Below are 126,988 nucleotides of genomic sequence, written 5' to 3'. Positions count from 1 at the left end.
TGGGGTTACAGCCAAACCATATCATATAGTAAAGGTTCTGAAATTTCTATTATTAGATTCTTTCTAGACCAAAATCTAATTAATATTCTTACAGAGTTCAATTGATATAATGGTTTGTTCAACAATTTAAAAAAAATTTCCACTTCTTGATCAGTATCAGAAGAAATATTAAGTCATGATTGTTTTCTTAATTTTTTTTAAAAAGTATCTTCAAATACTAATTTTTGAGGAAAGTTTATTCATAATTTAGAAATAATTTACTTAACAATATCATAAATTATGATGATTGAAAATAAGATCTTTAAAGTTGTAGGTAAAAATATAAAGGGGATTGTGATATATTACTCATTATTTCTGGGCATTTCTTTATTGCTGAACTATTTTTAAGGTTAACAGCTTCAGTCTAGTTTATGGCCCTCTTATTTTCCCATACTCTGCTGCCCCTTAGCGGTCAATCTGAACAATACTAGGTTGATCAAACGAGGGGACGCCAAAGCTAAACAGGTAAATGCCCCAAACGGAAACATCTGTTTTAAAATTAGCCCCACGCCAAATACTTTAACGTATGGCTACTCTCTACTCTACTCTTTCCCTTCCCTGCAGAACCCAGGAGGTGGAGGTTGCAGTGAGCTGAGATCATGCCACTGCGCTCGAGCCTGGGCAACAGAGCGATTCTCAGTCTCGAAAAAAAAAAAAAGAAAGAAAAGAAACCTGCTTTCAAAGGTGCTTTTGAGGGTCCTTTCCATCATTTCCTGAACCTCCTAAAAGACACCGTATTCTCGGATTTTTTTCCATGCTTGTGAAGTTTCCAGAAACTGCATCAGCATCAAACAATTAACTGTGGAAATGACTAAACAGTGATAAAGACACAATTGACAAAGAAATTTGGTAATTTCTGTGGTCTGCAATAACTTAACCATAATTATGATTGATAGCATATACTTGGACATATTAGAATTTTAGATATTCCATTCAACTTGGAACACATATTAATAACATTCACTAAAATATAACCTAAAGAGGGTTAAACATTATTTTTTATTTTGACAATGCTTCCCATGTAACTTAACATGTCAAATAATCCTGTTTACCTCTCTTTTGGGATGCTTCAGGGGCTCTCTGCTGCATCCCAAAGTTAGAGGTCAGAAAAGACCATTTTGAAGCTGAAATTTGATTATAGGAAGACTGTCAAATATGTTAAAAGTTTAAAACACTTGCTATTATAAAATAGAATTCCAGGTCACCACGGGTCACTCATTTAGCCAAAATTATTACCTGAAATCTTTAAAAAGGCAAAAACCTGGCCAGGTGCCGTGGCTCGCGCCTGTAATCCCAGCACTTTGGAAGGTCAAGACGGACGGATCACGAGGTCAGGAGATCGATACCATCCTGGCTAACAAGGTGAAACCCTGTCTTTACTAAAAAAAATACAAAAAAATTAGCCGGGCATGGTGGCAGGCGCCTGTATAGTCCCAGCTACTCGGGAGGCTGAGGCAGGAGAATGGTGTGAACCCAGGAGGCGGAGTTTGCAGTGAGCCGAGATCGCCCACTGCACTCCAGCCTGGACGCCATCTCAAAAAAAAAAAAAAAAAAGGGGGCAAAAACCTTTACTCATTGATAGAGGGAAGACTTAGCTTTCCAAACAATCTGTCTCTTTTCTTTTCCTTCTTTTTCCTGTGGTTTATTCAAAAGGCAAACAAAAATCTTTCATTTGTCTTTAATATTCTATGAAAGTCTTATTCAAGAGAGAAAGCCAAATTTCACCCTTGCATTAGTGTACTATTAATGTCAACCCCAATTTTTAATAACATCTTATAGACAAATCTATCCTATTTTAATCAGTTTGACCATAAGGTGAGATTTTCATAAACCTTTAATAACTCTTTACAAACTTTTGTTAAAGAGATCAGTGCTCTTAAGAGAACCTTGCTGTGCTTTTATTCCAATGTTCAGTTTATGGAAAAACCGTATAATACCCCTTTAAATTTAGCCAGTACGTTCACACACAGAATTTCTTTTACAAGATTAATTTTTCACAAACCGTCCACAACATGCTCGAACCTTCAGCTTTATCCTTTCTAACTTAAAACAGTCCATTAGCCCTTTAATCTTGGCAAACAGAAAACGAACAACAAAAAGAAAACACACACATTCCCATGTTTTCTTATAATCTGTTATCAAAAGCACATTTCACCTTCCTCACACAGCTTGCATGTAAAACTGTTTTTTCAGTAGTCTTATTTGCATGTTACAATGTTAACTCTTAGTGCTTTTTATTTTTGGTGAAAAACCTACTAAGTGGATTTTAATTATGTACTAAGTGTGAAGCCTAGGGCCCCAGACAGATAAAGTCTGACTTTTTTTTTTAACATAGCCAGGGGCTTGACTAACTCCACATGTCTCCAGACCTTATCTGGAATCTAATGGCTCCAAAGCAGGTACGTTGAACAATTTTCAAAAGTTAAAGAAGCAGTTTATTACCTTAAAGAATTTAGCAAACCTAATGTCTGACCTGCCTAATTTAGACCAACTATCTTTATTTTACCAATAGTATTTAAAACTCTTTATTTCCCAAAGCCTACTACAGTCACGTAAAGTAAAAGGCATTACAGTTTTTATTTTTCTGAAAAAAAATATTGATTTAAGTGCTTATTATTGTTGAGCTAATTAATCAGAGCTCTTTTATTTATAAATGTCACACACACAACACATAAATACACAGAAAAACAGGAGGATCCAGTATTGGTAAGATTTTTCATTTTCCAGTTTTCAAATTTCTTAATTGGATTACTGGCTTCAGAGTGGAGTCCTTGGAAAAACAGGGCTAGGAAGACATCAGTTTCTAGGGCCTAATTAGCAGGCACATCCTGAGGGCAAAAGAGATTCCCAAAATTAAGGGTCTTATTTTTATACCAGATCCTGGATCCTTCCCCCCACCCAAAAAAGAGGGAATCAACTGATCTCCCATGGGAGTCATAAAAAGAGGGAATCAACTGATCTCCCATGGGAGTCATCTCTCAGTGCGGGCAGGGGGATGGGGACATTTCCATACCTTCTAGGTGGACAAGAGCATGCTTCTCTGATCCAAATGTGCAAAGACCCATGTATTCCCCCATAACTGACATTAGCTATCCCCAAAAGTATATTTAGCCTTAATTCTTGGGGTTTCATGAGGAAAACAGGTTTTTCCCAAAACAGGGTCGGTGGCACCTCCTGTTTTTCCCAAGGAGTCCCAGGCTTTCCAAAGGTCCTCTCATGTGTGCATCAAGAGTGGCAAGGAGACAAATGAAGAAAAACAATTCAAATGGCTGAAAAGAAAAAAAAAATGTTTTCCTGAAAAAAACAAGATCCAAGAATAGAAAAAACCATGAGGGCCTCTCAAATATACCTATAGCTTGAATATCTACTTTTAATTAGGCTGACTTTTAACCAAATATCTTATTGCCAGACTCTAGCCAGAACAAACAAAAAATATTTCTGGCTTTTGAACTTACCAAAGGTAACCTCCCATGTGCTCAGAGAAAGGAAAATTCAAGATGGGAAGTCAGAAGTTGTTCATAAAGGGGAAGAGACTCAATAAATGGCAAAAGTCACAGAGATATCGAATAAGAAAGGACTCATCCCCTAAGCCAGGAATTGAGCCCTGGCCACCACTGTGAAAAGATAACTCCTTAGCCACCAAGCTAAGCATTGGGCAGTTTCCATTGCTCTTCCCAGAAGGAGCTGAAAGCAGTCACTTTTGAGCTTGCAATAGCTTTTAACTGATTAAAATAATTTTTAGAGCTAACTATGATATGAACCCCAAAATTCCTGTTTCCTGGATGGCAGAGACCAAGAGAAACTACCACCATGTGGTTATAGGGTGAAGCTCCCAAGGACATAAAACAAGATAGGAGGGAAATCTCAACTAGTTTTTTTGTTTCAGGCCATTGCAGCAAAGCGTGTACCTGACCAGTTTGCCAGGCTGGCTTGAACAGTGAGTTTATGGGGGTCCTAGGCCCACATTCTATCCTAAGGACCTCTTTTTATGACAGAACAACACTGAAGAAAAATTCTTAGCACAAAGTAAACCAGATTCACTACAGTTTAAGATTACCCTCATGAATCTTTTTTCTTATTAATTAAAATTTTGCAGAGGAGACAGTGATTTTTACCGTTCCTACAACTGGTTTGCAAAGAGACAGAGAGGCCAGAAGTCTGACTGGTAAGAAATCCTTACCATTTTTGCTGGCATGCCACGTTTCTGGGTTCCCTTTCCCTGAGCCGCCCTAGTGACCCTGCTGGCTGCACCATAGACCTGGAGGCCAAGCTGCAACACAAAGGAAAATCATCTTTTTTGGTTTCATGGACTCACAGGCAGAAGCCTCTCAATTTTGTAAGATACCACCTGAGGGATTGCATGGGGGAATTGAATTAATATTTTCCATTCTGGCCAGAGTAAAATACACGTGGCAAAACATAGACATTAGCCACTCTGCCTAGCACTGAATATCAAACTGGCAAGGTTCAAACTTGCCCCCGGTTGGGCCCTGTCTGTCATCTTTGATCCACTCAGAGTCAGCTGGAATGATTTTCTGACCAGGAGTTTCAACATGTGGTCTCTGGAAATGATGAAAGAGCAGACAGTTGCCCCAAGTAACAAAAAAGATAAAAAGAGAAAGGAGAGAAAGGGAGAAAAGCACGGCCTGCGGCAAGGTGGGGAAGGCAAGGAGCTGAGAGAAGCCAGAGAAAGACCCACCCATTGCAGCGTCGCTGAATCAAAAGTTCAGTCAGCCACTCATCAGTCACAAAGGGATCTTTTCTGCCAGTCCCATGAGCTCTCAAGTTTCCCCCTTTGGGGAGGGAAAAGTTCCCGTATCCCATGGTCCTGTCCTTGCCTAATCCGGTCACCCATTGTCATTAACAAAAAGGGCAAGGCAGATTAATCCAGAGAGAATAGCCGTTAACACCCTATAGTGCCAAATCTACTTTTAACAAAGAAGGACTTTACTGAGGGGAGAGCCTCTAACCCCCTACATCTTACCAGGGACTCTGACTTTCCTAAGTTGGGCCTTGAACCCAAACCCATCCAGGTTTCCAGGCAAAATGTACCCCACTACTTACCCAAAGTCAGCCAATTGGTGCTGCAGTCTATATCCTTTGGATTGACATAGTAACTAAGCCAAAAGGCTAGTAGATTTGAGTTTTTAAAAAATCAGTTGCTTAACCTTTTTATTTGGCTTTTGTAAAGTCTTTAAATAAAAAATTGAAATTTTATTAGAAGCTTCTGCATATCAATAGGCATCCATAGATGAGACTAATTTGGGAGCCCACATTTTCAAATGCACTTCAGTGTAGTGTTATTTGGAATGTTCTACTGTAAGTTATCTTTAGTAAGATTTTGCCATTTCTGTAAGACTCTGCTGCTTCCGGGGCCTAATGTGTAAGCTGGAAGGAATTCAGCTCTTCAGAAATTAAAGATTCCATTTTTACCTGAAATATTGGGCTTTCTCAGGTTCCCTTGACCAACTTAGCCACTGATTTCTTTTCCTATCTAAGCACACAAGAAAATGAAACAAACGGGTAGAACACAAAAATCCCTGCAAATTTCCAAAAGCCAAATTTTACACCCCCTGCAATTATGCCATTTACTATCAGTTTCTTTCTGACCAAGTCAGATGTGACAGACCTCTAACTGGATCCAAGCCAGTTAATTACGGGATCCATTCTGATCTTGGACCCAGTCCAGTGTCTGTCGCGACTTCCAAATCCAGCTTGGATCAGAAATTTGCTCAAAGAAACTCAGAGCGTTCAAAACACAAATCTGTGGAGCTTCAGAATCCGAGCGAGAACTTAACCATATTCTCTAGCTACTCTGAGAGAGCAACAGACACAATGGGTCCAGCGGGTACCTCCCTTGGTCACGCAGTGCTCATGGGGGTCGTTAGAAGCTCTACTTTAGATCCAATTTCTGATGCCATCTGATAAAAGACAAACTTCAGCCAAATTAAATTTAAAGGAATTTGATTGAGCCAAGAAGATTCGTGAACTGGGCAGCCTCCCAAACCAGAGTAAATTCTGAGACTCCAGTGCAGCCACGTAGAGGAAGAAGATTTATGGACAGAAAAAAGGAAAGTGACATACAGAAAATAGGAGTAAGCACAAAAACAGCTGGATTGGTGACAGCCCCGCATTTGCCTTAACTGAACACGGTTCAAACAGTTAGCTACATTTGGCCAAAACTCAGTGATTGGTACAAGTGTAGGCTATGATCTGTACCTCCACTTGTTTGTAGTTCATGATGTACAGAGAAACCTTTAGGCTGAACTTAAAATACGTAAGGAGGCAGCTTTAGGCTAAACTTGTTGTAACACTTTGCTCTTGCTGCTGTAGGATTACTGTAAAACCTTAGTAGGTAAAGTTTTGCCTTAGGGTCTATTTTTCAAGACACTTGGACTAAGACTTCTGTGAATTGTCTATTATGAGCTTTTGCTAAGTTTTCTAGTGTGGTGTCTTGGTTTGGTTTCTCTAGAAGCAGAAACAGGCTCAGAATGGAGAATTTGGAAAGAATTCTCACAGGAGAAGGGCAGTAACAAAAGTTGGTTCCACAGCATGTTCTGAGAAAGACTGTGGTCTTGGCTGGAGACTTTTGGTTGGATCCCACAGGGAAGCTCTGGAGCACAAGTTGCACCACAGAATTAATTCCAACGTAAGTCCAGGGACTGATGTCAATTTGTCACTGGTTGAGGTTGGGGAGAGTCAGTGCATATTGACTCTCGGTGGGGCAGCTCCCTTGGGCCAAGGGCAATTTTCTAGAGAAGAAGGTAGCTGTGATTGGTGCTTAGCTGATTACTCACAGCAACTATGGATTGGTTACTGAGGTAGTCAAAGGGAACCTGGCTGAAGTGTCAATAACACCTACCACAGGAAGTTTGTCTATCTTATACTTTATAACAGGATGTAAAACATTTGTATTAGAGCTTGCAAGCATTTTCTCTTCATTTGTCATTCTCTTTCACTTTGTTTATGATTTTAATAAGACTTTGTAAATGTTTGTGCCATAAATACAAATCATCTTCTTTAAGGTTCTTGCTTTTCTTGCCCTTTTCACTCAAAGTAGAAAAACAATTATTTGGATAGAAGGAATATGATACAGGTCATAGACCTGGCTCTACACAAAGAACTGAAGAGATTTAGAAATGGAATATGTAAAGGTAAAATAAAATTTTTTTCTCTTAAGTTACTCTAAAAGATGAATGACTATAACAATTTTTTAAAAAAATATTGTGTTATAGTATATGTAAAAGTGATATACAATAGCACAAGGAATGAGAACAAGGATTTGGGAATATACTGTTATAATGTCCTTGCAAATACCTCACTTGAAAGTAGATTTAGGTTAATTTTTTAAAGAGGTAAAAATAATTTTTAGGAGGAATACACATAATAAGTCAATAGAGAAGATAAAATAGAATCATTTAAAAATTCCTAATAAAACCCAGGAAAGAAAGAAAAAGAGGAAAAATAAAAATAGAACAGACAACAGCTAGAGAGATGGTAGATTTTAATTCAAATTGTCAATAACCTTAAATTTAAATGATCTATACATACTAGTTGAAAGACAAAGAATTTAAAACAGAATAAAAAAGCAAGACACAACTCTACTGTCTACAAAATACTCACTTGTAATGTAAAGGCATGGATAGGACAAACATAAAAAGATAAAGATAGATCATATCAAACGTAATCAAATGAAATCTGAAGTAGCTACAATAACTTCAAACAAAATAGATGTCAAGATAAGGATTATTATTACAGATAAAGAGGGGTACTATATAATAATAAAGGGGTCAATTCATCAGGAAGACATAACAATCCTAAACATGTATACATATAACAACAGAACTTCAAAACACATAGGGAAAATCCTGAAAGATATGAAAGAAAAAGTAGACAAATTTACAGTTCTAGCTGGAGACTTCAACCCTCCTCTCTTAGTAATTGATGAAATAAGTAGGGAGAATATCAGCAAAATCCCCCAAACACTACCAACTAACTTGAACTAATTTACACTTATAAAATATTCCACCCAACAGCAATATTACTCTTTCTTTTGTAGTGTACATGAAATACTGATTGATCATATTCTGGGCCAGCAGACAAAACTTAAAAAATTTTACAGAATAGAAATCATACAAAGTATGTTTTCTGACCATAAAATACACTAAATATTAATAAAATAAAATTATTTTAAACACCTCAAATATTTGGAAAATTAAACAATACATTTCTAAAAATCACCATGGGTCAAAGAGTGTGTCTTAAGGGTTATTTAAAAAATAGTTTGAACTAAATGAAAGTAAAAATTCCAACATATCAAAATGTGTGTGATGCAGCTAAAGCAGTACTTAAATGAAAATATATAGCAGTAAATGCTTATATAAGAAAAGAAGAAAGATCTCAAGTCAGTAAGTTAAGCTTCCAGCTTAAGAAACAAGAGAAAAAAGGAGCAAATTAAACTTAAAGCAAGTAGAAGGAAGGAAATAAATATTAGGACATAAATAAGTAAAATTGAAAACCCAAAAAAAAATAGAAAAAAAATCAATGAAACCAAAAGATTAAAAAAATCAATAGCATTAATAAACCTGTTTCCCCCCTAATTCTGTGCTAAGTAAAATAGTTTGCATCTTAAAAAAAATAAAAATAAAAAAAATAAACCTGTTTCCAGGCTAAGAGATAAAAAGAGAGAAGATGCAAATTACAGTATCAGAAATAGAAGAAAGAATATTACTACTGATCCTGACACATCAAAGAGAGAATGGGGAATGCTACAAACAACCCTGTACTTAGATGAAATGGACAAACCTCTTAAAAGAAACAAACTACCAAAACTCACTCAAGAAGAGATAGATCAACTGAATGGTCCTATATGTAATGAATGTGCTGTATAGTTAAAAGTCTTTAAAAACACAAAGTAAGGCCCATATGGTTTCACTGGTGAATCCTCCTGATATTTAAGGACAAAATAATACCAATCCTACAAAATCTTTTTCAGAAAATAGAAAAGGAGGGGACACATTCCACTTATATGAGATCAGCATTGTCATGATGCTGAAACCAGGCAAAAACATTATAAGAACAAAACAAGCAAAAACTCCAGACAATAGCCCTCAAAAATACAAACACAAGCATTTTCAACAATATATTAGCAAATGAAATCCAGCAGTATATAATGAGAATAATATATCACCACCAAGTGGGATTAATCCTAGGAATGCAAGGCTGGCTCAGTATTTGAAAATCAATTACTATCTATTCACCATATTAACAGACTAAAAAGTAAAAGTATGTCATCAATAGGTGGAGAAAAAGCATTTGACAAAACAGAATTAATTAATGATTAAAATTCTCAGCAAACTAGAAGTAGGAGAAAACATCCTTAACCTAGGAAAGGAAATCTTAAAAAACCTACAGCAAACTTCATGCTGTTCATCCTGCTTAGTGGTGAGAAACTGAATGCTTTCCTCCTAAGCAGAAACCCAGCACAGATGTCCTCTCTCATTAGTACTATTCAGTGTCATAATGGAACTTCTAATTAGTTTGACAGAGCAAGAAAAAGAAATAAAATGCATACAGAATAAGAAAAAAATAAAACTATATTCACAGATTAGATTTTTTGTGGGGAAAATAGTGACTTTATTTTAAATGCTAATCTGCCATGTAACTTCTGACTAACCCCCAGTCCAGGAATGCTGCCAAAATGTCTTGCTGATGTATTACTTTTTATTTAGAAATACATATTTATTGTAAGTTTTCCTCCAAAACCTCCCTTGATGCTGTTACAGAAATCTTAGGCCCTGATGCTCATAGCCACCTGCACATTCCTTCCAGAGTACATATACTTTTCCCTCAAGATATATGCCCGGGGTCTCAGGGTTTGCAGTGCAGAGAACTATGTGTCTTGTGGCCACCCAAGACCATGCTGCTGTCTGTAAGTTCCCTCTAATAAGTCACCCAGTACCAATGAACTAGATTTGTCTGCCTCCTTCTTTGGTTTCTTGGCTTCTTTGGCATTTGGGGGTCATTTTTTATATATACCCTTTCACAGAACAACCATCTATGTAGAAAATTCCAAATAATACACAAGCTCATAAAACTAATACATTCGTTTAGTAAGGTCACAGAATACATGGATGATACACAAAAACCAATAATATTTCCGTATTTCAGCAATGAAGAAATAAAAATAAAAATTTAAAAATACATTATAATAGTACCCAAACAAATGAATAAATTATGTATGACTCACAAAATATGTGCAGAATCTGTATATTGTAAGTTACAAAACCCTGATGAAAAACAATATAAGAAAATCTAAATAGATGTGGAGATATACTATGTTTATGAATTGAAAATCTCAATATTAAGATGTTAATTCTTCCCAATGTGTTCTGTAAAGTCAAAACAATCCCAATCAAATTCCGGCATGATTTTGTAGATATTGACTAGCTGCTTCTAAAATTTCTATAGAAAAGCCAAGAAACTGAAATAATCAAACAATTCTGGAGAACAAAAAAGTTAGAGGACTCATATTATCCAATTTCAAAACTTACTCTAGAGCTTCAGTAATAAAGACAGCATGATGTCGGAGAAAACATATGCATAGATTAATACAACAGAATATGAAAAATAGAGAGAGGTTCACAGAAACATAGTCAACTGAGTTTTGGCAAAAATGCAAAGGCAATTCAATGGAGAAAAGATAGACTTTTCAACACAGGTACTGAAATAATTGGACATTCATATGCAAAAAAAAACAAGTGAAATGAACCTTAACAGATACCTGATACATTCTACAAAAATTAACTCAAAATGAATTGTAAACCTATATGTAAAATGTAAAACTATAAACCTTTGAGAATAAAATATAGGAAAAATTTGTATAACTTTGGGTTTCGTGATGAGCTTTTAAATTAATCACTAAAGGCATAATTTATAAAACAAAAATATGGCAACCTGAAATTTATGAAAATTAAAGACTTATTTCTCCATGAAAGACACCATTAAGAGAATGAGCTGGGTGTGGTGGCGTGTGCCTATAGTTCTAGCTACTCGGGAGGCTGAGAAGAAAGGATTGCTTGAGCCCAGAAGTTTAAAAAGTTGTATGTCCAATGATCAGGCCTATGTATAGCCCCTGCATTCTAGCCTGGGCAACATAGCCAGATCCCAGGTCTTTTCTGAAAGAAAATTTAAAAAATTTTAAAAGAAGAGAATGAAAAGATAAGCTGCAGAGCTACAGACTAGGAGAAAATGCATGTAAATGATATATTTGATAAAGTACCAGAATACGAAAATAATTCTTAAAACTCAACAGTGGGAAAACAACCCAATAAAAAACAGGCAAAAGATTTGAATTAATATTTCACTAAAGAAGACAGATGGATTTCAAATAAGCATACATAAAATCACAATGACATGCCACTGCACACCGATGAGAATGAAAAAAAAATTTTTTTCAATTCAACAATATCAAAAAGTGACAAAGAAGTAGAGTAACAGAAATCCTCAATCATTGCTGATGGGAATGCAAAACAATACAGCCACCTTGGAAAACAATTTGGAAGTATTTTGTAAAATTAAATGTAGAGCCAGAATTGCCATCTTCCAGTAATTTGCCAAAATGATGAGCACAAAGGGAAAGAGGAGAGGCACCTGATACATGTTCTCTAGGTCTTCTAGAAAACATGGAGTTGTTCCTTTGATCACATACATGTGAATCTACAAGAAAGGTTATACTGTAGTCATCAAGAGGATGGGTGCTGTTCAAGAATGAATGCCCCACAAGTATCACCACGGAAAAACTGGAAGAGTCTACAATGTTACCCAGCATACTGTTGGCACTGTTGTAAACAAACAAGTTAAGGGCATGATTCTTGCCAAGATAATTAATGTGCATATTGTGCATATTAAGTACTCTAAGTGCCAAGACAGCTTCCTCAAACACGTGAAGGAAAATGATCAGAAAAAGAAGGATCTCAAGGAGAAAGTCACCTGAGTTCAATTAAAGCAGCAGCCTGCTCCATCCAGAGAAGCACACTTTGTGAGAACCAATAAGAAGGAGCCTGCTAGAACTTATTTCCTATGAATTCATGCCATAATAGGTGTAAAAAAAATACCTCTAGATTGTAAAAACATTTCTCTTCATTGAGTAGAAGTGTGGTAGCCCCTCCCCCAGAGCAATATTTAAAGCAAAAATAAATGAATAAATATACACTTATACAGCCCAACAAACGTACTTCTAGATATTCACTCAAATGATTGAAAACTTCTATTTTTACCAAAATCTGTATTTAAGTGTTTATAGAAGTTTTATTCATAATTGCCAAAAATTGGAAACAACAAACAGGTGAATAGATAAATAAGCTGTGTTATATCCAAACAATGGAATATTATTCAGCCACAAATAAAACCAAATTATAGATTTATACAACAGTTATAGATTTATACAACAATATAGATGTATCTTAAATGCATTCTGCTAAGTGAAAGAAATCAGACCCAAAAGATTATATATTGTATGACTGAATTTATAGGACATTCTGGAAAAGGCAAAACTCTGGTGATAGAAAACATAAGTGGTTGCCAAGGGTGGGAGGAGGGGGATGGGTTGAATAAAGGTTGTTGTGAAAGGGAATTTTCAGTATGGTAGAACTGTTCTCTATGGTATTGGAGTTATGGATACATTACTCTATGTATCTGTCAAAAATCCACAGAACTATATACCACAAACAATGAGCTTTATACAAATTAAAAAAATCAATCAGTATATTTGTAGATCATAGGACAGAATGCAGATCTATAACAACTGAATTTAACTGCAAAGTAAACATAACCTAATTTCACTGAAGGGGATGGGTAAAGAGCCGACCTTGGTGATTTTTAGAAAGCATTGTTTTGACTCAATATTATAAGGCTAAAGACAAAAAGAATTGTACATAACACTGTACTAAAGATTTTTTTCTCACACAGAGTAGGAGTTAGCAATTCTGAAGCTATTAGGTTGGTGCAAAGATAATTGCGGTTTAACGGCAAAAACCACAATTACCTTTGCACCAACTTAATTTTTTACATTATACAAATAAGAACATAAATGGTAGATAATGGGAGCTAGGTTTCTCACTTCTAGCAAAAGAAGCTAAAAATTAGGACAAGGGAAGGCTAGAATGACCCCTATAATGTTGGATTAGAATTGGGAATGCCTAGATGAACTCATGTTTATATATAGATAAAATCTGATATAGTTACGGATATGGAAAACAATTGGAAAACAATTTGGCAGTTTCTTGTAAAATTAAATATATCGACATATTTTATATAAGGCTTATACTGCATATAATGTATATACTATATACATTTCTCTATGGATCAGTTCCCTGATTCCTTACCCCAACTCACACAAACCCCACCTCTGCCCAGTCCAAGCACTTTTATTTTTACCAAATATATTTTGGGGCATGCAGCCAACATGGGGATGGCATGAAGCCTGGAGTAAATATGCTACATACATGAATTAGTATATATAAATCTATTTCCTAGCTCTGTCCATTGAGGGGAGCGTAGAAGCACTGACACCCTAGTAACAATGAGAAGGCTAGTGCCTTGATCTTAATTTCTTTTCTTTTTTTTGGTAGGGTGGGGGACAGGGTTTCACTCTGTTGCCCACGCTGCAGTGCAGTGGCATGATCTTGGCTCACTGCAGCCTTGACCTCTTGGGCTCAGGCAATCCTCCCACCTCAGCCTCCTGAGTAGCTGGGACTACAGCTACTGTGCACATCACCACACCCAACTAATTTTTGTAGAGATGGGTGTAATAGCTAAGGTTCTCTAGTGGAACAGAATTAATGGAATATATATATATATATATATATATATATATATATATATATGAGTTTATTAAGTATTAACTCACATGATCACAAGGTCCCATAGGCTGTCTGCAGGCTAAGGAGCAAGGAGAGCCAGTCCAAGTTCCAAAACTGCAGAACTTGGATGTTCAGGGGCAGGAAGCGTTCAGCACGGGAGAAAGATGTAGGCTGGGAGGCTAGGCTAGTCTAGCCTTTTCACTTTTTTCTGCCTACTTTATATTTGCTGGCAGCTGATTAGATGGTGCCCACCAGATTAAGGGTGGGTCTGTGTTCTCCAGCCCACTGACTCAATTGTTAATCTCTGATGGCCACACCTTCACAGACACACCCAAGATCAATACTTTGCATCCTTCAATCCAATCAAGTTGACACTCAGTATTAACCATCACAACAGGGTTTTGCCCCATTGCCTAGGCTGGCCTTGAACTCCTGGGCTCAAATGATGGGCCTGCCTTCACCTTCCAAAGTGCTGGGTTTACAGGTGTGAGCCATGCTACTGTGCCTGGTGGTCCTGGCCTTTGATTTCTAAATAACATTTTCCAATAAAAAGAAGTGCTCAATAGTAAAATGACTGATTCTAGAGCTGGAGCAGGGAAAATACAAGCTAATTTAGTTGGTACTGCTATACCAATGCTGATTTCTTAGTTTTGACAAGTGGACCATGGTTATGTAAGATGTTAACATTAAGGAAACATTGGGGGAACCTGGGTGAGGTATATATAGGAGTGCTGTACTATCTTTGCAGCTCTTCTTTAAATCTAAAATTATTTCAAAATAAAGAATCGTTTAAAACATGGGGGAGATGAAAAAATGTATTCTAGCTAATGGGAACTACGTGAGTGAAGCACAGAAATAAGAAAACCCCTGGTTTGTGACTGAGGAGCTAGCTGCTGGGAGGGAGGGGAGAGCAGACAGAGATAGAGAAGTTACTTAAGCCAACATATTCCAAGCATAAATTTTGATGCTTGGAAAGGCAGGATCAGACCATGTGGTCCTTATATGTATAGGGACCATATGATGCATCATCTGAACTGAAGCACGTTTGAGAATGAAAGGGCATGCTCAGAAGACAGGTGGCAAGGACAACAAGCATAAACTAGGACTGTCCTAGCAAACTAAATGTATGGTCATCCTGTGTATATGCAGGGGGCTTGGACTTGATTTTGAGAGCAGTGTTTTCCATTATGCATATTTAAAAGTTTTACAGACAAGTTCCACCATCAAATACACTCATAAAATACTGGGTAAAAGAAATTTATACTTGTTTCTTTCCTGAACCACTTCTCAGTGTCTTTAATTTACAAATATGCTCTGTGAATCTTCAAGAATGTAATATAATATGTTTCCCAAACATTTCTTTGTAGACCAATTCCCTGATTCCTTACTTCAACCCACACAATTCCCCAGCTCTCCCCAATCTAATCATTTTGGGTTTTTTTCTTAAGAAATACAGTTCAGGGAATGCTGCAATCATGGAAATGGCATGAAGCCTGGAGCAAAGTTCTCAGATTGGAGCTTCAAATATTCAGTGGTGGCTTTGACAATAATAAAGTTGAGAAGACCCGGAGATAGAAGATCCAACAAGGAGGCTATTGCAGTGGATCAGGATGTCAACCGTGAGGGACAGAGAGAAGAGGGCACATATGAACAACACTTAGGAGGTAAAATTAGAAACGAAAATACCAGTCATCAGGAGATAAAGTTAGAAACAAATATACCAGTCATCATGCTATAATGGCCCATGTAAGATTTCCATGGGATATCTGTTTATTACCTCCATGTTCAAAAGCTAGGGCAAAATCGATTCTGTGCTTGATATACGACTAGGCACTTGTGTGATCTTAAACAGAAAACAAGTAGACTGTAGAGAGACATGGAAGGTGCTTAAAAATAAGGCACAACTGAACTAACTCTTGTTTATTAAGTATTAATTTAAGCTTCCTTTTAATCTAGCACAGATTTTTTAAACCAGTTGTGGTTTTCCCATTGTATTATAAATAAAAACAAACTTTCATAAGTCAACTTGTCCTTCTCACTTACCAGTAAGTCCCTGTTTGCTCTATTTACCTTTTTGCGTCTTTTACTTCTTTGGCTTTCCCAGAAGATCATATAGTGGTCACGTAAAAAATATTTTTGGTTCAGTAACTATTACATGAACCAGCAATTATCTCCTTCTATTCCCTGGAATTGCTATCCCAGACACTGGAGATACAGCAGTGGACAGTTCTCCATCCTACATGAGGGATGTTACATAGGAGATATTTATGGTATTTATATTAATAAAGACACAACAAGTGTGCAGATAACATTCCCCACTCAAGAACTTCAAAATCTCTCCTTGGGGATATTAATTTGGTTTCCTTCAAAATCTCTCCAAGAAGGCCCAAATCTCACAAATACTATTTCTGAAAATCCAAATTACAAGCCTTCAGTCATAGGTAACTTCTGCACATGGAAATGATTTATTTTGGGAGATGTGACATTATCACTCATCAAATTAGGAGACTTTTAAAGCCCTACCAGGTTCAAGACACCTGGCTGAATTTAACTTGGTGGCAGCCAGATTCGCAGATGAAATATTATAAGTGTCAGGAACTCTTAGTAATTCATTTATCCTAATACTTCTAAATTTTGCAAGCTTGTCTAGACTATACTTCTTTTTTTTCCATTTGAATACCAAAGGATGAAATCTTATTCTAAGTTTTCAAAAGACCTGGAAGGAATCCACTTATAACATATTTTAAAACAAGAAATTGGAATGAGCCCAGGATGAGGGCTCAGACAGCTAAGTTTTGGTCCCAGCATAATCAGTAACTATCAGGGCAACTTGAAGAGGCCACTTAATCTCAGGTTCTTCTGTAGTGCATTGTACCTTCCCCCCAAGAGCCCAGGGTTCTATCAATGGTAATATGAATGGGTATTTGGAAAGCGCATTAAACCTCACACGGATGTAAGATCCTTTCATGAGTTCTTTCAATGATTGAAATGTTTCTTCCTAAGTTCACCAGCCACTTCCTAATTCTCAAGTACAATGCACTACTTTCAGTTATTTATTTATTTGAACTTTCAGTGACAGGTGACATCATGGACCGTTCCCTCTTTTTTTCCTTCATTCTCTAGTTTACCTTTTCCTGGTTTATTTCCTATCTTGTGGGTTACTCGTTTTCGGGGTTATTCTTTCTCTGTCCATCTCTCTTAAACAGATAACATTCCACACTTAGTGTTGGTGAGTTCCAATCAGAATTCTATCCTGGGTTTTGTTTTTTTCCACCTAACTGCATCTGGACTTTTGATATCACATATCCAGGTAATCATTTTAGAAAATAGTGTTGCCTTAATATAGGCAAAGACTAAGCCAATCTATCTTCTAATTAATTTGGAGAGGGCTTTCTTTCATTTGTAGCAATTGATGCTTTTCATCTAACAATTACATTATATTTGCATATTTATCATTGGAACAGCCTCTGCTTGTTTTAAACCCTGTGAAAACTACGCCCTGCTTTTCAGGAATGCTTAGAATGACTTGTATGTACTAGGAAGACTTGTTTACTAAGTGAGCACCCAGAGATGACTCTTCACTTATTCCTTCATTGTTCCTGCTAGGATTGTGTATTCGCCTTTGCATTTTTTGATAGAGCTGTGAACGCGATCTACTGCAGTTAAAGGTTAGCAAACAAGATAGGCAAGAGCTAATGGGGCGGGGTGAAGACCCGCGTGCAAGAAGGCTGGCTTCACCAGATAAAGAAGACAACTGTCCTCCATTCTGTCCTTTTTTGCACGCAGGCTAAGAGGCGTTCACCATATCTACGTCAGGCTTCAAAGAACAGCTCCCTTGCAATTTTGCTGATACCCCCATTCCTTAGCTTGGAACCGGAGGGGCGGTGAGGGCCGCTGTCACTCAGCCCTGCGGGCCAATAGAAAAGGGGTGAGCCCCGCCTTCTTCCTTGAGTTGTGCTGCGGGCATGCGCACTGGGCGTCCCCACGCCACCGCCCATCAGCTGAGAATTGCAGCTGAAGGCTCCGGGGTCGGTGGGTGACGGCGGTCGGAGGTGTAGGAGGGAGCCGCGGGGGTCAAGGTAAGAGGACCCTGGGGAGGGGGGCTCCCTGGCCGGGCGACAGGGAGGCGCGGTACCCCTACGGCTGCTGCGCCTCCTTGTTTGTGCGCGTGGTCAGGTGGCCGCCGCCCTGCGCTCTGCAGCAGGCACTCGGGAGGCGAGGAAGGGAGGGACTGCCCCGGCTCCCGGAGCGTCTGCGGCTCCTCACGCCCCCAGGCCGGGTGCAAGGGCGCGGCGCGTTCCGCATTCCGGGTGCGCGCGGCTGTAGTCAGGTGGGCCTGGCCAGCCACGCACCCGCCGCGGTCCCCAGGGCAGCGCTCCGGAGGCGCACGGCTGGCGGAGCGCACCCCGGGGAGGGCGCCAGAGCCGGCTGGGGCCCAGCTCAGGAATCCAGACACGACCAAATGACCTCTTCCTCTTTTCAACTCACGGATTGAAAAACACACTAAACTTCCCGAATATAGAGGAACTGAAAAATGTAGGGCTGTAGCAGACGAACCGTGTATATTTGTTTATTCAGAGGCTTGTAGTATTGTTTTTTTAATTTGGTTTGATGACTTTAACATACTTAGACGTTCTTAGTATACACCTTTAATTAATTTACATGAAAACCTTTAAACATACATAAAATATTTCTAGTATTTCCTCCATGTTGTTTTCTAGTTACTTTCTTTAAATTCAGACAAAGAAAAAATGTTGCATTTCTGATCAAATGCTGTGTGTTTTTTCCCACAAATTTCTTACATTTGTTTGGCTCTTATCTGTATACGTTAATTTTTGTTTACCTCAGATCGTTGTATTCTGACTATAATTATATATAATATATAAAACTTGCCTAGAATCTGGAAGAAGAGAAAGTGATTATGAAATGCTGTGCTATTTAATAACGTTGGAGGTGGACATTTCTTTTGCAGGTTCTCTGAGCACACCTGGGCAGAGGCTGATATCGGTGTTAAACTGTGTTTTGTGATGTGGACAGGCCTTATAAGCCACTTTGAGAAGTTGGCCTCAGACTTGTGACTAGTTAAGAATAATGCTCTTAACTTCACAGTTTCTGTAGAGGTTAATATGATACCATATTAACTCATTAACATCATAAGTTTTCCTCAGATATGTTACTTATGTTGCTCTTGATAACAAAATCAATCCTCATTTTGATTATGACCCCAAACTTTAAGTGCTGATGATTGAAAAGTAAATTATAGAAAATATTCACAGTAAGTCTGAGTAAAGTTTGCTGTGATTCCATTTAATTTGCAAGTTTCATGTGTGAAAGTGTGAAAAAAACAATCCTCGATATTGTGAACTAAAACCAAGTAGTACAAAAGTTCAGTGATGGAAGAGCTAAGGCCAAAGAATGCAGTTAATGTAGTTTGTGCAGAGGATACTTATGTAGACAGAGCACCCTCATATTGAGGGTTTGAGCATTTACTATGCACCAGGCACTGTAGATTACACAGGCTGGCAAGGTCATCTCTCTCCTGTTTATATTCCAGAAGTAGCTCCTGTTTGTATTCCAGAGGTGTAGGGATAAATAATAAACAGTGATTAATTCGACTTTCGAGTATTGTGAAGCAGTAAGTTAGATTGACAAAGAGTGGCCAGTGGTGAGTTCTCACTTTCAGACCAGAGTGGTCACAAAGGTTTCTCTAGCATGTGATGAGGCCTTGCTGGGGAGAAGGAGCCAGTCACGTGGAGATCATGGGAAGAGCCTTCTAGAAATAGGAAATGGCACCCAGCAAAGGCCCAAGGCAGCAAGAAGCCTGGGACCTTCGGGATCTGAAAGAAGGCACTGGAATTTTATGTTTTAGAAATGGTAATATTTACCCTCACGCTGGGTGTGTGTTCTTAGGAGGTGGGTACATTCATTCATTCTACAAATGTTTGTTAAGCACTTATGATGTAGCCAGGCACTGAGAATAGTGCAGTCCACAAAACAGACAAAAAAATGCTCACACCCCACCCCTCAGAACTTATTTGGGATAGAGGGTATAGAGAAGTCCAGTTGTTTATGCTGATGTTAATGATTAAGAAAGTGAAATTGACTACTTCTTTGCCCAGGGTAGATTTATAGAGCATGAGATATATGCTAAATGGAAATCTTAAGGATTCTACAGTATATCTGATTTTAACTGGGAGTAGTGTTTGACACTTCAAGATTAAATTTTAACATTCCTTTTGTTCATTCCTTTGTGTTCTTTAGAAGCCGTCTTGAGAAGACTCTCATCTGAGTGTTGCACTTTGATTCTCCCTTCCTGTTTTTCTCTTTATGATGTTTGTATATCTTCATAGAAAGATGATTATTGCAATGTGGAGGTTAGCACTGTGCAATAGATCTTTCTTTGAAGATGGAAGTGGTCTGTGAATGAGCTGTCCAAGCTGCTGGCCACTAGCCACACAAAATTTTTGAACGTTTGAAAGGTGTCTAATGTGACTGAGGAACTGAATTTTTCATTTAACTTGATTTTAATTAATTTTATTTTTTTTAAAAACGAGAGCTACAATGTAATTTAAGTGATACACAATATAAAACGGTGTAAATAGTCACATCAAAAATGAAATGTAGAGTAAAAGTGTAGTTTCTTACTGCAGTTACCCTGTTAGCAGCTTAAAATAACCTGTAATAAGATTTTTTTGCTTTTATTATTTTAATCGACAGATAATGATTTACATATTTGTGGATACATGTGATACATCAGTAGATGTGTACAATGTGTAATGATCAAATCAGGGTATTTAGCATATCCATTACCTCAAACATTTAACATTTCTTTGTGTTAAGAGCATTCACAATTCATTCTTCTAGCTATTTGAAAATATGCAATAAATTGTAATTAATTATATTCACCTTTTAGGGGTATAGAACACTAGACTTCATTCCTCCTACCTAGCTGTATTTTGATGTTAGTTAACCAACCTTTGGCTGTCCCCCTCCCGCCATCCTTCTCTGCTTCTAGTAACCACTATAATTTTAACAGCCCATTTAGTTAGTGGCTAGTCTATTAGTGCAGGTCTAGGTAATGAATTATATAATTATTATTCTGAGCAATTAAATAGGAATTCTGAGTGGGCTTTCAAAAGTATTCAACAAGAGTACTTTAGTGCGTAGCAGCTCTGGGCTAGGTAATGGAGACTGATGTGGAAAGCAGACATCTGAATAACTCAGCATCCATTTAGCCTATATGCAGAGATCATAAGCTTTTAATCAATTTGTAGTTACCTATCCTATCCGTCTATGCTAGTATTTGTATATATATTTTTTAAAGACAACCATTTGGTTCCTTTCCTTTGTGTGTCTCATGATCAAAAGAGCCAACTGTTGTTGCCTTTTAGATACCACTTATTAGCAGAATAATAGAGAAAAGGAGTAAGCTGTTCCTCTGTGTTACCTTGATCAACTCATATAGTTATCCCAAGCATGTTCCTTCATCTTAGGAGTGGGAATAGCAAAACTTCATATGGGGCTTGCAGAAAAGTGGTAAATTTGGTTTTTCTTTTGTCTTATTTTATTTTATTTTGAGACGAGTCTCGCTCTGTCACCGGGCTGGAGTGCAGTGGCGTGATCTTGGCTCACTGCAACCTCTGCCTCCTGGGTTCAAGCGATTCTCCTGCCTCAGCCTCCTGAGTAGCTGGCACTACAGGCGCATGCCACCACACCCGGTTAATTTTTTTAGTAGAGATGAGATTTCACCATGTTGGCCAGGATGGTCTCAATCTCTTGACCTTGTCATCTGCCCGCCTTGGCCTTCCAAAGTTCTGGGATTACAGGCGTGAGCCACCGCGCCCAGCCCAAATTTGGTTTTTCTAAGTGAGTGAGTTCACCTGCCCTCAATTTTGTTATACAAGGAAGCAGTATGGCTTAGTGTTTAAAAAATGTCGGCTCTGTGGTTATTTTCAAATTTTTGCTCCTTTGCTTAAGCAAATTCTTTATTCTCATTATGCCTCAGTTTCTTCATGTAAAAAAATCACATTAGCAATTATACCCACATCATAGGCTTGTAAGAATTAACTGAGAAAATAAATTTAAAAGTCATAAGCACAATGCTTAGGAAATGTAAGTCCTGAATGAGTGTTGGCCATTGTTAACTTTGTTTTATTTTACACATCTTACTTTATCTTTTGCAAATTGCTTTTCATTCTTCACACACGTGATTCCTGGCTAGATACAGTGGCTCAAACCTGTAATCCCAGCACTTTGGGAGGCTGACACTGGAGGATCGCATGAGCCCAGGAGTTCAAGACCAGTCTGGGCAACAAAGTGAGACACCCATCTCTATAAAAAAATCAAAAAATTAGTGGGATGTGGTGGCAGGTGCCTGTGGACCCAGCTACTCGGGATGCTGAGATGAGAGGATTGCCTGAACCTAGAAGTCAGGGCTGCAGTGAGTCGTAATCACACCACTGCACTCCAGCCTGGGTGCTCCTGTCTCAAACAACAACAACAACGCCAAACAAAGAAAAAGTAAAACAAAACTCATGATTCCAGTCAATCTAAGTAGCACCTCTTTGGGTGAATGAAGCCACTTGCCAATTGTCTCACCAGCAGGAACTTTCTCACATTTAGTAGCTTAAGGAAAGGGATGAAGAAAATTGATTGTGTTTGTGACTAAGTGATTGATTTTCCAGAGAGGAAAAAAGGTGGCCTTGAAAGAAAACAGTGAGAAGACTTGGCCTACACTGGTGTGAGTTTTAAGGGTAAAGAAAATGCTATAGAATACTGTCCTTGACTTGATAGAACTCTTTATGGGAGAGAGAGTAGGCCTCAGGTGTGCTTGCATGGTTTTGAGACAGGTGATGAGTTTCTCTTGGTCTTGTGCTGATGCTGGTCCTGCAGCTGCAAGAACAGATCATAACTTTCCTCTGTGTAGGGTGGAAAAGCATTTGTTCTCTGGATGTGCATTATCTCATTTTGATCCTGGCAATGGGCCCAAATGCTAAGTGTCTTGCCCAAAGTAGAGATTTCCAGTTGCTACTTCCATGGTGTGCTGCACAGGCAATGGCTGAGTTCTTGTAGCTTCACAGACATGTAGACACGAGAGAAAGCCAAGGGTATGAGCTGGAGACATGGATGTGCAACTCATTCAGGTATAGGTTAAAATGGAACCATGTGTATGGAGGAACATCCCCAGAGAGTACATGAATAACAGACTGAACATTTTTTCATTCAAAGTGTTTGTTTTGGCTTGTAAGCCAGTTTTTCCAGAGATCTACTTGATAGAAGGAAAGGAGAAAGGAAGATGTCATTGAACCAAGAGAAAATTGTCTTTATATATACCTTGGAATATTATTTGGCAATAACAAGGAATGAAGTACTGATATATGATACAGCACAGATGGACTTTGGAAGCATACTAAGAGAAAGAAGCTAGTCTCAAAGAACACATTGTATGATTCCATTCCTATGAAATGTCCAGAATAGGCAAAGCTATAAAGATACAAAGTAGATTAGTAGTTGCCTTTGGCCAGTGAGGTTGGGGAGAAATGGAGAGTGATTGCTAATGATTACAAACTTTCCTTTTAGAGTAATAGAAATGTTCTAAAAGTGATGATGGTACAATGTTGTGAATATATTAAAAACCATTGGATTGTGTACTTCAAGTAGATGTATTGTATTGCCATATCTCAATAAATTATATCTCAATAAAGCCATTTTATTTATATAAATTTAAGGGGTGCACATGCAGTTTTGTTACATGGTTATATTGCATAGCGTGAAGTCTGGGCTTTTAGTGTAATCATCACCTGAATAATGTACATTGTACCCATTAAGTAATTTCTCATCCCGCACCCTCCCATCCTTAAGTCTCCAATGTCTTATTATTCCACCCTCTGTCCGTGTGTACAAATTATTTAGCTTCCACTTACAAGTGAGAACATACAGCATTTGACTTTTTTCTGAGTCATTTCACTTAAGATAATGGCCTCCAGTTCCATCTGTGTTGCTGTGAAATATATAACTTCCGTCTTTTTTAAGGTTGAATAGTATTCCATTGCATTTATATACACTACATTTTCTTTATCCATTCAGGAATGTTAATGGACACATGATGGGCACTTAGGTTAATTCCAAATCTTTGCTCTTGTGAATATTGCTACAATAGACATACGAGTGCAGATATCTTTTTGGTGTAATTTTTTTTTCTTTTGGGTAGATACCCAGTAACGAGGTTACTGGATCAAATATTAATTCTATTTTTAGTTCTTTGATGACTTGCCATGCTGTTTTCTATAGAGGTTGTACTACTTTACACTCTCACCAACAGTGTGTGTGTTCCTTTTTCTCTGCATTCTTGCCAACATCTGTACTTGTTTGACTTTTTTTCTTTTTTTTTTCTGTTCAAGATGTGTTTGTGGATGACTTTTTAATAGCCGTTCTGACTGTTTTGAGATGATGTCTCATTGTGGTTTTAATTTGTATTTATCTGATGCTTATTGATGTTAAACATTTTCCATATGCTTCTTGGCCATTTGTATGTCTTCTTTTGAAAAATGTCATTCATGTGCTTTGCCCCCTTTTTAATGGGGTTATTTGTGGGGTTTTTTGTTGAGTTGTTTGAGTTTCTTGTAAATTCTGGATATTAATCTCGTTGGATGTGTAGTTTGCAGATATTTTTCTCCCATTCTGCAGGTTGTGTGTTCATTCTGTTTATTATTTCTTTTGCTGTGCAAAAGCTTTTTAGTTTAATTAAATCTCATTTGTCTATTTTTTGTTCTGTTGCCTGTGCTTTTGAAATCTTAGTCATAAATTCTTTGCCTAAACCAATGTCCAGAAGAGTTTTGCCTATATTTTCTTTTAGTATTTTAATCGTTTTAGGTATTACTTTTAAGTCTTTAATCCATCTTGAGTTGATTTTTTTTTATATATGGTGACAGATAAGGGTCCAGTTTCACTCTTCCGCATGTGGCGATCCAATTTTCCCAGCACCATGGATCGAAAAGGGCGTCTTTTCCTCAGTGTATGTTTTTGTCAACTTTGTCAAAAAGATCAATTGACTGTAGATATGTGACTTTACTTCTGACTTCTCTATTCCATTCCATTGTTCTATGTGTCTGTTTTTATATGAATATCATGCTGTTTTAGTTACTATACCCTTTTAGTATAATTTGAGGTCAGGCAATGAGATGCCTCCAGCTTTGTTCTTTTTGCTTAAAATTGCTTTGGCTATTCAAAACCTGTTTTTTTTTTGTTTTTTTTTTAAGTGACTTGGAGATGCATTTAAAATTGCATGGTTTCAAGGATGTTCCAGATGGTGTTGGTGTCATTGAATCCCCATGTCTACTCTTGTTCTGTCTGGGCCCAAGTCCAAGGCTACCTGGAAGGAAGTTTATTCCTGTCTCCCCACTGTAGTGGTCCAGCTGTCTGACTTTAGGTGTGAATTTACCCTTTAATGAAATTGCTTTTGGATCTATCTCTAGGATTTGGTGAGACCCAAAGAGCCCAGAATAGATCAGCTGTACCTGAGAGGGAAATTGGAGAATATCTAAAAGCAGCCAGGACTTTCAGGGTGGCCAGGCACATTCAAAGTGCACCAGAGTTCCAGGCATAGAACCAGTACTGTTCTAACGGTCTCAACAGTTCAGCTGTTGTACTTCCTGCCAACACTGTCCCTTAGAGCAAAGACACGTATTTCACTGTGGCTTTTTCTCTACCAGAAATCTTCTGTGGCATTAGTTCTATGTGGTAGCAAGCATGGATGGCCTTGGCATCAGAACCCTGGGACTGAATCCCACCTCCACCTGTGGGTGGGTTGGGTTACCATTACTTAATCATAATAAGCCCGCTATTTGCTCATCATTAAAACAAGAATAGTGCCACTTAATTGAAGGAGGAGGTTGTGAAAATTAAACTAGTCTGTGTGAAATAATTTTCGTGTCACAGATGTGCGAGAAATGTTAGGCCATTCCTCTCTTTCCCTTTCTGTTGTTTTCCCCTTGTCCCAGCTGTGAATCATCTGATCCAGGGTTGGCCAGGAACCTTCCCTTCCTTTAGTAAATACCATACTGTGTGTGGCCTTTCCACGTGCTCTGGGTCTCTCCACCCCAGCCTTCGTGTCCTTGCCTTTGTTGTTCTGCATACTGGTCATAACCAAGCATCCAGATCTTAATGTTTCTATTTCATAAAGTCTTTCTAGACAAGGGTGATGGTCATTTTTTCTTTTTGTAGCCCTTCTCATTTTAGCCTAGCATGTGATCTTTTATGGATTTGTGGGGTTTTTTTGTTGGTTTGCATTGTTAACTTTATCCTTCCTCCTAAATGACAAACTTGATTTGAGCAGATACTGTGTCAGTGTGTTTTGTTTTGTTTGCATCTCCCAGGTGCTTAGTTTAATGCTGGGCATGTAGCAGGCTCTTAGTAGAGAGCTAGCTTACAAATTGACCACCAACAACTTCGCAGTATTGCAGTGCATATTCATGGAAAAGATGGGTTGGCAGTAGTTGAAATTCTTTGCTGTGCGCAGTTCTGTACGCAGGGACATTCCTTTTCAACCTTCTTTCCAAACCCTGATTGGAGTGGTGTGGATTGAAGAGGTAGAGAATGTCATCTCACCTGCCTCCTGTGGCAGTATCTCAGTGTCTCTTCTATTCTGAGATGCTGGCTGCTGAAAGGGGAGAGTCATTCGTTCTCCTTCCTCTGTCAGGAAGATTTGATAAACATTTTATATGACATTTGCTTCTCAGTAGTTGGCTCTGCTATTTCAAATTTAACCTTTTCCATTAAAATTAGAGCCCTGTTAATCATACATTCCTGAGCAGGTCCTGTGTGTGTGTTAAATTATATATTAAGGTTGGTGCAAAAGTAATCGCCATTTTTACCATTACTTTTAATGGCAAAAACCATGATTAAAAGTAATGGTAAAAACTGCGATTACTTTTCCACAACCTAATACAATGAAATTTCTGGGGATAGCCTGAAGTCTGTGTTCCATTTAATAAATATTTAAATGCCTGTTTGTGCTAAGAGTTGTTTTAAATATTGGGGAAAGATAAATAGCATGTGGGCCCTGCCTTATAATTGTTTGGAGTTTAGTTAAGGAAAAAATATGTAAACAACTAAAATTATATACAGAAAAGGGATTTAATAATTTTTCTTGAAGAGATCAAAGACGTTTTCAAAGGGAATATGCAATTTGAACCTTATTTTAATTGTTTGATGTGTTTAACATGACACTGTCCTTTGAAATCCAGTTGTTTTTTTTTTAACAGACATGAGAGTTTTGCTATTTGATGTGTCACTTTGCCAGATTTCAACTCTATTAGATTAATCAAGTTTATCCTTGTAACTTCACAGATTGTTAATTTGGAAAATGTAAGCCAGTAACTTAAAAAATATAACTGTGTGACTTTTATATCATTTAGGTGACTGCTTAGAAAACTGCACAGCAGCTGATGAAATTAGCGAATAAGCACATCAGCCATGTCTTACACTCCAGGAGTTGGTGGTGACCCCGCCCAGTTGGCCCAGAGGATCTCTTCTAACATCCAGAAGATCACACAGTGTTGTGAGTTGAGTTTTAAATGGACTTCACTGTTTGTATCCACTCTTAACTGAACTTGGTGGAGGTTCATAAAAGGACAACTCTGCTGATTGAGAGAGGGAGGAGCATTCCTCTAACAACAGGTTTTAAAGGGCTCGAACTCTTTAGAATGAATGCAAGAGAATTATATTTGAGATAACACTTACTGCATTTTTCTATAGGAAGTCAGGGCCAGGCACATAATACATTATTTCATTAAATAAAATAAAGATTTAAAAGGATAATGGATTCTTATATCTGCTTTAATGCTATCTGGTTCTAGATGAGATGATGAGACCTGATGAGTCAGTCTCATAGGTTTGGAACCAGGTAGCACTACCAAGGGCTTAAGGAACATAAAGTTTATTAAAAATAAAATCTGACTGGATATGGGTTAGGTTAATCTTATGATGGGCAAGTATGTGGTACCTTATTAAGGAGCAAGAGGAACTAAGGAGGAGACATTTTAATCTATTGAGGAAAGTATTATAGAAAATCAGACCTGCATTCCCCACAAATTATTCTTTTTTTTTTTTTTTTTTTTTGAGACGGAGTCTCTCTCTGTTGCCCAGGCTGGAGGGCAGTGGCGCGACCTCGGCTTACTGCAAGCTCTGCCCCCCGGGTTCATGCCATTCTCCTGCCTCAGCCTCCCTAGTAGCTAGGACTACAGGCGCCCGCCACCATGCCCAGCTAATTTTTTGTATTTTTAGTAGAGACGGGGTTTCACCATGTTAGCCAGGATGGTCTCCATCTCCTGACTTTCTGATCCACCCGCCTCAGCCTCCCAAAGTACTGGGATTACAGGCGTGAGCCACCACGCCTGGCCAAATTATTCTTTGCTATACTTGTCAGAGATAGAATACGAGTAGACGGATGCAGTGTGGCACTTCATTCAGAACTATTCATCATCAGGATATGTATTAAAAAAAATCATTATAGCAGATTTGAGTGGATAGGTTTTTAACCTATCCACTCAAATCTGTATTTTTTTTTTACTTTTTTTTTTGTTTGTGAATTTTTTTTGTTTGTAAATGTGTATTTTTTTTTTACTTTTTTTTTGTTTGTAAATTATGGTTAATCAGATACCTTGGGTGATTCTAGTCATCTTGCTCTCAGTGTTTGGCCCTCAGGGCGTTACCTGAACTCTTTCATCTTTCAGAGTATGTTAGTACAGTTTTATTCTTCAGCCTAGTTCCTTACAAGGCTATTCTTTTTAACAGAGTGTTAACACATTGCGGAAATAATGTTTTCAGTTGACCATACTGTGTTTCTTTATCTAATCATTAACTCCTCAACAGCTGTTCCTCTACCTGAATTATTTAAATGAGATGCCAGTGTGTTTTAGGAGCAAAGAGAATAAAACTAGACTCTAAAAAGGTACTGCTGTGCACAGTGGTATAAAATAACCCTTATTCTGATTTGGGGTGATTTCTGGGTTTTTTTACCTATTCCTGGAAGAACAAGGAAGTGCACAGTGCCAGGCACCACGTTGTCCACAGCAGGGAATGTAGGAATGGTACATTGAGAACTGCTGCAGTTTGTCACAGGCCACCGGCACTGGCTCTGCTTTGCTCCTCTGGCATCAGATCTGTTCTGATGGTGGCCACAGAAGAGCCTCTTTTCTTTTTTTAATGGCTCCCTTGCTGCTGGTTAGAAATAGCACTGGTCTGCCCCAAGTGTATCTGGCTACTTGTGCAAAAATTAAGGAAGTTTATAATTCTAATTACATATGTGGAAAATCAGGACCTTTATGCAAGAAAGGAGGCCAAGAGGCCTTTCTCCAAAGAAGAAGATAAGCATCCTGTGTTGGGAAAGCTAAACAGTGTTAGGAATTGAGGATGAGGAATGACTGTCCTGTACCGAGATTGTAGAAGTAGCAAGCAGTAGGTAGTATGAAAGATACATGGATTGAAGATTGTGTGTGAACATGAACTGGAAGGAGAAAAGAGTTGACTTAAATCAGGCCATGTTCCCTAAGAAAGAGATCCAGTGGATGAGAAGTGACAGATTGGGCCAGAGTTGAATATTTATGGCATGGTTGGTAGCTAAGTGTGCAAGTACATCCAGGGCAGTCTTGGAGCATGTGAAGGGCTGGCTATGATACTCCACAGTCTATGTGAAGAGCTGTTAAGAAGACTGGGACTGTTGGTGGGGCGTGGTGGCTCACACCTGTAATCCCAGCAATTTGGGAGGCCGAGGCAGGCAGATCACGGGAGGTCAGGAGTTCGAGACCAGCCTGACCAACATGGAGAAACCCTGTCTCTACTAAAAATACAAAATTAGCTGGGCCTGGTGTGGCATATGCCTGTAATCCCAGCTACTGGAGAGGCTGAGGCAGGAGAATCGCTTGAACCTGGGAGGCGGAGGTTACAGTGATCATGCCATTGCACTCCAGCAGCCTGGGCAACAAGAGTGAAACTCCGTTTCAAAAAAAAAAAGACTGGGACTGTTCATGCATGTGAAGGTACAGTCACCATCTGCAGATGTTTGAATCACTGTCATATGTGAAACAGAAGCCATATGTCCTGCCTGAACACAGGGGCCTCCACAAATGTACAGAAGCTACAGGTAGTCGGATTTCACCTTGAGAAGGAGGAAGGGCTTTTGAATAATCCAAGTTGTTAAGGTAGAATTGCCTCCCTCAGGAGGAATGAGATTCCTTATCAGTGACCAGAAAAAGGATGGTCAGATATTTCTCAGATTTATTAATAAGAATTTTAAACATAGGAATAATGGTTCAGACTAAGAGGGTTTTAATTTTGATATTCTGTTGTGATTCATTCAACAAATAATTTTTGGGGCACATAGTACTTGCTAGATACTGTTCCAAACTGTAGGAATGTAGCAGTAAACAATCCATAAGGTCCTGCTCTCACTGTAGTTTACAGTGTAGTAAGGAGAAATAATGAGCAACTTAATTTTCTGTAAAGAAAATATAGTGAAAGTGAGGTGAGAGCAAGTGACTGGCGAAGCTGCCTTTACTTTGGATGGTCTTTGAATGAGGATGAGGAGGGACTGGTAGTGAGAAGATTCAGAGAAAGGGCATTTCAGACAGAAGGAATAACTAGTATTAAAAATTCAAAAGCAGACCTGGGCTTGAAATACTCAGAAAATAGGGAAAAGGGAAAAAGCCAGTGTGGCTGAAGCATAGCATCTGGGGCAAGAGTGCCAGGAGATGAAACCAGAGGGGCCTGGCAGGTCAGCTGGGGCCTTGCAGGTCGTTCAGGGAGTTTAGATTTCATTTTAAGAGGCAGTGGAAATCACTGGAGGCGTTTAAGCAGAGGAGAGACATAATCAGATCTACATTGTGAAAAAATTACTTTGGCTGCTGCTTAGAAAATAGACATTGGGGGAATAGTAGGGAGGTATGCTGGTCATCACAGAGGTCTGGGGAGAGAGATGCTGGCTTGCACCAGGGTGATGGCAGTGGAGATGGAGAGAAGCAATGAGTGTGTTTTGGAGGTAGAGCCAGCGGGACTTGCTGATGCGTGTGGGTAGGGATGGTAGAGGAAGGAAGGAGTTAAAGACGACTTCATAGTTTTTGCCTTGAGCAACCGACTAGGTGGTGGCAAGTGTGTACTGAAATGGGAGGGACTACAGTTCAGGACAAGTAGGAGAGAGTTTTGTTTTGACTAAGTATATTTCGAGATATCATTTAGATATCTAAGTGGAGATATCAAACATCTACTTTAGATACAGGAATTTGGAAGTCAGAGTGTCCTCAGAGTATAAATGGTATTTAAAACCATAGGTGTAAAGTAATCACATAAGAGTGAGTAAAGAGAAGAGGCCTGGAACATTAAAAAATGTGGAAATCAGGAAGGTAGCATGAAGAATCTAAGGAGTGACCTGTGAGGCAAGATAAAAATCAAGGTGTGGTAGATTTCTAGAAATTAAACAAAGAATGTTTCAAGAATGAGTGAGGCATTATCTCTCTCTAATGCTGCTGAGAGACTAAGATAAAAGCAGATAATCGGATTTGGTAAACTGGTGACTTTGAAAAGAACGTTCTCATAGCCATATTGCAAGTGTAGATGGAGGAAGGGAAGGAGAACCACCCACTCTTTCCATTTTAAAGAGACTTTCCAGATTTTCTCCTCACCTCTGCTTATGTCATTGATCAGGTGGCTACACCTAGCTGCCAGAGAGGCTGAAAACATCTTAGCAGGATTTCAGTGTGCTCACTAAAATTGGGGATTATCCTATTTGAGAAAGAAGGGTGAGAGAATCAATGTTTAGTAGGCAACTAGCAGACTCTGTCATGAAAGTAGAAAGAGGATCAAAGAAAGGGTTCCATTTTTCACTGCAACAGAGAAATTCTGGTAAGTGTATAATTGCAAAGGAAATGTTCTGAAAGTGAGAGGGCATGGGAATGGACCACTAGCAAGTGGTTCACATTTCATCCACCGTATAGAGGAGAGGCTATGTGTGGTACAGATGGAAACGTGGTGGGCAAACATGGGAGATTTCCTGTTTGAGTGGGTCTGTTCTTAAATGGGAAGCAAGGTCATCAGATAGAGAATAGGTGGGAAAGAAGGGGGTTTAGCAAATGTGTTGCATATACATTTAAGATTTGGGGTCATGAATTTAGTGAAACCAGTCATCACTGTACTTTTTCTAATTCTGAGATTCAGTGTCTAAATGAAGGGGAGTTTAGATTAGATAAAGTATTGTTAAAAATCTAACTACTGTCAAGTATGTGTACTGATAAGGGCTATGCAGAAATCACGTGGAAGTGAAAGGCAGAAGTGTGAAATTTCAGTTCACTTTTTTCCGCATTTGGTAATGCTAATAATACTGGGTGCGATTGAATAAAATGATACTTTGCACCACATTTAGGTTCTCTTCACACTACATTTGCAACTTTTGAAATTGTGTCAGTACAATTATCTGATTTTACAAAAGAAACCTAAAGAGAAGATGCTGTAAGTAAGATAACCTGTAATTAGAATATGAGCATCTGTTAAACTAAAGCTAAAGTCTTCTTGAGTGTTGCAGTGGGAAAGTTTATTTTCACATTAGTTTTGATGAAATAAATAAATGCTCATAAAATATTAAGTTGTATGGTTTAGTTTATACCCCAAAAAAAGAAAATGGCAGTCAAAAATATTTTTAAACCATTTTTTGGTTTAAGATCATCTGCAGTCTTTTGAATTTGTTTCACTAGTAAAGCATTTAAACCATATTATAATGATATAATTTATATTAAGCATAAAATATTTAAATATTGTAAATTCTTACGTGTAAAATACATTAGAAATTTAATTATATTAAAATAATAAAACTGTTAAATAGTTATAACAAACTATGACTTTATTACAGGTTCTATAGACAGTTTTAAATGATTAAGAAAATATTTGTATCCTATGAGAGAAAGTGTTGACTCCATAACAGTCAGCAAGGCCCTCGTGCCACCCACGCTCCATCTTTTGCCCATGGCACAGACAGTATTCTCTGTTGCTGGCCTAGCATGCCATCCAGTCTTTTTCAACCCAAGGCTCCAGGCAACCATTCCCAGTAGACTGGAGTTGGCAGGCAAACAAAACCGTTTGTTATCACAGGTCTAGAAGATCATCATGCCTCTTAGAAAGGCTTAGATTTAGTTTTCAAACTTTGGATTGAGATGTTCAAAAGTGACATTGTTATTAGCAACATCTATGCCTATTTACCTTCTATCATTTCTCCATATTTTGTCAGACATACTCCTAGCTGTGATGTATAGTAAAAGGATAAGCAAGCCTTTGTGGGTTTATAAGGTACCTATCATATAGGTAAACCAGAGTAGGCATTTTCGCAGGGACCATTCATCCTTGCCCAAACACAAACAACAGAAAAATGTCTTGAGAACACACAGAGAAACTCATGCTTTTAAAAGCAGCAGAATCAATATATCAAAATACATCACATAAGTAAACACGGGCTTGTTTTTTCAGACTTTTTAAAAATGGAAGTATAATGTTTACATTGAGTACTAGACAAATTATTTGTGTATAGCTGAATGAATTCTCTATCGTATTACCACAAATGTCAAGAAATAGAACACTACTTAGCCTCCTAAAACCCTTCTTGTGCTTACACCCCTCCATGCCCTTCAGAGATAACCAGTGTCCTGACTATGTTAACATCATTGATTAATTTTTGTTTTTTTAATCTAATAGAATCAATAATCAAATAGAATTATTTTATGTTGGGCTTCTTTCATTATGTTTGTGGGATTCATCCATGTAGCTGCAGGTCATTTGTTTTCGTTACTGTATAGTATTCCACATTTAAACATACCACAATTTATTTATTCTTTCTACTGTTTGTAGTGTTTCCAGTTTTTGATTTTGTTTATATTTTTTGCTAGGATGAACAGTGCTTCCCAGAACATTCTTATATGTTCTTTTGGTGCATGTATGTGAAGGAATTGGGTTACTGGCTCATAGGATATGTGTATGTTCAGCTTTTGTGGATAACAGCTAAACAGTGTCCTAAAGTGGTTGTACCAGATATGAGTACAGCCAGTGTATCAGAGTTTGTGCTGCTCAAAGTCCTTGCCAACATTTGATGTTTACAGCTTTTTATTCATTTTAGTCATAGGTTTCTCATGATTTACTTTTGCAATTCTCTGATTAGAATCAGAGTTTTTAGAGTGTAGCTGAGCTAAAGAAATCAATGAGATAATAGGAAACATTTCTAATCAAGCAAGCTGTATGTGATTGCATGTACATTTCCTGAAATCAGATCCAAATAGCAGTGTGACCTTGAGTAAGCTCTCGAACCTTCCAGGACATGGTTTTCTCATGTGTATTTTCTGTGGACTAGGTTATGGTCTCTTCAAACTTTATCAGGCAATAATTCTAACCAAAGTTTTTTAAGAGTCCCGAAACTCTTCTAACAGGTACAAGATTATCATGTGTTGTTAAGAGGCCAATTGCCATATCTGAATCCATAATGCATGCTCATAAAATCCCATAATAGAAGAAGCCATCACACTCAAGACTAGCTAGAGTTCCACCAAGGCTTATGTATTATTTTTAAGTGTTAGGAGATGGGAAAGTTGGGGCACAGAGGTTTGTATCCTGTCAGAATTAACAAAATTTTGTATTGAAGGAAATTGGTGAATAGAAATGAGAATAGCTATGAAACACAGTCCTTGAGATAAAAATTTCCCTAACCCCTAAATAACATAGTAAGCCTTTCCACTGGTGCTGATGTGAATTCTTGCATTTGATTATTATTTTTTAAATAATAACCTGAAAGAGGAAGATGTAGTGTGGCTAAAGTTGGAAAGTGAATAAAACAGATATATTGGAAACATAAAATCTACTCATCAGAATTTATGAGTATAGAAGTTTCTGCTAAAATATGCATCATGTATCACATGGGCTTGTGTGTGTGTGTTTTTCCCAGAAAATTTGGAAACACAGAACCTTCTAGGGGCACATAAAGTATGAATGTAAGCTTTTACATGCTAAGAGAAGGTGACTGAAAAATATTTTTGTTGAATCTTCACTTGTTTCATTTTTAATCATCTCTCCTACAGATTAAAGGTATTAGTTCAGCACAGACTTTAGTTTAAAATCGAAACAGATGCTTTTGGTTTCTCTGTGTTGTAATTAGCTTCCTATGCTGCGAGTGTACTTTTCAACATTGTTTATTAAAAATTGGTGCATGGCTCCTGTGCCCATAAGGTTCTTATGACTTTGAGATGAAATTAAAAGTCTATATAAAAGTGTGAGCCCTTTTGTTACTTTTGAGAATGATCACAGTTCTTTTAATTAGTTAGGGTCTGGTGAACGGGATGCTTGTTTTTGCATTTTAACACATGACTGCACAAAAGGGAAGCTAATATTATCAGCTTTTTTTTTTTTTTTTTTTTTTTTGGTGCCAGGGCAAATATTTTTTTAAGAAAGGAGCTCCAGTCCTGAGAAATTAATGAATTTATTGGAACCGTATATTTACTCAGGAATTAAGAATGTTTCCTTTTTTTCTGGGGTCGTCTGTTGGTGGGATGGGAAGGCAGTTTATTAGAGGAAAAAGAGTTGAAAAATTGTCCTTTCCCCCCTCTTAAAATGCTGTTTGAGATATTTATGCCTAAGATTGCACATCTGAAAATGTGGTTGGGTGGTTTCTTCCCCCCCCTTAGAGGAGAAAAACTTCAGTAGTTTTTATTTCATTGTGATTTTCTTCTTGCCTAAGGTGCTGACATAAAACAGAGATAGATGTGAAGGTTACTATCTTATCCAAGGAAATTTTAACAGTGTGACAACTTTTCTTCTCTTCAGTGACTTTTCCTTTATGACTAAACATGGTGTTTATGGCCGGATATGAGTGAATTCTTTGTTTTATGAACTAAATCTTTAAGATGTGGCTCCAGGATGCTTCAGGGAGCTTTATCCCTCACTCTCCTATCTGTGAACCATACACATGCTTCTGCCCTGGCATGAACTTTCTTACCCTTGGTTCCAACCCCAAACCATAGTAGTGGGTGTCTTCACTCCCTGTATTCAATCTAAGTGTAAATCTTAGTGGTTCTACCCGTCAGATCTGTCTATGTCTCTCCATCTCTGCCATTACCACGTATGCCCAAGCTGCTGCTATTTCTTTGGATGACTGAAGTCTCCAAATTGTTCTCCTCACTTCCATTCCCGCCTATTTCAGTCTTCTCCAAATAGTTGCCAAGGTAAACTTGTAAAACTATAAATCAGATCATGTCATCCTATAGCTTGAAAGGCAACAGTTACTTCTGTGGTTTTTATAATCAGATATAAATCCCCACCATGCCCCACAATATCCCCAAGATCTGATCCCTGCCCCTGCTTATCAACTACCACTCTCTCCCATGGTGCTGCTCTGCTGCTCCACATTCCACCAGGTAGATCTTCTTTCTGCTTGGTGAACAGTCAGCTCATCCTCACCTCAGGGCCTTTGCACTTGCTCCTCTTCTGCTTCAGACATCTTCCCAGATCTACATGTAACTGGTTCCTTTCTGGCATTCAGGTCTTAGGGCCCAAAGCTCACTTCTTTAGCAGTGTCTTCCCTGCCTTATCATTTTGCTTCCTCCAGTCATTCTTTTTCTCATTAACCTGTTGTGTTTTTGTAATGCTTTTTATCAGTAAATTAAAGTACTGTTATTGTTTAATTATTTTTTGACTTTCCTACTAAAATCTGGTCCCCAGAGATAAAGGGCTCGATGTGTCTTGGCTACAGAAGTATTTACACATAATTTTATTCATTCATTTTTTAATGAAATTGAGATCACACTATACAGGTTTTTTGGTGCTTACTTTTTTTTCTCTTGTTATTGGTTGCTTTTTTATGTGGTTATGCCATTAAATGATTTTAATTAATCCTCCATTAACAGACATTTTATCCTAAGTGTATATGTTTAAAAACCTGAGAACTTAGCCATTTGTGGTGCCTCCACAAATGAATCCTCTGAGTTCTCTGTAGATAAAATAAAGTGTCATGGTGACCATGTGATAAAAATCCTCATGTGTATGTTTTGATACTACATTTATTTAAGAATTTCTATAATAATTACTAGTTTTTTTCCAACATAATCTATGCTCAGTAATTGTATGACAGGGTAGTTTCTCTTTGATTACACATATTCATGGGTAATTGTGTAGTGGCTGCTCAACTGCCCTGTGAGGCTATCCCTCTGTACATTTCGGTTGATTTGGTGCTGAAGTAGGAATCGAACAGTATAAGTTAGGCTTGGCATTTAGTTTTGGTTTCCTGTAGTGATTTTGGCAATTATTGTCCTCATCTCTTTGATCCCTTTTTGTTGTTTTCACCAATTACTGAACAATGTTTTTATTGAACAGTGTATTAGTCCATTCTCACATTGCTAATAAAGACATACCTGAGACTGGGTAGCTTATAAAGAAAAAGAGGTTTAACGGAGTCACATTTCCACATGGCTGGGGAGGCCTCACAATCATGGCAGAAGACGAAGGAAGAGCATAGGGACTTCTTACATGGCCGCGGGCAGGAGAGGGCTTGTACAGGGGTGCTCCCCTTTATAAATCCGTCAGATCTCATGAGACTTACTCACTATTATGAGAACAGCACAGGAATGACCGCCCTCATGATCCAATTACCTCCCACTGGGTCCCTCTCACAACATGTGGGAATTGTGGGAGCCACAATTCAAGATGAGGTTTGGGTGGGGACACAACCAAACCATATCAAACAGTGATTGCCCTTTATATTTAATCCAAACTGGGTTTTTTCTTAAAGCAATTATTAATTGGTTTGCCTATTAGTTGCTTAGGAAAAAACTAAAAGTCATACAAGATATTATTCTGCAAGTCTTGGTACATTTATTTTTCCTACTCTTCTTTCTCATTATAGTATCATTATCATGATCATTATTTGAAGTTATGTTTTAATGATATTGAGTATGGCCACCTACTTCTTGAAGATAGTTTGCCTTTTATTCCATATGAAGTCAAAGAAAATGCCCACAGACATCACCAAGATCCCATCCTCGTCTGTGGACTGTTCTGCTTGGGAGTGTGGAAGCCTTCAACAAATATCCAGCCAAGGCCTGCTTATTTGTGAATACCCAGTACACTGCCTTGCTGCTGGGCACGGGAGGAGAGTGGGGCAGGGTGGCCCAAGTACATCCAGTGATTTTAGTTGTATGGTATTCCCTATATACCCTGCTTTGTTCAATAATCTCTTTCTGGAAGATATGTAAGCTAGTATTTTTAAACTATTTTTAATTAACTGTTTAGTCTGTGCCTTGTATTAGGTATCTTTTATTCCTTTTTTTGTGCATTGTTTTTGATCTTCCAGTCACCCTGGTCAGGTGAGAAAATTTAGGTTTGGAGTGGTTGTCACTTGCTCAAGTTTGTACAGCTGTTAAGTGGCAAGGCTGGTATTTGAGCCCAGGAGAGACTGGTTCATATAACACGGTGCATTTGGATCATGCTGTAGATTGTACCAGGGTGTTACTTGTGCATTTATGTTCATTCCCTGCGTGAGTATTTATTAAACACCTGTGATGTGCTAGGGACTGTCTGGATGCTAAAGCTATGTCAGCGAATAAATAAAAATACCTGCCTTTATGGAGTGAACCTTTAATGAGAGAAGACAGACATAAATAAGTAAATTATGTCATATGTTAGAAGGAGATGTTAAGTGTTACGAAAAGAAACAATGACAAAAACATACCGGCAAGGATCCAGTGTGCTGGAGAGGGGTTTGCGTTTCATAAATAGGGTGCATGGGGAGTCAGGATGGACCATACTGAGGAGTTCCTCGATGAGCACATATTTGAAGGAAGGAAGGGAATGTGTCCCACAGTATCTAGGGAAAGAGTATTTTAGATGGGAAAATAGCATGTCCATGGGCCCTCAGATGTAAGCACCCCTGGCCATTAGAGGAATGGAGAGGAGGGAGGAGAGAGAGTTGGGACCAGGTCAGGTAGGGCCTTGCAGGCTGGTGTAAGGACTTTTATTCTGGGTGGAGCAAGGGTTATGAGGAGAGGAGTGCAGTGCTGGTGCAGAGGCAGTGCAATGTTGGACTCAGAGTTTTAGATTTTGTCAAGTTGTTAAGAAGGGAGAGAGGGGCTTAAGATATATGCAGGAGTCTGGATATGATGACTGACTCCAGAGTTTAAGTTGGGTAGGGAGTGGGTGACGACATTGGAGGTGAGGAAACGTGGCAGAGTGGCAGGATCAATGGATGACAGGTTGGAATTGGGGCCAGGGGAGTGAGTTGGACATGCAGGAGGTGTTTTGTAGTAGATTGCCTAAAACCAAGATTATGGAAAAGTGACAGTTCCTGGTAATGAGAAGGTGTTTGATGGGCTCTTGGAGTGTGTGGCTGAGGGAGGGTAGAGGACAGAATCATTTCAATAGGAGACGTGTGCAAAGAATGGAGGCCAGCAGGATGGTGGAAGGATCGTCAGCCTGTGTATTGAAATCACAAAAAAATTAAGACAGGAGTCATGTTGGACAGAATGGCAGCGAGCCAGAAACAACAACCAATGAAGAGTGAGGGGCGGCCCAAGGAACCAAAAATGACTAAACTTGCAGTGGGTGGTGATCATGGGGCCTGATGTGTTCTGCGTGTCTGTCTGTTGTTGTGCTCCTTGTCATGGGGCCTTTATTTTTGAATTTGTCCTTCTTTTCTGAGTTCCTCCAGTCTCTAGTTTGTCAGTGCATGCATGTTATCTGGCCATCTCTTAAGAGTTCTTTTGTGATCTTCCTTTAAACTGTGATTGCTTCATTGAGGTTTTTTTTTTTCTTTTTTTTTTTTTTTAATCCTGTGGGTATTTTGGGGTATAATTTTTACCATATTCACTTTGTGGCAACATGTTTTCCTGCTGTGAGTTCTTTTAGGGAGTTTTACTGTTCTTTTCCACATTTTAAAATAGTCTTTTGTGTGGTTACTCTACCCATTTTTTTTTTTGTTTTTCAATGGCATGAGTTTGATTTTCCTGGCAGGAGATTCCTGTGGAGGGAGAGGGAAGTGCCCATTTCTCTGCTCAAGGGCTCCATTCTCTCTGCTGTGCTGTGCTGTGCTGTGCTGCCCTGAGGGACTGTTTCTTTCCTCCTCTGCCTCTCAGCCCCTAGCCTGGTGTAGGAGGGCTTCCCGCTCCATCCCTGATGTCATCCCAGTCACTTCATCGGCCCCAAGATGCACAGACACCTCTTTCCAAGGTGTTCCCCTCCTGGTTTTTGAGAACGGTCAGCAGCCCACGGCCTCCTGAATCTGTTCTGCGTCTCCTTTTCCCACCTTCTCCAGCAGAGTCCCCGGTGCTTCTCAGCCGTGCTTCTGCCGATTCCCACTCCAGGTGGGATCAGCTCTTCAGATGATTTGCTGGTGACTGTGGAGCTCTGCAACCCCGGTTATTCTCCGCCCCACCCATACGGCTTCCTGCTTAGGACCTGCTATTTTCTGTTGCTTTTAGCCATATGTACACGTTTTTGAGAATTTGTCCATATTTACACATTTTGTGTTAATTTCTCTGAAAATGTAATTTTTTGGGTTTTCTCCCTGCTCCCCCATTCTATAATATGCCTTGAGGAGGGAAGAAGGAGGAATATTCAGAAACATGGTTCTACCATGTTTTTATAGGAAGCAGAAATCGATTTTCAGTGTTTTAGAGACAGCTGCCGGCATGTGTTTGCAGTTAGAACTGATCAGAAATGACTGAAGTAAAAGGTTTGGGAATCACTGCCTGTAAACTAGAGGGGAACTCCCGACAACAGTTCAGCTGCTTTTGGAGCAGTAGGAGAATTATTGGGCCCTCGAGTGGATGACAGGAAGGAAGCTCATCACGATGGGCAAAAGATGTGTCAGCGGGGTTGGGGAACTGCAAGGCGCAGGGCCTCACCACTGCCCAGTCCTTACCTGTTTGCTTCTTACACAAATCACATTGTCATGGAACCGTTGTTGCTTCTGATTCCAGACTACCTCAGAGCAGGTACACTGAGCAGATCCATGTGAAAAATGTTAGGGTGAATAAATTTGCTAAAAGACCCAGCTTGTAATGTTCCAGCCATCTAGAAGTCAAAATTATTGTTTACATACAATTTTAGATGACTTGTTTTTGTACTTTATTTTTAAGAACTGGGCCCTCAGATTTAACCCTTTATTAATCTACAATAGCTTTAAAATGCCCCCAAATTTCCACTGATTTGACCTTTATGCCTTTCTACCTTTAAAGTATCTGGGAAGAAAACCAGTGACAAAGTGAAAATTAAGTGTGTTGTAAATTTGAGATTGCTTTGTGGAAGCGGGCTATGCCTTCAGATATTCTGTGCTGGGAAGGGGAGCACAGGAAGCCAGTGTAGTTGGGCCCTGCGGGTGGATGCTCTCCATTAAGCTTCCAGCCTTGAGACTCGTCCTTTAGAAGATCCTTCTCCATCTCCCTTCCCACCCCTTCTCGTCTCTGCAGTTTGAATCAGTGCTTTTGCTCACAAAGAAGACAAATGTTCTCTTCAGGTCATAAGACAGAGCATGAGATATGCTAATGCTAGAGGGGAAAAGCCAAAATTATTTTAGTAGCCATCCTTCAGATTCTCCAGGAAGTTTTTCCACTTGTGATACGCTTTTTAGAATTTTAATATACTTTTCTTGGTTTTTTTTGATAAATAGATAGACATGGGTATTTCTAATGATACATTTTTCTCTGCACATTGTACCCTATAACGAACCTGGATCCTAACTCTGATTGTACAAGACTTATTAGTAATAACATCTTGTACTTTTATTCTTACAAAGATCTATGCCATTTCTAAAATGTTTACATATATATCATCTTTTTTTTTTTTTTTTTTTTTTAAGACAGAGTCTCACTCTGTCGCCCAGGCTGGAGTGCAGTGGCACAATCTTGGCTCACTGCAGCCTCTTCCTCTGGGTTCAAGCTGTTCTTGTGCTTCAGCCTCTCGAGTAGCTTGGACTACAGGGGTGTGCCACCATGCTTGGCTAATTTTTGTATCTTTAGAAGAGATGGGTTTTTGCCATGTTGGCCAGGCTGGTCTCGAACTCCTGGCCTCAAGTGATCTGCTTACCTTGGCCTCCCAAAGTGCTGGGATTACAGGCATGAGCCACTGCGCCTGGCCTGTATCACCTTGTTTAATACTCCAGACCACCCTCTAACAAAGATAGAGGGTTTGATAGACGAGGAAAGATTGGAGTCTAAAACAGTTTGTTTCTTTTAATATTTAGATTTTTTTTCTAGTCCTGTTTTAAATAAGTCACTTATATGCAGCTGCTAGATACATGTCATTGTCACATAGTAGCTGACGCCTTCCTCCCAATTACGGGCTATAACTATCTTATGTCAATTGATATTTATCATCTCTACAATTCTTATAATTATATCATAGATTATTAAGTATTAGCACTCAAGTATTGTTCACATTAGATAGTCAAGAAATGTAAATAAGAAGCTGAACACTTAAAAAAAACTGACAGAACTCCCCCATAAGACAGTTTTAAAATACATGGAGCAAACACTGACAAAACTGCAAGGAAAATAGACAAAGCCACAATTATGGCTTTCGGCACCCCTCTCTGAATAATTGATAGAACAAGTAGATACAAAATCAGGATACAGAAGATTCAAAGTACTAATCACCTTGATGGTGACAGCCACTTATAGAACAGTCTATTCAACAACAGCAGAACACACATTTTTCTCAAGTGCACCCAGAACATTTATTAAGATAGACTGTATTCCTGGCATTAAGCAAGAGTTTCAACAAACTTTAAAAGATTCAAGTAATACAAGATACATTCCTTGACTACAGTGAAATTAAATTAGAACTCAGTAACAGAAAGATCCCTGGAAAATCCCCAAATGTTTGAAAACTAAACACATTTCAAATAAGCTATGGATCAAAGAGAAAGCCAAAAAGAGGAGTTGGAAAATATTCTGAACTGAACGTAAATGAAAGCATCACATATCAGAATTTGTTGGATGGTATTAACTCAGTACTTAAGGGAGCACTAAACACCTGTATTAGAAAAGAAGACAGGTCTCAAATCATGACCTCAGTTTTCACCCTAAGAAATTTAGAAAAAACAACCGAAATTGCAAAGTCAGCAGAACAAAGGAAATACAAATCATAGTGGAAATCAAAGGGAGAAAAAAAATCAATGAAACCAAAAGCTGTTTCTTTGAGATCAATAGAACTGATAAACCTCTAACCAGACTGAACATGAAAAAAATAGAAGAAACAAATTACTAATATCAGGAATGAGAGAGATGATATATTACAAATTCTACATATTTTATATGTAAAAATATGTACATATTTACATATATTATGTACATTACAGAATCTATCATATATTTAAAGGGTTTTTTTCCTTTGAAATGGTTTTTATTTATTTCACTTTAAGTTCTGGGATACATGTGCAGAACGTGCAGGGTTGTTACATAGGTGTATACATGTGCCATGGTGGTTTGCTGCACCTACTAACCCGTCATCTAGGTTTTAAGTCCCACATGCATTAGGTATTTGTCCTAATGCTCTCCTTCCCCACCCCCCATCCCCCGACACATGTTCCCCTCCCTGTGTTCATGTGTTCTCATTGTTCAACTCCCACTTATGAGTGAGAACATGCAGTGTTTGCTTTTCTGTTCCTCTGTTAGTTTGCTGAAAGTGATGGTTTCCAGCTTCATCCATATCCCTGCAAAGGACATGAACTCGTTTTTTTTTATGGCTGCAATTAAGAGAGTATTATAAACAACTTTATGACAATAAAGTTGACATCTTAGATGAAATGGATAAATTCCTTGATAGACACAAATTATCAAAGTTGACTCAAAAAGAAGTCAGTAACCTGCCTAGCTCTATATCAAGAAATTGAAATTACAACTTAAAACCTCCTCACAAAGAACCAGACTCAAATATCTTCACTAGTGTAATCTATCAAATATTTAACTAATTGTACACAAACTGTTCCAAAAAATTGAAGAATTTGTTTTAGCAGGTCAGCATAATCCTTATATTGAAACCAGATAAAGACAGTAAAAGAAGAGAACACTAGGCTGGGTGCAGTGGTTCATGCCTGTAATCCCAGCACTTTGGGAGGCTGAGGCTGGCGAATCACCTGATGTTGGGAGTTCAAGACAAGCCTGGCCAATATGGTGAAACTCTGTCTCTACTAAAAGTACAAAAAATTAGCTGGGCATGGTGGCGGGCACCTGTAATCCCAGCTACTTGGGAGACTAAGGCAGGAGAATCGCTTGAACTGGCAGCGGGAGGTTGCAGTGAGCTGAGGTCACGCCACTGCACTCCAGGCTGGGCATGCCAGAGCAAGACTCTGTCTCCAAAAAAAAAAAAAAAAAAAAAAAAAACCCAGAATAAAACACTACACATCCATTTCATCTCATGACATAAATGCAAAAAATTTAAACAAAATTTAACTAATCAAATCACCAATATTTTAAAAGGATATAACAAGTGGAGTATGTCCCAGGAATTCAGGGTTGGTTTAATACTGAAAGAGCAATAAATATTGTTCATTATATTAACAAACTTAAAAAGAAAACCTATATTATCATCTCAATAGATGCAGAAAAAGCATTTGACAAATTCTACTTCCATTCCCAGCAAAAATTCTCAGTAAACTAGGAGTAGGAGTGAGCTTTTTAACCTGACAAAAGATCATCTATGAAAACTTACAGAGTGTCACACTTAATGGTGAAAGACAGAATGCTTTCCTTTATAAGATCGGGAACAAGACAGGGATGTCTGCCCTCACCATTTCTATTCAGAATTGTACTAGAGGATCCATCTAGTGCAGATGGATAATATAAACAAATAAAAGGTCTTCACATTAGGAAAAAAAGAATTAAAACCACTTGTATTCACAGACATAAATGTCTATGTAGAAAATCTGATGGAATCTACAATTTTAAAAAAAGCCTACTAGAATAAAAAAGTCAATTTAGTAAGTATATGATCAATGTACAAAAATAAATTGTATTTCTCTACACTGGCAATGAGCAATCAAAATAAAAATTTGAAATGTAAAAAGCTGGCATTTACAATAACATCAAACATTATGAAATACTTAGAAGGCAATATAAGTGAAACACTTGAACACTGAACAGTACAAAATATTGCTGAAATTAAAGAAAGCCTATACAATTGGGAAGATATACCTTGATCATGGATCAGAAGACAGTATTGTTATTTGAACAGACACTTCAACAAAGAAGATATACAGATGACAAATAGCACATAAAAAGATGTTCAACATCATTAGTTATTAGGAAAATACAAATTAAAAGCACAGATACCACTATTAACCTATTTGGCAAAATTTAAAAGACTGAGCATACCAAGTGCTGGAGAAGATGTAGAGGAACAGAAGCTTTCATACACTGCTGTTGGAAGTGTAAAATGGCACCACTTTGTAAAATAGTTTGACTGTTTTAAGAAAGCTAAATTTAACACCTATCATACTATCCAGCCATTCTACTTCTATTTATCCACACACAAAAATTAAATATATGCGCATATAAAGACTTGTAGACAGATACTCATAGGAGCTTTATTTGTAATGGACAAAAATGGGAAACAACACAAATGTCCATCAATAAATAGTGTTGTATCATACAGTGGAATACTCAGCAATAAAAGGAATGCACTATTGATATACACAGCATGGATGAATCATAAAATAATTAGGCTAACTTAAGCCAGACACCATCCTTTTTCAAAAAAGAGTAAATACTCTGTGATTACATTTGTATAAAACTTTAGAAAATGCAAAATACATAAAGCAACAGAAAGCATATTAGTGATTGCTTGGTGATGGAGGGAGGAAGGAACAGAGATACGCAGGACGGGGGAAATTTTAAACTACAACAAGGAAACTTTTAAGGGTGAAGAATCTAATAACTGTCTTAAGTGTGATGATGGTTTTACAGATGTGCACATATGTCCAAACTTGTAAAACTGTAGTTTATATATATGCACTTTGTCAGTTGTACCTCAATAAAGTGGCATTTTAATAAAAAAAGTTAATAAGAATACTCATTATTCATTTCTGACCTTCAAGAGAACAACAGACTCTGTTGAGCGCTTACTATATCCAGTACACGGTGCCTACCTATATTGTTCTCGCTTAAAGTTTATGACAGCTGAGAAATAGGTGCTTTCTCACTGTTGAAGCAATTATAGCTTGGAGACATCAGGTAAATTGCCCAGGGTCAGCAGCCAGGAAGAAGTGAGATAAGGTTTCCAAATCAGGCTGTCTGGCTCCAACTCTGCTTGCTGGTCAGCCTTCAATTGTACTTCCTCAGTGTGATGTGGCTGAGTCTGTGTTGGAATCTCAAAATCACCTGTCCAGGGATTTTACTAACCATTATTATTTTTTCTATGTTTGGCTGTTACAAGTTGGTTATTTTACGTTGAAAACATGTTTTCTGCTAAAAGAGAAGATAGCTATTCTTAGTTATTTGGAGACAGTTCTTTGAAGGTACTCTGTGTGTGTGTTAGGTTGATTTGCCATGCCGCCGCAGCCTGGCCGGTCTCATTTGCCAGACAGCATCCATTCGCTGGTGAACTCTGACAGGTGGTAGCATTATGTATTAATAGCCCCTGATACCAAATTCAGCCTACAATTTTAGGACAAACTATTCTTTACTGTAAAGCTTTTTTTCTTAAATAATCCACTAGATGGCAGCAGACCCATGTGGAACAGAATGGGTCTTCACTGCTGTAGAAGAGGAGCCAGAAATGGGACACTGTTTTGTTTTTGATGACCCAGTAGTGCATCTTTTTCAGATGTATAGGAAATGGTATTCTTTTTCTGTTATGAAAAATGTAAAATACTCTTTGAAGTCACGTCTGTGGAAGTGAGTAGTGGTACAGATAGTTCAAAATTGTAGACAATGCAAAAATAATTTTTTCTTTGTATTCTCGTAGAGACACATGTTGATTTAATCCTACTTGTATGCATTAGATGAACTTTTCTTCAAGAAACTGTTTATGCTTACATAATTCTTTTTATGGTTGGAAAAACTGCGGCTTGTTTCATGAGTTTTTTTCTTTAATTGGACCTATGCCAATCAAAATAGAAGATGACTGTCCTATAAATTCATAGCACCTAAGGCTAGATAATGAAGTGAAATCCTACAGACTGGACTTGGGAGAAAGTAAGAGGATTATTTATTTTTCCAGATTACCATACTGCTTGTCATCTGACTAGAAACCTCTTTATCTCCCTTTCTCTAAGCTTATTTTTCTCAAGCATTTTTGAACATGGTCAATTGGGGTGTGGCAGAAGATCCTGTGGACCACATATCCTACTATCCATACCTTGTAGAAGAGGAAGAACTTAGGAGACAGCCAAAAACCAGAGAGTAATAAAATGATGGAGTGCTAACAATATTTTTGCAGCAAATATGCTATAAAAATGCTCATCCAAAACAATGAAAAAGTGTTTTGTTTCTAAATTAGTATAAGAGCAGCAGATGAAAATGAGGTACTCAAGTCAGCACCTATGATGGGTGAATAGCATATTCTGAGAATCAAAGAAATTCAACTCAGTGTACATGCATGTTCAATGGAAATTTTGTAACATTGTTAAATATTTTACTAGATAGACTTAATGCAGTGACTGCAGTAGGCCCTCCTTTTCCATGGGTTCTGCATGGATTCAACCAACCATGGAACAAAAATATTCAGAAAAATTTTAAAAATAAAACACAGTACACTATAACAATTTACATAGCATTTATTTTATATTAGGTATAGTAAGTAGTGTAGCGATGATTTCCAGGAGGATGTGCATAGGTTATATGCAAATACTATGCCATTTTATATTAGAAACTTGAGCATCTGCAGATGTTGTTACCTGTGGGAGGTGGATGGAGGGAGGCATGGAACCAATCCTCTAGCGATAGTGAAGGATGACAGTACATTCAAATAACATGCCAAGTTGAGTTTTTAGATACAAGGTTTTAGTAATTTTTAATAACTGAGGACAAGGACTGGCCAACTTTCCCTGTAAAGGGCAGATTCTTTTAGACTTTCTTTCATTTTCTTTTTTTTTTTTTCTTTTTTTTGTTAACCCTTTAAAACTGTAGCAACAGTTCTTCGCTTGGAAGTCTGTGCAAACCCAGGTTTCAGGCTCTACGGGCCATAATTTGTTGACCCTGGTGTAGGAGGGTAATGCTAGTAGTATATGAAATGAAGTCTCTGGAATCTTGGCAGTTCATAAAACCCGGAGAAAGAGCAGGCATTTCTTCCTTGATCACTTTCAGCTGGGAAGAAGGATCCTTGTGATCCACTGCCAGACCTAAACTTACTTTGAGCACTGCTGGAAACATCTAACATCTCAATTCAACTCCTTCAAATTACTTCTTCAATCTAGACACACTTATTTTTTCTTTGTTTGCTTTGTCAACTGTCACACACCTGGATTATGAAATAATGTGTTTTAACATCTTTTACTTTCAGTCCTTTTAGCACATTGAAAAAAGTTTTTTGAAGACCTACATTCTACATTTTTTGAAATCTACATTCTAACCCTAACTCTTCTACTAAATAGCTATAGTTTTTGGAACAAGTTAGTTATTCTGTCTGGTTCTCAACTTCTGTGTTTATAAAATAGGATTGAACTAATACCATATAATATTTCTTCCAAATTTGATTTAGTAGTTTCAGATTTATGTTCCTGTAAGCCCTTTATCACCTGATCAGATGATGCCTTTAATTGATCCTCAAGTGTAGACCTGCTGAATTTAAAGGAATACAACCAAATTAATGTTGATGTTCGAAAGCACTCCCACTGTGCCTGGTACGTAGTAGATGCCCAGTAAATGTTTGTCGAGTGAATCAGTGAATGAATAATAAATGGGCATAACTACCTTTCTTAACTCTCCATTTATTTATGCTGTATGTTTTAGAAATATGTATTATTTCTTACGTAAGTTTTGATCTTTCCAGTATTCTTTTTATGGTTCACTCATAAAACTATTCATTGAGGGTCAACAATATGATAAATTCTGGAAATACCAAAATGAATAAAACTTAGGCCTTGCCTTCAAGAAGTTTGCCTTCTAGTTAGGGTGACTAATAGGTATTCTGATCATTTCAGTGTATGTCTGAGTATGATATTAGAGGTTTGAATCTCCAAACTGAAATGTCCTATTTCTTACCCTTCAAACCATTACAAATGCCACCTTCATACAGCTTTTTGGATTGTCCTCCAATAGAACACACATACTATAGGTCATTGTTTGAAACATTGTTATAGCATTTGTTGCTGCTGCTCCCTCTTTGAGTTTATATGGTGTTTGTACTTTTTTTTTTTTTTTGTCCTTTTCTAGATTGTATGCTGCATAAGTGTAGGGGGCCTTGTCTTCCATTTCTATTCATGAGAAGCTCTCATTAGTTAAATGCATTCTCTTAGGCAATAACATAATGGTTGTTTTCTGAGAGGCTTCATTTTATGAGACATTGTATTATCTTAAAAAATTGTTTCAGAGTGACAAGGAGGTTGTTAGCCAGAGCCTTTGATTTTTAAGAAATTTCAGTATCTATAAAACCTAAATCTACAAAACCAAAAGCACAGAATAAATGTAGCTTTTGATTATAACTAGATTGTTAGTGATAGCGACTAATACTTTTATTATTAATCATCTGTATTATAATGAAGGTAAGCAATGTTCAAAGAATCTTAAAACAGTTTTGTTGCTTTAGCAACCAGTTTTTTTCCCCCTCCAAAGATTGGCTCTGTGGTGCTACTTCTCAGTGGTCATAATATTATAACCAGAAAGATCCCAATGTAATAGTAGTTTTGGGTATTAGGTGGCCCAAAATAAATTTCACTATAATTTGTCCCTTTTGATTTCTACAGTGAACACACTACCTTTTTTTATACCTAAGCTTAAAAACAAAAGCTCCTGCGTGATGCACTGCTGCTGTCCCTCATACAACAAGAACTCCTTTCACATTTCCACAGAAGGGATAAAACTGAGGTCTATTCAGTTCCTGTAGCCAATGCCAAATTTAGGGGGTGATTTCCTGTGTGCTCCTCCTCTTTCAGCAAAACTGAACAGCAGTATTCCTTAGCCTGTGGAACAGTGTCTCAGAGTAACCACAAATGGTACATTCTATATATAACAGTGGAGGAAATAGGGAAGGAGACGAACAGTTAATATATCTAAATATATACATTGCAGAGCAAGAAAAAGAATATTGGCAGGTGCTAAGTTACCACTCTACAGCTGATCACAGGCTGCAGTTTGTATTACTGTTTTCCTGTTATAATAACCACCCTACTTTCCTCTTGCCTTCTTTCAGCACCTCAGCTGTTTGAGATAACCCAGATTTTCAGCCCTGGGTCCTTGTTGCTCCTGCTCACAGGCTATGTGGTACTCACTTTTATGATTGAAGATGCCAGTATTATCAGGCCCCCTCCAGTTCATCTCCCTTTTACTTGTGTATGAGCATACCCCAACTTCCGCTTAATAATTACCTCAATCAACATACTGCCTTGGCCCTAAATGACCAGTTGTAGTCTTGAAAACGTGATTGTTTTCTTAACTTGGATATTGTCTCTAAGTCACCTTGAGAGATGGAAAAAATTGTACAAATGGATAATTAGGTGTAATTGTGAAATACTGCACTTTACTTCGACCTGTTACTTCCCAAATCCAAGTTTCTTTCTGGCTGTAGGTGAAACAGCACCCTGGAGTGGTGGTTCTTTGAGACCATAAAGATCCTATAGGACAGCACTTCAGTTTCCCAAGATGCTTGTCTCCCAGGTGGTGCCAGGATTGAGTCTCAGTAGGCGGTAAACATTCTAGAAGTCCAGCAGCTTCTAGATAACAGAATACATGGCAGAGCAGTGAATCCCATTGTCCTTGGAACACCGTTAATTTTTTTTCTCTGTACTTTCTTGATCAGAAGCATCGGTGTGTGGAACACCTTGACTGTGACTAATAGGTGGATTAGGAGTCTGGTAGAAGCATGGGGTGGGGGGAGTGGGGACGGGCCGCAGGGGGCACAGTGGGTGCTTAGAGGATGCATAACAGAACCCAGAGTAATACCATTGAAGTGAATATAAAATTCTGCCTCCTCCAAGACAGAAGGAGCAGCTAGTTGGGTCAACCCTCAACAATAGCACATCACTAGTTTGCTTTTTATTTTTAAATTAGCACGTTATTGAAAGTGTTCGTAAAGACAATTAGCCGTAGAAAATAAAATGGGTGTAAAATCATCTCTGTAGAGCGTATGGATGTGCATCTGGGAAGTCCAAAGGATGAATGAAAAAATTAATACAAAAAATCAAACAAAAATAATTTAATAGAGTATAACATGAGATTGCTATTGCTGCAAATTGGTGTATGGCAGTACCCATGATCATGTCAGTCTGAGTAACGGGAAATCCATATTGTTGAGTCTATATGTGGCTTTTGTTCTGACAACCTTTGCTGGTTTATTATTTCACTGAACAAGTGCTTCAGGAGTTGGGGTGAGAGATAGGCTGACTGACATACATAGAGCAAAATGTAGAAAGGCTGTACCAACAAGATACAATTCATGGTGAACAGCTAGAGTCACTTGGTTACCTTGTACCATTCATTGTCTACCCTATCCAGGGCTCAGTAGCAAGGCCAGAACGAGTCTTTAAATGCCCAGGCAAGTTATCTCGTAGATTGTCCCACAGTCTAGGCTGGTCTAATTTCTTTTTGTGATTAGATTCATGTTAAATATTTTGGCAAGAAAAATCCGTAGATCATATTGTGACTTTCTCACTGCAGCATGCCACAAGGTTCATAATGTCAGTTTTTTCCATTCTCACTGCTAAATTTGGTCATTTGTTTTCAGACAACAGATTTATGTATGATAAAGTTATATCTTTTAAAATTAATGTCATCTGTGTGGTGGTAATTTAAGTTGTGTGAATGTCCTGTGATTTTAGCATTTTTTGATGATCTTGCTGAAATCAGTTATTACATGGATAATTGAAAAATGATTTTTTCTAATTCTATTCCTCTCTCATTTATTAACAATAACTTATTTATATTATATTCTAATGAAATATGTAATTGTTACTTATTTTCCTCACAATTTTTATGCTAGTAGTGTTAAAGTCTGTGTGCCCTTGTATTTACTTAATATCCTGATGGGATGAGGAAGAAGATGGTATTTTTGGGTCATAAGTGCATTTTCACAAGTTAACATTCCCACACAATTTCCTCTTGAAAATTTTTGTTACTGATTAGATTTAAGTAAACCATTTAGTTATTCTTTTTTCCAGTTAATATTTTCTATTTTCATCTTTGTTTTTCTGTCTCTTTTCAACTGCCCAATTGCTTGTACATATTAATTTTTAACTCTTTGTTTCTGTTACCTTAACTTTTGTGACAATTAATACATGAATTTTCTATTATAATAGCTGCGGAAATACAAAGAACTCTGAATCAACTTGGAACACCTCAAGATTCACCTGAATTGAGGCAACAGCTGTAAGTATCTAGTTAAATAAATAAAAGAGAAAGAAAGAACTCTATTGCTATTATTCTGTTGCTTTTACAGTATGTAGTATTATGTTTATTGGAGGAAAAAATAGAAAAACAATGGAGTTTTTCTGCTACCTTATCCATACATTTGTACCAAGCTTTTGTGTAGATTTTTCCCGGTCTGGAGTAGGCAGGTGTTTTTATATTAAAGATCTGGAAGGCTGAGGTGGGCGGATCACAAGTTCAGGAGTTCGAGACCAGCCTGGCCAATATGGTGAAACCCCATCTCTACTGAAAATACAAAAATTAGCCAGGCGTGGTGGCGGGCTTCTGTAGTCCCAGCTACTCAGGAGGCTGAGGCAGGTGAATCTCTTGAACCCGGGAGGCGGAGGTTGCAGTGAGCCGAGATCACACCACCACACTTCAGCCTGGGCGACTGAGCAAGACTCTGTCTTAAAAAAAAAAAAAAAAAAAATTCCTTGATAGGCTTACCCTATCAAAGCATAATTTCTTTAGTTGCATTTCTTACAGTTTTTAGGTAGGTTGTTTTTGACAGCTGTTGAAAAATTATACTGTAGTATCTCAATTTATGTGATTTACTTTCCATAGCTAAAAACCCCTGCAGTCACCAGAGTTTTATTTGGTTTAGATCCAATACATAACCAGCTACGTGAGCTGTCTCCCCACAAGTTTATACCTGCATCCTTGAATTTCAGAGAGCATTAGCTTCCGTTTAAAAAAAAGTTATAATGAATTATATAGTACATATTCCAGTAAATTAATATGCTGTTAGACCAGCAGTCATAGCAATAATATTTTGTCTGTGGTATGTTATGGATTTTACAGAGTATTTTTACATATTTTATCATTTAAACCTTACAGAATTGGAGTAAGAGAAATAGACCAAAAGAACTGTTTCCATTTTGTTCATGTCTCTTATGGGTTTAATGAGTTGCTCAGTGTCATTTAGAACTTAACTCTTAAATTTTATTTCAGTACTGTTACAGCTATAAATTTCAAGTCACATATATCTAGTAAGCAGTACTTCTAAACAACATTAACTATAGAGGGAAAACTGCAAAGAGGACGATATTAAAAGATAGGTAATAGGAATTCATATTTTTAGGAAGTACAATTTGAAGGACTTACAATTATCTCTAATTTATATTTTATTTTTCCACAGTGGGTAAGTGTCAGAATGGTAAAAATGCTCCAAATCTAAATAATAAACCACAATTCATTAAACTAAAGTAAAATGGAATAGAAGTACATAATTCATAATAGTTCTAATATTTTGATAGAGTTAATAGTGAAGATTCTGAATATATATCTGTAGTCACTAAGGATTTTTTTTTTTTTTTTTTTTTGAGACAGGATCTCATGCTGTCACCCAGGCTGGAGTGCAGTGACATGATCACAGTTCACTGCAGCCTGGACCGCCTAGGCTCAATCGATTCTCCCACCTCAGCCTCCTGTGTAGCTGGGAATACAGGCACATCCACCATGCTTGGCTAATTTTTGTATTTTTTGTAGAGATGGTGTTTTGCCATGTTGCCTGGACTGGTCTTCAATTCTGGGTTCAGACAATTCACCCACCTCAACCTCCCAGAGTGCTGTGATTACAGGCATGAGCCACCATGTCCGGCCTCAGGTCTTCTTTTTAAAACTTTGACTATATTATGATTTCCAAAGATTTACAAAAATGCATTAAAGTTAGGGTATTTGGTAAATAGAGATAGAAATAGATTTTAATTACCCTTTGTCAGTCAAATACAGATCCCTATTCTTAAGCATATTCTTATACAATATCTCATTATTTTAAAGGACCGTAAGTGTGATCAGACCTATTTAAAATGAGATGAAATATATAAGACGTACTGATGTTGTAATTTGTAAAACATCACAATTAATATGAGCTTTTTTTGGTGTCATGTTTTTAAATTGGAAATCTTTTCAATTTATAAGCTAGCTAGATAAAATACGGATATGTAGTCAGCACTCTGTATCCATAGATTATATATCCCCAGATTCAACCAACTGCAGGTCAAAAATATTCAAGAAAAAAAATACAATAATAAAAAAACAAAACAACTATAAAATATAGCAACTATTTACATAGCATTTACATTATTGTATTGGGTATTATAAGTAATCTAGAGATGATTTAGAGATATGGGAGGATATGCATAGATTATATGCAAATGCTATACCTTTTTATATCAGGGACTTGAGCATCAACGGATTTTGGTATCCACAGGGGTCCTGGAACCAATCCCCTGCAGATACTGAGGGATGACTATAATTTACTTCTTTTATTTATTGTGTTCTTTCCCTTTACAAGGAAATGCTATTATTTTTTCCAGCATAAACTTAAATAATAGTAAATTTGTACCAATATTGCCTCTTTCCTTTTTATTTTTATTTTTATTTTTTGAGACAAGAGTTTTCCTCTGTTGCTCAGGCTGGAGTGCAGTGGTGCAATCTCAGCTCATTACATCCTCCACCTCCCATGTTCAAGTGATTCTCCTGCCTCAGCCTCCCAAGTAGCTGGGATCACAGGCATGCACCACCACACCTACCTAATTTTTGTTATTTTTGGTAGAGATGGGGTTTCGCCATGTTGGCCAGGCAGGTCTCACATTCCTGGCCTCAAGTGATCCGCCTGCCTCGGCCTCTCAAAGTGTTGGGATGACAGGTGTGAGCCAGCGTGCCTGCACACCCCCCCCCCCCACTTTTTTTAAGTATCTAGAGCATATACATGTTCACATAGAGAAATAAGAGAGGCCAGATATAACTAGATCTGGGAACTGGGCAAAGTCTAAGGTAACAAATCTTTTCTTACTCACCCGACCTTCCAGGTGTGAGATGCAGATAAAGGGCTTCCACATCCCCAGTATCTCAAACATAAAGGATCAGACATCTAACAGTCTCTCCTTCAGCTTCCCTCTGATTCGAGTCATCTGTGTTTCTAAATGGCCGTTGAATTGATTTCTCTAAGCTCACCTACCCTGTGTGAGTGAATAACCTGACATGTAATATTTGCTCAATATTTATCAAAGAATAGGATATGAAATTTTTTTTGATAGAGAAAGTTGAGAGCCAGTTTATGAAAAGGCAATTTTTGTACAACTGTTTGTCAGTGTTGATTCAAAAGGCAGAGTTGTAGCTTAAAGAAGTATATTAGTCCTTTGGCTGTAATGCGTGTTTTCTCACTTTAGGCAACAGAAGCAGCAGTATACTAACCAGCTTGCCAAAGAAACAGATAAGTACATTAAAGAGTTTGGATCTCTGCCCACCACCCCCAGTGAACAGGTATCAAGCTTTAAGACACATTGTTGATGTATTGAATGTGAAAAAAACCCAATGCATTGTAGGATCTTTGAACTGTTACGCTAGAAAGGAAATTATGCTAGAAAGGAAATCAAAAATAATTCTGTTTGAGATTAGTTCACAGAACACAAAACTATATTTAATTGCTCAGGTAGTATCCTGTGGTTCAATAAAGCAAAAATTATTTCCATGCATTTGCCCTGACCCATAATTAAGTAAGTTCTCAGAAAATGCTTCCTGAGTAATTATTTCCTGGCCTTCCGGGGCTGACTGCGTGGAACATGCAGGCTCATTCAAGATGTGAGGTGTCCTGGGGGCACATATTTATTTCCCTGCTTATTTAATGGAAGTTATTACTTTGCTAAAAGTATAAGGCTTTATTTGCCTGAAAAAGAATTACTTTAAAATAGCCTCAAAATAATGAGCTAGTTTTTAGCAGCATGAAAACCTGAGGTGAGAAATCCAGCATAATGGGTCTTTTGCCTCAAGTTAAATATGCACAGTATTTGACATACTATCAGAATGTTATTGAGAGTTAATCTGTAAGGTCCTGTAATTGGGGAGTAAGTGAAAACTTCAGGGTTAAATAAAGAGCCAACTACCGCAAATTCAGTTGAACTTCACAGCTAGATTCTAGTTGGCGTTTTCTTCTCTTTCCTCTAGCGTCAAAGGAAAATACAGAAGGATCGCTTAGTGGGAGAGTTCACAACATCACTGACAAACTTCCAGAAGGTCCAGAGGCAGGCTGCTGAGCGAGAGAAAGAGTTTGTTGCTCGAGTAAGAGCCAGTTCCAGAGTGTCTGTAAGTATTTTAAAAGACGTTCTAGAAATGAACATGGTTACTTGCTAAGGGTCCCATAAAAGTCTATAGTAGCATAATTTTTTAAGTCATAAAGATCTGTGAATATCTTGGAAATCAGCTCTTGAATATTTACTTTTATGCTTTTCTGCTCCATTTTTAGAAAAGGATGATAATTTTGTATTACTGTGGTTATTTTTTGTGTCATAGTACAGAAGATTACAGAGTATATAAAAATATAGAGACATATTTTGTCAAAAAAGATTAGGGATCAAATCCTGAGTAGTATTCTCACATCGTCTTGGTACTGAGGCTTTCTGCTTGTGTTCACGCTAGTATAGAAAGCACTTTCCTCCTGGATTACACTAAGATGACGGAGATGAATGGCGCAAGTATGTTGTATGAATATTGAAAATGAACATGAGCCTGGAGAAAATAAAGGAAGCTTTACAATAGAATTTTGAATTAATCTAATTTTAAATTCCCTTACAAACTATCACGAGTTATTTTCTTATTCATTAACATATGGATTCCAAGTCTACATTAAGCTTTAACTAAATAATATTTATTTGACCCTTGAGAATATTTAGTGAATTCCTTTCTTGTCTACTTAGAATATAAAATTACTTATAATTATATTATTACTTGAAGCAGTTGACCTGAAAAATTAGAACAAGAACTTCTTTCTCTCTCTCTACACACACACACACACACACAGACACGTACATAAATCAGTTTAGATTATTATAAGGGAAAATATGAGTGTTGTTTATTTTTTCTCATTTTTGCTTTTTTTTTTGCCCCTTCTCATTCCATCCTGTTACTAAATTATTCAGGGCAGTTTTCCTGAGGACAGCTCAAAAGAAAGGAATCTTGTATCCTGGGAAAGGTAAGAAGTACAAAACATTTTAGAAATCAAAAGGTAATTTTTCAAAGTTTATACATTAAGGTCCCTGGAACAGAATTAAAGCTTTCAATATATTATATCATAAATATCCTAAGTTGTTTGTATGTTGAAAACAGAGTAAATTTGAAAAAATTTTTAAGTAATTATAAAGTATTTATTATAAAATATATAAAATTTTCCAAATATAAAATATATAAAATTTTCCAAATTAAGTCCAAATTTATGGACTTAATTATTAATATAGACATTCCCTTATATGAGGTTTAAATCAGCTAAGAAGAAATACCCAGTTGACAAATATAGCTTCCAATAATTAAGTAATAACTCTAAACTCACGTTAGATAAAATGATATAAGTGAAATGAAAAATGAATAAAATTTTATTAATATATCTGTTATATTCTTAGAATTCTTTTGAGTAGTTCTGTGACTTTGGAGAATAAAATATCCTATTTAATGAATATATCTTGAATAGGTCCCATTGTTTTGAATACCAGTCTTTGTTTTTTTCCGCATTCATTTTTTTCTGTCAGCCAAACTCAACCTCAAGTGCAGGTGCAGGATGAAGAAATTACAGAGGATGACCTCCGCCTTATTCATGAGAGAGAATCTTCTATCAGGCAACTTGAAGTAAGGCTTACATTGTAGACTTGGGCTGCTGCTCTGTTCTTAGTGAGTTTGTTCTCAAGATGGTTAGGTAATGCTGGGAGAAGGCACGAGACAGAAAAATTTTGTTTTCTTTTTGAGACAGTCTCCCTCTCTGTCGCCCAGGCTGGAGTGCAGTGGTGCAATCTCGGCTCACTGCAACCTCCGCCTCCCACATTCAAGCGATTCTTGTGCCTCAGCTTGCCGAGTAGCTGGGATTACAGGCACGTGCCACCCCACCTGGCTAATTTTTTGTACTTTTAGCAGAGACAGGGTTTCACCACATTGGCCAGGCTGTTCTCAAACTTTTGGTCTCAAGTGATCTGCCTGTCTTGGCCTCCTAAAGTACTAGGATTATAGGTGTGAGCCACCATGTCTGGCCCAGAGAAAGAAAATTAATGTATCAGTTTGGTAGCATTTGTAATGTATGAGTTAGAATACTTCCTTTTTTAAAAAAATAATATTGTCCTTACTGTTTGTGCTAGGATGAGGGAACACAATCCCTCCTACTGCAGCTTTTTAAAAATTATGACTATTCTATTAAGCCATCTATGGACCACCTTAGTATTGAGAAAATACCAGTGTAGAGATAAATGTCTGTCCGAGAGTCTGGATGTCTTCCCGGGGCACATGATACACATCATACCTGCATGAGTAAGACCTTTTATAAGGCCTTCAAAGAATTTTATTTCTCTTTACTATGTTTATGACATCAAAGAGATCTAAAGGATTTATTAAGTCATAGTTCTTATGGAACCTACTTAGTTCCTAGAAAGAAGGCTAATAATAGCTAACAATGGCTGTAATTTATTGAAGACCTTCCATGTGCCAGGCACTGGGGGATGAATTCTTTATGTTAATTATCTCATTTAGTCCTTATAAAAACTTTATGAAGTAGTTAATTGTGTGATTGAAGAAAAGTAATTTTATATTTCCTTTAATCACTAAGTTTATAACTTCTTTATTCAGTAGTGACATTTCACTAATCCATTGCATGTTCAAATTATTAATGTGAGACGTTAAATTTACACCTAATGTTTTATTATTTTAAGCTGTCAAATTGATGTGTAAACTTTTATTAGAAATACGTGCTAAGAATATTTTGTACCCTTGTAAGTAGATACTGCTTGTGATACCAAAACTATCAGATTGTATAAAATGAACTCAGCAATCCATGGCTCTTCTCTATTATAGATCCTTCATTTCCATCCTGCCTCACTCAGTTGGTATTTTTAATGCCACAAACTTATTTTAGAGAACTGGTGACTATTGTTCAAATTCTTCTCAATTATTGTCAAATATTTTCCTGATATTTCCAAAGTTTATGTATTATATTTATGTATTATAGATGCATGCTCACCCATGTGTGAGTAGTGGTTTGGGTTTTTAAAATTTTTCCTGTTTTGTGGAATGGGGACTGAATTTCTGATTATAATAATATATGCCTTTTCTCTTAGGCTGATATTATGGATATTAATGAAATATTTAAAGATTTGGGAATGATGATTCATGAACAAGGAGATGTAATAGGTAAGACCTGCTAACTTAGATTTTAGAGGTAAGAGCAAGCTACATGCACTTTACCTGCTGTAACTTTCTCACAGAAGAGTAACCACTTTCTGTCCCTTTTTTGGTTTCCCTGGAACCAAAAGCATGGTCTATAAAACACAGTAAGCATCACCCTTGGCATTATCTAAAACAGATCTCATTTTTGACTCGTGCTGGTAGAAATAACCAGCTTCATTTATTTCAGAAGCCCAAATTTAATCAGGGCCTATTGCTGCCAAGACCATGGAAGGCACCATGAAACATTATTCCAGCTTATTTCCAGGGCCTCTGGTTTTAGTCTTACTCCAATTTAATTGTCATCATGCTAAGCACTTTTGGGGAAACTTGTGGTATATGTAACTGTGCATGACATCTTGTCTTTTAGGTATTAGGGAATAGGTAGCCATTTGTCTGATCATTCATTTTAATAGCTTTTTGGTAGATGAATTTAGTAGTGTTACATAGAAGTTAGGAATTCTTTTTAGAAGTGATTTTCTTTTTTAAAGTTGCTAAGAATCCCTTAAGTATTGAATGTAATAGCATTTCAATTAGGGTGTAGTTGTTAGCATTCATCAGGATCCTGACCATCTTGAAGTCTGGAGCTATGTATTGGTATGTCTAAAGATGCTTTTAGTATATTTTCTGAATTTGGTCCAACTGAAATATTTGCACCTTTACTTCAATGTAACTATTTTTTATCCATTCTTACCCTCCCCTGTATCCCCAGTAGATCACAGGGTAAAATTTCAAAAACCAATTTATTCATCATCCAAAATATGTTGAGTGGCTACCATGTCCACACACAAATCTAGTCATTGGAGATTCAGCTGAAATTAAATAACAGATAAAATACCCTATCACAATTGATCTTATAATGGGAGGAAGGACAATTTTTTAAAAAGGCGAGAAAAGCAAGTAAATGGTGATAAGTGCTATGGAGAAAATAAGGCCAGGGTAGAGAGATGGGACTGCTAGGGGTGGAAATTGTTGCTTCTTGACACAGGGTAGTTAGGTATGCCCTTACTGATAGGTGACATTTTAGTGAAGCCTTGGTAGATTTAAGGGAGCAAGTAAGAGAAAGCGTTCCAGGCAGAGAGAACAGCGAGTACAAAGGCCTTGAGGCAGAAGCATACCTGACATTTTTAATGAGCAAGAAGGAGACGGAGATCATGTCCAAGGGCAGGGGATGACATCATGTAGGAAGATTTCAGTTTTTACAGATGAATGAGAAGCCAAGGAGGATTTGAGTAGAGGAGTGCTATAACCCTGCTTTGGTTTCAAAGACTCACTTGGCTGCTGGAAAAAGACCAAAAGCAAGGAGGTCACCTAAAAGGCTATTGCAGTCATCCAGATGCTCAATCTTGTTGGCTTGTATTAGGATGGAACTAGAGGGATGGTGAGAAGTTCATGGATTTCAGACATTTTTTAAGTGGAGAGCCGAGAAGATTTACTGACTGGCTGGGTATGAGTGTGAAAGAAAGAGTTAATTTAAGGGTGATGCTAAGGTTTTAGCTTGGCCCACTAGGATGGTGAAGTTACTGTTTTCAGAGATGGGGAAATCTGTAAGTGGAGCAGGCTTAGATGGGTATAAATCAATCATTTTTGAATATGTTAAGTTTGAGGTGCCCCTTTACACCAAGTGAAGGTTTTGTAGACATTACTAAAGTGAACATGGAGTTCAGGGGAGAAGTCTGGGCGGGAGATCTAAATTTAGGAGTGATCTGTGTATACATAGTATTTAACCCCACAAGATTGGATGAGATAATCCAGGGATTAAGTCTGGATAGAGAATAGAAGGGGTCTGAGGACTTAGCCCTGGATCCTCTAAATGTTTAGAACAGTGTCTTCAAACTACATGTATTCATTTATGTATTGTTTAGGGTTGCTTTTGCACAGTGAAGGCATAGTTGAATACTTGTAACAGAGATCATACAACCCACAAAGCTTATTCATTTTCTGGCTCTTTGCAGAAAAAGCTTCTTAACCTCTGATTTAGAGCCCAGACAGTTGAAGAAGAACAAATAAAAAAGACTAAAGAATAGCCAGTGATATGGAGGAAATCCAAATGAATGTATCATCCTAGAAGGGAAGTGAAAAAAAGTGCTTCAAGAACAATGGATGGTCACCTGTTTCAAATGCTGCTGTTAGGTCAAGTAAAATGAGGATTAAGATTTGACCACTGGATTTAACAATGTGTAGGGCATAGGTGACCTCAATAAGAGCTGTGTTGGTGAAATAGTGTAGGTGAAAGCATGATAAAAGTGGGCTCAAGAGAGAATGGGAGGAGAACAGTGGTGGATACCAAGTATAGATGACTCTTTCAAGGAGTAAAGAGGGAAAGTGAAACAGAGAATGCGGTCATAGCTGCAAAAATGGATGTGGAATAAATGAGAGGTTTTTGATTTGCTTGTTTTTAAGATGGCAGCTATGGGATTGATGGAGGTGATCTACCAGGGAAAGAAATATTAATGATAAGTAAGAGAGAGAGGAAGTTTGCTGGACTGAGGGTTTTGAGTTAAATGATAGGAAATGTGATAAAGTGCACAAATGGAAAAATTGGCTCTTGCTCGGGGTATGATAGTTCTTCCTGGCAACAAGAAAGTTGTCAGGACACAGATATTGCACGTAGATAGGGTCATGAAAACGTGTGGAAATGTCTTCTGATGGTTCCTGTTGCTTCAAAAAGCTGGAAATCAAGGTCATGGGCTGAGAATGATAATGCCGGAGGAGGCCTGAGAAGCTTGAGGAGAGAAGAGGATGTATGATGTAGTCTTTCAGAAGTCAGAGAAATGAAGTAGACCTGCTTGGCAGTCATGACTTTAAAGTGAAACACGGTTAATCCTTTTTACATCCATAATCAGCTGCATGGGTACTGGTTGGGGTTTTGTCATATGACTAAAGTGGAGGGGCAAGGGGGCTAAGGATGAGAGTAAGCTGAGGCTAAGTGATTGTCCAAGGACTCTAAGGCTAGGGTAAGGAGGGAAGTGAGGACATGCCATATGTGAGGGACAGTGAAAAAGTGGTAGGATCAATGAAAGTTGAAAATTGTTGGAGCCAGGGAATTAGAAGGAGTGAGCTCTAGAGATAGAAGGTGGTGATCAGAGAGTGAGACCCTTGAAATTGAGATTACAGAACAACTGCAGTTATTGGAATGTCAGGGTTTGGGATGTGACCATGGAAATGGGTGGGTGAGGAAAGGTGTTCGTCTTTGGAGAAAGTATGGTCAGTGAACTGTGAGGCCAGGGTGTTAGAAGGGTCAGCAGTTGGATCTTGAAGTCACCAGTATGTATAAGAGAAGTATTGGAGAGAGCATCAGTGAGTCAGAGGCTAAAATATTCAAGGAGTGAGAAGAAAAGGCCATGCGATTGATAGATGTCTGCAACAAAGAGAGTTGGCTGAGTTTGATAGCATGAGCCTTAAAGCTGAGAGTTGGTAGGGAGGAAGAGACAAGGGCAAGGGTCTCATGCTTCAAAATGACACCCGTTCCACCTCCAGGCCCCTGGAGGGTGGGAAGAAAAACTGCCACCAATTGAGAAGGCTTCATGGGCCCTTGGTGAGGGCTAGATTTTAGCACAGAAGTATGTTGATGACCACAGAGTAAATGGCCTTCAGCACTCTGTATTTACCTTAAATAAACATTGTCACATGCTTGCTACTGAGTCGGCCATTACAGAACACAAACTAAGTAGAGCGTAGGTATTATGCTCCAGTAACTTAAAGTACATTCCATTTGCAAAGACATAGAGGGAAAAGAAATTGAGAAACATTAATGACTAACATAATGATTAAGGGATCAAGTTTTAGCATTTGGGTTTTTCTGTTTGTTTCCCTCTGAGGACATAATATTCTTTGAAAAGTCAAGGTACCAGTTTTTATTATGATGAACAAAATCTTCAGCAGTAGAAAGAAGAGAGTTGATCTCTTGTGCATTGGTCTTGACATAGATAGACCAAACTATGGAGTTTGACACTGAGACATCTCTTGTGCTGACACTGATTTGATAATGTCAGGGTGACAGTACTTTTCAGGGGTTGCCAGGTAGAGCTGGAGTTGCTCTGTAATGAAGATGATCAAGGTTCTGTTCTACAAATGCTCTTATATTGTTTGGATCACCTGAAAAATAGTATAGATGTATACTATGATTCTTATAGCCAGCTTAAAAAAATTCAACTTTACGATATACTACTATTAACCTTTGAATAATGACCATATTTAATCTTACCTTGAATGAAATTTAGTGATTTGTTACTGGAGCATCAATACATGTTTAACACATTTGTGTGTGTGTGTTTTATTTTACAGATAGCATAGAAGCCAATGTGGAAAATGCAGAGGTGCATGTTCAGCAAGCAAATCAGCAGCTGTCAAGGGCAGCAGATTATCAGGTAATTTAACTGTGATCAATTTTCTTATAACTTATCCTTTTCGTGTGTGTGTGTGTTTGCGTTGAGGAAGCAGGGAGAGATTAGGTTTAAAATGGCTGAAGATGTTAAAATTTAAAATCCCATGGAAGAGAAGTCTGTTTAAATAATACCAGTCAGTTTATAACTGTTTTTAGCCTGTGTTCTTCTCGGGGTTGAACCAGAATTGTTGGCCTACAGAGAGAGAAAGTTTAGTGTTTGGGCGGCAGAGACAATTCTAGGCTTTTCTGATGGCCGGGGATCTCTGATGTCATTGTGACATTTCTACCCAGAAACCTTTTTTGTGATAGGCCCCTCCTTCCCATTTCTTGCTGCTCCCTTTTACTTTTTATTTCTTTTTGTCAGTGACACTCTGGACTAAAGAGGCAAATTTCCTTGTCCTAGAGAGATTGCTTCAGGTCTTGTGGAAATCATATTAGCTTGGAGTGTCACTGTTCATTATATATTCTGTCCACATTCAGCAGACCCTTCACCAGGAATGAATTTATTTCTTGAGTCGGGTTAATATAGGGAGTCCACATGCATGTGTCAAATATAAATTATGTGTCAAGTACTATACAAATATTAGAACTATCAACTATTAATACATCATACAATATGCAGACCTTTGATGTTCAAATTGGGTAAGGCCAGGCTCTTTGGAAACCCCTAAATGCCGTGTAGCATTTGATTTCCTTTTTTAAACTCCATTCCTTTGTTGCTGTCATTCATAATTATCATTTTCTTGACCTTATTAACCTTTTTTTTGACACAGAGTCTGGCTCTGATGCCCAGGCTGGAGTGCAGTGGTGTCATCTTGCCTCACTGCAACCTCTGCCTCCTGGGCTGAAGACATTCTCTTGCCTCAGCCTCCCGAATAATGTGTACGGCCACGCCTGGCTAATTTTTGTATTTTTTGTAGAGATAGAGTTTTGCTGTGTTGCCCAGGCTGGTCTGGAACTCCTGGGCTCAAGCGATCGACCCATCTCAGTCTCCCAAAGTGCTGAGATGACAGATGGGAGCCACCATGCCCAGCCGCTGTTAACTTCTTATAAAATATCTAAGATATTGTCACCTTCTCAGACATTTTCAATTGCTTTTTGTTTTTCTCACTAACCTTAGAAGCTGCCTTTCATTTCACAGTCCATCTTTTACTGGACAAATTACTGCATATTCAGTGATAAGTAAATAATAATGAAGCTATGGAGATTGCTGAGTTATAACCAATTGTATTCACTGAAAGTCACTCCTGTTTATTATCTTTGTCCATGTCATTCAGATATACAGCTCAGTGGAATTAATATCACTATATCACTGTGTCATGGACTTTAGGTATCCCTCATGAATAATTGAAAACACACACACACACACACACACACACACCTGCACACACACACACACACACACACACACACCTGCACACACACACACACACACCTACACACACACACACACACACACACACACACACACACACCCCTACACACACACACACACACACACACACACACACACACACACACACACACACACACACACACCTGCAAATGCCAGAAGTCTTCTGGAGCTGTTAGCATATAACTGCTGAAACTTAACTGTATCCATCAGTGACTAGGTTCACATGGTATTTTATTTTGCTTTTGGATTTGGGGGAAATGTGGATATACTGCCAAGTTTTACTCTTCCTCTTCCTTGTGGAAGGCCAAGCCTACAGGAAAACGCACGTGTCCCAAGCTACACCCCAGGACTAGAAGCTGCCCCCAGGCTTAATTCCCCCAGCTCCCGAAGGGGGACGAGATGGCCACGCAGCACAAGTGCTGAGAAGAGAGGCAGTTTTCCAATAGTTCTATTTGGAAGCCTTGATATGTTTGGGTGAACCCTAAGAATAAGGAAAGTGATAAATTTGCTTATCACCACATTGTGCCAGGGTCTCATTACCCCACACTAGGGGGAGTACCCCAGGCAACAAATACACCATTGTGGGATACCCGTGATGCCTCACAGGTACATTACACTTGTGTTTGTGATAACCAACTGGAGTCTGGGAAAAATATTTATGCATGGTATTGAAATTTTAAAGAAATTGTGTTTGATACGTAAGGAGTATTCACTGGAAAAATTAGATGAATATGTGGAATATTCAAACTATTTATGGTTTTCAGGGTAATTTCAGACTCAAATGTATCTTTTTATAAATATTTTGGTACTTTACTTGACACAAAGTAAATTTACAAATTTTTCTACTTTGTAAGAAAAAGGATTCCTGCATGTTGATGTGAGATACAAACGCCATTAAAGAAATACAGAAATCTACAACTGAACCAGGAATGAAGAACGAACCAAATTCTTAACCATTCGGTTTTCAATGACAGCATTATGATTTTGTTTGCTCTGTGGTTTTGTTTGTTGAGATTTTGAACGTAGTTTCCCATTAATATTAAAGAATGAGAATGATTTTGGAAACTCATTCCAAAATCATTGTATTTTGGAAACAAGAAATATGTGTGAGGGGCCGGGCGTGGTGGCTCATGCCTGTAATCCCAGCACTGTGGGAGGCTGAGGTGGGCAGATCATGAGGTCAGGAGATTGAGACCATCCTGGCCAACATGGTGAAACTCCATCTCTACTAAAAATACAAAAAAAAATTATCTGGGTGTGGTGGCACGCGCCTGTAATCCCAGCTACTCGGGAGGCTGAGGCAGGAGAATCTCTTGAACCTGGTAGGTAGAGATTGCAGTAAGCCGAGATTGTGCCACTGCACTCCAGCCTGGGCGACAGAGCAAGACTCCATCTCAAAAAAAAAAAAAAGAAATATATGTGAAGAAAAGTTGCCAATTTGTACTTACTGATATCTTCAGAGAACTCATTTTTAAGAAAAACTTTAATAAAAGGTAAAGAATGTTTAAGCTTGTAAGCTGTTCTTTGTTTTTATTCATAGGTAACCTCAGTCTCTTGTTTAAGTCAGTAACTTATTTCGTGGTGTCTTCTTTCTTAAGCTCAGCCACACCCTTAGAAAAATTACCAATGAAAGTTGAAAAATTGCTCCCTTAATTGTAGCATTAGTTCAAGAATTTTTTTTGAAAAAATAGTGCCATATGTATTAAAGAGATTTATGAGGAACAAAAAAAACAGTCAAAAATTTGAGGGCGATATACTACTACTGATTTTACTCTAGAAATGAACCAAATTATTTTTAGTTGCTGTAGAGGTACTCCACTAAATCTGTAAACATGTTTTTTTGTTTTGTTTTGTTTTTTGCATCTGCAGCGCAAATCCAGAAAAACCCTGTGCATCATCATTCTTATCCTTGTCATTGGAGTTGTGATTATCGGTCTCATCATATGGGGATTGAACCGCTAAAGTTATAAAGGAGCACAGTGTTGCACTACATTGTCTAAATTATGTAGGAAGATTCCTGTAATCATGTTTTTTTAATTATTATTTTAAAGCTATTGTATAAAGGATGGTTCCCATACTTTGTTATTTTTATTGGGGGGGGTTGGGGTGGTTCCTTTGGATTAAATCTGATATTTTCTAATACTGAAAGATTTTCTAAATATCACTGCTGACATAACTCCCATGGTCTTCAATTTAATAGTTGTTAAGTTTTTGCCCACATTGCATATGCCTTTCATTTATAATTTATTTACCCTGCTTGACTTAGTTTTGGGAATTTGTAAATTTAAAGGTGTGTGTATTCTGTCTGCATCTCCTGTCACTGTGACACACCTAGACGTGTGTTACTTGAATTAAAATTCTCAAATTTAATTTTGATTTGCTTCAGCAGGGAAAATATTCTCAATAATGTAAAATAATTAAGGTCTATTCATGGGTTGTATTTTTCTGGTTCATAACAGCACAAAGTGTCTTTCATTTTTTTGTTGGTTTTCTTTTAAGATCTTTTTTACTCTGAAGTCGGTGAATACTTTTCTAGTTTATTTGATACTCCTTCTGTGTATATATTAAGCTTTTGCTGTAGATTGCCTAGTAAAATTACTAAGGATAGGTTGTTTTACATATGGTCTATTTAAGTCTGATGTTTACTGGGGAAAGTGTAGTTACTAAAAATGTTTAACCTAATTTGGAAGAAGAGTATGAACAACCAATACCAATACCTATTGTGTTTGGATTCTAAAGATTCCAGTTTGTTATTCCACTAAACTAGTTATCTTAACCATATCATCTGGTTTTGTGGGCCATTATTTACCTTCCCTTATGTCTTGTAGAATAATGGTTACTATTTTTAGGTCAAAATTACTTTTGGAAAGTAACTTTCCCATAATTAACTGTTTTTGAGCACCTGACTCTTAAAATTTAGTGTTTACCTTGCGTGCCATTTTGTGTCATCCTTCATTAGAAAAGCAATTGGAGGTTCGCCAGTTATCTCACTTCCCTTTTTAAATCAATGTTGTTTTAATGCACTAATCTGAATTCTGTAAAGAGGATTATCTTAGTTTATACTTTGTATTTTATAATGTTCTTGTATAGCAGTTCGGTACTGAAGGCAGTGTTTAACTTCGCAAGCTCTGAGACTTCAAATGGGAACAAATAGTAAGTAGTTAAGTAAACCACATCTTTGCAACCAAAATAAAGATGAGTTAAAAGGTATCTGGTTAGGCCTATTTCATGAGGACTGTGCTCTGGTGGGACCACAGGTCACCTGATACTTAGTGCTGTGTGCTGCCTGAAACCTCAGCATGGAGACATCACCACATGCACTGTGGCCATTCAGCATCTTTCTGGAGCACCAGTTCACTCCAGGTTTTTATTTTAGGGTGTCATCGATTTTACCTACTTTGTCACACTGGTAGAAGTTGCTTTGCATGTCAGAAAAACTCCATTTTTTTCCACAAAAGGGATTACAGAAAACTCTTTTGTGAGTGAGTGATTGGAACTTAGAGACTCCTGTTGCCAGAATCAGACTGCCCTAGAGCAGAATGGACAATGCAGGGAGGAGAATTCACACAAACAGCACCTGTTTTGAGGCCCGTGCCAGCCCACCAGGCCTGCTCAAATGTGGTCTTTACTTCAAGTGCACAGAGGCACGTGAGGTTTCTGGTGATAAACCAGCATCTTACTGCTGTTTTAAAGTCCCATCCCCATGGCTTTCACAATCAGTTCAGTTTCTTTGCTGTACTTGATAAAATGTTTATTCTCATACAGGTCAAGTACATTTACTTCTATTCACTTCACAGTGAGTACCCAATAACAACAAAAGCGCTTAAAAATTTGGGGAGCATGATTTTAGTACCTTTATTTGAAGTGTAATCATTTTAAATTATTATTATTTTAACTGGGGAAGTTATCAGTGGTTTAAACAGGAACTTTAGTCGTTTCAATTCGTTTAAGAAACATATTAAGTTTGAGGGAAAAATTTCCCATGAAATATTTGGAACGTAAGAGTAGTATTGATTAGAAAAAATTAAATAAGAAACATAGTATGGTAGCCAAATTTTTTTTAAAATCTTGAATTTTTTCTGTAGGTCAGTTTTAGAATTGCTGTGAAAAGTGAAGGTTGCCCTGTGGAGAATAAAATTAGAGTTGTTTTCATAACTGACAGCATGGTGAATCCATTTGAGTCAAAGTGAAGAATTTCCTCATCAAGTGACTATGCATTTGTTTTTGTGTGCTCAAAAGAAATACTCAAACACAGATTGATATTAACCAGCCAGGTAAACTGAACGACAATGTGGCATTAAGTATTTGGCTGTTGTATTGGTCGTTAAATACTATGGTTTTGCAATATGATTGATGGTAAAAGAGTGATGTCATATTGATACTAGAGTAGCTTGTTTTTTTAGTAGGCGTGGGACGATCTCTTTTACAAGTGCAAGTCAGTCTAGGACAGCCGTGGATGCAGTGTCTGGAGTTGGACCCTCTGAGCCCGCTGGCTGCCCCAGTAGCATCTGCATCGGTGACCAAGGACACTGCACTTTGAAGAGGTCACCACTGGGTTGTTTAGTGTCTTCACTGCTTTTGTTAAAAATTGTAAAATTTTGTACTCAAAAAGTTGTGTTTTTGAATATCAATTGTTTAGACACACCTACAATGATAAATAAGTGCCTTTAAAGGCCCCTCTTTCCATGAAATACATCTGTGGTTTAGCAAGGAAAGTACAAAATAGTTTATGTAGCTGGTATAATTTTTATTTGTGTCTTCATGTAGAAAAAATGAATGTCATAATAAAATATAAAACTTAACATAAAGAAAATAAAGTCATTGTTCACCTTAATAGCTAAGGTCCACAAGCGTAACTTATTCAGCATTTATTTTTTTTGAAAGTCAAAATTGAATTTATTTCTTTCACATGGCTGGTTTGCTGCAATATGAAGTTTCAGAATGGGCTGAAGTAAGTTGATTGAGGGATTTGAGTTGAATGACATTTTCAAGTTCATTTAAATATGATAAAAATTCATTGGTGGTAAATAACATCTGTCTTTCCTGGAAATAAAAAGTTGTGTATTTTCATGATTCAGTTAAAACAAAAAATTTTCAGTCCTCCATAACATTTGAACAGTTTGACTTGTCAGCAAAGAAATACACTTACCAAATTTTAAACCAATGGGAGCCTGAAAGTGTTACAATGTACTGCTTCTTTGACACAATTCTCTGTTTAACAACTACCCTAACATAATTTATAAATCAATTAAGATAAAACCATTTTTTCTGAGCATTTAGGAATTTGTGTCCTCAAAATACTGTGACATGAGAGATAGGAAAGAAATTACCTGGTTGCCAGACATGCACGATTATCTTTCCTCATTTCAGCTGCGTTTTCCAAAGTAGTGGATTGGATAAAGCAGCAGCTCAAAGTCAGTGGATTGGATAAAGCAGCAGCTCATTCACTGAGGTCACAAGATAGGTAGGAAACTTTTCTTTAATGTGAATTTTGCATATTTTAACAATTCAGTTAGAAAAACAGAAACCACTTGATGGATTATAAGTGTAAAGTGTTTTAACGTAGGGAATTAGACATCAAAAGGGTGGGTGAGGAAGGTGTCTGCAGCCCCAAAGTGGGTGGATCTCAGGAGCTGGCCCAGGCACTGCTGTGACTCTTGAGAACATCCAGAAGGCTGTGCTGTCGGCGTGCAGCACTGACAGTGTGTCTCAGGGAGCTGTCCCCAGCTGTCAGCTGTTAATAGCTCCAAAGCCAGTGCCTTGCAAGAGATTTTGAAACTGCTGTGAAACTCATGTCCTCTGCCTGCCTACACTTCTGTCTGCAGTGGCCTCTGAGGAAAGATGGTCTCTCCTTTTCTCATGGAAATGCCGGTCACGGGTCAACTCTCAACTTAGAACCAGAGACAGAAGGAGTTTGTGGGAAGTGTGGTTTCTGGTCTACCTGCACTGCAGAGGACATTCTAGGAAGAGAAGTGAGTTGACAGTCTAGCATAATTGTGAAACAAACACTGAGATGTACAGTTCAAACCACGTGAAGTGGAAGCCTCAGAATTTTCTTCACTTTCATTAAAGATTCTTTGATGGAAAAATTTAGAAGCATTGGCTCTAGATGGTAAGCGAGTCATTTTTTTCCAACCGAAATAAAAAATACATATACTAAGCTTCTGGGGCCCCAGGACTTAACACAGTTTCCTTCCTTCCTTCCCTTCTTCCTTCCCTCCCATAGTAGTTGCTTAATAAATACTTAATTTGGCACTTATTTGGGGCCAGCTTTTTGCCAGGCTACTACATGTTCTAAGAGTGAACCAAAAGAATAAGCATCCTGCCCTCAGGGAGTTTATGTTTTGTTATTTGGCATATAAAAAGCACTTGGTGTGTTAAAAGAAGGGAAATAGCTGTGTGAAAGGAAGGAGGCAAGGAAGAAAGGGAATGTCTAAATATAAATCTCCCTTTGGACCAGCCTCCTGTTTATCCAGTTTTCCTTACTAAGTAACTGAATTTCATTTTCTTTTCTTAATTGACAGACTACCAGAAAATTGCTAGTTTTCTAAAGAGAAACTACTGATTTGCGTGATGATCTGTGTGTAATGGCTCCAAAAAGGAGCCGTTCTCTTGGTGGCAGCAGTTGGATTCAGAGCTTGGGCATCCTGATCATCAGGACAGACATTTGCAGGATATGTATAGAATTATTGCCCCAAATAGAGGGCAAAGCACTAGACAGAAGGGTGAGATCCAAGGGGAATTTGGAATCTATATTTCATCAGAATGCATTCAAAGCAAAAACAGTAAGTATGCTCCATATAAAGAAATGTATCTTAAAATGTTTTTAATTTAACCCTACCCATCCCTTGGCAAATTTTTTTCTTTTAAATCAAATAGGAATAAAGAAGAAAATCTTCCTATTGGCCCATTTTCTCGTAATTCAAATACCATATCAATACACCAATTTTAATTCTTTGTTTTGGTAATCATTTGGTTAACATGAATATTACGTAATATTTTTCTCCAAATAATCCTAATTTTAAATGCAGAAATAGAGCTAAATAACACACTAAATAGGTTTTTATAGACATTGTTGCTTCTGGCAAGTTTTTAAGAGGTTGGTCACTTAATTGCTCAGAGTGGGATTCCCGTAGGTTTTGTGTAGTGATGGCATTTATGCTTAAAATGTAAGTGGTGGAAGGCAAAACCAGATTTCCTGTCCAGTCGTTACATGCACAACACCTCTACTTGTTGGAGAAGGAGTTTTCTAGAACTGAACTGAATCTTTAAATAAACTTGAAAGGGCATTAATTCCCACTTTGGCCAACCCAAAGTACAAATTTTTAAGTGTTTACTGTAAGTATCGTTAGACAGTAGTTACTAACTCCAACACCTAATAGCATTGGTAGAAAACTCACAAATGCAGTTATTTAGCCTCGACTAAGATTTTTCTGATACCTAGTTTCACTTTCTAATGCCCTCTGAAAGTTTTTTAATCATTTGTTTAATGGGAGATCTGAAATATTAAACTCAGACCAGAAAGAAGAGAACCTGTTTTCTAGAAATTAGGTTTTTAATCCAAGTAAGATGCAAGCTTTTGCTTTTTTAAAACTTGTATAGCTAAAAACTTGATGGTGAAAAGCTCTCAGATCAAAGCTGATCCTTCTGTCAGTAATGATTCTAAAAATAAAGCAAGATTTTAATGGGGAATATATTTTATTTCATTCTTATTTCAAACCTAGGTGCTGTGGTCGTTTTGAGTTCATTTCGAGGCGTTTTCAATGTGCCTCAGGCCACATCCAACCTCTTCCCAAGGCCAGATTTAATGTTCAGCCTCATAAAGGTTATCATAGTTTTAACATTTAAGTACTATTTTGCAGTGGGTATATACCAAAATTTGCTAATAGTAAGATAACCTTAGTTATATATCATTCACATTAGTTCTATCTTGGAGGCAATAAATAAACATTTCTTGTTCAAGAAATTCATGTTAGTTCTATCTTGGAGGCAATAAACATTTTTTGTTCAAAATTAGGGCTACCCTATTGTCTTTATGTCTTTTCCCGATCTGTGGTCAAACATTTTTCTTAGTCATTTAGAAATTTTCTATGTTGTTTTAAATTTTCTTTAAATCTAGAATGGAGTATGTGACCAATACTTTCCTTTGGAATGGTATGGACATTTGAAATAAAGAACCCATTCTTTATAAAGTATAAAATATGTTTAATGCTAGTATTTTTAACTAAACTTTTGAGAAACTAGACTCACATGCTGTTGTAAGAAATAATACAGAGACCTCTTTTGTGTACCTTTCACTTTGTTTCCCACACAGTGAACATCTTTCAGAACTGTCGTACAATATCATACCCAGGATACTGACACTGGTATAGCTGGGATAGAGAACGTTTCCACACAGAACTTTTTCTAGCACAGAGATCCCTCATCTTGCCTTTGATGACCATACCCACTTCACTCCCATCCCTACTCCCTTCTTAACCCTTGGCAACCATAATCTGTTCTCCATTTTTATAGTTTTTTTTTTCATTTCAATAAAGCTGTATAACTGGAATCATAATAATATGTAACCTTTTGGGATTGGCTTTTTTTCATTTAGCATGATTTTCTGGAGGTTAATCCAGCTTATTATGTGTATCAAGTCTATTGACAGGTACTTTTTAATGTGAATAGAATCCCATAGTATAGATGTACCACAGTTTGTTTAACTGTTCACCTGCTGAGAGACATTGGGCCAGTTTTTGGCTAGTATAAATAAAGTTGCTATAAACATTTGTGTACAAGTTTATGTGTGAACATAATCTAGTTTTCTGGGTCAAATGCTCAGCAGTTACATAGTAGTTAGGTCATATAGTAGTTGAATGTTTAGTTTTTAAGAAATTGCCAAACTTATACCAAGTAGCTGCACTATTTTATATACCCACCAGTGGTGTATGAGTGATCCAGTTGCTTCATGTCCTTTTCAGCATTTGGTGGTGTCTCTATTTTTTATTTTAGTCATTCTGATGAGTATATAGTGACCGCTTATTGCAGTTTTGATTTACCATTTTCCCTTCGCTAATGGCAATGATGTTGAGCATCTTTGTTTCATATGCTTATTTGCCACCTGTATCTCTTCTTTAGTGACATGTTTCTTCATGTCTTTTCTTTCTAATTGGATTTTTTTCTGTTGAGTTTTGAGGGCTTTTAAATAATGTGTGTGTGTGTGTGTATGTGTATTTTTTTCTAGATACTAGTCCTTTGTTGGATGTGTGATTTGCAAATATTTCCTCCCAGTCAGTAGCATGTCTTTTCATTTCTCTTTTCTGGGCCTTTCACAGAGCAGAAGTGTTTAATTTTAATGAAGTCCACTCTATCCATTTTTCTTTTTATGGATCATGCTTCTGGTATCAAGAACTTTGCCTCTCCCTTTAGATCCCCCAAATTTTCTCTTTTATGTTCTTTTCTAAAAGTATTATAGTTTACATTTTACTTTTAAGTCTATATTCCATTTTCAGTTAGTTTTGTATAAAATGTGAGACTTAGGTCTAGGTTCATTTTTGTCGTTGTTGCCTAGGGATATTCAATTACTCCAACAAGATATTTGTTGAAAAGGCTCTTTTTTCTCCATTGAATTGTTTTTGCACCTCTGTCAAAAATCAGTTGAGCAAAAATGAGTTAATGAGAAATCAGTTGGGCATATTCGTGTGGGTCTATATCTGGGTTTTCTATTCTTTTCCATTAGACTATGTGTCTATACCTCCACCAACACCAAAATCTTGATTACTGTAGTAAGTCTGGAAATCAAATAGGCTGATTTATTCCACTTTTTTTCAAAATTGTTTTAGCCACTTAGTTCCTTTGTCTTCCCATATAAATTTTAGAATAATCTTGTCTGTATCTATTCAAATATCTTACTGGGATTTTGACAGGAACTATGTTATACCTATACATCAATTTGGGGAGATTTGACATCTTTACCATGCTAAGCCTTCCTGATCATGATCACAGGATCACTTCACTTCATTTAAATTTTGTTTTCCTTAATCAGTATTGTGTGGTTTTCAGCGTACAAGTTCTGTACATGTTTTGTTAGATTTATACCTAAGCAATTTAATTTTTGAGAGAGATTATAAATGGCATTGTATTTTGAATTTCCATGTTCACATGTCTACTCTAAGTATATAGAAATAAAGTGAATTTTTCTATTTTGTATACTGAGACCTTATTGAGCCCACTTACTCATTTTAGGAGATTTTGATTGATTCCTTGGGATTTTTTTTTTTTTTTTTTACTTAGTTATGTCATCTGCAAATAATGAATAGTTTTATTTCTTCATTTCTGACCTGTATTCCTTTTTTTCCTTTCATTCCCTTAATGCAGTGGGTAGAAATTCCAGCAGAAATAAAAGCAGTGAGAGTAGAGATCCTTGGCTTGTTTCTGGTCTTAGGCGGAAAGGATTCAGTGTTTCACCATGAAGTATAATGTTAGCTGTAGGTTTTTAAAGTAGATGCTCTTGCTAAAGTTAAGGATGTTATCTTTTATTCCTTTTTTTCTGCAAGTTTTTATTATGAATTTGTGTTGAATTTTGTCAAATGCTTTTTCTGCATTAATTTATATAATGCCGTTTTTCTTCTTTAGCCCATTAATGTGGTAGATACATTGATTGATTTTTGAATGTTGAACCATTGTTACATCCCTGAGATAAACTCCACTTGGTCATGGTGTATCTTTGTATATATAGCTTAATTCTTTTGGCTAATATTTTGTTAAGGATTTTTGCATCTGTTTTAATGAGACATACTGGTTGGTGGTATCAGGGTAATACTAGCTTCAAAATGAACTGGAAAGTATTCCTTTCTCTTGTTTTCTAAAGCAGATTGTATAGAATTGGTGTCAGCGCTTTTTAAAACATTTGATAGAACTTTCCAATGAAATCATCTGGGCCTGGAGATTTTTGGGGAGGGAGTTCTTTTTATTGTAATTTCCACTTTTACAATAGTTATATGGCTGTTTAATTTATCTATTTCATATTGAGTTGTGATAGTTTGTATTTTTAGATGAATTAGTCCATTTCATCTAAGCTCTCAGATTTATATGTAGAGTTTTTGGTTGTATTTTTTGTTAGACTTTTGATGTCTGATATTCCAAAACTCCTTCATTTATCATTTCCTTTCTGTTTAGAGCACTCCTTTAGCCTTATTATTATTATTGTAGTTCCATTGGCAACAAATTCTCTCAGTTTTCTTTCATCTGAAAATGTCTTGATTTTTCCTTCATATCCGAAGAATATTTACATTAGACATAGACTTGTAGGTTTATAGTTCTTTTCTTTCAGCACTTGAAAATTGTTCTGCCATTTCCAGCCAAGAGGGATGGCTCATGCCTGTCATCCCAGCACTTTGGGAAGCCAAGGCGGGCAGATCACTTGAGGTCAGGAGTTTGAGACCAGCCTGGCTAACATGGCAAAACCCCGCCTCTACTAAAAATACAAAAATTAGCTGGCATGGTGGTGCACATCTGTAATCCCAGCCATTTGGGAAGCTGAGGCAGGAGAATCACTTGAACCCATAGGCGGAGATTACAGTGAGCCAAGATCGCACCACTGTACTCCAGTCTGAGCAACAGAATGAGACTCCTTCTCAAAAAAAAAAAAAAAAAAAAAAAAAGGAGAGAAAATTTCATAGTTCCCCATGAGAAATCCAGTTTTTAAAATTGTTTTGGTCCCTATAGATAAGTGTCATTTGTCTTTTTTCTTTTTCTTTTTTTCCTTTGTGTTTAGTTTTTAGTTGTTTATCCATGATGTATCTTGTAGATGTGGGGAGTTTATTATATTTGAGGTCTTCTCACCATCTGTATGTTCATGTCTTTTGCCAGTTTTGGGGAGTTTTCAGCTATCATTTTTTTCAAGAACTTTTTCAGTCTTCCTTCTTTCTTCTTTCTTTTGAGACTCTGATGACACAAATGTTAGATTTATTGTAGTTCCGTAAGTCCCTGAGGTTCTGTTCATCTTTGTTCTACCTGTTTTCTTCTGTTGTTCGGACTGTGTAATTTCTATCATTTTATCTTCAGATTTATTCATTCTTTCTGCAGTAGCTTCCATTCTGCTATTGAGCCTATCAATTAAGTGTTTCATATTGATTCCTGCATTTTTCAGTTTTAAAATTTCTGGGCCTTCACAGAAAATGTTGGCTGACCCCTGGAGTATAAATCTATACTATAGAAGAGAGGATCAATTTTTTTTTTTTTTTGAGAGGATCGATTTAAACAAAAGTTGGTCTCTTTAAATAAATATATAAAGTACACATAACTTGGTGAAACCGATTTGGAAAAAAATAGAATACATAAAAAATTTAGGAATGAAAATACAGATAAATAACCAAACAGATTTTAAAATAATAATAAGACACTATAAACAACTTTATGCCAATATATCACAAAACAGAAAATGAATAATTTATATGAAAAATGCAAATTACCAAAATCAGCTAAGAAGTAGATGATTTCTGCTTCCTGCCATATGGTTGACTAGGTATACTCAAGGATCCTCCTGCTAAAATACAATTAGTTCTTGGATAAAATACAACACACATAATATTAGTTCATTTCCTGGCTCATTAGAAAGAAAGATAATCACTAAAGGCTATTACCAATGAGAGTGGGCTAAAATTAAAGTAGTTGAGAAACAGGAAAACTGTGCCTCTGAGACTAAGCCATGGACTCCAGGCAAAGTAAAGAAAGTGAACCTAAGACTCCTTCATAAAACCAGGAATGCTTTAAAGCATTAAGGTAGTCCTAAGTCCGTGGACTCTGGTGGTTACTCTAAGAAGTGGATGAAAATCCTCTCTGAAGGAAAGCCTCCCTAATTAATGCTTCTAGATTAATCAAACATGCAAGGAAACACACAATTTGCATTGAGAAACAGTAGACTTAGATATTCAGGGAATTCAGGTATTGCAATTAGCAGAAGTAGAATAACAGTTATATGTTTAAATAAATAATGTATGAATTAAAATGAACATGAAATAAGAGTTATGTTAAAAGGCAGATATTAAAAAGAACCAAAGACAACTTAGGTATGAAATTTAATTATTGAAATATATAACATAATGAATGGTTTAAGAGCAGATTCACCACAACTAAAGGAATTGTTGACTATCAAGTTTCAACTGAGGAAACAACATATTGCAGCAAAAACAGATAAAGGGATAGAAAATATGAATTAGAGATTATGAGACCTGAAGGATAGAATGGGAAGGTTTAATATGTGCTAATTGGAGTCTAAGAAGTAGAAAAATAGAAAAAAATTGAGGTAATCGCTGACAAATTTCCAGAGCTAAGAAAAGCTTGGGACCTGGTGTGGTGGCTTATGCCTGTAATCACAGCATTTTGGGAGGCCAAAGCAGAAGGATCACTTGAAGCCAGGAGTTTGAGATCAACCTGGGAAATAAAGCAAGAGCCCCCACTCCATCTCTACAAAAAAATTAAGAATTAGCCAGATGTGATGACATGAACCTGTAGTCCCAACTACTTGGGAGGCTGAGGTGGGAGGATCACTTGAGCCCAAGAGTTCAAGACTAGCCTGAGCAACGTGGTGGAACTCTATCTGTACAAAAGATACAAAAATTAGGCATGGTGGCACACACCTGTGGTCCCAGCTACTCAAGAGGTGAGGAGGGAGGATCACACGAACCCAGGAGTTCAAGGCTGCAGTGAGCTATGATGGGGCCACTGTTCCCTGTCTAAAAAAAAAAAAAAGTGGATCCACATATACAAGAAGCAAAATGTATATCAACCGGGAAAAGGAAGCCAATGTATATTCATTATACTCAAACTTCAGAACAATAAAGGCAAAGATAGCTTAAAAGCAGCCAGAATAACTATCTACTTATAAAGGAATGACAAATTGACAGGAGACCTTTTTTTTTGTTTTTTTTGAGACAGAGTCTTGCTCTGTCACCCATGATGGAGTGCAGTGATGTGATCTCTGCTCACTGCAACCTCCATTTCCTGGGTTCAATTGATTCTCCTGCCTCAGCCTCCCAAGTAGCTGGGAGTACAGGTGTGCACCACCACAACCTGGCTAATTTTTTTGTAGTTTTAGTAAAGACGTGGTTTTGCCATGTTGGCCAAGCTGTTCTCGAGCTCCTGACTTCAGGTGATCTACCTGCCTCGGCCTCCCAAAATGCTGGGATTAGAGGCATGAGCCACTGCACCTGGCCGACAGTAGACTTTTCAGTGCCAAAACTGGAAGGCAAAAGACAGCGGAATAACATCTTTAAGGTACTGAGAGAATAACTCAATAGAATGAGTGCCCAGTGAAATTATCTTTCAAAATCAAGGGTATATTAAAAACACCTTTTTCTCAAAATGAGAATTTACAAACAATGGACTTTCACTTAAGAATAAAGATGAATTTTAGAGTAGAGCAAAATGACTAGGAGGAAAGTCTGAGATGCAAGAAGGTATGGTGAGCTAAAAAATCAGTAATCATGGGAAATGTAAATAAATACTGTCTATATTAAGAAGTATTTACTCTGTGGAGTGAAAAAGAGCGTAATTAAAATACTAGCAACATTTTACATAACTCAGGAAATGTATATGTGGGGAAAGTGTCCAGGAGCACTTAGAAGTTAGTGTGAGTGCTCCAAGATCCTGATACTCTTAAGGATGGAAGTTAAGATAATGAATGACTTTAGACTTTGTTAATCTAAGTACTTAACAGGAAATTTTCAGATAACCTTTAAAGAATAGCAATACAACATAACTTTCAAACCAGTAGAGAGGAAACATTCCGAAATAAGGGAAAAACACTTTAGAAATCCCAACTTTGATAGACCACAAAAATGCAAGAAGGAAGAAAAAGCATAGAAAAAGCAAAGAAATGGCATAGTATATAATAAATGGTTACAATAAATATAAATTGCCTATCTCACCAGATTAATAAAAAAAAAGTCTACCTTGTTCAATATATACAGTTTACAAAAGACAGTACAAGGACAGAGAAAGACAAAAAGTAGAATTAGGGAAAATAAAACAAGCAAATATACCTGGTTAGGATAGCTATATCAATATTAGCCTTACAAATATTAAAGTGAAAAGCATTAATAGGGATAAGGAGAGTCTCAAAAATAATAGAAATTTCAACTGAAGTAGGTATAACAGTTCTAAACAAAGTTATTAAAGTAAAAAAAAATGTAGACAGCAAAACGGAAAAAAAAACTATTACGTTGTATTTGAAGTCATTCAATTTTTAGTTCGAGCAGCAAAAAAGTAAATAGAACAACATGGTAACCAAAGTTGATTCAATTAATACGTAAAGGATCATGTTCCCCCAAATTAGAGCATGCGCATATTTCTTAAGCATGTATAAAAGATTTAGAAGGAAAATGATAAAGGAATGTTTCGGGGACCTCTGATAGGGAAAGATTTCTTAGAAAATCTGCAAAAGATATTAACCATAATCTACATAAAGTCAACTGTTTTATTTCATACCTCTCTGGAAATAGTTTTGTTGACTGATAAGAAACGCTCTAGGGCAGTCAGCTAATCAATGTCTAGTGAGTCTAACACTCTTTCCACTACACAGTAAGTTGCATCTTAGGGTGTTTTACTTAAAAACAAAAGCCTGGTGTCAAATGTTACACACACAGAAACTTATTAGTATCTTTTTAACCAATGTATCTTAGGAGATAGGGAGTTATTTCTAACACACTGGTTGTATTTATTAGTTTTCCGCTGAGCCATCATAAAAACAGACGTCACATAGTCACTGTTTCTTGCTTGTCTAACCCAGCGTCTATGGTACCCTCGGCAGTTATTCATGACTCCTAGGCCTTCCTTTAGAGTATTGTCTCTCTTCTATTGGCTTTGGATGGAATTGACTCCATCCTAACTGCAGAAATGATAGGCACTGCTTTATATAAATCAGTCAGCCTAATAGCATTCTTTTTGCCTCAGAGATTGGTTCAGAGATGGGGAAAAACCCACTCTAAGCAATCAGCTTGTGACTTACTTTCCTCCAATTGGTGATCCAATTAGGGCAATGTGTGGAATGTGCTGCTCTGTATGTGCAGACAGATGCTCATGTTCATAAAAAACATTTTAATACTGTGATGGAAGATACAGCTTCGAGACAAAGACACAAGCTTGGGTAGAGTCATTCATTCATTCAGCAAGCATTTGCTGAGTACTTAATAAATACTGGGCCCTGAGAAAAAGCAAAATCTTATTCAGCACATTCTGACATTGGGGACAATGCGATAGTTGATAGCTTCCACACTTAATTAGAAACAAAGATTATCTCTTAAAACCTCATTCTTGTATCTAGGAAGACTTTTGTTTTCCCAATCAGAAATTGTGGTTCCAGAAAAAGAACAAGACAATGAAAACATTGTATAAAAGGTTTCTTTCAAACTTTTTTTCAGTTGACAGTTTTTCACCCCAATCATCTTGATGCAGAGAGGTTTCAGAAACACAAGTGACTCTGTGTTCAGACCAAGTACTTGGCCTCGAGAAGATGAATGATCAGACCAACTCACCATATGATTATAAGGGTCAGGTAGTTTAAAAAGAAATTACAATCTGAATTGAACCATGGATGAACAGTGTTGCTATTGAGCTTCAAATCCCAGCTAATAAGCATAACCTTGTAAAGAGAGGTTACTGTTTGGGAAACTGCATGTTCTTGCAGGAGGGCAAAGCTTTTGCAATATAAATAGTTGTAAGGGTACTAGCTTTCATCTTTAATACCTTAACCCTCTGTGTTTAGAGTTTTTGTGTCCAGGGCTGAATTGAGAATTTTAGAAACCTTGAACACTGAAGAGATTGTAATAACAACCCCATGTGTAATTTATAACATCTTCAAAAGAAAATTTACTTTTTCAAAATGTTATAAAACTCATGAATACTGAAATGAAAATGGCTTCATTTTTACATTTTATTTCAAGACGCTACATAAATTCACCAAAGTTAAACTTTTCTTAGTCATTCCTGATTCCTCTGTTTTGCTGGTGCCCTCAAAGACTCAGCTTGCTGGGTAATAATTCAGCACTGATTGCATTACAAGTATCTACTGATTTTCATGTAATTTTCCAAAATATAGATGGAGAAGAAGAACATTATTTCTGAGAGGAATTTGATTATGTATGGTGAAGAATATGTTTTGAGTTTGGCTCCTCTAGACTTATTTTCTTCCTGAATAGGTCTAATAAGAAGCACCCTTCAATCCTAAATATATCTTTCTCTTACACAAAGACAAGGTAATGTGGGTTTTAAAAAAACAATGCAGGTCTTAATCTTGGCACTGTAGAATGCTTGGTGTACATTAAACATGATTGGAGGAGACATTCAGTTGGATAAGGGTCACTGTGATTCAAAAGGCCATGTCAGGCCCATTGCTCTGGCAAAATTTAATATGCAAGAGTTGGTAGGAATGTGCCTCAGAGAAGTAGGCTGAGGTTGAGCCAGTCATTTCTGACTAAATAAAGAAGAATGCTTGAAAATCTGTTCTTCCCTCATCCTCAAAGCTGTTAATGATATGTACAATTTTCCTTTTTTTATTTGATCATAGTATTAAGAGCAAATTAAAAGACCAACAGCTCTTGCCTAAGGCTTCCAATATGACATTTGAGTATTATTATTGTTTTTTGTTTTCTTTTTTAAATCTAAAAACCTTCTGGAGCTCTCTGGAATAGAGCAAAAAAAAAAAAAAAGTTGACATTCTTTTTTCTTTTTGGATAATTGTTAACCAGAAAACATTTGTCATATCTAGATCTTAAAGCAAAAGTAAATATTATCTTCATTGGGAAAAACAATACATCTCAGTTCCTTACGTTATATTTCAATACTTTTTCTTTAATTTTTGTTTCTCTCCTTAAGACTATTTCTAAATTATCTAAATTTAGTGGCATAATTGTCTCTTATATAATGATACTATTACTTGGAAGGCATTATTCTTTGTCATTGAAATATAATTCATCATTGAGAAATAAAGGCACAGACACGCAGGCAAACACATACTACAATGGCACGATTTTATGTTTTGAATAGCATTTAAGTCACAATTTAATATGTGCTGCTTTTCTTTGGGTCATCAATTGTATTACATTCTCTTAGATTCTTAGTTTCTTTGCCCTTAGAATTCCTTTAAAAATGATGATGGCTGTTGGGTTGGGAGCGGTTAACAGAGAAAGGAAAATAGTCTTTCAAAATCAGTCTTTTAGGGAGATAAGTTGTTCCATTTAAATTACAATACTCAACTAGAGGATTTCAGAAGAAATGAGAACACTATAACTGAACCACAGTGCTTCTTATTTTGCCCCCCTGTGCCTGTCCCTTTTAACCCATAGATAGTTTTCTTTTATTGAAATTCTCTCCAGTGGATATTGACTAAAGTTATACAGCTGAAACAACTAGAAGGAGAACCCATGCTTCTTTCTCCGTATAATAACCATTATAATGTAAGAAAAGTTACACTGGACAAGTTAGGTAAGGAAGACTTTATTCAAGACTATTGCAAAAGAGATCAAGACTATCACAATGGAGGAGAAATTGGACTCAATCACACTGAAACAAAAGACAGGAGAATTTTAAGCATTGAGGTGAGTTAGTAAGTACTGAAAGACGCTAGAGGTGAGGTTGGTAAATGGGATCAGGCTATCTGTGTTTGCTAATTGGCACCTACTGAAGTTAGGCGTCTCCTTTCCCACAGATACAAAGAAATAGAGGTGCAATTTTTCTTGATGATTACATTTCAAAGGCATGGTTCTTAGGCTTTGGAGAAAGATGCTCCTGGGTTGTAGAAGATTTGCTTCACAAAGGGATAGAGAAAGAAATTATAATTGGAAGTTTTCTAAAGTAAATGATCTAAGAAAAGGGGCCTATGCTCACGAAGAAACCTGTCTGAAGTTTAGTCAAGCCGAGGGGATTGTTGAAGCTGTCTTAGTCGTAATTGCTACTGTTTGTTGAGCTCTGCATGCCAGGTACTGAACTGTATGTTCTACTTACATTTACTGGCAATCTTCCCATCAACCCTTTGGAGTAGCTTTTATTGTCCCATTTTACCAAAGAGGGATTTTACAGATGAGAAATCTAAGGCTCAAAGAGTTTAACTTACCCACAGTCACACAGCAAGTAGATGTCAGAGCCAGAATTTGAACTAGGGAGCCTGCCTGTCTGCAGAGATCATACTTTTAATTACTAGACCATCCTACTTCATCTGTACTTCTATTGAATATTCAGAGAAGTGGTAGGATCATTGCCAAATACTTCTAGAGAAGGTACTTATAAAAGATTTGCTGTTGTCAAATCATCTTGGGAAGAATGCCCTTAATCACTATGGCAACACAATATTTATGCATACTTATCTGGACCCTGGGCATGCCTGCAAATGCAACAGCATGTCTCTTACTGTCAGTTTTGGAGGATCCCCAGTTGATGTAGCTCTGTATTTGCTCACAAAAATTAGTTATAGTAGGATAAAAATGAGGAAAGACTAGGTATAGCCATTAAAAACACATGTTAGGAGCTGGATGTGGTGGCTTATGCCTGTAATCCTAGCACTTTGGGAGGCTGAAGTGGGTGGATCACTTGAGGTCAGGAATTCAAGACCAGCCAGGCCAAAATGGTGAAACCTCATCTCTACTAAAAATACAAAAATTAGCCAAGCATGGTGGAGCACGCCTGTAATCCCAGCTACTCAGGAGGCTGAGGCAGGAGAATTGCTTGAACCCAGGAGGCGGAGATTGCAGTGAGCTGAAATTGCACCACTGTACTCCAGCATGGGTGACAAAGTGAGACTCTGCCTCCAAAAAAAGGAAAAAGAAAAAAAACACGTGTTAGAATGCAAGGTTGATTTAATATCTGAAAGTGATTAATATAATATGTTAATACAATAAAACAAAAACCCACATGATTTAGAAATGTTTTTAACAAAATCCAATCCTCATTCATGATAAAAACTCTCAACAAACTAGAAAGAAAAGAAATTTCTTCAGCTTGATTGATAAAGGGTATCTTCAAAAAACTCAAAGCTAACATCATCTATAATGGTGAAAAACAAGGTGCTTTGCTTCTGAGGTTGAGAATAGGAAAAGGATATTCATTCTTACTACTTTTATTTAACATTGTCATTGAGATTATAGCCATTGCAATAAGGTAAGAAAACGAAAGGTATCTGGATGAGAAACGAAGAAGTAAAACTCATTACTTGCAGATGACATGACTGTTTATGTAGAGAATCAGAAGTCTACAAAAAAGCAAATAGATTAACTGAGTTTTACAAAGTTGTAGGATACAAGGTCAGTATACAAAATCAGTTATATTTCTGTATACCAGCAATGAACAGTCTACAGATAAAATTAAGAAAATTTTATTCTTATGAATATTCTACAAATAAAATTAAGAAAAAAATTATTCATTCACAGCATCAAAAAAGTATAATACTTTTAGAAATAAATTTTACAAAAGAAGGGTAAGGCCTGTACACTGAAAACTATAAAATATTGCTGAGAGATATCAAAAGGTATCTAAATGTCTGGAGACATATTTTGTATTTATTGATTGAAAGCTAAATATGGTCAAGATGGCAAATATCTCCAAATGGATCTACAAATTCCACTCAATCTTTATCAAAATCCCAATAGGAATTTTTGTAGAAATTGACTTGCTGATTCTAGAATTTATGGGGAAATGCAGAAGACATAGAGTAGCCAAAATAATTCTGAATAAAAAGACTGACACTGATGGACTTACACATTTGATTTCAAAATTTACTATAAAGCCATAGGAATTGAGAAAGTGTGTTATTGGCACAGGAATTGGCACAGATCAATGAAAGAGACTTGAGAGTTCAGATATAAATCTTTACATTTATGATCAATTGATTTAATTAACTTGGACCTCATAAAGATGAGATGTGCCTTCTGCGTCCGTCCCAGAAAGGTTAGCCTTCAATACATAACAGCCCAAATGGGAGCCAGACATCAGCTTGTGTTGGACAGACCAGAGCTAGATGGGTGGGCCTTGTTTAAGAAAAAGAACACGAAATTATTAATGCAAAATTAGCTATGAAAATAAGTATTTAAAATGAGGAAATCACAAAATGCAACGTTTTTTAAAAAGCACACAAATAGCACAAACATCACAAAATCCAGAAAAATAAGTTATTAATTAACTGCCTGTCACCTCTGTAACAATTGTTTTCTACATTTTTGGGTTGTACACTTTGATTATCTCCTCATATGAAAAATTTTATAACATTTTCTCTAGAGAGATTGAAAATATAATTCAATTTTCTCTCTAGCACAATGGATGGAAAAGGAAGTTCAGAAAGCTTTCTTGAAGCTTCACCACTCATTACTCCTAATGTCACATCTGAGTTTCTGGTTCAGGCAGTGCTCAGAAAAGAAGTGGGAAAACTCCAGCTCTTTGATATCACGGCTTATGGACACCGATGGCTGCTATTATGCATATGGTCCACTTTTGTTAGATCTTTGCTGCCTCCTGTTCCTACTGGGCAGTACCTTAGAAGAGGAGTGAGAGGAGCAAAAAATTATCTTTAATCCTTGGTCATAGCGGCCTACAGGCAGGGAGGCATGTCCTTGTTCCTTTCTCTGAAGGTCAAAGATTGGGTCCTGAGGCTCAGGTTGTGTCTTGGAGCTCAGCTGATATGGAGGTATTGTTGACAGCCTACTAGTCCTACTGCAGTCCCTGTACCACTGCCCAGATTATAGAGGGTGACTCCCAACCTGGGCAATACTTTGTACTTCATGCTGCCTGTGCATGGCTGGGGTCAGGGTCAGTGCTTCTTCCATGATTACCGCAAGAACACAACAAGTCTTAGAATGGGCTAGTGCAAGTGACAAGCCCTGGAGATTAAGCTTCATTAACAACCTAGTAAATCTATAAATCCACCTCTTACTGTCAGAGGTGTTCGAACCAGCGCGACTCCATCTTGAATGAGGCTGGGACTTGCTGGGCTGCATCCCAGAAAGAAAGGTATTTCTAACCTCTAGATGTTTGCAGTTAAGGGAACAGATTGATAATGTTTACTCAACAGACCCAGACTTGGGAGTGTCCTAATATCCTGATATCTTGAGAACAAAAGCATTCCTAATTTTGCTTTAAAGATAATAATATTTATTCTTGTGAAATGTAGTAATTAAGAAAATTAATCCTTTATCACAAACCCTTGTAGCAGAGCACATCTCACCATGATATTGTTTTATCATATATATACACACACATAAATATACACACACACACACACACACACACACATATATATATACACACACACAAGCATTATACGTAGGGTGGACGTGTTCCTCCTCTTACTTTCGGGAAGCCCCTACTCTGTCTATGGAGTAGCTGTTCTTTCACCACTTTACTTAATAAACTTACTTTTGCTTTGCACTGTGGATTTGCCCTAAATTCTTTCTTGCGTGAGATCTAAGAACCCTCTCTTGGGGTCTGGATCAGGACCCCTTTCCTGTAACATTACTACAGCTGCCATCCCTCTGGAGGGTGTCTTGTATACATTGCCAAGCAGAGCGTCAAAGCTTCCCTGTCACAGAATGTTAGAAGGCAATTAGCCACATGCACTCATTAGCATGCCATCCCTACAAAAAACCTTGCAGTCAGTTCAGAGTTTGGATTTAGTTAAAAGGAGATATGCCAATGGCCAGATTGAGTAGGGTGAGAGGGATGGAGAGTGTAGAAGTGAAGGAAGACAGATAGCAGGGAGGGACAACAGGGCCCTTTGAGAAAAATCCCTAGTCATAATTGAAGTGGATATTAGACTCATCAACAGTGCTTGAGCATAAGGAGAGAACAGTGGTTTGATGGTTTGTTTTACGACATGAGGCTGCCCTGGGATGGAAAGAGAAGAGCAGAAAGAATTGCCACTGAGTCTGCTTCTCTGCTGTGGTAACTTCTCTTTGAAAGGACTAGACACAGGGAGGAGATAACTTTTCCAACTGGCAGAGAGAACAGTCAACACTAGGGATCAGGAGGCATATTGCAGAAGGGATCTCAGAAAAGAGCTGCAGTGAGTGCATGAAAGGTGCCCTAGGGCAGCACAGGCCAGGCCCCAACAGCATGGTCATAGGCGTATCTTAGTTAAACAGCACCTTCTAAAGTTCAGGCACCTGAAGGCAGCTGTGGTAAGAAAGACACCCAGGAGATGACACTGAAGTCACTAAGACCCTGTGGGTCCCCTATTGTGCCTATGGGCATGTGCTTAAGGTGCTAGAGATGCAGGCGTAGATGGCTTTTCTGAGGGCAGGGCATCTGCTGTTGCAAAGGGACCAATGAGCTGGCTCATTGAAGGCAACACACATTCTGTTATCTTGGAATTCCAGACAGATATAAGAAGGAAGGGCCTGACATTCTGTGACTTGACAAACTGGAGCTATTAATCTATCAAATTTAAGGTAAAAGTAACCATACACTAGAAACTGCTGTTGGTGGAACTTTGAAGATCATTGGATGGCATATTCTGAATTGCCTTCACAGTAAGAATTCTCCAGGGAAGAGACACTTCTACTGAGAATCACCTGGTTCCCTCCAAACCAAGAAATGCCCAGCTCTGTGTTACTCGTTCTGCAATTGTCAAACTCTAGTGGCTAATGAGGAGGTGCTATTACTCTGTTTCTCACAGGAGACTTCTAGAACATGTGGTAGGGATGATGGATGCTTCCATGCTCCTATTGACCAGCTAGCAGATGGAGTGAGAATGACAAAGTTTATAGCTTATAAACAACACCATCAGCTATCACTGGGTTATGATTTTTACATTCATAAACATCATGATCATAAAAATGTCTTCATTGATTTTTATGTCTCATGTTTTCACGTTTATAAAGGTAGTCCATGCTTGTTTTAAACGTAGAAAGTAGAAAACTGAAAGCTTTCAGTTATCCTGCTCTCCAATAAATATTATTTAACAGTTTGGTTTACATCGTTCAATAATTTTTTTCCATATAGACATACACATCCATATCTATATATGCATAACTCAAATCTTCCTAAGTTCTCCAGGACATTGGAACCACCTTTTACTATAGCATCTGAATAAAATAGCTTGAGTCCCTATCCTAGGTAGTTTTGAGAATCTAGCCTTTCCTCCAATTGTCCCAACAATTCCCCAGGAGGACGCTGGTAGAGTGGTTATTATCTCTTACTCTGGATTCTTGTTCCACACTTAATTGCTTATTGGTTTGTTGCCTTTTCCTTACCCCTGACTGCCCCAGGTTCTCTCTGGTTTACTTTTCTTCAAAACCTGAACACAGCCTCTTCTCATTATTTTTCAGTGCCCAGCTACTATTGTGTGAAATTAAATTTTACTGAAGCTTTGGGGTTTAGGGAGAAGGTATGGAAATTAACTCTTGTTCATATTTTGCTTTACATTTAACTTTTTCTTGATTATAGTTATTGGTCCTGTGCTATTTATGGCAATTACTACCAATTACCATTATGATACATACCATCTTTAATGACTAACATTCACACCATGCTTGCTAGAGGCCAATCTTCATGCTAAGGACTTTTTATGCCTTGCCTTATTTAATTTTCGTAACAACCCTGGGAAGTAGTTATTATTATAATCATTATTTTACAAATTGCAAACCAAAGCTAAGAAAGATTAATTGATCCATGGTCACGCAGCTAACTAAAGTATGGCTAAGTTTTAAACTCAGGCAGTCTGGCTCGGAAGGTTCATGTTTTCAATCACTATGCTGTTCTGCCCTCATGCCTTCATAAGGATCATAAGTGCTGCCCATTCTAGTGATCATTAATGTGCTTCACAAAAATTAGTCCCGCTTGGATCACATCCTATGTGGCAGCTACCGCCTTTACTGTGGTCTACATCTCCATTGCTTTGGTTTGAATGATGATCTCCCCTCCAAATTTCATGTTGAAACATAATCCCCAGTGCACAAATATTAAAAGGTGTGGTCTTTAGGAGGTGGCCTTTGGGAGCTTGGTCATTCATACATGGGATTAGCACCTTTATAAAAGGACTTAGATTGAAGGGAGGCTCTCTTGACTTTGCAGCCCTTCCACCATGTAAGGACACAGGCTCTTCCCTTCTGGAGGATCCAGAAACAAGGCGCCATGTTGGAAGCAAAGACCAGACCCTTTCCAGACACCAAACCTGCTGGCACCTTAATCATGGAGTTTCTAGCCTCCAGATGGTGAGAAATAAGTTTCTGTTCTTCATCAATTACCCAGTCTTAGGTATTTTTTTATAGCAGCATAAATGGACTGAGACATTCATCTTTCAAAACATTTCTTTTGTTTTATTCTTAAAATCTCCTTCCGAATCAATTTTCTTTTTTTCCCCCTCAGTGGCCATTCTAGCCTTAATAATCTTGAATGAGCCTGACTACCTTAATTTCCCTTTAAGACTCACCTTGGCATTAAGATAAATCAATGTCTATATTAAACTGCAGCTCTATTACTTTTCTGTTACCTTTTTAAACATGTTTCCCTAGGCCAAAAACATTTCTTCTCCTATAAGGGCATCTTGTTGGAGAACTCTAGAAATCATTCTCCACAAAACATGGGAAAATCCCAGAGGCCACAGAAGTGTCAAGTGGAAGATTTTATATATGATATGATAGGCAACTTTGGTCAAACTGTGCATTAGCAAGGAGCTAGCTGAGTGTAGTCCCTGAATATGAATGCAGATGCTGTAGAGCTGTGTCACAAAGGCAGTTGTCTTCACAAAACACACAAAAAGTTTTAGCAAAGATGCAGTTATCTAGTGTGATGGGCCGGGTGCAGTGGCTCACACCTGTAATCCTAACACTTTGGGAGGCTAAGGCAGGCAGATTGCTTGAGCCCAGGAGTTTGAGAACAGCCTGGACAACATGATGAAACCCTGTCTCTACAAAAAATGCAAAAAATTATCCAAGTGTGGTGGGGCACACCTGTAGTCCCAGCGACTTGGGAGGCCAAGATGGGAGGATCACCTAAGCCCAGGAGGTTGAGGCTGCAGTAAACCATGATTGCACCACTGTACTCCAGCCTGGGCAACAGAGCAAAACCTCATCTCAACAATAAATAAATAAATAAATAATTGAAATATAGTGTGAAGGACACCCATAGCTGATCTGACCAATCTTATCTATTTCTATCCCTTCCACAAGACATAAAAAACATAATTTTTTTTTTGAGACAGGATCTCCTTCTGTCACCCAAGCTGGACTACAGTGATGGAATCATGGCTTACTGCAGCCTCAACCTCCAGGGCTCAAGTGATCCTCCCATCTGATCCTCCCATCTCATCCTCCTGAGTAGCTAGGACTACAGGCGTGCACCACCACACTCAGCTAATTTTTGTATTTTTTGTAGAGATGGGGTTTTGCCATATTGCCAAGTCTGATCTCAATCTCCTGGGCTCAAGGGATTTGCCCACCTCAACCTCCTAAAGTGCTGGGAGTACAGGCATGAGCCACTGCATCCAGCCATTAAAAAAACATTTCTAACAACCAAGTGAATTAATAAAATGTGCAGGTCCAGATGGAATGATATTAGTTTCCTCCACCCTATCCCAGATGCTTGAAAAATATCTTCAGAAATCTGGTGTAATGTCATAGAAGCTTTGAAAATGGATTCCTAGACTTAGGAACCACTGTCTTCTAAAGATGATTTCGTGACACTCCTTTTTGACTATACATGGAATCATCTTGAAAAAAAGGTTATGCTGCATTTTTCTGAAACAACTATCACAATTTAGCAATGCAACTAAAAACATATATGACATTTGACCAGTGTCCCAACCTGTGTCCTGGGACTTGTGGGTATTTACTCCAGGAAACAAGAAAAAATGCTGTATCATTAAGTATCTTAACTGCAAACATATGTCATAGAAAAAAGTTAGAAGTTATGCTCAACATTGTGGTATAGTTGTTCAAATTATTGAATGTACTTAAGTGCATATTATGCAAATACAAAGATTTCATAAAAGTATGAAATAATGTTAAAGATACGTTATAAATAAAATATATGCGAAATGGTGTGCTCCTTTTGCTTACAACAATGTAAATTATGTAGCTATACGTTCTGGAAGAAGGAGTAGAGCTTCCTGAGAAGACTGCTCTCTGACTCTTGGTCTTCTTCCTGGCTTGCCATGCTGCCTGGAATTTCTCCTCCCTGGGTTATTACCTCAGATGGTGAAAAATGATCAGAGCTACAACTAAGTGCAAATGGTGAATGGTGTCAGCTTCATAACTCCCAGAGTCTGGACCCACACACCTCTCAAAAGATAGAAATTGATCATGAATAAGGACTAGGACAGAAACTTTTCCCACTCCTTGAACAAATATTTAAGTGTACACCTTGTTGCCAGAAGACCAAGGCCATATTGCCTCTGATCCCTTAAGCTAGGGTTTCTTGAGACAGTTGGTAGACCCTCAATTGAAATAACCTCCTGTGCTTGTTAAAATGCAGGTTTCTGGCTGGGTGTGGTGGCTCATGCTTGTAGTTGCAGCACTTTGGAAGGTCGAGGCGGGTGGATCACCTGAGGTCAGGAATTCAAGACCAGCCTGGGCTACATGGTGAAACCCCTTCTCTACTAAAAATACAAAAATTAGCTGGGCGTAGTGCTGCACACCTGTAGTCCCAGCTACTACTCAGGAGGCTGAGGCAGGAGAATCCCTTGAACTTGGGAGACAGAGTTGCAGGAAAAAAAAAAAAAACATGTTCCTGACATTGTAGGAAACCTACAGCATCAGAAATCCCTGTGTTTATGGTCCAGGAATCTTATTTTGCCAAACTTCCCAGAAAATTTCACAGACAGAACTGTGCTACCCTATCATATTCTCTCCTTGCCAGGCTTCGCCCCCCTCCCTTCCTCCTGCATTACTAGTGCTTTGGCTGGCTCTTGCCTCCCTGGCTCTGCATCCCTCCCTGGTTTTGCATCAGGTTTGCCATCTAAGGCCCGTGATCACTAGGATCACTAGGAACCTAGGACCAGAATTTTACACTTTTGCTTTTCCATGTGCTTTACGGCACTGGTTGACTTAAAAAAAAAACTATTAAGAAGCATTCTGCTGCAGTTCTGCAGCTCTGCAGCTCTGCAGTTCAGCAACTAGACCCCATATCCTATGTTTCTCAAACATTCCCCACATTTGTCCTCTGCTCACTTACCTTTGGAAGAGGCATGAGGAATTGGGGATGATTGGTAACATTCACTAATGACTTCCCTGCCAAAATATCACCATTCTGTACGTCACGATCCTCTCATGACATATGGTTATGGTCTCTTCCTCTTGACCTGTATTTGTGGCACCCTGCCCCAATTCAATATAGAAAAACAAAAACAAGCAAATAAATTATATGTTAAAGTTATCTTTTTATTTTAATTTACCAAAATACTAAAAAGATTTGCATAACCTCCAGAAAAGGGCATGTTTCTTATTTCTTGATTGAATCATTCATCCAACAATAGTATTTATTTGAAAGAGACTGTCAATTATATTTCACAAATTCCAAATTGGCCTGCCTTTTAAAGTCTCTCTATGAAAAATCATCATCTGTTAACTTTTCCATTAAAACAAACAAAAAATAAGAGAAAAATTTGGCATTGATTTTCTGCATGTACCCACCATGTTCTGGGAAGATAAAAATCAGCATGAAAAATCAAGATTAACACCATATATCTGGGCATGGAAGTACCTATTTATATAGTAGGGGTGCTCTAATATACACCTTTCAAATTCAGATGCAGACTGGTGCACAATATGGGCACAATTTATTTTCACTTTCACCAAAAGTTGGCCCAGGACTCCAGAAACTAAATGATCAGAGATTTGATTTTCTCATCTCCATCTATTAATATATTTAGAAAAGCACTTTACTTGATAACAGAAGATTAGATGAATTGTGATTTGTCTCCTGCCCCCAAAATATTTTTGGGCATCCTAGTCTCTGTGACTGAGGGTAAGCAGCTCCAATACTCCCCTGCCCCAGGGACAAAGGGGACTCACCTGGGTCCCATGACTTGTGCTCTCCCATCTACACATCTTGTGAACATTCCTGTGTGAACATGTGCTCTCTTATGACATCCTCCTTATGTCTTGGTGCTTGGTTGGTGTATTGGTCTGTTCTCATGCTGCTAATAAAGACATACCCAAGACTGGGTAATTTATAAAGAAAAAGAAGCTTAATGGACTCACAGTTCCACATGGCCAGGGAGGCCTCATAATCATGGTGGAAGGTAAAGGAGGAGCATAGTCATGTCTTACATGGCAGCAGGCAAGAGAGAATGAGCCAAGTGAAAGGAGAAACCCCTTGTAAAACCATCAGATCTCATGAGACTCATTCACTACCATGAGAACAGTACAGGGGAAACTGCCACCATGATTCAATTCATCCCCTGAGTCCCTCCTACACACCTGGCAATTATGGGAGCTGTGATTCAAGCCGAGATTTGGGTGGGGACACAGCCAAACCATATCAACTGGCATTATGGGTTAAATAAGTTTATCATCTCTCAAATAATAATGGTAATAATAAGAAGACAACAGCTTTAAAAAGTGAATCAAACACATTGACCTGGAAGTAGCCCTTGGTTCCCTTTACTTCAAAACTGAAATTTCTTCTCTGGAATATGCTGTCCCACTTGAGAGAAGATTGCTGTGTGTTTAGCAGAGATAAAGACGCTTTCTCTTCTCAGCTTCAATAGGGAGTCTCCCAGGAATTTAGCAGGTTATTGGTTCAATAGAAAGCTTCAATGAGTAAATTGACTCTTCTTTCAATCCAGACACCGGACTTGTGATGTAGTTCGCTAGCCTGTTGTGTGTCAGGCGGGCCCACCTTTGTATTAACCCCTTTGAGGTATGCTTTCTGGCTCCTGTGGAGGTACATGACTGTGGGTATGTCTAGCCATGCTTATGGAGATTCATTTATAATCTTAGCATTGGTGTATCAGAAAATTGTTATAACTGGTTTATAGTTTTGAGGGTATTTGTGGCATTATCATTTTTAAACATACTTATGTTCATATTTATGTTCAAAGAATCAACCCCATGCAGGATGGAGTAAACCTAACACATAATTAATACACATTTTAATTTCAACTATAATGCCATGATTTTTCTCTAAAGCAGAACTTGAAATGTTGAATGGCATGCTTATTTGTTTATTCCTAAGCAAAATACTTAAATGTCTTAAATTTTTTTGTATCTCACTCACATTACTTGATATCTAATTTGATTCAATTGAATACAGGAAAAAATGGATATATATATATATATATATATATATATATATATAATTTCACAGAAAAAAATACAATCAACTAGTCCAGCAAATAGCATATCTAAATATTGAAAAGCATGTTTTAAACCAGTAAATGACAGAATTAAGAGACATTGAATATCTAGAATAAGGACTACAAAGAAGAAAATATTAGGAAACACCAAATTTGCTTTCTAAACCTCTTGACACTTAACTTTTAAAGAAGAATAGAAATAAAGAGACATTTTCTGTTTGCAGCCTCAGATTTTGTTTAAAATTATATTGTACAATGGTGATGACTACACCATTTGGCTCCATCTGAAGAAAGAATATGATTGAGTGAGCAACTTTTGACATTTGAAAATCAACATTGTTTACATTTAAGAAAATTCACTATAGATTGTTTTCAATGAGTTTAGAGATGTCTATAAAGACTTAAGTAAACTGTATTCTATGTTCATATTACTTCTCTTCAATTATATTTTCCCAAAAGTTCAATAAGTATAAACATGCTAAATGAAGCCATATGTCCAAAGCAGACAACAATCTTAACTCTCATTTGCATATACTTAAGTTCAAAACATTTCCCCACTTAAAAATGGTTTTAAAACAAAAAGGTGAACACTTGATAGGTTCATAATTGGGAAATAAGTTATCAATAGAGTAACAAATTGTGAATTTATAGCCAGAATACACAAAGAAAGGAAACACATAAAAATATTTTACCCAGTTAATCTATTGAATTTCTAATGTAAAATAGGGTATTAAATCTTGTGTACAACAAGATACATTATGGATATAGATGTGTGACCTCAGAATTTAAAAAATTCAAAACAAGCAAAGATATGGAATCAACCTAAATGCCCATCACCAAATGAATGGATAAAGGAAATGTGGTATATATACACAATGGAATACTATTCAGCCATAAAAAGGATGGAATCCTGTCATTTGTGACAACATGGATGAGCCTGGAGGACATTGTTAAGTGAGATAAGCCAGGCACAGATAGACAAATATTGTATCATCTTACTTGTATGTAGAACCTAAAAAAATTTGATTTCATAGAAGTTGAGTAGAATAGTGGTTACCAGAGACTGGGAGAAGGGGGAGAGGGGAGATGAAGAGAGGTTGGTCAATGAGTGCAATGTTACAGTTAGATAGGAGGAATAAGTTCTGATACCCTATTGCACAGTAGGGGTACCACGGCTAACAATAATGTATTTTATATCTCAAATAGCTAGAAGAGAGGATTTTTTTTAGTGTTCTTGCAACAAAGAAACAATAAATTGGTGATGGATATGCTAATTACCACGGTTTGATCATTACACAATGTATGCATGTATTGAAACCTCACATTGTACCACATAAATATGTGCAATTACTATGTGTCAATAAAAATAAATTTAAAAAATTCATAGCAGAATGAGGTTGTTCAGTTAGGGATTGAGTTCCTTGTTTATATTTTTACCCTTCACGCTTTACATTCAAAAAGTATTTATTGAGTGAGTAATATGTAGGCAGGCAATACATATTTATTTTTTCCATTTGGAGATAGCAGCAGAGTGTGTATAATGCATATAGTGTCTCAGGCACCCATATTCCAGGACCCACAGTTTAGGAGATAGAGCTAGGAGTGAAGATATGTTGGATGCAATATGAGTAGGTATATGGAGCTACCATCCCTTGGAGTAGGAAATTAACTCTTTTATCCTATATTTCAAAAGATATCCTAAGAAATTAACATACTGAGTTCCTCTCAGGCTTCTGTGTGGAGGAAGCAGGGGCCCAGAGGGATAAATACTCAGTTATTTGCATGTGAAGGCATAGGGTCCTACTTGTCTCTGGTCTTGTCTTGTAGACCTTCCCTTTTCACTTGCAATACTCTACCCCTTCCACAACTTTACTATCTCCAATGGTATAAAAATAAAGAGAATCAGCCCAAATTCATGTTCATCACTCAAGTTTAGGGATTCTCTAAAGGTTAGCACAGTCTTCTCCTCCTCACCTTCCACTGAGACCTGAGTCTCTTTGTCTTCTCAGTGGCTGTTGTCCCTGTGACCTCAAAACAACTGCTTATTACTCTATTATCTGTATATACATTCTTGCATTAATTACTATTAAATTAATGTAATTCATATTTCCTAGAAGACAATAGCCTGAATACTGGAATAGCATATGCCGGCACAGGTGTCCTGGGAAACTTTTCTCCAAGAAAATTACATGTACTTAGGTTTTCACAAACTCAACAAAATGGGTTCCATGTGCTAAGAAGATACAAGCTTGCCAGCTCCGTCTCAGGGCTGCATGTTAGAAGGACGGATGAAAGGCAGGCTCATCTGTGCTCCTTCCCTGCCTCCAAGCAGGTTCACATACATGCTGCTGTTTGCCCCTGTACACACCCTGAAAAACTTTCTCCCTAGTGAATTGCAGACTCCAAACTCATTTCAGAGTTGGTCTCAATAAGACAACATATGTCTATCTCAAAGAAAAGAGAATTTAGTATTTTCACATGTAATTGTGAATTGTAAAAACTATTAACTGTTCTATTTAACTTGAAAATACGATAGTAGTGGCCTCATCATTAGAATACACTATAAAAATTGGTACATGTTTTCTTCTTAAATTTTCTATATTATGAAAAGCATCCTGGAAAACTACAAATGTATTCAATTTTGGTAAGTAGACCATGAATTTCAAGTGATTTTTGAATGTTTCATTGCTCTGCCACCCTGACAGCTGAATTCATCTCAAAGCACCAAGCATTTTCTGTGTAACTGGCAGGGTTCAGTTGCCGTGTGGAGATCTGACTAGTCTGCCAAATGATAGTCTCATGGCATATTTAAAACATCCATATGTTCTAGGAACCAGAAATAACCTCCTCCTCCATGCTGTGTGTCCAAGTAAGTATTTCTTTTTTTTTTTTTTTTTTTTCGAGATGGAGTCTCGCTCTGTTGCCCAAGCTGGAGTGCAGTTGCTCAATCTTGGCTCACTGCAAGCTCCACCTCCCGGGTTCACGCCGTTCTCCTGCCTCAGCCTCCCGAGTAGCTGGGACTACAGGCGCCTGCCACCACGCCCAGCTAATTTTTTGTGTTTTTAGTAGAGACAGGGTTTCACCGTGTTAGCCAGGATGGTCTCGATCTCATGACCTTGTGATCTGCCTGCCTCGGCCTCCCAAAGTGCTGGGATTACAGGCGTGAGCCACTGTCCCCGGCCCTCCTAGTAGTATTTCTAAGGGCAATATTGTTTAAATTAACTATTCCTTTGTATTCCTTTGATACAAGAAATGGCCATGCTTTGATTAGTATTGTGTTGGCACAACAAAAATCAGTAAGAGAAGAGGAAGGAATAGGTCTAATAAGATCACATTCTTGTTATTTGGAAACTAGCATTCTTCTCCACTTTCATATTTATAATAGCAAACACACCTTTCTTTCTAGTGAAGAATAACCAATGAACATACTGCTTTTGTGGAATTAAACTAACATAAAAAGACTATTTTTGGCTAAAGAAGAATACAATTCTTAAAAAGCTTGTATTAATTTTTCCTTCTGAAGTTTTCCAATGTTACATTGCATATAAGTCTAATTTTTAAAGTAGAATATTATGAGAGGACCAGCATCCACATTGTTTAAGTTAAAAAATTAGATGAGGTGATGGAGGAAATGTTGAACCCAGGTAAATAAATGCAGTCGTGAAATTTACCCTGATTTTTTTTCCATTTAGAGATCTGGAAAGGGTTAGTTTCAATATGGACTGGTACTCTATCTAAGTAAGATTGAAGAAGCAAAGAAGAGATATTAAACTTGAGCTAAAGCAAGTTCTGTCTAGAAAAATGGGAAACTTGGGGAATTCGACTAGTCAAAAATTTTTAGTGATTAAAAGCCAACTGAGTTGTCTAGACATTAAGAGAAGTAGAAATAAATGGGAGGGAGGGCATGGCACACTGCACCCTGAATCTGGAGGATTGGGGCCTCACACTTAATGCTATTGGGAGTCATGAAAGCTTTGGGGGCATAGCAGAGTATAATAGGGGAAGGTGTTATCAGGATAATCTGATTGAGGCTCAGGCTAAAATTTCATCTACTCCTTTGCTAATTCCACAAATATTTACTGGACACTTAACTATTTGCCAGGTATTGTTCTTGTGTCATGGGATGAGGCAGTGAAGTAATCAGACTAAAATCCTTGCCCTTATAGAGTATATGTTGTAGTTGGAATACAGACAATTAACATAAATGAAGTGATTAGTATGTTCAAATAGTGAAAAGTAGTAAGGCAGAGGAAAAAAAGAAGGGAAGGAGAATAGAAAGTATGAAAAAAAAAGACTTGAAATTTTAGATAGGGTGGCCAGAGAAGGTACTAGCTGGTGAAAAAGACTTGAGGCAGGAGAATACCTGATGTGCTTATTTCTTGGCCAATATTTCTGTTTCTAAGAATATGGTAGACTAAAAAATTGTGAACACTCTCTTTGGAAACATCATTAAATGCTGGATACCATATAATAAATGCCACCTGTATTATATTTCTGTTGTTGCATAATAGAATTCCTTAATTAATAATAGCTTTAAATAACAATGAACATTCATTATCTCGCACAGTTTTTGTGGGTCAGGAAGTCAGGAGTGGCATAGCTTGGATCTACTGCCAAGGAGGCTCGCTCACATAGTTGTATAACTGATGTTGGTTATTGACAGAAGCCTCAATTCATCCCCATATGGGCCTCACCATGTTGGCCTCACCACAGGCTGCTTGGGTGTCCCTAACACATAAGGCTCGTTTCCCTTACAGCAAGTTATCCATGAGAGAAGCCAAGATGGAAACTGCCATGCTTTTCTGACCTAACTTTGGAAAACACACTGTCATTTCCACATCATTCCAATGCTCACAGGAGTCCACCATGCTTCCAGGAGACTACACAAGTATGTGAGTACCAGGAAATAAAGGTCATTATAGCTCATCTTGGAAACCAGATGCAACAATGCCACATAAACACAGTTATACACTCAAGAAATGAAGAAAAACAGGTAGAAGAAGCTAAAAATCTTAGTACTAAGCAGCACTCAATTAATAGTTACCCCCAAAAGATTTGGCAGTGTCCATCTTCCTGCGAGTAAGGCATAGTCTTCTAACCACAGCAGTTACTAATAACTAAGGCTTACACCCAGAGAGACAAAGATTTGGAATAAAGAACTAACAATATAATAGGAAGTCTGAAAGTGCTACATCCATTGCAAAAGAAGAACTAGAAAAGTTCGCCCACCAAGAAAAGAAAACAATAAGAAGTGTCATTTATATTGGCCTGGGTTTTGGAAGGGAAAATATTCCCTAAGAATTTGTAGCCACAGCCAGATCTTCACACGGCTTCAAATTTGGATTTACACTTCCTGCAAAATCCAAGAACCCCATACTAAAAAATTCACAGAACATGGTCCTGACTTGGGTAGCCTTGAGGTGCCTGGCAAAAACAATTATAAATCCTCTCTTCAAGCCATGCCCTCCATGATTCCTATGTAGTATATGCTTAGCAAACATGAGAATACACTACTAAACTATAAAGCACACAAGAAAAGAAAGCATTATACATGAGAGTAAAAGGGAACAAGAAGTCACAGAATTGAACACCCAGAAATTTGAATTAAAGAATTGTTAAAATAAGAATGCAGCATAACTTTTGATAAAATAGTGAAAGAATTAAAACTGAAATAAACACATAAAAATGATCAGGCAGATTCAAAAAGAAATAACAATACCAACCACAAACTAAGAATAAGTAATACAATCACCAAGGTTATAATTTCATTGAAATGTCCTACTTGTAGCATGTCAGAGCAAGGAATTAAATAAATCTCCTCCCCATAAATCTGGACAAAATATCATATGAACATTTCAGTAAATGCAGAATAGGATATGACAAAACCAATACCCACTTATGATAACAAAAATCTCAACAAATAAGAAATAGACGTAAATTTCCTCATCTTCCTAAAGGGCAGCTAATATCATAATACTCAGTTGTGAAAGGCTAAATGTTTCTTCCCTAATTTCAGAAACAAGGCGAGAATTTTTATTCTGGTTACTTTTTTTCAACATTGTATGGAGGTTCTGGCAAAAAATAAAAGGCATTGAGACTGGGAAAGGAAAGTAAAGTTGTATTTATTCCCAGATGACATGATCCTATATTTAGAAAACCTCAAATATTCCAAAAATAAAAAATTTAGAACTAATAAACAAGTTCAGCAAGGATGGCTATAAGATCAATATTTATTTTTATTTTTACTATATTAGCAACAATCTGAAAATTTAAGAAAACAATTTCAGGCCAGGCACAATGGCTTATATCTGTAATCCCAAAATTTTGGGAGGCTGATGCAGGAGGATCGCTTGAGCCAAGGAGTTCAAGACCAGCCTGGGCAACATAGTGAGACCCTGTCTTTACAAAAAGTAATAAAGAAATTAGTTGGGTGTGATGCATGCCTGTAGTCCCAGCTACTCAGGACGCTGAAGTGGGAGGATCACTTGAACCCAGGATTTCAAGGCTGCTGTGAGCTATGATTGTGCCACTGTACTCCAGCTGGGGCAACAGAGGAGATTCTGACAAAAAAAAAATAACGAAGGAAGGAAGAAGGAAGGAAGGAAGAAGAGAAAAGAAAAGAAAAGAAAGAAAAAGAAAAGAAAAAAAGGGGAGGGGAAAAGATGGCCGATAGAGGCAGCTCCAGTCTGTGGTTCCCACCGAGAAGTACAAACATGACGACTGAATCCTGCTCCATCAACTGAGGTATCCAGGTTGTCTCACCGGGTCTGACTAGGCAGTTGGGGGACCCACATAGAGCAAGGAAAAATAGGGTGAAGTGATGGCCTACCTGGGAGCCTCATGGAATAAGGGGAATTCCCACCCCCAGCCAAAGGAGGCAGTGACTGATTGTGCTACCCTGCCTAGGAAACCATGCTTTTTCCACGAATCTGTGCATTTCATGGATCAGGAGATCACCTTGTGAGCCCACATCACCAGGGCCTTGGGTTTCAAGCACACGGCCTTGGGTTTCAACCTGCTCAGGTTTCAGCCAGCGGTAGCAGGCTGGAGACTGCCTAAGTGACCAAATTCCCATGGGAGGGGTGGCCACAATCACTGCAGCTCCAGTTGGCTGCTTTCCCCTGCCAGTGCAAGGAGACTGGGTGGTCTGGACCAGGAGGAATTTCCCATGGTGCAGCACAGCAGCTGTGGCACATCGTGGTCAGCCTGCTGCTTTAGGTGGGACCCGGACCCATCCCTCATCACTGGGCAGGACCTCCCTGCAGGAATTTCAGCAACTCTAGCCAGGGGTTTACAGACAGAACTCTGATTTCCCTGGGAAGAAGCCCCTGACAGGAGGGGAGGCTGTAGTCTCCACAGTTCAGGGGACATAGTCTTTCCTGCCTGTTGGCAGTACAGATGAGGGATTCTCCCCAGCGCAGTGAACCTGCTCCACCAAGGGGCAGCTGAACTGCTTCTTTAAGCAGGCCCCTGATCCTGTGACTCCTGACTGGATGAGATCTCCCAACAGGGGTCATCAGACACCTCATACAGAGTGTTCCCGCTAGAATCAGTTAGGTGCCTCTCAAGGATGCAACTCCCAGAGGAAGGGGCCGGCAGCCATCTTTGCTGTTCTGCAGCTCCCATTGTGACACTTCCAGGTGCAGGAGACACTCAGGCAAATAGACTCTGGAGTGGACCCCCTGAAAACCACAGCAGCCCGACGGAAGAGGGGCCTGACTATTAAAAGAAAAACAGAAAGCAATGACAACATCAACAAAAAGACTCCATAAAAATGCTATCCAAAGGTCAGCAGCCTCAGAGAACCCATGAAGATGAGAAAGAATCAATGCAAAAACATTGAAAATTCAAAAATTAGGAGTGTCTCTTCTCTTACAAATGATTGCAACACCTCCCCAGCAAGGGCACAGAACTGGGCTGAGGCTGAGATGGATGAATTGACTCAAGTAGGCTTCAGAAGGTGGGTAATAGTAATAACCAACTTTGCTGAGCTAAAGGAGTATGTTCTAACCCAATGCAAAGAAGCTAAGAACCATGATAAAATATTACAGGAGTTGTTACCCGAATAACAAGTTTAGAGAGGAATATAAATGACCTGATGGAGCTGAAAAACACAACACAAGAACTTCACAATGCAACCACAAGCATCAATAGCCAAATAGACCAAGTGGAGGACAGAATCTCAGAGCTTGAAGACTGTCTTGCTGAAATAAGACAGGCAGACAAGGTTAGAGAAAAAAGAATAAAAAGGAACAAACAAAACCTCCAAGAACTATGAGATTATGTAAAAAGACTGAACCTATGACTAATTGGGGTACCTGAGAGAGACAGGGAGAATGCAACCAAACTGGAAAATACACTTCAGGATGTCATACAGGAGAACTTCCCCAACCTAGCAAGACAGGCCAACATTCAAATTCAGGAAATCCAGAGAACCCCAATAAGATGCTCCACGAGAAGATCAACCGCAAGATACATAATCATCACATTCTCCAAGGTTGAAATAAAGAAAAAAATATTAAGGGCAGACAGAAAGAAAGGCCAGGTCACATACAAAGGGAGGCCCATCAGACTAACAGCAGAACTTTCAGCAGAAACCCTACAAGCCAGAAAAGATTGGGGGCCAATATTCAACATTCTTAAAGAAAATAATTTCCAACCCAGAATTTCATATCCAGCCAAACTAAGCTTCATAAGCAAAGCAAAAATAACATCTTTTTCAGACAAGCAAATGCTGAAGGAATTCGTCACCACCAGGCCTGCCTTGCAAGAACTCCTGAAGGAAAAGCCATTACCAGCCACTACAAAAACACACTGAAGTACACAGACCAGTTGCTATGAAGCAATTACGTTAAAAGGTCTGCAAAATAACCAGCAAGCATCATGATGATGGAATCAAATTCACACATAACAATATTAACCTTAAATGTAAATGGGCTAAATGCCCCAATTAAAAGACACAGAATGTCAAGCTGGATAAAAAGTTAAGACCCATTTGTGTGCTGTAGTCCAAGAGACCCATCTCACCTGCAAAGGCACACACAGGCTCAAAATAAAGGGATGGAGGAAAATTTACCAAGCAAATGGAAAGCAGAAAAAAAGGCAGAGATTGCAATCCTAGTTTCTGACAAAAAATACTTTAAACCATCAAAGATCAAAAAAGACAAAGTAAAGCATTACATAATGGTAAAGGGTTCAATTCAACAAGAAGAGCTAACTGTCCTAAATATACACACGCCCAATACAGGAGCACCCAGATTCATCCAACAAGCTCTTAGAGACCTACAAAGAGGTCTCTTAGACTCCCACACAATAATAGTGGGAAATTTTAACACTCTACTGCCAATATTAGATAATTGAGATAAAAAATTAACAAAGATATTCAGGACTTGAATTCAGCTCCAGATCAAGTGGACTTGGTACATATCTATGGAACTTTCCACCCCAAAACAACAGATTATACAATTATCTCAGTGCCACATGGCACTTACTCCAAAATTGATTACATAATTGGAAGTAAAACACTCCTTGGCAAACACAAAAGAACTGAAATCATAACAGTCTCTCACATCACAGCTCAATCAAATTAGAACTCAAGCATAAGAAACTCACTCAAAACCACACAACTACATGAAAATTGAACAACCTGATCCTGAGTGATTCCTGGGTAAATAATGAAATAAGGCAGAAATCAGGACATTCTTTGAAATCAATGAAAAGTAAGAGACAACATACCAGAATCTCTGGGATGCAGCTAAAACAGTGTTAAGAGGGAAATTTATAGCACTAAGTGCCCACATCAAAAAGCTAAAAAGATCTCAAATCAACGTCCTAACATCACAACTAAAAGAACTAGAAAACCAAGAGCAAACATATCCCAAAGCTAGCAGAAGATAAGAAATAAAACCAAAATCAGAGTAGAACTGAAGGAGATAGAGACATGAAAAATCCTTCAAAAAATCAATGAATCCAGGAGGTGGCTTTTTGAAAAAATTAATAAAACAGATAGACTGCTAGATAGACTAATAAAGAAGAAAAGAAAGAAGAATGAAATAGACACAATAAAAAATGATAAAGGGGATATCACCGCTGATCCCACAGAAATACAAACAACCATCAGAGAATACTATAAACACCTCTATGCAAATAAACTAGAAAATCTAGAAGAAATTGATAAATTCCTGGACACATACAACCTCCCAAGACTGAACCAGGAAGAAGTCAAATCCCTGAATAAACCAATAATGAGTTCTGAAATTGATGCAGTAATAAATAACCTACCAAATAAACAAACAAAAAAAGCCCAGGACCAGACAGATTTACAACTGAATTCTACCAGAGGCACAATGAGGAGCTGGTATCATTTCTTCCAAAACTATTCCAAACAATTGAAAAGAAGGTACTCCCCCCAATCCACTTTGTGATTCCAGCATTATCCTGATACCAAAACCTGGAAGAGGCATAACAAAAAAAGAAAACTTCAGGCCAATAGGCCTGATGAACATCGATGCAAAAATCCTCGATAAAATACTGGCAAACCGAATCCAGCAGCACATCAAAAAGTTTATCCACCACAATCAAGTTGGCTTCATCCCTGGGATGCAAGGATGGTTTAACATATGCAAATCAATAAATGTAATTCATCACATAAACAGAACTAAAGACAAAAACCACATGATTATTGCAATAGATGCAGAAAAGGCCTTTGATAAAATTTAACATTACTTCATGTTAAAAACTCTCAATAAACTAGGTATTGAAGGGACATACCTCAAAATAATAAGAGCCATATATGACAAACCCACAGCCAATATCATACTGAATACTGAATGGACAAAAGCTGGATGCATTTTCTTTGAAAACCAGCACAAGACAAGGATGGTCTCTCTCACCATTCCTATTCAACATAGTATCAGAAAGTCTGGCCAGGGCAATCAGGCAAGAGAAATAAATAAAGTGTATTCAAATAGAAAGAAAGGAAGTCAAATAGTCTTTGTAGATGACATGATCCTATATCTAGAAAGCCCCATCATCTCAGCCCAAAAGCTTCTTAAGCTGATAAACAACTTCAGTAAAGTCTCAGGATACAAAATCAATGTGCAAAAATAACAAAAATTCCTATACACCAACAACAGACAAGCAGAGAGCCAAATCATGAATGAACTCCCATTCACAACTGCTACAACGAGAATAAAGTACCTAAAAATACAGCTAACAAGGGACGTGAAGGACCTCTTCAAGAAGAGCTACTGCTCAGGACATGAGAGAGGACACAAACAAATAAAAAAAAATTCCATGCTCATGGATAGGAAAAATCAATATCATGAAAATGGCCATACTGCCCAAAGCAATTTATACATTCAATGCTATCCTATGAAACTACCATTGACATTCTTCACAGAATTAGAAAAAACTATTTTAAAATTCATATGGAACCAAAAAAGAGCCCATATAGCCAAGACAATCCTAAGCAAAAAGAACAAAGCTGGAGGAATCATGCTACCTGACTTCAAACTATACTACAAGGCTACGGTAACCAAAACAGCATGGTACTGGTACCAAAACAGACACATAGACCAACAGAACAGAATAGAGATCTCAGAGATAAGACTGCACATGTACAACTATTTGATCCTTGACAAATTTGACAAAAACAAGCAATGGGGGAATGATTCCCTATATAATAAATGATGCCGGGAGAACTGGCTAGTCATATGCAGAAAACTGAAACTGGACCCCTTCCTTATACCTTGTACAAAAACTAACTCAAGATAGATAAGAGACTTAAATGTAAACCCCACAACTATAAAAATGCTAGAAGAATATTTAGGCAATACCATTCAGGACATAGACATGGTCAAAGATTTCACTGTGAAATCACCAAAAGCAATTGCAACAAAAGCCAAAATTGATGAATGGGATCTAATTAAACTAAAGAGCTTTGCACAGTAAAAGAAACTATCATCACAGCAAACAGACAACCTACAGAATGGGAGAAAATTTTTGCAATCTATCCATCTGACAAAGGTCTAATATCTAGAGTCTATAAGGAACTTAAACAAATTTACGAGAAAAAAAAACCCAACCTCATTATAAAGTGGGTAAAGGACATGAACAGACACTTCTCAAAAGAGGACATTTATGCAGTCAACAAGCATATGAAAAAAAGCTCAACATCACTGATGATCAGAGAAATACAAAACAAAACCACAATAAGATAGCATTCCATGCCAGTCAGAATGGTGATTATTAAAAAGTCAAGAAATAACAGATGCTGGTGAGGCTATGGAGGTATAGAAATGCTTTCACACAATGTGAATGTAAATTAGTTCAGCCATTGTGGAAGACAGTGTGGTGATTCCTCAAAGACCTAGAGTTAGAAATACCATTTGACTCAGCAATCTCATTACAGGGTATATACCCAAAGGAATATGAATCATTCTGTTATAAAGATACATGCACATGTATGTTTATTGCAGCACTAGTCACAATAGCAAAGGCATGGAATCAACCCAAATGCCCATCAATGATAGACTGGATAAAGAAAAGGTAGTACATATACACTATGGAATACTATGCAGCCATAGAAAGGAATTAGATCATGCCCTTTGCAGGGACATGGGTGGAGCTGGAAGCCGTTATCCTCAGCAAACTAATTCAGGAGCAGAAAACCAAACACTGCATGTTCTCACTTATAAGTGGGAGCTGAACAATGAGAACACATGGATACAGGGAGGGGAACAACACACACTGGGACCTGTCAGAGGTGGGGCAGTAGGAGGGAAAGCGTCAGGAAAACTAGCTAATGCATGCTAAGCTTAATACTCAGGTGATGGGTTGATAGGTGCAGCAAACCACCACACATTAAGCTATGTAACAAACCTGCACATCCTACACATGTAACCCGGAACTTAAAATAAAATAAAATAAAAAGGAAAAGAAGAGAAAACAATTCACAATAGCATTAAAATAATTAAATACTTAGGAACAAATTTAACAAAAAAAGTGAAAGATCGATACACTGAAAACTATAATATTAAACATTGCTGAGAGAGTATATAGAAGATCTATATATATGGAGGAATTTTTCATGTTCATGGATTGGAAGACTCAATATCAAGATGGCAAATTCTCTTCAAATTCTCCCTAGCAGAAGAATGGCAATAATTGCCAAACTCACCCTGAAATATATATATGGAAATGCAAAAAAACCCAGAATATTAAAACAATTTGAGAAAAAAAGAAAAATTTGCAGAACTTATAATTCCTGATTTCAAAAGATAGTACAAAACTACAGTAAGCAAGATGATGTTGTATTGGCATAAGAATAGGCCTGTAGATCAGTGAAACAGAATTTAAGTTCTAAAACAAACTCTTAAGTTCATGGTCAATTTATTTCCAACAAAGATGCCAAGGCAATTCCTTGGGAGAAAAGATAGTCCTTTCAAAAAATAATCTGGTACAAACGAATATTTACTTGCAAAAAGAGGGATTTAGACCCTTACCTCACACCATACACAAAAAATAATTAAAATAGATCACAGATCTAAATGTAAGAGCTAAATGTCTTACCTTTTGCCTTGTGTGTGTTGTTTGCTTAGTTTTCTTTTTGTTTGGCATTTATCTATCCTTAAACTCTCCCAGATGTATGAAATATCTCAAACACACTCTGTACTCTGTTAATTTCAGGGTTCTGAAAGTTCCCATGGAGTCTTCTGTTCTCTGCAAATGTGGTTCAGTTTATTTCTATGACTGAGTCAACATCTTTGAATCTCTCTTCACCAAATTTTTGGGAAGCTCTCTGTTTCTTTTGTGTCTGGGACTCTGATTCATGGCTCCATAATAATCCTCTTTCTTGCTCTAGCATACCTTAGAATGGATGCATAGAAGATAAGTTTTAAGATTTTGCAAATTCAAAGATTCTTTATTTTACTCTCATGCTCAATAGGTAACTGATATGGTTTGGATGTGTCCCCACCCAGATCTCATCTTGAATTGTAGCTCCCACAATTCCCATGTGTTGTGGGTGGGACCCGGTGGGAGGTAATTGAATCACGTGGATGAGTCTTTCTTGAGCTGTTCTGGTGATAGTGGATAAGTCTCACAAGAACTGATGGTTTTATAAGGGGGAGTTTCCCTGCACAAGCTCTCTCTTTGCCTGCTGCCATTCATGTAAGATGTGACTTGCTCCTCTTTGCCTTCCACCGTGATTGTGAGGCCTCCTCCGCCACATGGAACTGAGTCCATTAAACCTTTTTGCTGTATAAATTACCCAGCCTTGAGTATGTGTTTATTAGTAGCATGAAAATGGACTAATACAGTAACTCAGCTGGGTGTTCATTTTTAGGTTGGAAATCACTTTCCTTAAGAATTGTGATGGCTTTATTCTAATGAATTTGGGCTTCCAATTAGCTTTTGAGAGGTTCCAGCCAACCTGATTCTTTGTTAATGAAAATTTTTCCTCACCTGGCAATCATCCACATGCAGTGATTTCATGATGATCTTCTGTAATTTCATTTTCATTCTTGGCCCAGTGAGATTTTTGTAAATTATTTGATCTCTCTCCTGCTCTTCCCAAATCTTTCTGCTTTGTCTTCTGGAACTTCTGTTATTCGGATAGGAACTACTTGACTAATTTGGTCAAGTAGTTAAAATCTTATTCTCCTGTCTGATTTTTGCTTAACTTTCTTGAGCATTTCTTTTTTCAACATTATGCTCCTAATCTTCTTTTGAGTTTTTCATTGCTGATATTTTATTGTTAATTTCTCAGACTCCTTTCATTATAAAATTGTCCTTTCTTCTAGTATCCTGCTATTATTTAACTGATGCTATATTATTTCTTAGCTCTCTGAGTATATCAATGAAAGAGTTTTGTTATGTTTTGTTTTCTCAGGATAGTATCCACTTTTTCAAGTTCAAATTTTTGTGTTTTTTAAATTGATATATCATAGTTGTGCATATTTTTGGGGCACATGTGATATTTTGATACACGTATATAACACATAATGATCAAGTCAGGATAACTGGGATATCCATCACCTCAAACATTTATCTTTTCTTAGTGTTGGGAACATTACGATTCTTCTCTTCTAGATATTTTGAAATATACAATAAATTATTGTTAATTATAATTTTCCTACTGCACTATCTAATATTAGAATTTATTCCTTTTATCTAAGTGTATATTTGTACCTATTAACAAACTTCTCTTCATTCCTCCCTCCCACTTTCCTTCTCAGCTGGCTTTTTTTTTTTGGATGATCTACTTCCCTTTATTAGTTTTTCATTGCTGTTTTGGTCGCTGACTTTCATTTTAAAACAGTAGAAGATTTCCTCTAATACCTAAAGATCCTTTGAAGTTCATTCATACTGAAAGCTGGACAGCAAAATAGGAAATTCTAGGGCCTGCTGGGACTTGTACACTGTGGGCTTCATCCTGGGATTGGACTTGGCACTTTTATTGAGGAGTCTCCAACATTAATATCTTTAGGCTGAGTAGATCCTCCAGTGAGTAATCTATCTCCTATTTGGAGGGTTTAAGTCAGCTCTCAACATTCTAGGAGCTAGTGGAGAAAAAGGGGCAGTCATTTGATATTCAGCACTTCATTTATGCTCCCTTTTTCCTTTATAGGACTCCTGTCTTCAGTGTTGCATGGTCCCTTTCTCTCCCAATTAAAATTTCTCTGTTATCCTTTCTGCAGAATAAACCTTCATTTTGGCCTGGAATTGAAGAGAATCATTGGAGCAGCTGAGTGGAATAGAGGTGTAACCACCCAATGGGTTCTTCTTGGCTGCTGCCCAGATAGAGCCAGTTAATTAAGACAGGGGAATTGCAATAGAGAAAGAATTTAATACACATAGAGCCAGCTAAATGAGAGACCAGAGTTTTATTATTACCTAAATCAGCCTCCCTGAAAATTGAGGCCAGAGTTTTTATTTTATTTTATATCGATACTTTTAGTTTTTTTCTGGTAAGACTCCATGGAGCCAAGGGTTTTTGTTTGTTTGTTTGTTTGTTTGTTTTTAAAAGATAGTTTGGTGTGGAGGGGGCTAAGGAATGGTGAATGCTGATTGGTTGGGTCAGGGAGGGAATCACAGGAAGTTGAAGCCATCCTCTTGCACTGAATCAGTTCCTAGGTGGGGACCACAAGACTAGATGAGCCAGTTTACCTGTCTGGGTAGCACCAGCTGATCCATCAGAATGCAGGGTCTGAAAAATAACTCAAACACCAATCTTAGATTTTACAATAGTAATATTATGTTTTGGAGCACCTGGGGAAGTTAGGAATCCTGTGGTCTCTGGCTGCATGACTCCTAAGCCATAATTTCTAATCTTATGGCTAATTTGTTGGTTTTACAAAGGTGGTCTGGTCCCTAAGCAAGGAGGGGGTTTGTTTTGGAGAAGGGCTATCATCTTTGTTTCAAAGTTAAATTATAAACTAAATTCCTCCCAAAGGTAGCTGGTCTTTGCCCAGGAATAAACAAGGGCAGTTTGGAGGGTAATGACAAGACAGAGTTGGTTAGGTCAGATTCCTTTTTCTGTCATAATTTTCTCACTGTAATAATGTTTGATAAGGCCATGTCAGAGGGGGGAGTTTGATTCCCTGACTCCTTCTAAAGTTTTCAAACACTTCCCCACTCCCTCACCTTCACTTGCAGGGCCCTCTTGAGTCCCCAGTGTTTCATCATCTGAAGATCTTTTGACTTAAATCACCTTTCTCCTGAAATGTTTCTACTACCAAGTTAATATTTAGTTTTCTCAACTTGCCAAGTAGGTTGCCATCGATCCATAGGCTTTATAGCTCCCAAAAAGTTTGCTGCTCCTTTCCTCCTTGTATTCTCTTTTTCTTTATGGGTTTAGAACTCCAAAACCTTACGTTGGTGGGTTTCAGGAGGGAGTCCATGCAAATCAGGTGTTCAGCTGAACACCTTTATTCGGAAGTAGGTTATAGTATTCCTTATATCTTTTTATGTGGCAGAAAGTTTTCATAATTTAAATTAGTTAGAAAATTTTATGCTAAATAATAGGGACAACCAGGGCAAGGCCAGTGGTTGGCTGTTGGTAAAGGGAAGAACGACACTGCATAGTTAGCATAGCCATATGGAACCACCTGTCTCTATCACACAGAGAAATCACATTTGTCTTGATCTCAAGCAAAATTACTATCCTTTTAAAATACAAATATAAATAAAAATACTTCTTAGCCTTTTGCTACACATGTTCACATTTTACCACTCCTTTAATTTTATTCATTTGTTTGTTTTTTAAGGAGAGTAGATATTAAATAGCAATTTAGTAAATGTAGTAATTATAGAGCAATACAAAATAACAAGATGTATTCACATTTTAAATTCTCAGAATTAATAAGTAGTTCAAAATGATTTTCTAAGCCCATAGACTTGTGTTTGAGCTTTCTTACAAATGAATAGCCATCTCAGAATTCTCTCAGGAACTAGGTCTTTCCATTTGATCAGAGGTCAGCATGATTCAGCTGATAAGGGCGAGTGCTTTGGAAGTGATGTCAAAACCCTTAGGGGGAATCTGCAAGTCTGAGAGGGCCTTTATTCATCCAAGTCAAATTCAAGGATCCCAAGCAGTCAACACTCAAGAGACGGGGGAATAAAAAGTCTGTCTCTAATTTCAGTGGGCCCCTTGGTCCCCGGAGTAACCACCTCTGATGCCACTTACAGGCTCATCTGCCAGCGATGGTGAAAATTTCATATTTAAGGTCGACGCTGCTTGTTTGGTTAGTCTGCTGGAAAACTATGTTAAGCTAAGCTCATCCAGGGAGGTTGAGTGGGGCGCCTTCACCCATCCCACTTTCCCTTTGCCTTTGATGTTATTTGCCCTGGACCACTTTACCTCTGTATTTATGGCTAACGACATGCTGGAGTAGACCATTTCTCTTGTAACCATGTTATTGGAGTCAGCCGAGGTTAACAGGACTCTGTGCATGCTTTTAATTACGGGGTTTTAAAATGTTTTCTTCTGCTTCTTGTATTTCACTTTTAGTCACTTCTGCTGCACTTTTCTCTCTTTCCAGTTGACTTCCCCACTGTTTAATTTCAGAGAGAATCGTGCCTTTCATCAATGACCCATGGCATAGAAATAATAGAAAACTTAGATGGACAAAAAGGAAGGCATTTCAACTTCTTGAAATAGAATGTGTTTGTTACGCAAGAACAGGTGCAATGTGGGAGGTAAACAAAAATTAGGTGCTTAACTCACCTTCTATTGCTTTGTTCTGGAGAAATTATTTCTTGAAATGAAGAAGAGTTTTGTCTTTAGGCTTATTTATTTATTTTATTACTGCACACTCATACAACTCGTCTTTGTGCCAGGCTCTAAGGACTTTACAAATACAAGCTCCTTTAAGTCTATTAATCCTATGAGATAGTTATTAATTTATCCACATTTAAGAAATGATGAAAATGAGGCACAGAAAAGTTAACTAACTTTCCTAAGGTGGCATAGCTGGTAAGTGGCAGGGCCAAGATTCAATTCCGGGCAATCCCCTGTACCAAAGTCCATGTTCTTTCTTTTCCCCAAAAATGAAGTGTTATTTTTTTTTATACTCTGCCTATAGAAACTACAAAGGGGAGAAAGAAAAGCGGGAGATGGGGAAGGAGAAAAAGAGGGAAGGACACAGAGGGAGAGGAAGGGATGGAGGAAGAGAGGGAGAGAGGAAAGAGAGAGAGAGGCAGGAGAAAGACAATCATAAATTTCAATGATCAGTCACTTTCACCACTATCATTGGAAGCTGGGTTTATTTAATTCAAAATAAAGTATGTGCCCGTTGAAAAAAATGCTTCCAATGTAATCTTATATGTGCTGCAAAATAAAGTGTGCCTGCACTTGAAAACAGAGAAATGATTCATTAAAATCTGCGTCTGCTTTAAATCAGACATTTTAATTTGCTTGGTAGACTAGGAGTGTGGAGTTATAAAGAAGTTATTTCATCATATTTTTCAGGATATTCAAAAGCTTCTCAATATCTAAGGAAAAAATCTATATAGAAGATTTCAGTTTCTACTATGATCCTAAAAATTATATTCTGTTTCAATATGCTGACTCAGTAAATGAGTCTTAACTTTTGCAAAAAAATGGGTCAAATAGATATTAGAGAGATGCTCTGTGAGAATGTGTGTTTTCTAAGTAAATACAGCTTTTCCATAACATGTGGTTATGAAATATACTACACAATTGGAGATGTATTTTAACTCTGTGCTTGTGTGGGTGGTGGAGCCTGGGTCCTGGACAGTGATGTCACGCTACAGAGGAAATAAAGCTGGGAAATGAAGCTGAAATAGTGAGACTCAAAGAATGATTGTAATGCGTAGATTACATTGAGTGAATGCAAAAAGGGAGGAGGCTGAGAATATTTATGCAACAAAGCCAGTGATTCAAAATGTTCCATACTTGGATCCCACAGGGGAGCAAAAAAAAAAAAAAAATGTCCCATACATACCCAAACATTGATTTTGTTGACTGAATTTGCTTCCCAATAAATTAAGTTGATAGGTTTAAACATCTATGCTTTAGGTATCTGGGATATCACATAATGAAATGCACTGGTATTTCAGACCTTCATGAACACCATACTCAAGCATTGCTCAGAATGATACATCTCTATTCATTTCTTTAGTGCGTGGATGCATTATTTCTTTATGGTGGTTTAAATTTTGTGTCTTGGCTCCATAAGAGTATCTTGATACTGTTCTCTTTTATATAAATACTCTTTCCCCAGATTTTTGCTTTGTTTTAGTTACTTTGTTCCAATAATTCTTGCCACATGGAGAAAACACACCATACTTTATTTATTTAGGGGAATGGAGGCCCTTATTTTGTTCTTTCTTTTGAAGGAGCTCAAAATAACAAAGTGATACTATTTCAAAAATGGTTTTATATTAAAGAAAAATGTTTCATGTCCAACTCAAAAAGGGAAAAAATCTGTCAGGTTTGTGACTACCTCTATTTTGATTCTACCTCTAATATTTCCTGAGTTACTTAAATTACTAGAATGCAAGCTCCACAAGGGGAACGAATGAGTATTGTTAGCACATCTCCAGTGCCTACAACCTATAGGTACACAATAGATTCTCAAATGAATTTGCAAATAAATGAATAAAGTAAAATCCTGCATTTCAATATCTAAATGAACATTTCACAAATTTCAAGCAAACAAAATATACAAACAGATGAATCCCAATGAGTTAAGGAAGTGGATGGTTTCTTAGAAAGGTTTTGTTTCACAATATACTTGAAATTTTTAAATGTTTTCTTGCTTAGACACTCTCTAGTTACATGAAAATCAACTGCTTTAATAATTTTTAATAATTGGTAAAAGTAGAGAGATTTGTAAATCATGGTAAATATTTACGAAAGGGAGATTTTTTAGAAAACAATATTTTTCCATTATAGAATGAATCCTGTGAACATTTCCTTCTATTAAATATTTGAGTACTATTTCTTAAAGTGTTCTTTCCATAAAAATCACAGCATTCTTAGACTTTCTGGTTTTAAAGTTGTGGTGCTCCCCCAACTAAAATTTGTTCTGCAGATGAAGATCATTCTTCTAATCACGACCACATAGAAGACTGCTCACAAATCTGACATAGTATCTCATGTATATTTAAACTGTATTTTAATTTTTAACTTTCCTTTTTAGGCTGGATTGTTAGGTCAACTCTACTGCTACTATCATCTCTTTGCACTAGCTTGTCTTGCCTGTCATCAATGTCTATGTCAGTTGGGCAGAGCTTTCCCGGGTAATCTATTTAGGTTAAATTCTGTTGTCTGTTGGAAAAACCCAAGCCCTTGTTCTCCAGGTTTAGAAGCTCCCTTGTGAAATGCTACGAACTAGCCAAATTAATGCAGTGGCCATAACTGACGGAAATTTACCTTGAAATGTGATATCCGAGAGAGGTGGAGGTCACATGGGCTGAGGCCATGGGACTGATGTAGGTAGGACTCTGGTATCCCGCTGTCACCCTCGTCCTGATTTTTACACATCTCCCACTCTTCTGACTCATTCAGAGGAATTCAGTCTGTTGCTTTTTCTAGTTCTTTTTCTCTTTTCAGCCAAAAGAAACATGCGGAATTGACATTATCTTAAATACATGCTTTTCAGGTAATTTCTTTATATTAAAGGAGTCATTTGCTCCATTAGGTAATGCAGAATGGACAATAAATATGCTTTAAGAATACCTACCACATGATCGATCAGTTTGTCTAACTTTACCACTCTTATTAAATAACATGCAGTTTACCACATGGCATTTGCTCTTGTTCACTGTGAATTAAAGAATTAAGAATGAATGTGCTTTCCTCACTATTACTTATTATTTCCTAGGGAAATAGATCGATCCAGAAATTTCTGCAACACTGAATTAAGAGATCACTTTTAAAGAGGAAGTTCTCAGAGCTGGACATGGTCTGTGTTGGGTGGCCATTTTGCTTCCTCTTTCTGGGAGGCAGATGAAAGTAATTCCTAGAGGTCAAGTCAAAGTTCCTTTCCTTGAATATTTAGGCCTCCTAAATATTCTTCACATAGATGAACCTACACAAGATAAGTCACAAGAGTAGATATTTTTGAAATATTTTCAAATCAAAACGTTGGTTCTGCTAGTCAAAAGGATTTTTTAACAATATGTTAAATATACAAATAATATTGGATTTCTCTGGTTTAGATACCAAATCATGGTATCTTTTGACTCTCTTAGGTTTGATTATTTTTCTGATTTAACAGTCCTACAGTGTAATTAGCAAAAATAAATAGTATTTGTCAGTTTTTAAAACGAAAACAAGTTTCCTTTCCTTTTTCCTTTTCTTTTCCTTCTTTTCTTTTTTGAGACATGGTCTTTTTCTGTCATCCAGGTTGGAGTGCAGTGGGGTGATCATGGTTCCCTGCAGCCTTGACCTCCCAGGCTCAATTGATCCTCCTATTTCAGCCTCCTGAGTAGCTGGGACCACAAACATGCACCACCACACATGGCTAATTTTTTTAAAAAAATGTTTGTGGAGATGGGGTCTCACTAGGCTGTCCAGACTGGTCTTGAACTCCTGGGCTTAAGTGATCCTTCTTCCTTGGCCTCTCAAAATGTTGGGATTACAGACATGAGCCACCAGGCCTGGTAAATTTTCTTTTTAAAATTAGATTTTCAAAATATTTTGTGCCCACTAATTGGTTAATGTTATGTTTGTAGTCATGATCTGAATTATCTAAGTGCCTGTACTCTCTAATATCACAAGGGGTCACAAGATAAACTCACAATTTAAAACAAATGTAATCATGGCAATTTTTTCCATAGCTTTCTGTTGCTGTATATTCTAAGCACTGACGATATACTTGAAAAAGATAGCTAGATCACTTTTTTCTAAGTTTCTCCTTAAAAAATATCCATTCTCATTTTATGTTACATAAAGTTTAAATTTTCTGCATGATTAGTTCTCCTTTTCCTAACATTTGAAAAGAGGGGAAAAATGATTATTACCATTTCCTCTAACAAGAATAATTGAACTTACTTTAGTGTGTGTGCATGTGTGTGTGTCTGTGTGTGTGTGTGTGTGTGTGTGTAGACAGGATAAGAGAGAAAAAGAAAAAAGATGACTCTCTTTCTTCGATCTCACTCAAAATCATTTTCCTTCTCCACAACACATCCCCCACGATGCCCTTTTTAACACTAAATTTTTATATGTCCCATTGCTATATAACCAATTTCAGTATATAGCCACTCCTCTGGGAACTCAGTAAGCACATAAAAATTTAGAAATTTGTGTCAAGAAAAACTCCAAACATGTGTAGCAAATTGACTAACTATGGTTTGTTTATTTGTATCTACAAAAACACTACCAATAGAATTGTTTAATAAGATATGGAATAACTTGTGAAACAGTTAATTTTTTTTTCTTTTTTACAGACAGGGTCTCGACATGGTGAGACCCTGGCCTCAAGTGATCCCTGGTCTCAAACCCCTGGCCTCAAGTGATCCTCCCACCTCAACCTTCCAAAGTGCTGGGATTACAGGCACAAGCCACCATGTCCTGCAACATGTAATATTAAAAAAGAATTCCTTCACAATTGAGAAAATATCTTGTTGTCTTTGCTTTTATAATAACTGAAAAACAATTTTCTCCCTTAGTTTCCTCCAAATGGAGAGAAAAACACTGACCTCATAAGGTTGTTGTAAAGATTAAATGAGACAATCTATGTACCATACCTGTACCCCTCAGTAAACATATTATGACTATGGTCATGGTTTTATTCCTAATGCTAACAATGCCTGACTCCTTCCATATCCCCCTCTTAAAAGTTATTCTTTATTCTTTTGGTATCTCAGTTTCACTGTTGGGATTGGTTTTGCCAAGTATTAATTTCCATAAACATTTGAGAAGGAGAAAGACTAAAGAGAAAGAGGGCATTGTAAATATAGTGATATTCTTCCAAGTCTGGACTCCTTCGAAATTATCATTCTGGTTATGTTCCTATGTTATCATTATTATTGATGGCTTAACTTCTAAGGCTAATTTTCTAATGGTCTGGGGTTTTGATAGACCCTGTCTTGTCAATACTATTTTAAGGGAAGTAACAGAAGTTATCTGATCAATTATAGCAGTGACAGTCACTGCTATAGATTATTTGGTTTAACTTGTGCAGTCTTTTATTTAAGTATTTAAGTAAGGGAAAAGATGCCTTTGAAGATCAAATAGTATTTCTGTAAAGCTGAGTTAATTATCTAATTTGGATTTTTTTAATTATACCTTAAGTTTTAGGGTACATGTGCACAATGTGCAGGTTTGTTACATATATATACATGTGCCATGTTGGTGTGCTGCACCCACTAATTCGTCATTTAACATTAGGTATATCTCCTAATGCTATCCCTCCCCCCTCCCCCTACCCCACAACAGGCCCCAGTGTGTGATGTTCCCCTTCCTGTGTCCATGTGTTCTCATTGTTCAATTCCCACCTATGAGTGAGAACATGAGGTGTTTGGTTTTTTGTCCTTGTGAGAGTTTGCTGAGAATGATGGTTTCCAGCTTCATCCATGTCCCTACAAAGGACATGAACTCATCATTTTTTATGGCTGCATAGTATTCCATGGTGTATATGTGCCACGTTTTCTTAATCCAGTCTATCATTGTTGGACATTTGGGTTGGTTCCAAGTCTTTGCTATTGTGCATAGTGCTGCAATAAACATACGTGTACATGTGTCTTTATAGCAGCATGATTTCTAATCCTTTGGGTATATACCCAGTAATGGGATGGCTGGGTCAAATGGTATTTCTAGTTCTAGATCCCTGAGGAATCACCACACTGACTTCCACAATGGTTGAACTAGTTTACAGTCCCACCAACGCTGTAAAAGTGTTCCTATTTCTCCATATCCTCTCCAGCACCTGTCCATGCTCATGGGTAGGAAGAATCAATATCGTGAAAATGGCCATACTGCCCAAGGTAATTTATAGATTCAATGCCATCCCCATCAAGCTACCAATGACTTTCTTCACAGAATTGGAAAAAGCTACTTTAAAGTTCATATGGAACCAAAAAGAGCCCGCATTGCCAAGTCAATCCTAAGCCAAAAGAACAAAGCTGGAGGCATCATGCTACCTGACTTCAAACTATACTACAAGGCTACAGTAACCAAAACAGCATGGTACTGGTACCAAAACAGAGAGATAGACCAATGGAACAGAACAAAGCCCTCAGAAATAATACCACATATCTACAACTATCTGACCTTTGACAAACCTGACAAAAACAAGAAATGGGGAAGGGATTCCCTATTTAATAAATGGTGCTGGGAAAACTGGCTAGCCATATGTAGAAAGCTGAAACTGGATCCCTTCCTTACACCTTATACTAAAATTAATTCAAGATGGATTAAAGATTTAAATGCTAGACCTAAAACCATAAAAACCCTAGAAGAAAACGTAGGCAATACCATCCAGGACATAGGCATGGGCAAGGACTTCATGTCTAAAACACCAAAAGCAATGGCAACAAAAGCCAAAATTGACAAATGGGATCTAATTAAACTAAAGAGCTTCTGCACAGCAAAAGAAACTACCATCAGAGTGAACAGGCAACTTACAGAATGGGAGAAAATTTTTGCAATCTACTCATCTGACAAAGGGCTAATATCCAGAATCTACAAAGAACTCAAACAAATTTACAAGAAAAAAACAAACAACCCCATCAACAAGCGGGAGAAGGATATGAACAGACACTTCTCAAAAGAAGACATTTATGTAGCCAAAAGACACATGAAAAAATGCTCATCATCACTGGCCATCAGAGAAATGCAAATCAAAACCACAATGAGATACCATCTCACACCAGTTAGAATGGCGATCATTAATTTGGATCTTTAAATGTGGAAATTTTCAAAGAACTGAGATGAGAGCTTAGATTTAGAAATAAAAGAAAATAAAATCTTGCAGCATAAAAAATAAACATACACATTTTCTTTTTTATTCATGTATTGATTAGAAGCTTCAAAGGCTTAACACCCATTCCCAGAATATGTCATATCTGCCAGTTTCCATGTGAAAAATAATTGCTAATTATTTCAGCTTTTCAATTAAGGGAACCCCTAGTCATTGTTTATTATTCCTAGTAATGACTGTAATGACTTCAATTAGGTTTTTGGAAAATTAAATTTTTATATTTATGTATCTAGTCCTTATGTTTTATCATAGTAGAAATTTCTTTGAAGCTCCCCAAAACCACATGTGGTATTTTTGAATCAAGTGAGTAGTACTGAATCCTCTTATTCTCATTGTGGTGTTCAATTTGTTTTTAGTTTTGAATTGATGCTGGTTGCTCAATTTGACTAAACCTAGGCTTTTCTTTAAATTAACGGCCATAGAATTCTAAGCATACAGAAGCACAAGTATTTAAGGGCCAAGTCTACGGAATAATCAAAAGGGTGGTTTCTAGGGAGTTCTACTTGGAGAGAATATCACTATTTTCACAATGCCCTCTTCCTTTCTACTTTTTTCTCTCAACATGTATATACAAGATAAAGCTTGGTAAAAGTAATTCCAGTGGTGACCTGAGACACCCAAAAGAACAGCTGTTAAGAAGAGCATGTGGGGGAGCCAAGCATTGTTGTTAATTGTGTCAGGCCACCAACCTTCCTGCTTGTATCTATTAAAAATACTGTAGGCTTAAACAATTCACTCCTCTCTAGGACTCTATTTGCAAGATGAGGGTATGGACTAGAGAGTCTCTACCCTTGCAAGACTGACATTCTTATAACTAATTCAGCATATTTTATTACTCCTACTTTCTCTTACTATAATCACTGGCAGCTTCAGTTGGCTTGCCCTCTTATAAGTGAGGTTTGCCAAAGTGTGAGGGCACTGATATTTATTTTGTGCCACAGATCACTCAGATGAGTACAATGTCAGCATCCATTACTCTCATAAATCCCCTAAACAACATTTTAAACATGGCTTTGCATTAATATAGACTGAGTATTTAGTAAATGTATTTTTCCCTACCACATTTTTAATACATATTATGGTTCCCTGTAAAGGGAAATTATAACAGATGGTCATTAGTGATAAAAAAAAGAGCATTCCTTTTTTTTCCACAGACTATTTTTAGTTAAACAGTTTTATTTCAGAGCACAGTTTATAGATACTACTAAAGTGTAGGATTTGCACAGAGAAAGTGGTTTGCTTGCTGTGATTTTCATAAGGAAGAACCTAGGAGTGATTTTCAGTGCCAACTGGCACTCAATTTCAAAGAAACCTCAAGAATTCAGTTAAGCAAGTCTCAGTTTCCTGATAATAGGAGTAAATGCACTATATCCTCACCTTCTCCATCCACATGACTATCATCAATATCATCTGTTATTAAAATGAATATATAACATTGAGCTAATAGTAGATCATAGCATCTTGCTCATGTAAAAAATATCAGCCCTGCTGAAAGAATGTTTCATGATGATTATCTAATAGCTTTAATTTTTTTTTTATTGGAGATGAGGTGAGAGCTGGAGAAAGTATGTAGTTAAAAAACACCTCAAAACACCGTAGTTCTATTTTTGGCTTTTCTGCCACTGACTCATAGTATGAACTTGAACCAGTCACCTGTCCACACAAGTGACTTAGTTTATAGACTAATGTGAGAAAATGCTTCAGCTTCCCTATTTTGGAGAACTGCTGAGATCACTTACATAAATATTTTTCTCTGAGCTCCCTAGAAGACAGGAACTTTATAAATATTTAGTATTATTGTTGAACCTTAGGTACAAGTAGGCAGGAAAATTATGATACTCTCAAGAAGAAACACTTTAGCTCATCCTAGCTCATATAGGGAGACTGCATTGGCTTATAATCGTCCCTTGGGTTTTCTTTTTTCCTCAATCCTTCCCCCAACCGCTTGCAGTTGCTTTATGTAGAAATACAAATAAACCTTAGCAACAGAGGGTTTGGAGGTAAGGAAACTCAGCATGGGGGCAGTCACGCTGGCAGATTGCAAGCTATGTATCAAAGTGAAGAGTTAAAATAAATATAACATTTCAAATCCTTGATTGAAAAGTGTGAGAAAATGATTCATTTTAGGAATGACTAATTTGGTTGAATGTTCTGAACTTAAGTAAGACCTCAATGAATCGCTAGTTTTATCTATTTGATTTCTTTTGTCTATTCATGTATCCAAAGGATGTATGTGGAGAGAAGAAGCCTAAAAAATGTGCTTGTAACTAATATGTTTAAAGTCGCTCTGTTTATTTCAAGCAGAGTCTTACAAAGCTAATTCACCTGTTTCTCTGGAAATGCTTGCCCAACAGACTGCTCCTCCAACCTTTTAATGGAACTGGGTTCTGGAATGATGTTCCCGGAATGCATACAAGGGTTATTTTTGGATGGTGGAATTTCAGGTGATTTTTTAAGTTTACTTTGTTATTCACACTTTTCTGCATTCCTGACTTTTTTCTTTAAATAACCAGCAAGTTTCAGTTTTAACAAAAACAGTAGTTTTAAAAACTAATTTTGAAACCCTTTACCACTAATTTCATTCTCCTCTCTGCCATATTCCCTAAGTTTTCAACAGACCTATGTGTTCTTCCTGCCTTCGTTACAAATTTAAGACAAGCAGCAATGCAGTAATTGATTTCCAACGTCAGAAAACTGAGTCCTCTATGCAACTGAAGTGTAGAGTTGGTTTTGATCCAGAGAACTCAAGCAGCGTACAAAACACACATAGATAATATTTTCTATTCTGTCTCAAATTACTGGGTGATTCAAGCCAAAGGAGAGTGGATCTCTTGAGTATGAATTATGCTAATGTTCTGTTTGTTGACCTGATCTCAAAATGGTTATATTAGTTTTAATGTTTCTTGAGTGCTCAGGGCGTTTCGGATGCAATGCCAATCACAACAAAAGACAATAACTTTACACTCAATGAAATAATAAATGAAAACAATTTAAAACTTTCTCCTTTGTGTATTCATGTGTGGTCTTTTCTATGTTTGCCTCAATACCAATGCAGAACACTCAATTACATCTGGGGCCAAGCTTTCCCCCACAGAACAACTTTGTTATGAGGATGCTTACAGGAGGATCTGGGCATGCATCTGTTCACTCTTCCTACAGGTATTCATTAAGCACCTATTGCAAGATGTCCACATGCTAGGCAATGAGAAACCAGATGTGGTTCTTGACCTAAAGAGGCTACTGGAGGAAAACAAGCCTGTAGACAAAAAGTACATCGAAGTGTCAGGGGTGCCATATGGGGTCTGGCAGAACATTCCATGGGGACTACCGTGGATAGTATTCACAAATAGGATGCTATCTTACAGTGAAGTGTGAGAAGGAGGACAAGAAAATACTTCAAAGGAAGGAGGGGAGAAGTGACAAACTCTGCGAATAGGCACAGTGATGCAAAATAGCACGGCTCTCCATTGAGGATTCCAGAGGGAGTTTTCATGTGGTCTAGAGGCCGATGGGTGAGTGAGATGGGAGTGATGGAAGGTAAAACTATAACAGTTAATGGGGGGAGAATTCTGGAAGGCATGACCTCTTTTTGTTTCAATAAGTAGACAAAATGTCCTAATAGATGTGAATGTGGGGTTTATATAACGAACCCCAGGAAGCAGATGTAGCAATGTGCTTGTTCCAGGTTCCTCCACACTAGGAATAAAACTAGGGTCACAAAACAGAAAGTTTGCCTTTAGTCACTTTGCAGTAATTTAACTTCCCTGAAATACCTGCCCAGGATAGTGAGAGGATAGTGAGTGTGTCCCACCCGGTGCCATGAGCCACTCCTCTGGGACTCCATTCCCCCTATTTTGTTCCTCTTTCTCTCCATATCCCCCTTCCTTTCTTCATGCCTGAAGCCACGTCCCTGGTACGGTGCTTTTAGAAACCCAGTTCTAAGGTTGCCACCCTTACATTGCTGTACGGCTGTTACTGCCCTTGACATTTGCCCAGTGGGTCCTAGTGGAGGTGAGGCACCAGCTACTTATATTTCATAGTCTCCATGCCCAGTTCTTGAAAGGCTTTGCAGGCTCTTTTATTTCTCATTTTATTTTGAGGTTCCAACATCACTCTTCTCTGATGCTGGCCTATTGCCATTGGCCAGCCCTGCGGACCTTGATCCAATCTCTCCTTGGGAAAAGTCCCTTCCCAGGCAAGTCCCTGAGCACTTTGGTAAGCAGATCCACCTACAGGTCACCTTCCAGACATGGTCAAATATTCCCGTATCCTTAGAAGAATATAAATTAGATGCATGACGGTAACTTTGGAAAAGTTATGGGAAAAGATAGGCAGGGGGAAAAACAGGCTGAAATACGAGGTGAGGAGAGAGAATGAGTAGTGTAGGGTAGCTAGTGTGGAGCCTGCTCTTCTTACCCATATTTCTCATCTGATATTCTCTCTTATTTGTTTTTCTATTTTGCATTGTTTGTATTTTTATAAAGACAAAATTTCGAACTTTTTTGGAAACTTGGCAGATTATAAATAAAGGAATAAATAAGCAAGGTAAATTTTAGTGGCCATATTGTATTTAGCATTCTGAAGACAGGAGTGGTCAAAGGCAGAGGCAAAACCAAAACAAAACAAACTTTTGATAAACATGGCTATGGCCAGAACTCGGAATAGCAAGAAAAGAGAATGTTAAATTAAAATATAACTCTCAAATGACAATTCACCCCTTACCTTCTCTGCTGATGGCAAAGTAGTTTGGCTGACTTTGTCCCATCAACGCCAAACCAAACCAAACAAAAACTAGGTGAAGGCAAGCGTCAGGGCTGCAACTCCTGCCGTGAGGAGCAAGCTCTGCGGCCCCGCAGGGTGGGAGGGTGAAAGAAATGCTCGAGGGGGAGTGGGGGAAGGTGAACTTTGTCCCTCCATTGAAATAGGGACGTCAGTGGGAACAAAGGTTCTGGAAAGTCGACAGCAACGGATACGGAGACGTGAAGGTTACCCTGGACGGGCCTTTCTGTCCATCGCACCCCAGACTACCCCCTTTGCTCACTCAATTCCTCCTCTCCAGGCTAAACTTGCTCTCTGTCGTCAATGTCCGTTCTTTCCCCAGTAACCTCTCGCCCACGTCCCGCAGAGCCCACGCTCTTCCCGCTCTAGGATTCTCTTGCCCTCCTCCTTTTCCCTCTGCCTCTGGCCTCCTTTTCTCCTCTCTCGGCGTCTGCCTCCTCCTGCCTCCTCCTCTCTTTCTTTCTGCGAAGCCCCTCGCTTTCCTTCCCACCGAGCCCCGACCTCGGGGACCAAGTCAGGGGTCGGGGGCTGCAGGTGGATCCGCTGGAAGCGCCGGGCAGGGTGAGAGTTGGCGGGGCTGGGACCCGACGGGATGGAACCGAACGGGACGGGACGGGGCGCGCCCTGTAGGCCGCCCGGGGCGGGGAGAGCGGGTCCTGCCCCTCCCGGGCGGGCGCGCGGCCGGCCCGAGGGGCGGTCCCTGGGCTCCTGCTCGCCGCCGCCGCTCCTCGTTCTGCTCCTCACTCCCCAGCGGCTGGAGGCCGGTACCGGCGGGCAGGAGGCGCCCGAGGATGTGCTGCTGGCCCCTGCTCCTGCTGTGGGGGCTGCTCCCCGGGGCGGCGGCGGGGGGCTCGGGCCGAACCTACCCGCACCGGACCCTCCTGGACTCGGAGGGCAAGTACTGGCTGGGCTGGAGCGAGCGGGGCAGCCAGATCGCCTTCCGCCTCCAGGTGCGCACTGCAGGCTACGTGGGCTTCGGCTTCTCGCCCACCGGGGCCATGGCGTCCGCCGACATCGTCGTGGGCGGGGTGGCCCACGGGCGGCCCTACCT

At 37.8% G+C, this 126,988-nt stretch overlaps 2 protein-coding genes across 4 annotated transcripts in view; both read left to right on the top strand.

Moving 5' to 3' along the window:
• Positions 1 to 17,850: 17,850 nt before the first annotated feature.
• Positions 17,851 to 70,279, top strand: STX7 (syntaxin 7). 2 transcript variants are annotated; one of them, XM_054491473.2, is made up of 10 exons: positions 17,851 to 17,980; positions 27,317 to 27,459; positions 52,357 to 52,426; positions 55,639 to 55,732; positions 56,414 to 56,551; positions 57,385 to 57,437; positions 57,988 to 58,084; positions 59,557 to 59,629; positions 63,950 to 64,032; positions 67,315 to 70,279. In XM_054491473.2, exons 2-10 carry the CDS (start codon positions 27,375 to 27,377, stop codon positions 67,405 to 67,407), a joined length of 786 nt encoding a protein of 261 aa, XP_054347448.1. In that variant the 5' UTR covers positions 17,851 to 17,980; positions 27,317 to 27,374; the 3' UTR covers positions 67,408 to 70,279. The 2 variants fall into 2 exon arrangements, with proteins under 2 accessions (XP_054347448.1, XP_063522677.1); XM_063666607.1 differs by lacking the exon at positions 67,315 to 70,279 and adding an exon at positions 66,300 to 66,956 and having other exon boundaries at positions 17,864 to 17,980.
• Positions 70,280 to 126,631: 56,352 nt separating this feature from the next.
• The window catches only part of MOXD1 (monooxygenase DBH like 1), a 127,760-nt gene continuing 127,403 nt past the window's right edge, over positions 126,632 to 126,988 (top strand). For both annotated transcript variants that reach the window (XM_054492895.2, XM_054492894.2), the window contains exon 1: positions 126,632 to 126,988. This exon is cut by the window's right edge and continues 4 nt beyond it. In XM_054492895.2, coding sequence (XP_054348870.1) covers positions 126,729 to 126,988 — 260 coding nt within the window. In that variant the 5' untranslated portion in view covers positions 126,632 to 126,728.

The sequence above is a fragment of the Pongo pygmaeus genome, chromosome 5 (assembly GCF_028885625.2).
Source record: "Pongo pygmaeus isolate AG05252 chromosome 5, NHGRI_mPonPyg2-v2.0_pri, whole genome shotgun sequence".
In the NCBI taxonomy this organism is placed as follows: domain Eukaryota; kingdom Metazoa; phylum Chordata; class Mammalia; order Primates; family Hominidae; genus Pongo; species Pongo pygmaeus.
This window is presented reverse-complemented; position numbering and strand designations above follow the sequence as displayed.

Excerpts from the sequence above, each read along its gene's own strand:
- STX7 (XM_054491473.2), top strand. The coding sequence starts at position 27,375 with ATGTCTTACACTCCAGGAGTTGGTGGTGACCCCGCCCAGTTGGCCCAG. Across the intron at positions 27,460-52,356 it reads CCAGAAGATCACACAGTGTT|CTGCGGAAATACAAAGAACT; the intron begins GTGAGTTGAGTT and ends CTATTATAATAG. Across the intron at positions 58,085-59,556 it reads CTTCTATCAGGCAACTTGAA|GCTGATATTATGGATATTAA; the intron begins GTAAGGCTTACA and ends CTTTTCTCTTAG.